Source organism: Corythoichthys intestinalis, chromosome 12, assembly GCF_030265065.1.
Source record: "Corythoichthys intestinalis isolate RoL2023-P3 chromosome 12, ASM3026506v1, whole genome shotgun sequence".
NCBI lineage: Eukaryota > Metazoa > Chordata > Actinopteri > Syngnathiformes > Syngnathidae > Corythoichthys > Corythoichthys intestinalis.
In genome coordinates, this window is record NC_080406.1 from 47027486 (window position 1) to 47129520 (window position 102035).

Genomic DNA, 102035 nt, shown 5'->3' on the forward strand with positions numbered 1-102035 from the left:
GTAACCTTTCGAGAAAAATGTTCTTCTAAGAGTAGTTTAACTAAGCCATACTTTTTTACATTTACTTCAGTAGCTTGGAGAAGAACAAACACTTCTCTTATTACTACTTATTACTAATTACTACTTATTACTACTCTGGGCTACTCTAGTCGTTACGTTTTTCCTCTTTATTCTACACATTAGATTTTCCTTTTTTTTTTTTTTGCGAGAAATGCCAACAGTGGCTCTACCACTTTCACCAATGAGACGTCGCAACAAAAATCACATGACGCCATTATAAATATCAGACACAAGCTTGCCGTTCTGTGATCACGCCAGCTTGTTCAATCACGTGGCATCTTTAAAGCACCGTAATTTAATACTTGTGGTGACCCTTCACTCTCTGTTCATAATTCACCCACGGAACTAATGTGGGGTATGTTGTGCCTGGAGGGGAACTGTTTGTCGCACGTCCGGCAGAGAGACAAGAGACACGAGCGGCCGAACATGGCAACGTGAAGTCAACTCACGAGCGACAAGACTCATCGACATCATCCGCTACATATGACATGACTTGAAAGCGCGGCTTTTAAACTCTCTTCCAGTTTTTTATTTGGCATCGATTGATCAGGGAAAACCAGAGATATGATCCGTTTATTGTCATTATAGGAAATATGTTTTCTCGACTAGAGGGCACTCGTGCTCTTTGGACGAATGATGCTTCATTTCTGGAGATTTTTTTTCTCTTGCCAGAATTCAATTATCATTATCTTTTGGTTGTAATTCTTTGTCTTAATGTGCTTATGTCATAGGTTAGTACAGAATAATCATATTTCAGAGAGAAAACTTTCTGCTTTTGTTACAAAAACAAATCAAACATTGTAACAATACTCACAATGTTACTCATTACTTGGGTATTCTTTTTACCAAATACTTTTTTTACTTTTACTTATTAATTTGTAGATGACTACTTTTATTTTTGTAAAATTATTTTGAAGTAACGCTCCTCATACATGAGCAACATTTTTGGCTACCTCTGTGTAAGTCCCAATATTTGTGTGTGGCCTGCAGGACACAAAATGTGTTGTCCATGTATGTAAACTACAGGTCCCGATAATAATACTTTTAAAAATAATAATAATAATCATTATTTGTATACATTTTTAAATTTATAAATGCAATGATGAATCCATAAAATTCTACTAAATACAAAATTACAGTAATAAAATTAAACATTAAGGAAAACAAATACACTCTGTGTATGGCCACCATTTTTCGCCATAGTACAGTATTTAACTCATTGCCTGCCATTGACAACTATAGATGCCCAATTAGTTCAATATAGAGGACTGGAAATGAATGCTCATGTTTCACTGCACTCGACGTCCAATCCATTTTGACTGGGGGGGGAAGACGAATGTGCCATCAATGGCAGCCAAAGAGTTAAATGAGTACCCTTAAGATGCCAGCCAGTAAAACAATTCACAGTTGTCTGTATGCGAGCATAGTAATCCTATAAACTTCACAATAATCAAACAGAGACAGCTATATGTGCAATATGTCTTTATTTAAATAAACACATCCGGCTAAAACGCCAGAATAGAGGATACAAGTTCCATAAAAATATTGTAAACAAATTATAATACATCTTTACATTCCAACATTGCCTTGGCACTTAAAATACTTCTAGTATACAAATATGAACTCCTTACACACACACGCACATTTTACACATGCACACTTAAAGCCACAGGTTTTGTCTTTCAGTGTATTTAAATGACATTTCCACATTAATGCAACATGTCCTGCAATTGGACAATCTGAATAAATAAAAATGGTTACCATATCAGTCATGTTCAGTTTCTATGAACTGAACTTTAGTGGTTTTATCATGTTTATCAGCAGACGTGAATGAAATGGCAACATTGCCTGTTCATATCCATCGCCCCAAAAAATGTTTTTGCATTTACAAGGAAATGACCTTAACCCATGCAAAGGTGCTTAAATGAGCCGAGAAGATTTTTCAGGGCACATTTTACTTGCAAAATTGCACACTTTAGAATTACAAAGTCACACATCGGCGCATGATCCTCGTCTGTTGTTTCTGACACTGCATTTGTGTTTGACCTGAAGGTTAGAAGTAATCTCTGCGTCGTGAATCGTCACTTGTGAAAGATGGATTCCATTGGGCGGGGTAGATGCATGAGTGGCGAGATCCGGGTACACCCGTGAATGGGTACAAGCCATTTCTGTCCAAGTCAGAGTTCCGCAATGCGGGCTGTGAGGAAGCAAAGAGATTATTTTTACTTTAGCTGTTTGGGTTAAAACCATTTATTCATTACACACTAGATTGATCACTGCCACCCCCAATCAAAATTGATTAGACGTCTATCAACGTTAATGACACAGGGCGTCCTTCGGTATGTCGCTGTGGGACTCCTTGATGTGCAGGAAGCACAAGAGAACCTGCTGGAGTTCCTGGCAGTCCCTCTTCAACTGTTTAAGTGCGAACTTCTCCAAGGATGTGACTTCAGAAGCGAGGCAGAACAAGGCCTTGGAGTGGCCAAGCGGCAGGACAGGAAAAGGAGCAGAGTCGAGGAGGGCAGAAAGGAGACGGTGAGGAACAAGGACTTGTACAAGTCGAGGAAGCTGACCAGAAAACGCAAGGCATAGAAAGAGGCTATGTGATTGTTGAAAGATGAGGTTCACATCCTGGTAACACCACAGCGATTATTTGAACTGCCTGAATTATCGGACGATGTCATACGCATTTATGTATGAATGTATAAATGTATGTTTATTTAGATTTCATACTTGCACGTCACTTTTGAGATTTTAACTTATCCTGCACTGTAAAGGGAGATGCTCCACAATTTCATTGTACAACTGTATAATGATAATAAAGGACTATTTTATTCTATAAAAAGTTGTGATTGTATATACAATTTATTAATAATCCATTTATATATTATTTATAACTGTTTCTGCATGTTTTCCTCAAGTATTAAGTTTCTGATGTTAAATTGAATGATTTATTAGCTGTTGAAAACTTGCAGTAAATAAAAAGAAAAAAGTTTCTATTTTGGTCAAAAACTTATATAATATGTTAAATATTGCTATTCAAGGGGTTCGATCCCGGGCTTCGGCCTTCCTGTGTGGAGTTTGCATATTCGCCCCGTGCCTGTGTGGGTTTCCTCCGGGAACTCCGGTTTCCTCCCACATCCCAAAAACATGCATGGTAGGCTGATTGAACACTCTAAATTGTCCGTAGGTATGAGTGTGTGCGTGAATGGTTGTATGTCTCCTTGTGCCCTGCGATTGGCTGGCAACCAGTTCAGGGTGTCCCCTGCCTACTGCCCGTAGTTAGCTGGGATAGGCTCCGGCACCTCCGCGACCCTCGTGAGGAATAAGCGGCATGGAAGATGAATGAATGAATGAATGAATATTGCTATTGATCCTGAAAATATAGGGGATTATCTCTGCATTTGGTGATTTTTGTGCATCGAGTGTAGAATCTGAGAATGTTATAGCCATTTTAAGTTTTTTTATACTTATATAAAAAATAATTAATTGGGATTTTATAAGGGAACGACTTAGAATTTTTTGATGCCGCTGCTCATGGAGACTCATATATGGCTAAGCTAGGTGCCTGTTTTGGTTTTAGGTCAGTATCAGCTTTGATTTTGAAAATATTTGAATTTGAAGTAATTGAAAATAGGCCACCTACGGATCAGCCCCTTTCCCCGTGTCATGTCAAATATTATGAAGTCTATGCCTCTTGATAACAGATATGCACTTATAGAATGTAATTTGCTACCTCTCCCCCCACTTTAAACCCTGCATTTTATAATTCAGTTCATTTATGGAGTTTTACAGGCTAATGAGCTGCATTTCGTTTTGTGCAAAACCCGCAATAAAATGCGCACACCTGTGGCTTATAGTCCAGTGTGACTTATAAATAAAGGTTTTGTTTTTGTAAAATTTGGTGGGTTCGGCTTATAGCTAAGAGCGATTTGTTGTCTGAAAACTATGGTAGTTTTAATTTCATTGTTTATTTTATTATTTATTATTATTTATTTTCTTACAAAAAATGGGGAAAACATTAACTATTTACTTTTGCTTTCAAAGATGTATAGACATTTAAAGGGGAAAGACAGTATTCTCTTATTTATTTTTCCTCTCTGTATTTACATTTTTAATTAAAGAAAGGTGAAAAACAATAAATATTCTGTTTTTTTTTTTTTTTAAATGTTTTAAATTGAATAAATAGAAAAAAACAGTCAATATCCTCCCCCCCTCCCATTTTAACAAATGTTTATGTATTTCAAAATTTAACAGTAAATATTCGCTTATTTCTATAGTCCTCCATCTTATTTTGTGGGCTACATATATTTTATTTAAATTTCAATTTAGCAACCCCCCCCCCCCCCCCCACCAAAATATAAATAAATAAATAAATAAATACATGAAAATAAAAACAAAGAAAAAATTGATATTACATGACGGGCCAGATTGGCATTGAGTTTTTACACCTGTGTTGTAAATTGCAATACGCCAAAATTACAGTAAAATGTCAAAACAGTTCATTAAGAGAGCAGCTCTGATTCGTCCATCAGCATCAATCGGACCCAATAAGAAGTGTGTAAAAGAGTTTTCCTACCGAATAGTAAATGTCAGTCATCTGCAGCAGGTTTTTGGTGCTTCCGTTCTCTTGCATTTCGATGGTCTCCCGGCCCCATTCCATGGAAATGCGGTTGTTCTTAGGGAAATCGGTGTACGGAGACATTTGCAGGTCACCGCTCTTGAAGATGATCTTATTGAGGTCATTCTTTTCTCTCCTGTTGGTAGAGACAAACAAGTTCAAATTCAATAATTCTTTCCACTTAAAGACCACTATCGGAGCTGTTTGAACAAAGCTCTACAGCAGCAAAAGAAATAGAGAATCTTACTTGCAACATGTGACGATGAGAGCTATGATGAGAATGAGAAGTAGAGCGCCCCCCGCAGGCGATACAACTACAGCGATCAGCTTGTAGACTGCAAGAATAAAATAATGCACATTAACCTCTTGATGCCTGAATTTACACTTAAATCTTTCAGTGCGATTGACGGTGCTAGACATGCAGTCGAGTGGCGTCCAGTCATCCTTCTGCTGTGAATTCATTCATGAGCTTGTCACTAGTAGACGTCCAATCAATTTCAACTGGGAGGGCGGCAGCGAAAGAACTTGTGTTCGTTCACTGCCAACCCTCCCATTTCAAATGGATTGGACATCTAGCCAAATAGTTCAAAATTATACATGAAGTAAAAAACAAAAATAAGTAGTTTATTATTGCATTTTTTAATGTCTTGCCACAAATTATTATTTGTTTTTTTTATTATTTTAAAATGTTTCATTGGAAAAAAAAAAGGTTTATCTATGATTTCTCTTATATCGTTTTAGATTTAAAAATTTTTACCAATGTATTTAAGTTTCAAAATGTTTAATTTTTTAATATATATGTTCTATATTTTCTTCTATATGTTTCTTTTTAAAATCATTTTTATTTCAATGTATTTTCTATATTTAGTTGTTTTTTTAAATTTGATTTTTAATCATTATTTTCATGGACTGATGTTTTCCCCCAATGTTTTTTTTTTTTTTTATGTGTATTTCTTAAACATTAATTTGGGCATCAATGGCTTAAACGTGCAGCTTTTGCATTCTAATATTCCTTGGTTCCTTGCTACTCACAATTTCCGCAGTTGAATCCGCCAAATCCAAACATGCAACTGGAACATGACAAAGAAGCTGCAGTCAGAATGTGGCTTGAAGTCCACCGTGAACAAGTCGGAAATGAACAAATGTATACTTACGGGACACAGGTGCCATTTTCCAGCTTGTAGCCATCGCCACATTCTGGAAAATGACAAAAGAGATTGTTTTTTGACTGGACTATATTTTTGTCACAGAAAAACAATAATAGAGCTTACCTAAGCAGGACAGGTCATCAAGGTTATGTTTGTAATAACCTGGTAGACATTGACATTGAGCGTTGCCGGTGTCATCAGTGCAGGTGGAACGCTCAGGGTTGCAATGAATCCTCTGGGCCACACAGAGACTCTCCACTGAGAACATAGTGTGAACATCCTTAAAAGCTAGAATGATTTTGTAGATAATTTGTGTTCACATAACATTTTTATGTCCCCTAAATGTGTCAGCTAGTTTCCCAGTATCAAAGCAGAGAATGCACTGAACGGTTCTTAACTACATATCATACAAGGGCGTAGGTTTGACCTCAAGATTGGTAGGGAAGATATAACAGCATAACTTTTTGCTGGGGACGGGACATTAATAAAACCAAACAGATTATTGAACGGGGGTCAAGGCTACATTTCTCACAAATATGAATGTAATGGATAGGCTAAATGGTCAATGCAAAATAAATCTTTATTGACTTATACTAACTTTCATGTGTATTGGTTCAGGCGATACAACGTTCGATTCAAACCTTAGTTTTCAAAAACTACTGACAAAACATTTTGAAGTGCAAGTCCCTTTATCGAAAAAAACAGAAAGCTATCCAAGAATGGGTCCGATTCTGGGGGACACTGGAGCACTCCTAGACTCAAACTAATGTATATACGTATATATGTATATGTATATATATATTAAAGATACACGATAATATCGGTCACCGATAATTATCGGCCAATAATGGCAATTATGACGTCACACAGATAATCCAGATAATAAAAAAATTCAACCGATAATGCAATCCGATAATTATATACTTGATTTAGCCTCCAAATGTGCGCAACCGAAGAATTCAGCACGCCACCTCCTCAACCCCTCCCCTCTCTGAAGCCCCTAAGGGAGGAGGGGTTGAGGAGGCGGAGTTACACGACAAGAAGTAGTGAATATTATGGCGGCTGTCACTAAAAAAACGACGCTCCCACCATCTGCGAAACATGTACCGTAGAAGTTCCATGAGGCAGAAAGAAAGCGTACTCATTCAAAACCACTAACCCAGCAGCCATTTAAAACTGCATCACAAAGATTTTTGGAACGAATACGAGTCTGCTGCTAGCGGGAATGCTAAAGCTATTGTAAACACTAACAAAGTTAAACTACAGGGCTTGTGACGATACAGAGTCGGGCTGTTTGTGAATGCAGCCCAAGGCGGGTGGTAAATTCGCATCTAAGGCTAAACACTGGCAAGACTGGAGACCAATAGTCGGCAAGGAGCCGTCTTCCGACGGAGCCCGCCGCTCTGGCCGGTGTTCTGCCAAAATATCCTACATCGGCGAAACGTGCTACATTAGTCGAATTTGACACCTAAAGTACTACCGTGCGCTCTAAACTTGTTTTGTTTAGATGCATACAGGAATAAGGTACTAAAAAAATGCCTGCAGAAAATACTTAAATGTAGTTATATCAAATAAGGACGGTTTAAACACGCTACGTGACTAATGTGGTCAACTGCTTCAAATCTAACACAAAAAAACACAATGGTTAAAAGTATGAGAGGGTAATACATGCAAAAAGTATCTTTGAGGCTGTGAAAAGGTTCTAAATAACTAAATAAAAACAAAAATAGTGAGTAATCGTCGCCTCTAACTGATGTGCACATGCGTGTGAATGCATGCGCAAGCGCCCTGAGCATTGTGTAGCACGTTTCGCCTCGTAGTAAGGAATGGCCGAACTCCTGTTCGGCAGGCTGCCGCCGCCTCGCCATAGGCGGTGCGGGCCGAGCCGAGCGGTACCCCGGCTTGGGGACCTCCGGCGAACACCCCGGTTTCTCGAGCGTTCCCCCACGGCGTGCGAGCAGAGCCAGGACCCGAATACACCGCGGCGAACCGGCTGGGGCGGGCGGATTCTCCAGTACGAACGTAGCTGCCGCCGCCGCCGAGACAAGACACGGTTGTTGTTTTTTTTACCTAAATGACCCGAGAACCAAAGCCCTGGATAAAAAAATTAATGCAGTTTATACGACCACCATTCTTCATGAAAAACTGATGTCCAGTAAGCAAGCTTATCATGACGGCAGAGTGGTTAGATGATAATTTAAACATGGAGAAAACGAAGTCAGCCAGTAAATAATGCATTCAGTATGTAAAATGACGAGCGGTCAAATGACTTTGTAACGCTGCCTTTATTTTAGGCTTAACAAAACTCGGGCACAAAACAACACGCACGCGGGTGCGAGTTCCAACTCCGTCCAAATAGTACTGCCGTGTATCAGTTTAGCTGCTGTAAAGCAAATGTCGTGAAAGCCGCAAATGTAAACAAATCGCTGCAGAATGGGTACATGACATCTCGCTCTTTTGAGTTAATCATTTTCACAGTGTGCAACAAAGCATATAACATTAGCAATCACTTTTCAAATTATTTAACTTATTTCTCTGATCAATTACAGTCACAGTAGATAATAAAATTCTTAAATCAATATTCTGTAGCCACAAATATTATTCAAAATCTTTCCTTCTTCCAAGTTTTTTTTTTTTTTTTAGGATTAATTAGAATAATGTATTGCTTAAAACAAGGCTGTTAAGATTATTTTCAGCTAGCTATTTTTCTTCCAAGAAATCTGAGAGAAATACACTTGAAGCAACGGCAGATAATTTCACTTATTGCCAATAGATTTACACTTAAAACTGACTAGTTCTAAGGAGGTTTGTTTTGCAGTGTATTAATGTTATATATGTTAGGAATGGCTTACTTTTAAAGGCATTTTTTTGCAACTTAGGTATTTACTCTTTAAGTAATTGTTGCCAAAAGTTTACCATTACACAATGTCAGACAATCTGTCATTATTAAGATGTTTGAATTGACGACTTGTTCATATTTTATGTTGAAAAAAAGAGCAATAAATTATATTTTTGCACAGTAACATTTTCTTTTGTGTATACTTTAAAATTTTACATAAATATTTTAATATAATTATCGGCTTGACATTATCGGTTATTGGTTGGAATGAGGAGGAAATTATCGGTTATCGGTATCGGTTGAAAAATGTATTATCGTGCATCACTAATATATATATATATATATATATATATATATATATATATATATACAGTGCCTTGCAAAAGTATTCGGCCCCCTTGAACCTTGCAACCTTTCGCCACATTTCAGGCTTCAAACATAAAGATATAAAATTTTAATTTTTTTGTCAAGAATCAACAACAAGTGGGACACAATCGTGAAGTGGAACAAAATTTATTGGATAATTTAAACTTTTTTAACAAATAAAAAACTGAAAAGTGGGGCGTGCAATATTATTCGGCCCCCTTGCGTTAATACTTTGTAGCGCCACCTTTTGCTCCAATTACAGCTGCAAGTCGCTTGGGGTATGTTTCTATCAGTTTTGCACATCGAGAGACTGACATTCTTGCCCATTCTTCCTTGCAAAACAGCTCGAGCTCAGTGAGGTTGGATGGAGAGTGTTTGTGAACAGCAGTCTTCAGCTCTTTCCACAGATTCTCGATTGGATTCAGGTCTGGACTTTGACTTGGCCATTCTAACACCTGGATACGTTTATTTTTGAACCATTCCATTGTAGATTTGGCTTTATGTTTTGGATCATTGTCCTGTTGGAAGATAAATCTCCGTCCCAGTCTCAGGTCTTGTGCAGATACCAACAGGTTTTCTTCCAGAATGTTCCTGTATTTGGCTGCATCCATCTTCCCGCCAATTTTAACCATCTTCCCTGTCCCTGCTGAAGAAAAGCAGGCCCAAACCATGATGCTGCCACCACCATGTTTGACAGTGGGGATGGTGTGTTCAGGGTGATGAGGTGTGTTGCTTTTACGCCAAACATATCGTTTTGCATTGTGGCCAAAAAGTTCAATTTTGGTTTCATCTGACCAGAGCACCTTATTCCACATGTTTGGTGTGTCTCCCAGGTGGCTTGTGGCAAACTTTAAACGAGACTTTTTATGGATATCTTCGAGAAATGGCTTTTTTCTTGCCACTCTTCCATAAAGGCCAGATTTGTGCAGTGTACGACTGATTGTTGTCCTATGGACAGACTCTCCCACCTCAGCTGTAGATCTCTGCAGTTCATCCAGAGTGATCATTGGCCTCTTGGCTGCATCTCTGATCAGTTTTCTCCTTGTTTGAGAAGAAAGTTTGGAAGGACGGCCGGGTCTTGGTAGATTTGCAGTGGTCTGATGCTCCTTCCATTTCAATATGATGGCTTGCACAGTGCTCCATGAGATGTTTAAAGCTTGGGAAATCTTTTTGTATCCAAATCCGGCTTTAAACTTCTCCACAACAGTATCTCGAACCTGCCTGGTGTGTTCCTTGGTTTTCATAATGCTCTCTGCGCTTTAAACAGAACCCTGAGACTATCACGTAAGCAGGTGCATTTATACGGAGACTTGATTACACACAGGTGGATTCTATTTATCATCATCGGTCATTTAGGACAACATTGGATCATTCAGAGATCCTCGCTGAACTTCTGGAGTGAGTTTGCTGCACTGAAAGTAAAGGGGCCGAATAATATTGCACGCCCCACTTTTCAGTTTTATATTTGTTAAAAAAGTTTAAATTATCCAATAAATGTTGTTCCACTTCACGATTGTGCCCCACTTGTTGTTGATTCTTGACAAAAAAATTAAATTTCATATCTTTATGTTTGAAGCCTGAAATGTGGCGAAAGGTTGCAAGATTCAAGGGGGCCGAATACTTTTGCAAGGCACTGTATATATATATATATATACATATCTATATATATATTAGGGGTATAACGGTACACAAAAATCTCGGTTCGGTACGTACCTCGGTTTTGAGGTTACAGTTCGGTTTTCGGTACAGTGCTATTTGTTTATTACACACTTTTGTGCTTTCAACAATAGGAACATTAGCCTATACAAAGCTAGAATTAGAATTCTGCTCAAAAATAGAAAATACAATATTCTAAAATGTAGATATTTTGAAAAACAAAATAAAAATAAATAACATTGGCTCAGACTTTTTCTTTAAACAAATATCCGATGTGCAAAATTTAACAGTTGCAATACTGAACAGTTTCAAGTTTCTCATATTAATTTTATGACCACAGCCTTGAAAAGAAAGGGTTACATTTAGGGCTGTCAAACGATTAAAAGTTTCAATCGAGTTAATCACAGCTTAAAAATTAATTAATCGCAATTCAAACCATCTCTAACATATGCCATATTTTTCTGTAAATTATTTTTGTAATGGAAAGATAAGACACAAGACGGATATATACATTCAACATACTGTACATAAGTACAGTATTTGTTGATTATAACAATAAATTCACAAGATGGCATTAACATTAACATTCTTCTATTGAAGACATTTTCTTTTTCTTTGCAAAAACAAACACACAACAGAGCCTTAGAACAGTAACAAAAAAAGTATTATTTATAATGTGTGCGAAGTGTGTGTAGTGTACACATAAATGTGGCCCTCTTCTCTACTCATCCTCTACCCAGTCGCTGAGGCAAACCAACTTATTTACATTTTCTGAGAGTTGTTCCATCTATATTCTTTTTTAATTTGAAATCCCCCACCCAGGGGGCCAACCTGCTTTTCTTCCATGTTTACATTTAACCGTTACCCACGCTGCTCACTTCTGAGTGGCGCGACGGCCCTGGCCGTTTAATTGTTTTCTTTTTTTAGACTGTCAGTCAGCTGATCGTCGCATCCGCCAGCTGGCTGCCTCCCCTCCCAACGTGACAAACTCTGATTGATGCAGGACGGGAAGATGACGTCGCCGCCGCTGATGGGCCACCCGAGGAAGGGTACCAACTTCAAAAACTAGCCGCTTTCAACACTCTGAGAGTTCGCATTTGACAGCTTACCTCCTCTCCTCGCCCGCTGTTTGCTCGCCGTTCATTCACCTGTGCATTTGATCGCTACTTTGTTACACTTCCGCTGACCTCACTGTTCGGTGAGGTCTTTTGTGTTCATCCGTTATTGGATCGTTTTTGTTCACCACTGTAAATAAGAGCACCACAGCAGTAGGCGTATACAGCAGCCATTTTGTTTTTCCTTTTTACGATCAGGGTTTACTTAGCGGGTGGGGTTTAAGTGTAGTTTCATTTTGTTTGTTGTTTTGGCCTGGGCTTACGCTGAAGCCAGCTTCTTCCACATTTTGTATATTTTGTTCATTGCGAGTTCGACTTGTGTGAATAAATTTGTGTCCACTTGCAACTTGTGTGTGTGGCTCGTTTTATGTTAGGCCCTTAGCGAGCCGTCCGTGGGACGTAACAGTGGGGTTATGGGATGCATGAGCGGGTCATTTCGTGCTTGCATTAAATGCGTCAAATATTTTAACGTGATTAATTCAAAAAATTAATTACCGCCCGTTAACGCGCTAAATTTAACAGCACTAGATTACGTCAGAAACTCGTTCGGTACGCCTCCGTTCCGAACCGAGCACCCTGTACCGAAACAGTTCAATACAAATACATGTACCGTTACACTCCTCATATATATATATATACATATGTATATAGGGCTGTCAAACGATTAAAATTTTTAATCGAATTAATCACAACTTAAAAATTAATTTATCGTAATTAATCGCAATTAAAACCATCTCTAAAATATGCCATATTTTTCTGTAAATTATTATTGGAATGGACAGATAAGACACGAGACGGATATATACATTCAACATACTGTACATAAGTACCGTATTTGTTTATTATAACAATAAATCCACAAGATGGCATTAACATTATTGACATTATTTCTGTTAAAGGGATCCACGGATAGAAAGACTTGTAGTTCTTAAAAGATAAACGTTAGTACAAGTTATACTAATTTTATATTAAAACCCCTCTTAATGTTTTCGTTTTAATAAAATTTGTAAAATTTTCAATCAAAAAACAAACTAGTACCTCGCCATTGTTGACATCGCCGAGCGGGACGTCACATGGGCTCCCTGCCATATTTCCACAGTGTCTTTAACTACGTAAGGTAGTGATTGAAATACACCACAAGGTGTCAATAGCTAGTTTTAAATTCATTTAGAAATAAAGCCAAATAATGTGTTTTGTCCCCCGACTGATGCCTTAGTTCCCTGTTTACTGGTCCGTCCATTGTAATTCACGTCATTTGAGTGCTGGCTTCACAATGTTTGAGACCTCTGATAGTGTGTATATTGTGACTAAATATTGCCATCCAGTGTATTTGTTGAACTAAGTGAAATGTTTGAATAGAGTTTAACCAAAGTCTGAGTAAGTTTTATTTGTATTTTGCATAGCTATTTTGATTGGGAATGGCAGTTCACTTTGCACTGTTGTTTAACTGCGTGAGAATAGGGCCTCATTAATACAGATTGAAGCGCTTTTCTTTTTGTGGACATTACCTTTTTTTTTTTTTTAGAGATATTATTTTTGTTGTGCTTTCACTAAATGACACTTACGTTTGTTGTGAAGGAGTTGCCGAAGCTTATGCCAATAAACGGCGCGGTCCAATGAACGCCTGTGTCCACTCGCCTTTTGTAACATTCTGATATAGAATTATCCGAGGCAACCTGAAGTGCACGCTGCGCCAATGTTTACTCACGTGATGCAGGAGTGAGTTAGAGTTACGGCCTGCCGATAGCCTTAAGCTGTCTTAATGTTGAAGCTGAATGTGCTAATAAAGAAACAAAGTGCCAGCACGTCGCATGTGGCATACCTTTGTTAAGAAAAAGCACAAAACAAGACACGTTTCTCAGCCTCTTAGCTCTCAAGTGAGTCATTGTAATCTGTTTGAGGCAATGCATGAGCGGGTCATTCCGCGCATGCGTTAAATTTGTCAAATATTTTAACTTGATTAATTTAAAAAATGAATTACCGTCCGTTAACATGATAAATTTGACAGCACTAATCTATATATACAGTGCCTTGCAAAAGTATTCGGCTCCCTTGAATCTTGCAACCTTTCACCACATTTCAGGCTTCATACATAAAGATATGAAATTTAATTTTTTTGTCAAGAATCAACGACAAGCGGGACACAATCGTGAAGTGGAACAACATTTATTGGATAATTTAAACTTTTTTAATAAAAAACTGAAAAGTGGGGCGTGCAATATTATTCGGCCCCTTATATATATATATATATTTGTATAAATGCACCTGCTCTGTGATAGTCTCAGGGTTCTGTTTAAAGTGCAGAGAGCATTATGAAAACCAAGGAACACACCAGGCAGGTCCGAGATACTGTTGTGGAGAAGTTTAAAGCCGGATTTGGATACAAAAAGATTTCCCAAGCTTTAAACATCTCAAGGAGCGCTGTGCAAGCCATCATATTGAAATGGAAGGAGCATCAGACCACTGCAAATCTACCAAGACCCGGCCGTCCTTCCAAACTTTCTTCTCAAACAAGGAGAAAACTGATCAGAGATGCAGCCAAGAGGCCCATGATCACTCTGGATGAACTGCAGAGATCTACAGCTGAGGTGGGAGAGTCTGTCCATAGGACAACAATCAGTCGTACACTGCACAAATCTGGCCTTTATGGAAGAGTGGCAAGAAGAAAGCCATTTCTCAAAGATATCCATAAAAAGTCTCGTTTAAAGTTTGCCACAAGCCACCTGGGAGACACACCAAACATGTGGAAGAAGGTGCTCTGGTCAGATGAAACCAAAATTGAACTTTTTGGCCACAATGCAAAACGATATGTTTGGCGTAAAAGCAACACAGCTCATCACCCTGAACACACCATCCCCACTGTCAAACATGGTGGTGGCATCATCATGGTTTGGGCCTGCTTTTCTTCAGCAGGGACAGGGAAGATGGTTAAAACTGACGGGAAGATGGATGCAGCCAAATACAGGAACATTCTGGAAGAAAACCTGTTGGTATCTGCACAAGACCTGAGACTGGGACGGAGATTTATCTTCCAACAGGACAATGATCCAAAACATAAAGCCAAATCTACAATGGAATGGTTCAAAAATAAACGTATCCAGGTGTTAGAATGGCCAAGTCAAAGTCCAGACCTGAATCCAATCGAGAATCTGTGGAAAGAGCTGAAGACTGCTGTTCACAAACACTCTCCATCCAATCACACTGAGCTCGAGCTGTTTTGCAAGGAAGAATGGGCAAGAATGTCAGTCTCTCGATGTGCAAAACTGATAGAAACATACCCCAAGCGACTTGCAGCTGTAATTGGAGCAAAAGGTGGCGCTACAAGGGGGGCCGAATAATATTGCACGCCCCACTTTTCAAAAAATTAAAATTTTATATCTTTATGTTTGAAGCCTGAAATGTGGTGAAAGGTTGCAAGGTTCAAGGGGGCTGAATACTTTTGCAAGGCACTGTAAATAAACAGCTACGTACTTTACGTAGCGCATGGCTTCCTCCATTTAAAATCAACAATATTGAAAGCATCATTTATTTTAGAACTGGTTTAACAAATATGGAACATGGACTTCAGATCATCAGATCTGACGGTGAAGTCTATGTATGGAAATCACTAATATTTTGCTTCTTCTTCAACCAATAGAAAGATTTACCGTAATTTTCGGACTATTAGCCGCTACTTTTTTCCCCCTCATTTTTAATCCTGCAGTGATGGTTATTTGTTGGTTTATTGGTTTAATCGTAAACACTTTATTGACAGCGTCGTCATAAGACTGCCATGCGCCCATAATAATTATGACATGACACTATAATGGGCATTACTGAAAGAACATGACAGATGTCATTAAGTGTCACCCGGCAATTTATGTCACTAACTCTATTTATATCCAGCTGGGATCTTATACATCCTTTCAAAAGTGAGATTAAGTCACACCTGGGAGAGGGTTGTCAAGTCTAGGTTTATTGTTGTGTTTCTTCCTGTTTTATTTTGAAGCCTCACCCTCCTGTTTCTACCACTCACCCTTCCTACTGCCTCACCTGTCTCTGATTGTAATTACCTATTGTTCCCACTTGTGCCCCATTCCTCATGTGTTTGTCATGCCAAAGTGTCTTCGCCCTTCGTTGCCACTACAGCAAGGATCCATAGCCAAAGATGTTCTTCATTGTAAGTTTGTTCATAGTGATCTGCCATAGTCGTCGTTATTTTGTGCCTAGTTGTCTATAGTGATGCATCTGTGAGGCCTCATGAAGCGCGTCAACACAATGACACACTGTGTTGACACTGTGTTGATACTGTCATTGAATACTGACACCTGCTGGACATCAAAGTTCCCTGCAGGCAACTCTCTTGACAGACTGACACTGATTTGATGACCTAGCTGGCCTCAAATCATGTGACCAATGACATGTGACCCTCTTTACTGCCTCATTCATACTTAGTCAGGAAGTGGTTTGGCCCATTGATCAGTGCTTTGAAATACTGAAGGCTACCAGATTAGTTTTAAACGAATGAAAGGGCTCTGTAACAGCACCTAGGAGTGACGAGACGTGAGATCGACTTCTGCGTAAGGTTTCTTTATTTGCCATTCAATTTACGTCACCATGAAACTCAAACTGATACGATGCGATGCTTATCCTTTTGGATTGCTTTGAATAGCCTTTGATGGTTTGCTTTGGTTATTGCTCTGCAATGGAAACAACCAGGAAGAGATTTGGAAATTCTACTTGGAGCTTTAATGTTTTTTAGCACATAAAACGCTACTCTTACCCCACAGCTTTAGCTTGTTACTTACTTTATTTTTTGTTGGAGTGGCTCTATAATATCACCAATTAGACGTGCCAAAAGTAGTCAAATGACTACGATCACGCAGGTGGTGTCGAATCACTTGGCATCTTCAAAGTGACGTCAAAAATCAACACGTGCAGATTTCTCTCCCAATTTTTATTTGGCGCTGACGGACCACGGAAAAACCCAAGTTATGATCGTTTTCGTTTCATTCTAGAAATTATGTTCATCCGTGCCACTCTTGCGCTTTGGACTACTGACGTTTCATTTTTCTAGTGCAGAGGTTTTTAACCTTGCTAAAGGTACCGAACCCCAAAAGTTTCACATGTAGATTCACTGAACCCTTTGAAATTGGATAATTAAGCATTTTTTTCCAATTCAAAACCGATATATTTAAGCAGCCTAGCCAACTAATAATTTCGCAATTGCTATTCAAAATTCTTCTCATTTTGACAGAATGTTTTATAAACAGGTCAAAATTTGAGACTACGCTGTCCATTGGTATTCCCAATACCCAGTGCAAGTCAACCTTCCGCTGTGCAAACCAGGTCCCATGAGATCGAGGACTAGCAGCAAAAAGAAATGGATTAAGCCTGTAAATTGGGAGTAAACCAGTCCAAAACCTAGTCTAAAAAGACACTTTGCCTAGATTTAATCAGTGTACGAAAATAAGGCTCTGCGTTTCTTGAACTTCACCGAACCCCTTAGACTGGGGTTTGAGCCAACCCAGGTTAAGAACCACTGTTCTAGTGGGAAATCGATGATTTGCATATTATGGTCATGCATTAGTTTTTTGAATTATAATGATAGTAGTTCATAGAGAAGAAGTAACGCTGAAAAAAAGAAATCTGACTTTTGAAACAGCCATTAGTGAATTATTCAGATGACTACTTTGACCTGAGTCATATTATTTTGAAGTCATGCTACTCTTACTCAAGTACAAATGTCTCCTTACCCATAAAATGAATCCATAAAGGTTTTGATCACAAATCATTTTAACTTGTACGTTGGTTTCTCCATTATTGATCTCATTTTTAGGGAAATCAAGTCAGAAAGGTATGATCACAAGTCCTAAGTGTCCAATCCCCAAGAATGGCAAAGAGCAAAACAGAGCTGACTTTTGGACATACTGAAAACAAAAGCATCCCGTCAATGTCAGATGAAACCACAATTGCAATCTCTTTTGTGTGACACGAGCTTAAGGTTACAGCTAGTCACCTCAGGGTAACTCATCTGTAATATCTCACTTCAAAGTCATAAAAGTAGCTCTCCACAAATTCAAGCCCAGCTTCAGTCAGCAGGAAGTGCACTTTTGGGCCTAGAAGGAGGACGTGAAATAATCCTTTCGCATTGTATGTAAGAATGCTTTTCGTTTTGCAGAACAACTGCAGCTCAACATTCCGAACTTGTGCGCCGAGACAGACACCGTCTTCTCCAAAACAATGGCTGAACGTCTGGAGGACCATCTTAAATGTCCCACCTGTCTGGACATCTTCCAAGATCCCGTCATGCTGCTGCCGTGTAGTCACAACTTCTGCCGTGCGTGTCTGCAGCATTGGAAGGACACAGGAGAACGATCGTGTCCACTCTGTAGGACACTGTTTAGTTGGATAGATCCGCCTCCGAACTTGGCACTGAAGAATTTGTGTGAGAACCTTTCACGAGCCTCAGTCAAGTTAGAAGAGATGTGTAGCTTGCACAAAGAAGAACTCAAACTCTTCTGTTTGGACCACCAAGAGCGTGTGTGCCTCATCTGCAGAGACGCAGAAATACACACTGGTCACCAGTTCCGGCCCCTCGAAGAAGTTGTGAAAGGTCATCGTGAGGAACTCAAGAAAGGCCTGCAGAAGGCCAAGGAAAGACTCAAAGATTACAACGACTGCCGAGAGAGCTGCAATGAACAGGCAGAGTACATCAAAGTCCAGAAGAAGAAGGTCGAACGCAAGATTAAGAAGGATTTTGAGGAGCTCCGTCGCTTTCTTGACGTCGAGGAGAAGGCCAGGTTGGCAGCGGTCAGGGAGGAAGAGAGGAACAAGATTCAAAGGATGAAGGAGAAGATCGCAGCTCTCGGAAAACAAATGGCCACTCTCTCGAGTGTCATCAGAAGCACTGAGGAGCAGCTGGAGCCTAGCAATGTTTCTTTCATGAAGAAGTTCAAGACTGCGATGAGCGGGATCCAAGAGATCCCCGATAAACCGGAGGATCTCCGAGGTGGTCTTCTGGATGAAGCCAAACACGTGGGCAATCTCATGTTCAACGTGTGGGAGCGACTGAAGGAGACACTCGTCTACCATCCTGTCATTCTGGACCCCAACACGGCTGATCCAGAACTCAGTCTGTCCGAAGATCTGAGCTGTCTGACTTTAAAAGAAGCACAGCAGCAGCGTCCAAAGAATCCAGAAAGGTTCAAGTGGGAGTCCGTGCTGGGTTGTGCTTTAGACTGGGGAAGACACGTGTGGGACGTTGAGGTGGGAGACAACAATGACTGGCAAGTGGGGGTTGCGTGGGGGGACCCTTGTTTGCCAGAGAAAATGAATAGTTGGTTAACTGCATTTTGGGATGGGAAATACACAAATTTCAATGACCAATTTGGAGAGTGGAATCTGCCTGTCAAAGTGCAGAAGATCCGAGTTAAAGTGGACATGAATGAAAGGTCATTTTCCATCTCTGAACCTCTTACAAACATTGAATTGTGGAAACATATGAAGTCTTCCAATTGGCCAGACTTGTGCGGTAACACCAAAATGTATCCTTATTTCCGGACGGCACATAAAATTCCTCTAAAGATAATCCCCATTCCACCTCTTGTTACGATTGCCATCAGTTAGCCGTCATGTTGACACGGGCTGAACAGCTTGATTTTCTGCTTTTTAATGTCATCTGAATCATTCGTTTTCTTTTTCCACATGATTTGACTCTCATTTATTGGCCAGGTCATTCGACGGGACTTTACTATAGAAAGTCAAGTCGAAATAATGAAGCAAGTAATCAGTATTCTTTTCTCCCAATACTTTTGGACTTGTACTCTTGTGTATACTATTTTTACTTTAATGTGAGTAATATTTGGAAGTAATGCTACTTTGACTTGAGTACAACTTTTGGCGACTCTCTTGGTAACATTGATTTACTTGCACTCCAGTCATTTTTCAAAAGTACTTTGAGTGATTATATTTGGAAGTAATGGTACTCTTACTCAAGTACAACTTTTGGCTTCTCTCTTGATAACATTGATTTACTTGTACTACTTTAATACTTGTACTACAGTCATGTTTTTATTTTATAAGTACTTTGATTTTATTTGAAAATAATGCTACTCTTACTCGAGTACAATGTTTGGCTTCTCATTACAGTTTTAAAAATAAGACACAAGTTACTTGTGACTGAGTTAAGTTTATTTTAAAGTAATGCTATTACTCACGTACAATGTTTGGATTCTCATAACAGTTTTAAAAATAAGACAAGTTACTTGTGATTGAGTTACAGGATGTTATTTTAAAGTAATGCTACTCTTACTCGAGTACAATGTTTGGCTTCTCATTACAGTTTTAAAAACAAATAAGACACAAGTTACCTGTGACTAAGTTAAGTTTATTTTAAAGAAATGCTACTCTTACGTACAATGTTTGGCTTCTCATTACAGTTTTAAAAACAAATAAGACACAAGTTACCTGTGACTAAGTTAAGTTTATTTTAAAGAAATGCTACTCTTAGGTACAATGTTTGGGTTCTCATAACAGTTATAAAAATAAATAAGACACAAGTTACTTGTGATTGAGTTATAGTATGTTATTTTAAAGTAATGCTACTCTTACTCACTACTCTACTGATGACATTTTAAAATTAAATGATAATAAACATTTACTATCGTAATTACTTGAGTATTCTTATCACCGAATACTTTCTGACTTGTACAGGACTTGAGTGAATTTTCTGCAACTTGAGTCATCATATGTTGAAGTAAAGTTTCAACTTTTCAGCTTGCTTGAGTAAATTACAGGTAGTCCCCGGGTTACGACGTACCCGACTTACGTGATTTCGACTTTATTACGCTAGAGTCTCGACCAACATTTCGGCTCCAGTCGTTTTTTTTTTGTTTCTTTGTTTGTTTGTTTTTTTAAGTCACAAAACAGTGTAGAGTACAACAGAGGATTAGGGCCCCCCCAAAAAAGGGGGGGACTAAGAGATTAAAGTCGCACTGGTAATACGAGAAAAAAATGTATCATTACATTGGGTAAATTGCTATGCACTTTACGTACATGTACCTTAGCTGGGAGCTACGACGAAGCTTCAATATAAAGCCATCTATTGATTATAATTTGATGTGGATGACCCAAAAGATTTCCTCATTTAATAGACTTAGGAGATGCACAATATTATTCCAATTCGCTATGATGTCACGTCGTAAAGCTACTACCATAGACTTCATAATGATATTGACGTGACACATTACACAGACACTGCGCCACGCCTTCCAGTAGAGGCCGTCTCACACTCCAATTCAGTCATCGAAGTCGGTCGTAGATATTCTCAAACGCATGCAGCGATCCAACGCCGGATTTAGGTTGAAAAAGTACGAAAGCTGTACCACATACAAACAGGAAGGATCGTCTCAAGAGTGATTTGTTCGAGGATTCGAGGTAATTATTATATTTTTCGTAACATTGCATGCATTTTGAAACATTGTGAAAAAAATAAATGGGAAAAATTAACCGGCACGGCATTGCTGTTTATAATTCGCAATATTTGCGTAAAATAAAAGGTAACTGCCCGTTTTTTTTCCTTTTAACCAAGACTCGAGACTGTTTTACGTCCATATCAATAAAGAATTCAGGGATTTAAGCATTTATTCACAACAATTTTCTACGTAAAAAGCTCTTTGTGGTGATAAGGAGGCGCCACAGTGGCTTAAAGACTAGCAGCACATTCGACATATTTGCGTAAAATAAATGCTAACTGCCCGGTTTTTTTTTTTTTCATTTAACCAAGAATCCACTGTTTTACGTCCATATCTAAAACGAATTCAGAGATTTAAGCATTTATTCACAAGAATTTTCAACGTAAAAAGCACTTTGTGTTTCCACTCTGTCAGCTTTGACAGAGATAGGACCTCATAATTAGCAACGCGCCCCATGTCCCATCAATGTATTGTGAAGTCTATGCTACTACCTAGCTGGGAGCTACGACAAAGCGTTGGTAGTCTATAAATCACACTATTGATAATTTATTAGATGTAGATGAGCCAAATATAAAAGATTTTCTTTTCCTGATGTATAAAACTGATTGTAAAACACAAGCTGCTTTCAATATTGTGGATTTTAACAGCGGCGAAGCGCTACATAAAGTAAGTAGCAGTTTATTCAGCCAAATTAGCTCAACGAAATAATTTTTTTTTGCTCGGAGTAAAAGTTGGACTTTTTTCCTCGTAGTATTACGACGAGAATAAAAGTCGTATTATTTCGTAGGGCTAATGTAGCTGAATAAACTGCTACTTTACGTAGCACTTCGCCTCCGTTAAAATCCACAATATTGAAACCTGAGTGATGCTCGTTTTCCTTTCATTCTTGAGAGTATGTTTATCTGTGCCACCTGAGGGCACTCTTGCTTATTGGACGACTGATGTTTCATTTTTCCAGGGGGAATTCGATAATTTACCAAATATTGTCATGTATTAGCTTATACGGTAGCATTAGAAAATAACATTTCATATAGATGAAGTTATGGTTAAAAAAAATCTGACATTTTAAGCAATTGCTCATGACATGAGTATTCTTTTCACACAATACTTTTTGACTTACATTCAAGGGAATTTTTCAGATGACCACTTTGAGTGGTCATCTGAAAGTCATATGGACTTAAAGTAATGCAACTCTTATTCGAGTGTAAATATGGCTGACATTGTTTCAAGAATAACAATATGACAATACATGACAATATACTACATTTGGGCAGTTTACAGAAAATTTACCGTTACATAAATGGTTCACGATGTCCGACGCAATTTTGACCATGTCGGAATTTTTTTTTTTTTTTTTTTAATGAAACCAAAAAGTCTTTTCAGCCTGCTTTGACTATGCGTTGTTTGGCTATGCTCATTCCCCTTTAAGTACAGCCTTACGTGTCCTTACGTGTGATGTCACGTTACTATCAGGAAATCAAACAAACAAGCCCAACTGTTTTACGTCAAGCCCAACTGTTTTACGTCCATATCTATAAAGAATTTGGGGATTTAAGCAGTTATTCACAATAATTTTCACCGGAAAAGCTCCGTTTACATAAAGCGGCTGCTAGCTACATTCACTAACAGACTAGCATTGTACTTTGACATATTTACGTAAAATAAATGCTAACTGCACGTTTTTTTTTTTTTTTTTTGCTTTTAACCAAGAATCGAGACTGTTTTACGTCCATGTCTATAAAAAAAATTCAGGGATTTAAGCATTTATTCACAATTTTTTCAACGAAAAAAGCTCTTTGTCTGCAATTCCACTCGGTCAGCTTTGATGGCCTCGCCAACGATGCAGGCCCCCTATTTATTGGCCCCGTGCCCCGTGTCCCGTCAATACATTACGAAGTCTATGTATAATCATTTTTGGATTCAATAGTTTTAGTCTATTTTTGTTCCCTTTCATAAGTATATTTATATGGTTTTAACACAACAGTGATTTTGTGGACAGACCAAAAAACTGCTAATCTGGTATAACTTGTTGCCCCCCCACCCCACCCCACCCCCCACAAAAAAAGAAATTATTTAATTTTTGCGATAGTTTTAAGATTATGTGTCAGCGTTAATTTACTATCAAGCATTTCTCATGTCTTTTTATTCCAAAAATGATTAGGAAAATATCAAAAGTGGCACATTTTGTGATGGATTCTTGCCTTTTTCTTTTTTTACTCATCTTTGTATTATTTTTTTCCGGACTAATTTTATATCTAGGTAAAAAACAAAAACAAAAAAATTAAATAAAATGTACAATTTATGTACAAATATAAACAAGGATATGTGGTTAGTTTTTTAAGCATGAATTTTTATTTTAACTGGCTAAGATAGGTTGGTTTTAAAACCAGGCTTTAATAATGGTAGTGTCTGTTCTATCCTTACAACCAGTGTTGTTAATAACGGCGTTAGAATATAACGGCGTTACTAACAATGTTATTTTCTTCAGAATTGAGTAATCTAATTACTTTTCTCATTTTGGCAACGCCGTTACCGTTACTGAGGCAGGAAAGGCGTGCGTTACTATGCGTTACGATGTCGGTTGACTGACGCGAGAAAAGTCTGAAAAAGACGGACTCACGGAGACGAGAGAGCAGAGCAGGAGTGGGGAGGAGGCAAGGGAGTGTGACGCCGTTGCAAACGCGATCCTACTATGCTAGGTGGCTCCAATAATACCTGACTGTAGCCAATAGCCTACAAACTATGCCCACATGATGCTTAGGTAGATATCACATATATACAGAACTAGATGCAAATGACAGACACGGCGGCATTAGCAACATGTATAATAAAGAACTAGGTGCGTTAGTAAACAGCCGCCATTTTAAAGCAGTAGACTTCTCAGAAAGGCTCTGCTGTAGAGAACCTTCCTAGCGAACCTAAAAAACTTTTTATCTAAAATGCTCCTAAATCGGCAAAATCTTGACTTAAATCTATCTTTAAATGATGAAATAGTTTTAAAACTTATACATGTCGAAAATAGACAGAAGGGAACTAATGCAATAACGGGAGAAATATTAACTTTAACGGTTGATTCACAACATTAAATGACTTTCACACATAGCAAAGGTTGCTATCTAGTTATCGTAATATCTGCAATACCCCTGTGTCTAGTTGAGTTTAGGGTAAAGAATTGGGCTAGGGCCAATTGTCCCAAAAACCGCTTAACTTCACATTGTGTGACCTGTTTGTTTTTTTTTTTTGGGGGGGGGGGGGGGGGGGGGGGAGAAAAAAAACATGAAAATTATCACCAGTTACTTTACCAAGTAAGTAATTACTCTTACATTCAGGTAACTGAGTTACTAACGCAATTACTTTTTGGGAGAAGTAATTTGTAAGTGTAGTTAAGTACTTTTTTAAAGTAAGATTAACAACACTGCTTACAACATTTACGAAAATAATCGACATGACCTATACAGAATAACTGAACTCGTTATATAATGCAAATAAAGTTGCATAAAAGTTGGTGGGGCAACTTTGAGCATCCTGAAGAGTTGGTAATGTTATATCCCTACTGTTCCTATGCAAACCTATGCCCTTGATATAATATAACTGGCTCCCTGAAGACTTAACAAAACTACAGTCTATCCATCAAGAAAATAATTGTAGTCCTGTCTGTCACTAAAACGCGACATCTAGCGGTAGAATGCAATCATGCAACATTATGTTAAGTTCCTCAACATGATAGCTCAAATGGCTCTGACAGTGACTTTTCTTGTGATAAACAGACGTTTCATGCTTTTTTCCTTACCATGATAAGTGAGTCTGTGTTGCAGCACCATGTGGCAGTGAGAGTGTGAAGAACTGCAGTTTTTTAAATACATCTGGACACTATTGGAGACCTCCGTACTCGTCACGTTAGAGGAGCTGGAGAACATGTTGACGGCCGATATATAAACGCCGTCCTGTTGTTCTCTGTGGAGACGAGGTCTTTGTATGAGTCTATGTACAGTATTATTTTGACAAATAGCCCCTTATTTAGTTACATATATTGTTGCTTGAAAGTGGATTTAAAAGTAATGTGTCATGAACTTACTTCTTACTGAGGGTGGAGCGACTGTAACCTCTGAGGGAGGACAAGGAGGCATTTAGCTGAGATGAAGAGAGGACATCAGTGAGATGTAAAAAACATGAAAGAAGTACATAAAATTAAGAACGTTAAAGAAATGCTTCAAAGTAGTTAAACATTTTTGCATGTGTGAGGAACACCTTTGTCATTTTGTAGTAATCAAGTAATCATAAAATCATCCAGTGACAGTTAAGAATATTAAAATACTAGTTAATATTTTGAGCGATGATAAATTTCACTTATTTTCTAAATCCAATCGCACGAGAACAAACTGTTCAACTTTTGAGCGTTCACTGCGTAAATTTCTCACCAGTTGAATAATCTCCCTCTGGATCTCATGTATTGTGGCATTCTTGAAGAGACTTTGGTGATGTGACACACTGAATGTTCCTAAAAAGGTTTTTGCTGTGGAGGGACAAAATACAACGAGAGCTAAATAAAGGAGTTTGCAATAGGACAATTTCAATTTATTAAAAGGTTACTTTTAGTGCACGTGCGTCCGTCCTCCAGGTCGAAGCCCAGCGGACACTCACAGCTGAAGGAACCCCTTGTGTTTATGCATGTGGAGCCAACAGGACAGGGATCCTTTTCACACTCATCCATATCTGTACATACAATCGCCTTTTAGCCATCTAAGACTTGATGCTAATTACAATGTCATTATCCAACTGATCCATATTTAGCTCAATTTATGGTGCCAGTTTGTAAATAAAACCTAAATCTGCACCTTTTTTTTTTTTTTGGGGGGGGGTGGGGGGGGGCGCTCTTTCCTATAAGATGTATTGGAAGCTCACCCTGATTACAAGTAGGGCCCGTCCAGGCCTGCTGACACCCACATGAGAACTGATGATGTTTGTAGCTCATGCACGTCCCTCCATTCATGCATGGGTCTGACATGCAAGGGTCTGCTTCTGTTCATGAAGACACAAACAATGTTTTAATAAATAAACAACCTATCTTAGTACTTGGTACATTACAATTGATTACCACTTCCCCAAATCATTAAACAGGATTAAGGAATTTTGAACGTATGGATGGATGAGTGTTGTCACAGACTACTTGAAAAAGTAATTTAATTACCAATTACTGATTACACCTCAAAAAAGTAATCTAGTTACTTTACTGATTACTTACTTAACAGAGTAAGATACTTTAAAAGTAATTTATCGGTTACGTTTGACCAATTTTTCTCCCTTTGCTGCCTCAACATAAGAATGACACCAGAAAAATGTAATCGCGTGTAATTGACTTTCCGATAATTGAATTTAAAGGGGACGATCAGAATTTTTCACATAAGGCTTAATCTTCGAGTTAGCAGAGGTTTAATTAGTCAATGGACTTGATTTCAACCACCATTGACTCGCGCGAGCTTAGTCATTCTGGAGCCCTGAAACACACAAATATCTGACAAACTGCATGGAACTTGTTGATATCAACTCCACCAATTAATTAAACCCCGCCAACTCAAAGATTAAGCCTAATGTCAAAAATTCTGAATTTCGGGTTAGGGTTTAGGGGGTACGGTTAACAGCATATTAGTGCCAATGTAAAATAATGCAAATTGACTGCACAATAATCAATAACACGCAAATGAACTGCACAGATCAATAAAAACAAAGGTGGGGGCGGGCGCGCACAACCCGGAAATACGCCGTACACACACACGGTCAATTTGGCCACAAAACGTGGCGGTCGCTAAGCACTTTACATTCAGTCGAACTGACAACACATCCCAAAGATGGTAAACGAACAGGTCACCTCGCGGCATAAATGTGCAACACGAATTTGATGTAAACAATGCTGCCAACTCTGAGCGACGACTACCCGCCGTTGCAACGGCAAAGCTACTAAACGGCCGTGCATGTACCAGCTCCAACCTATCGCTGGAACCCTCCAGAATGAAGGAAAAATCATCACATTCACTCATGGACGCACACAGATCAACATTCCCTCGCACATCTAAACAGGTGGCTGCACTGGGCTTGAATGTGCATCCACGCTGGCATACGCCTTCCTCAGTCCCAAAAGACTTAGCGTGTGTGACTTGAGACCATAACAGGACGTAACTGTGAGCGGTTACCATGAAAACAAACACGTCGCGGGAACCTTTAGAACATTCTCTGTTCAAAATGCTCTTCGTATATGACTGAAATCTTCTTCATTCTACATACATTATGAGGCAATAACAAAATAGTCACGCACAGACATGAAGTGAACTAACTTTAATCAGATTACTGCTTTGGAAAAATGAACGCGTTAGATTACTCGTTACTGAAAGAAAGTAATCAGATTACAGTAACGCGTTACTTAGTAAGGCGTTAGTGACAAAACTGGGATGGATGTCAATTGCTGCTAAAAATGTGTATATGACTAATACTGTGGGTACAGGGCGTCCTTGTATTCGTATGCAAAGAAATCTTTTAAGTATAGCGACAAGGTGTTTATACTGTTTAAGTGGCTTTTATGCCATTGTTTAAATACTTACACCATATTATATATATATATATACATAAAAATCAGCAGTACATTTTGAATTGTTATTTAAGTGCAGTTTTCATTTCCTTATATTTAAGAGTACTTACACCTAGAGATTAAGATAAACTTTAGTGAGTATTTTAGTATTTAGCAAACATTAGGAAGTATTTCAGGACATCTAGAAAAAATGTATTTAATTTTTAGGAATTACTTGGTCAATTAATTTTTCAGTACATCTATAACTTTGTTTCTTTTAATTATTTAACCTTTCATGAATGTTTCAGTAGACCTGAAAGCATTAAGTTGACGTTTAGGAATTATTTTCCGGATATTTAGGCGTATTAATATCATTTTTAGGGAGTATTTCAGTACATCTACAAGTATTTCAATGATTTCGTGAATACTGAAAAAAATTCAAGAGTACTTGGATAAATTTTAAGAAATATTTGATTGCATATAAGAAGCTGTATTGTCCCTGAATGCTTGGGACTGCTATAAAACTATATTTCCAAGTTGGTTATTTTGATGGATTTTTTTGTTTAACAACATACCACGAGGGAGAGCCTGAAAATTTTGAGAATGACTGATCAAGAAAATGAACTGGACTATGTTCACCATTTCAGTGCTACTGAAAATGATAGACAACCAATCATGTGGCTATTGTCATTCTTCTGCTGTGAATTTAAATTGGTTTATTAGATTATTACAAGTAGACAGAGGTGAGTATCAGGTGAAAAGAATACTCAAGTGATGAGTAACTTTGTGAGTAACTGTTTATAGTGGGGGAGGGAACCTCTTGGCACCCCATGATACGATACGATTTGCAATAAAAAGCTCCCGATAACGATCTCACGATATGACGATACAACGATTATCGATACATTGGTCAGGAAATCATTCTACAATATTCTACAAAACAACTAATAAACAGGAAAAACAAGCTATTTTCATCCTTCTGCTGTAAGTTTATCCCTAGTAGATGTCCAATCCATTTGAACTGGGAGGGCATTCACTGCCATTCATCCTATGCCAAACGGATTGGACGTCTATGGTGATCAACGGCAAGCAACGTGTTTAATTTGGGGGTATTTCAGGTCATTTGCTGTTGATTTTCAGTCACTTTCTGTCGAATTTGGGGCATTAATGGGTCACTTCCTGTTGATTTTGGGTTACAGAACAGGAGGTGATCCGTGAATCTCCCCTAAATTAATAGTCAGTGACTCAAACTCAACAAAATTGACCTGTAAATGCCCCAAAATTCAGATAGACTGGCTGTATATTAGGGATGTGACAAAATATCGAAATGGTGATATATCGTGATACTTTGTATTCCAAAAAGTTATCGATATGCTCCTGTCAAGAATCGAGAAATCGTTTTAAAAAGGGGTCAATATTAAAACAAAACAAAACAAAAAAAACAACGGAACCATCAAGTTGCTACCAAAATCTTTCACCATATTAGTGTCTCAGTTAACTCTAAGGCTGCCATTGACGGTGCTCGACGCCCAATCCATTTAGACTGGGAAACGTTCGTTCATTCAAAACCAGAGCATTCACAGTGATTCGGTCCGATTTTCGGGACATTTACAGGTCACCTTCTGTTCATTATAAGGCATTTACAGGCCATTTCCTGTTGAGTTTGAGTCACTGCCTATTCATTTGGGTGATTCTCAAGTCACTTCCTGTTCTGCAACTCAAAATGAACAGGTCACTTCCTGTTTAACTCTAAATAAACAGGAAGTGACCCATAAAATACCACATAATCAACAGGAAGTCACTGAAAATCAACAGGTAAATGAACTTACATGGGCCAAAATTACCTCATTGCCTGGCATTGGCTGCCACTGACGGCCATAGACGTTCAATCCGTTTGAAGTGGGAGGGATGGCAGGGAATAAACATTCGTTCATTCGCTGCCACCCTCCCAGTTCAAATGGATTGGACGTCTACTAGTGATTAACTCATTCCAATTCACAGCAGAAGCTTGTTTTTCTGTTTATTAGTTGCTTGTAGAATATCTTAGAATGATTTCCTGCCAATGTATCGATAATCGTTGTATCGCCATATCGTCAGATCATTGTTATCGTGAGCTTTGTATCGCAAATCGTATCTTATCGTAAGGGAACCAAGAGGTTCCCACTCCTACTGTATATGCTCTGGTTTCTGGTTCCTCCCAGTTTATAATGATTGGGTGTCTAGAGTCATCAATGGCAGCCATAGAGTTAACAGAGACACTATGATGGTGGAAGATTTGGGTAGCTACTTGTTGGGTATATATATATTTTTTTAAACATTGACACCTTTTTATACATTATGTTTTACATATTATTATTATATTTATATATATTGATTTTTGGCAGGAGCATATCGATTACCGTAATTTCCCGAATATAAGGCGCACCCGTGTATAGCGCACACCCCAACTTTACCTGTAAAATCTAGGGAAAATTCTTGTACCCGTGCATAAACCGCACCCTAATTTTAGCACCAATAAATATGAGTCTCGTGTCTCGAACTTTTTTTTTTTTTTTTTTTTTTTTTAATCCTTTTGTCAAATATTAAAAAAAAAAATAGAATATTAATTTTCGGTGTTAAAATTGCTCACAGTATACGATAATAATTTTCACAAAGTAAGGAGTTTTAGCAAGTTTTAACAGAATTCAACAGCGGAACTAATGTTGGCAAGTTGTGTAGTTCCCGGGGGGGAAGAGTTTAGTTAAGGGAACAGCCGGAAGTAAACAAATGTCCCGCGATTTGCGTGCAAGACGTACGTTGTTACTTTGTGAGTTTCAATGTAAATAAAACAACGCGGCTTGGCTCAGTGGTTCGACACTCTTCTTCAGACTCCTGTCCTAGCTTGCCACACGGTCAACATCTATACGAAACGGATCGCTGTATCCGTTCTCTTAAAGACAACATCGCCGTGTGCCGCCATGTTGCAATGCAAAGGTAAGAAAAATGTACCGGTAAATAATAAATGAATAGTACAAAAAACATTTTAATTTTATTAGATGTGAAAAATATCATGAAAACGATTATTTACCACATGAAACTTGATTATTATATCACTGTCGTTCGGATTAGATAATATTGTGCTGGTCCATGCTTACAATGGAACATGAATCACGATGAATTTTTTCTGTCTCCGTCCCTGTACCCGTGAATAACGCGCAGCCATGATTTTACGAGTAAATTTTGGGGAAAAAAAGTGCGCGTTATATTCGGGAAATTACGGTACCTTTTAATACAAAGTGCCACAATATATCACCATTTCGATATTTTGTCACACCCCTAGCTTACAGTGTGATAATTTTTCAAACAGATATTTTTTTGTTTCCTCAGCCAACATCATCTATATGAACTGTTATTATTATACTGTGCTATAACTGTAACTGATTACATGACCATATTAAGCCCAAAAAATTAAGAAAAATCATCAAATTCAAACTAGAAAAATGAAACATTACCTGTCCAAAGAGCAATCATGCCCTCTAGTGAGGAAAAAACATCATTCCTTCCATCAATTGAAATAGAGTCTATCGGTGTCAAATAAATCGCTGCCAAACAAAAACTGAGAGAAAGTTTCAAACACATCCGCGCTTTCTTGTAATGTCGACTCTGTGTCAAATAGTTTAATTTGTGTAGCGCTTTAAAGACGTTATGTGATTGAACAGGCTGGCGTGATCATATGACGTCCGACTGTTATATGACTTTATTGTTACATATGATTGATATAATTGACTCATGTGATTATGATTGCGTCATCTCATTGGTGAAACTGGTAGTTTAGTCCAAAGTAGCAGGGTAATAGTAGCGTTTCTTCTTCACGAATCTATTCAAGTAAAAGCAAAAAATATGGCGTGATAAAATTACTCTTAAAAGGACATTTTTCCTCAAAAACTTACTCAAGTAAATGTACCGGAGTAAATGTAATGTGTTACTATCCCTCTCTGCTAGTAGACTAGATTAAAATTGGTTAATCACCAGTAAGCGTGAAGTCAATTTGAACTGGGAGGGCTGCCAGCGAAAAAATATTCGTTCCTTTGCTGCCAGCCCGTCCAGTTCAAATGGATTGGACGTCAATCGCCCAGGCAGTCAATGAGTTAAAGTTCTGCCAGCATGTTTCATGTTAATTTACAGTATACTCGGTATATGATGTTTTTTTTTTTTTTTTTTTTTTTTCCAAAATTTTAAAATAACACTTGGTTATTACTCACTTGTTGGAGTTGCTTTCGTGGCTAGGACATGAGTGGGTGTTGTTGTCGTCACTCCCTCTGTGGTCACCCTGTCTGTTTGTTTTTGAGTGGTGTAGAGAGACCCCGGGCTTCTTGTCGGGTCGCTGAGGATGTAAGGAACAGTAGGGCTTTGGGTCGGTGTGGTGACGACCACGGTGGCTGTGCTCGTTTCCAGAATCGAGGTGGTGACGTCAGTGGTCTCCACAATCCCGGCTGATGACGACAGGCTTCGGTCAGTGTTGGAGAAAGGAGTAGTTGGGGCTGCAGTGCTATGTCGAGCCAGTGTGGGGGTGCTGGTTATAGACGTTGTGGAAGGGATGATGGCTTGGGTGGGTGACTCTGGAGTAGAGTGGAGCGATGTGCTACTCAGCTTGGAAGACGAAGTGGCGAGGAGTAGAGAGCTGCTGGTGGACCTAATTGATGTACTTTTATCCGCTACTGTTATTTCAGATCTGTTAGGAGTAAAAATTAAGAGACATGCTTTTTTTTTTTAATAATTTCACAGTCGAACAAGTTCAAACCAATTCAAAAAACAGAAAAAATTATATCATGCATATCTATGTCTAAGATGACTTCAGACAAAAGGCGTGGTGAAATTTTGCCTCTAAAACAAAAAAAGGCATTTTTCATCTACTCATGCTACTCCGACCAGCAAATTTGCTGATTTTTTTTTGTTGCCTTCACAAGTAAGTAAAACTTAAGGAAGGTGGAGGTTACATATTCGGTTCCGTAACCCTGTATGATTGTGTTCAAGATAAATCAAAAACTGGTAAAGGCAGGGGTCGACTGTAAAAATGGCCCGGACGTACTTTTAAAACCGTCAGGGCCATCAGAATGCTCCAACCACTAACCAGTAAAAGTAATGTGTCGATTAAAAAAACAAAAATCTTGTTTTTAGTGATTCCGTGTTTTGATTACGTTACGCTATCCCAATATAGGACAACCTTACAGTGTATGCTGCCAGCCGTTGCTCTCCGTAGGGCATATACACACCTCGTTCGCTCGCTCGCTCCCTCCCTCACCTGATAGGTGCTGCTGACTGATTGTCAGGATCTAAGTAGCCACCTAACGTTATACTACAAGACGACATGTTTCTGAAACCCCCAGCATTCAGCCAAGCACCGGGGGAAAAAAAGACCACTCAAGACAGAGAAAATCCCCGAAGGAGTTCAGGGAAAACAATTTCCACTAGGCCTGCAAGCAGGACTGAACGGGCCCTCGCAGTTTGGCGCAACTCGGACGCCACGCAAACTCGGACGGTATGCAGGTCGGGGTGGTGGCAGACAGCCCCCCTCTACATCTCCCAAGTTATCACTGTTCAAAATATGTGGAGAGAGAAAATGATGACAGTCATAATCACTTTCCTTTTGGACCCTTCTGCTTTACCCAAACCTCAATAATTTTCATCAGGCACCTGAACACATGTCTTAAGGCTCCCCTGATGCAGGTTTGAGGTGAATAGATTTTTTTTCCTTGGAGGAGGACCCTGTTTCGTAAAAAAGGCATTTCCTGTTCCCACTAGGGGGCGCTAGGCCTAATGAGTAATATTTCAATGCACTCGTGTTAAGGGTGGGATGCCGCATATACATGCCAGATATGAAAAAGATTGAACGTTGTTTCAAGGAGCTATTAGTCCTTTACTGAATTTGTCATTTTGCCGAAAAAATGGCCGACTTTGGCACCACGCCCAGGTCAGACCCATGAATGAAAACGCACCATTTTGAAAAGTTTAGATTTCATATGTCTCCTGAATTGTCTAACCAATTTTGAAGATGATCCAACTGATTCCCTCTGTGACAAGGTCTCAAATGTGCACCCTGTTAATTGATAAAAATTTCACATTCGATCCAAAATACCCGATTTCCTGTTGGGTTTGGAATATGGGTGCAAGAGACTTTTTGGAGCAGTTTTGCACAAGGTATCGACTCCCCAAATTTCATTGCTCTACGTTAAAAAAACCTAATAGGAAACGCCTTTTTGAAAAATTCAAGGGGGCGCCACTGAGCCATTTTGTTACATTTTTTTGTAACGTTGCAAGATTATCGAAATCCACACAAAGCCGCATGTATGTGCAAAATTTGGTGAGTTTTCGTGCATGTCCAGGCCTCCAAATGTAAATTGTACTAGAAATGGACAGAAATTTCACATTCAATCCAAAATACCCGATTTTCTGTTGGATTTGGAATATGGGTGCAAGAGGCTTTTTTGAGCAGTTAGGCATAAGGTATCTACTCCCCAAATTTCATTGCTCTACGTTGAAAAAACCCAATAGGAAAGGCCTTTTTTAAAACTCCTTTCTGTCGCCACTAGTTGGCACTGTAGAGTTGATGCAAATGACCCCTACAGGACCCTTCAGGGTATGACTCTCAACAAGCATGGGAAGTTTGGCGCAGATATGTTGTATATCTGCTGAGTTATGACTGTTCAAAGTATTTTGCGAGACAAATTGTTGACGATCATTTTCACTTTCCTGTTTGGACCCCTCCGCTTCAACGAAACCTCAATATTTTTCATCAGGCACCTGAACACAGGTCTTAAGGCTCCCCTGATGCAGGTTTGAGGTCAACAGATTTTTTTCCCTTGGAGGAGGAAACTGTCTCGTAAAAAAAGGCATTTCCTGTTCTCACTAGGGGGCGCTAGGCCTAATGGGTAATATTTCAATGCAGTCGTGTTCAGGCTGGGATACCGCATATACATGGCAGATATGAAAAAGATTGAAAGTTGTGTCAAGGAATTATTAGCCATTTACTCAATTTGTAGTTTTGCCGAAAAAATGGCCGACTTTGGCACCACGCCCAGGTCAGACCCGTGAATGAAAACGCACCATTTTCAAAACTTAAGATTTCATATGTCTCCTGAACAGTCTCACCAATGTTGAAGATGATCCAACTAACTCCCTCGGCGAAGAAGTCTCAAATGTGCACCCTGTAAATCGATAAAAATTTCATATTCGATCCAAAATAACCGATTTCCTGTTGGGTTTGGAATATGAGTGTAAATGCTTTTTTGGAGCGGTTTTGGACAAGGTATAGACCCCCCAAATTTCATTGCTCTAGGCTGACAAACCCTAATGTTATAGGCCAATTTTAAAATTTCAAGGGGGCGCCACTGGGCCATTTTGTTACATTTTTTTGCAACGTTGTTAAATTATCGAAATTTACAATTTTCCGCACGTATGTGCAAATTTTGGTGACTTTTCGTGCATGTTCAGGCCTCCAAATTGGCCGTTTTCATTTGCCCTGAAAAAAAAAAAAAAATAAATTAAAAAAAAAAAAAAAAAAAAAAAAAATCCTTTGCAAAACAATAGGGCCTTCGCACGCTTAGTGCTCGGGCCCTAAATATGAAAAGAAAAGGGAGATAAAGTTTCAGCCCCAGTGGCGAGACCGCTGAAATCGGCTCAGCTACAATGAGACAAAAAACGAGTTTTGCTGTGAGGTGTGCTGATCAATGCCCACATGTGCAGACAAGTAAGTTGGAGGAAAGTTAACGAATATATGAAAATTATGGTATGAACATAACGTGATAAGTCGTTCGCATAACTACGAAGAAAACATCGTCATAACGGCAGTCTAGCTTGAAAATTGTTAGCCAATATTGCCGTAGTCATCTCTTAGACTTCTAAATTGTGTCCACGACAAACGAGGGCAGCCTTCTAGTGTGCAGCGAGGTGAAGACAGGAAAGCTTCGCCCAAGCGCAGGGCTCTCTCGCGGGCCCGTTACCCCTGGAGCTCCTGAGGAAAAAAATGTGTGTTTGTGTTTGTTTGTTTTTGTGTGTGTGTGTGTGTGTTTGTATCCCGAAAACATTAAAATTAGGGCTGTCAGACGATTAAAAATTTTAATCGACTTAATCACAGCTTAAAAATTAATTCATCGTGATTAATCGCAATTCAAACCATCTCTAAAATATGCCATATTTTTCTGCAAATTATTGTTGGAATGGAAAGATAAGACACAAGACGGACATAAATATTCAACATACTGTACACAAGTACCAGTTCTCTTTGAATTGAGCGCTTTTCTTTTTGTGAACATTATTTTTTGAGAGATAGGGATATTATTAGGGCCCGAGCACTAAGCGTGCAGAGACCCTATTGTTTTGCAAAGGATTTTTTTTTTTTTTTCAGGGCAAATGAAAACGGCCAATTTGGAGGCCTGAACATGCACGAAAAGTCACCAAAATCTGCACATACGTGCGGAAGAATGTAAATTTTGATAATTTTGCAACGTTGCAAAAAAAATGTAACAAAATGGCTCAGTGGCGCCCCCTTGAAATTTTTAAATTGTCCTATAACATTAGGGTCTGTCAGCGTAGAGCGATGAAATTTGGGGAGTCTATACCTTGTCCAAAATCGCTCCAAAAAAGCATTGGCACCATATCCCAAACCCAACAGGAAATCGGTTATTTTGGATCGAATGTGAATTTTTTATCCATTTGTAGTACAGTTTATATTTGGAGGCCTGAACATGCACGAAAACTCACCAAATTTTGCACATACATGTGGCTTTGCGTGGATTTCGATAATCTTACGACATTACAAAAAAATGTAACAAAATGGCTCAGTGGCGCCCCCTTGAATTTTTCCAAAAGGCGTTTCCTATTAGGTTTTTTTTAACGTAGAGCAATGAAATTTGGGGAGTCGATACCTTGTGCAAAACTGCTCAAAAACTCTCATGAACCCATATTCCAAACCCAACATGAAATTGGGTATTTTGATCGAATGTGAAATTTTTATCAATTAACAGGGTGCACATTTGAGACCTTGTCACAGAGGGAGTTAGTTGGATCATTTTCAAAATTTGTGAGACGGTTCAGGAGGCATAGGAGATCTAAAATTTTCAAAATGGTGCATTTTCATTCATGGGTCTGACCTGGGCGTGGTGCCAAAGTCGGCCATTTTTTCGGCAAAATGACAAACTCAGTAAAAGACTAATAGCTCCTTGATACAATGTTCAATCTTTTTCATATCTGGCATGTATGTGCGGGATCCCACCCTTAACACGAGTGCATTGAAACATTACCCATTAGGCGCCCCCTATTGGGAACAGGAAATGACTTTTTTTACTAAACAGGCTCCTCCTCCAAGGAAAAAAAATATATTCACCTGAAACCTGCATCAGGGGAGCCATAAGACATGTGTTCAGGTGCCTGATGAAAAATACTGAGGTTTGGTTGAAGGAGAAGAGTCCAACAGGAGAAGTGAAAATGACTGAAGCCATTTCGTCTCACCACAAGTTTTGAACAGTCATAACTTCTACAACATATCTGCGCCAAACATCTCGTGCTTGTTGTGTCATACTCTGAAGGGTCCTGTAGGGGTCATTTGCATCAACCCTACAGCGCCAACTAGTGGCAATAGAAAGTCACTCATTTTTCTAATATATGTCCAGTTCTTTTTTGGTTGGTCATTGTAGTTTCAAGACCTTTTGAAATACTTATTTTACGGCCCATGTCCACATCTCTCTGTCTGTTGCCGTGACGACCCTTTATTTGGTCCTTTTTTGTAGTACTCTCTCCAATAGGGCTTTTTATCTCTTAGGTATGTGAATGTAAAGAGGCGACTTTCGAGCTTGTTCGGTTCTGATGAGATGATTAGAGAGGACGATCTGCCACCACCCTGACCTGCACACTGTCCAAGTTGCGTGACATCCAAGTTGCGATAGATTGCGAGGGCCCATTCAGTCCTGCTTTCAGGCCTAGTTTTTGATGTGCTTTCACTAAATGATACTCTAGCGACTTAACTGTTCCGTCCAAATGCATGATGGGAAGTTGGGCAACCGTGACTGTCAGTGGTGGCTGCAAATGGTATACAGTATGTTCTGCGTTGTGTCCAATATGGCGTGTTAAGAAAAAGAACGTCTCCTGCTCTGCCCAAATGCATGATTGGAAGTTAGGCAACCATGATTGTAAGTAGTGGCTGCAAATGGTATACAGTATGTTCTGCGTTGTGTTCAAATAGCCTTGGTAAGAAAAGATTGTCTCATGCTCCGCCCAAATGCATGATGGGTAGGTGGGTAACCATGACTTTCAGTAGTGGCTGCAAATGTTATACAATATTTTCTGCGTTGTGTTCAATTAAGCGTGTTAAGAAAAAGATGGTCTCTTGCTCCGACTAAATGCATGATGGGTAGTTGGGCAACCTTGACTGTTAGTAGTGGCTGCCAAAGCTTAGGCCAATAAAAGGCGAAGTCCAATGAACGCCTGTGTCCACTCGCATTTCTCTGCCTTTTCGCTCTCAATTTGCTAAAACGGCGTCATTGTAAACTGTTTGAGGTAACGTATGAACAGGTCATTCGGTGCATGCGTTAATTCTACGCATCAAATATTTTAACATGATTAATTAAAAAAGTTAATTACCGCCCCTTCTTGCGATAAACTTGACAGCCCTAAATAAAATATGTGTAAGTGGTCAGTGGAGTTGATTTGGGTTTATTCATGTTTCTGGTCGGATTATTCGTGTTCTGGGTTGGTGGGCCATGCAAAGAACGGGTAAAATCTGACGCCACATACCAGATTGTTACACACCGACGTGACACAAAAATTATACAATTATAAACATCATTTTAGTTTTGGAATAGGATTATTTACCTTATTTTTTGGAGTACAAGTCGCGCCTCAGTATAGACCCTACCCACCAACGTCAAAAAATCACGTGCTCGCTGTATGGTTCCGCCCCCTTGTCCGTCATTTTGTGTCTGTATTATCAATGGTCTCAATTGATCGAGCAATTTATAATGCATTTCATGGAAGACCCGGTGCTTTCGGATGCCGTAAACTCACTTGATGCGTTGCGTAAAAGGCGTTATGTGGAAAAGCTTCAGTTTATCCATTCGCCAGATCCATATTTGATGCCTAAATCGATGTTTTTCGACCCGCTGTCTCCGCCGTATTTGCCTGACATCTGCTAGCTACCCTGATATGTACAACTATCTTGTCCACACAAAATCAGCCTATTCTCACGAAAGTTTGAAAAACTTTAAGAGCTTGGAGGCTTATAAATACCTCATTGCTGGTTGGGTGAAACAGGTCCTTGTCCACGAAAATTCGCCAGGAATCTATCTTGTGCTTGGAAAGGTGAGTTATGAAATTTTCAATTCAAAATCTTTTGTTATTGCTAACATCCACTGTCAAGTCTAATGTATTTCATGTCGTTTGTCAATGGAGTTAGGGCTTTTAATGTTTATATGGTTTAGCGATAGCACTCTCACTGCATACATACGTGTATGTTGTCGGCGATTAGCCTAGCAATGATCTTAATTGTGGTTGTCAGCCCAAAACCCTCTAAATATATATTAAATGCATCTTACCAGATATAAAATGACTACTACATAATCTGTGGTAATCGTTTGGAGCCCAGTTTTCTCGTTGAATTGCAGCAGCCCATCTCGCTCTCTTCTCTCCGGGTCTCTCGGAATCCGGTAGAACTTCAAGTCTCTCCGTCTTCTCCGTCTATCTTCTCTGTTATTGCAACCGACCACCACACACGCCTTCACCATTTTGATTATTAATGTTAATGAGCAGAAAAACACGTCGTAAATAGGAGGAATGTACGTAGCCGTAACAGGTAAACATGATGTGTTGACGGACAAATGGGCGGCACCAGTCAGGAGGAAGGAGTTGTGACGTCACGTGGGTAGGGTCTATAAGTCGCACCAGCTATAAAATGCCCAACGAAGAGAAAAAAAACATATTCAAGTCGCACTGGAGTATAAGTCGCATTTTTGGGGGGAAATTTACTTGATAAAATCCAACACATAGAACAGACATGTCATCTTGAAAGGCAATTTAATATAAAAAATAAAATAGAGAACAACATGCTGAATAAATGTACAGTGTACAGTGCATGAACAACGAAATGCGAATATACTGTCTTCACCAGGACCCTACTGTTCGGTCCTGGCTATTCAGCGGGCTAAACTCCCAAATGACGATGCTGGACGTCCGTATAATTTGCTGAATCAATTTCGTCCTCGATACCAAACAGGTTCGCATCGACGTAAATAAATGATAATTTGGTGCTATTACAGCAATGACATGACACAAACGGTTAGCATGCGCTTGCTAGTATTAGCGCATCGTTCAAACAACCACACAACTGGCTCTAAGTGTCCGATCGCGGGTGGAAAACACACAACAACAACAGAAAAGATGATACACAGGCGTTGCCTCTGTAGAGCTATTTTACAAGCATAAACAATGAACGTAGGTTTACAGCCGTGTTTCTCTCTCGCTAACTCGCCCACTCACTCAGCTACGTAGCTGTCGGTCTTCTTCTGGCGTGTGAGCGCTCTTCTTCACACAAACGAGTGTAAGTACGCCCCCACATGGGCGTGAAAGCGCCACAAACTAAAAGCATGCATTTCAATATAAATAAGTCAATAATACAATTGAACACACGGCAGAACGCGAACTTGGCCATAGCTATTGAGTTATTGAGAAAACTATAGCATAAAGAACATGCTAAGAAGTTTACCAAACCATCAGTGTCACTCCAAAACACCAAAATAACATGTGAAATGATATCATAATGTGTTAATAATTTCACACATAAGTCGCTCCTGAGTATAAGTCGCACCCCCAGGCAAACTATTAAAAAAACTGCGACTTATAGTCCAAAAAATATGGTACACTAGATTTATGTTTTTGCACCGTTTTGCTGCACTTTTCATTATCTAGCGCGAAAAAATGAATGTTATTCAAGCAAATTGTTCTTTTTCGTGATTATTGGGATCAATAAGTGACGCGTTGACCTGGGCCAGTGATTTTTATAGTGGGACCAGTGAACTTAATTTCCCTTATTGTCTACCAGTGTAAAGTGATTATTATTATTACACTTGCAGGATATTTTTTGTAATATAGATATGTAATGAGGTAAAAATCATAGAGGTCGATAAATCTGGTGAAAATTTGATAATGGATTAACCTATTTAACTCAAAAATTTAGAAAGTTAAAGTTAAAATCAAAGCATATGCTAATATTTACCCCATAGTAATTATATAAATAACATTTAAGAACCTCTGCACAAGTGTATTAATTTATGGCGTAAAAAAAATAATAATAATAATAACTTACCTGTCAGTTACAGTGACTGATGTTGTAGTGATGAAGTCGTCAGTTGATTTCATGTGGGTGTCATACTGATTTGTCGTACCACTAATCAGTGGGGGAGCTGTGGTGAAAGTAAAGTGTTCCTCCTCGCTTCTAGATAAAATCTCCTCTGTGCTCAAGCCAGTGTTCTGAGAGCTATAGCTTATGGTCACCCTAGAAGATTCAGTGAAAGGTTCCACTGTGGACTCCTGGTTGGGTACAAAAGTGGGATTCTTCACGGGCGATACTGCTGGATATGTGGAGTAGAAGTAGTCATTTGATTTTTCGGTGCTGGACATGCTGGGCGTCGAGAGTGAAGTTGCCTCTGATGTTAGCATGTGTTGATGTCCAGTGGCATTCAGCTGTCCGGCAAGGGTTTGGGTTCCTTGGGATGTTTCGGGAAATGACGACTGAGTGCGCAAAAGGTCTTCTGTTTCTTCAGTGGACTGTACACTGTGAGTGTAGTCTTCAGTCTTTGCTCCCCCTGGAGATGGAATGCTCCAAGTAGAGGAGGGTTGATGAGAGTTTGAGCCCTCTGTAAAGACTGAGGAGGAGGAACTGTTCTTAGAGGAAGAAGAGGTGACAGATAGCAGGGTCCTCTCTCCAGCCCGGCTGATGGTGGTTGAGGTGAAGATGCTGTCTGTGAGGGTTTGAGTCTGCGACCTGAAGGGGATGACTTCTCCAAGATGGAGATTAGAGGAGTCCTGTGTCGACATACGGGAAAACAGTTCTTTGTTGGACACACCGGCCGGGACACGAGGCAGGTTTTTGGTTTGTGAAGCATCACTCCAGCTTTTGCTGCTACTGCCGGTCTCAGAAGAGGTGCCGACCAGGGAGGACGTGAATGACTCAGTGGATCCATGAACAGTCTCCAGCGATTTTGTACTTATTTCTCTTGTGGTTTGTGTTTGCTCAGTGTCTGAAACATAAAACAATTGCTTTTAGACTCATTTACAGATGATATTTAAATATTGTCAGTAGTGCTGCAACGATTAATCGATTAACTCAAGTAATTCGGTTAGAATAAAGCTTCGAATCAAATTTTGCTGCTTCGAGTATTCGTTTAATTAGAGTGGCATTGTAATGGACAGTTTTGAAAGTGTTTGCATTTAGTTTTATTGATTTAGGTGGATACACTGCCTTCTAGTGGCAACAATAAGACATAACACATTTAATCTGGCTGAATCTAGCTGCTCCATGTTAAAACCGAGATATGGTAATTTTTTATTTAAACTAATAGATTTTTTTATGCATTCGTAATTTAGTTTATAGTTATATTTAGCCGTTTTTTTGTGGGAATATGTGTTTGAACAATTTGTTAAGAGCATTGTAAAAATAAACGTTAGCATTTTATAGCATTTAAGCTCGCGGCCTTTTGCTGTGCAAGTTATCCGATTGTTCTCTTGTTGTACTTAGATTCTCATTTATTATTTTTTTTATACCATTTGTGGCTAAACTCAGGTATTATAATTTCATTTATTATTTTTTTTATACCATTTGTGGCTAAACTCAGGTATTATAATTTATTTTTAAATGAAAGTGCAGTTCTGCATAGTTTGAAGGAACACTCAGGAATTTCATTTTGTAATCGTATTTAAAGTGCATGTGACACGAAAAAGCATGTTTATTTCATACTACACGCAGTATTTCATGCTCCTGAATGATATGGACGCTTGGATGTGTGTGGAAGCGATCGCTATATTTATTTAGTTTTTTTAATCCCGCGCCATGAAAATGAGTGACTTCCGGCTTCGGTCTTGCATTGAGGAGGAGGGCGCTGTGACGGGTACGGGTGAAGGCGTCCTCTTCACTAAACAGCCATACTGTTGTGTATGAGGACTAAGGATTCAGCTGATTTTGCGGATTAATACGTTTATTTTTCGCATCACGCCAGCCAAATGGCTGCAGAAAAATCTTGCTTTATGTGGGAGAGGCGTGTGCGCCTTTTTGGAGTTTCAAAAGGTTCCCATTCACCGTGGATATTTACTGTGGGACCATTGGACTTACGAGGAAGTGAGTAAACATCTTGTTTTGTATTATGTCAAATATTAATACAGCGATTACAAAGTAAACACTACAAACTTTCTTTAAATAAAGGACTACTTACATTTGATCATTGATAGGCATATAAAAAGCTCTCCTCAAGCACATTAGCTGCACAACATATGCAGCCGCCCTCCTCCGGGGAACGAACTGTAAATTGCTCTCTGCCAGGCGGGTTGCCGATCCGTGAAGACAAACGACAACCCAGTCGTCATGTCAAATAATCCGGGCTAGTTATGTGTGATTTTCCGCTTCGAAGACTTTGAAACATCACTCGGTTCGGGTTAGCATGTTGGCTAGCTGTCAGGCCTCTTGGTTTGTTTACATTCTCCGAAGCCGGGGAAGAGAAATGACATATGTCCGATTTAGGTGTCATAAAATATCGTTCGGGAGATGCGACAGTAAAGGGGAAGTCGACAGTTTTGACCATTATGGAGTAATTTTGCCATGTCGTCCTGAATAAGTGCATTTTTATCATTTCATATTCCATTTAGCAAAAGACTGTTATTTGTCATGACCATGCTATTTATTTAGCAATTGGGGAAAATACTTGGATAAAAAGAATATCCTGTAAAAATATTGACGTAAAGAGACAGAAACAATGACATTTTGCAGCTCTCTTCGTCACGTTTTCCTCTTTGTGAATAGTTCCCCCTCGACAAGCTGACTGGTCCTTCTCAAGCCATTTATTTAGCTATTGGGGGAAAATACTTGGATAAAAAGAATATCCTGTAAAAATATTGGAGTAGTGAGACTGAAACAATGACATTTTGCGGCTCTCTTCGTCGCGTTTTCCTCGTTCTGAATAATTCCCCCTCAATGGGCTGAATAGTAAAACCGATGAGCCCAGTCTCCCGCGGACGTCATCCACCTGTTGGGGACGCTCGAGCTCTATAGACCCTACCCACAGACGTCACAGAATCACGTGATCGCTGTATTGTTCCGCCCCCTTGTCCGTCATTTTGTGTCTGTATTATCAATGGTCTCAATTGATCGAGCAATTTATAATGCATTTCATGGAAGACCCGGTGCTTTCGGATGCCGTAAACTCACTGGATGCGTTGCATAAAAGGCGTTATGTGGAAAAGCTTCAGTTTATCCATTCGCCAGATCCATATTTGATGCCTAAATCGATGTTTTTCGACCCGCTGTCTTCGCCGTATTTGCCTGACATCTGCTAGCTACCCTGATATTTACAACTCCACACAAAATCAGTTTGAGAAACTTTAAGAGCTTGGAGACTTATAAATACTTCGTTGCTGGTTGGGTGAAACAGGTCCTCGTCCACGAAAATTCGGCAGGAATCTATCTTGTGCTTGGAAAGGTGAGTTACGAAATTTTCAATTCAAAATATTTTGTTCTTGCTAACATCCACTGTCAAGTCTAATGTATTTCATGTCATTTGTCAATGGAGCTAGGGCTTTTAATGTTTATATGGTTTAGCGATAGCACTCTCACTACATACATACGTGTATGTTGTCGGCGATTAGCCTAGCAATGATCTTAATTATGGTTGTCAGCCCAAAACCCTCTAAATATATATTAAATGCATCTTACCAGATATAAAATGACTACTACATAATCTGTGGTAATCGTTTGGAGCCCAGTTTTCTCGTCGAATTGCAGCAGCCCATCTCGCTCCCTCCTCTCCGGGTCTCTCGGAATCCGGTAGAACTTCAAGTCTCTCGGTCTATCTTCTCTGTTATTGCGACCGACCGCCACACACGCCTTCACCATTTTGATTATTAATGTTAACGAGCAGAAAAACACACCATAAATAGGAGGAATGTACGTAGCCGTAACAGGTAAACACGATGTGTTGACGGACAATTGGGCGGCACCAGTCAGGAGGGCAGAGTTGTGACGTCACGTGGGTAGGGTCTATAATGGTAGGCGTGTCTAACCGGCAGATTAAAAGACTAATTTCTCATCATCTGCGCTTTGCTAAATTGTTGTATATTCTCAAATCGTCTCAAAATATGATTCTAATTCACATAATAATGCTATTTAAGACTTTTTTTTTCTCCTGTCGTATGCTCTTTTTAATGCTCTTTTGAAATTGCAATCTTAGCAAGCTGTTGTTTTACTTTTCCTAAAATTCCTTCTGCAACCCATTAAATGTTCCTAATCCGATTACTCGATTATTCAAACAAACTATTTGATAGATTAATCAACTAGTAAAATAATTAATTGCTGCAGCCCCAAATGGTCAGTGCTGAAATACATTTATACAGTACACCCATCTTAGTCAGTACTATGATGCACTATGGTCACTATGAGACTGTCAGACACACAGACAGCTTTATAGATGATGATGTGAGGACTCCTGCTGTTTGCAGCAGAGCAGAGGCAACATTTCTGGGTGGAGAACAATTGGCAGGCGGAGTTTTCTACTCTAACATCAGCTTGAAAGCCTAAATATGGCGGCAAATGTCTCCTCTGGGGATCCGTCGCTTCCTTCCTAAAGCTGAGTGAGCATTGAGCAAAAGACAGAAGAGCGACGCTTATGGATGTGAGCCTCGCAGTTCAAAGAGTTGTTTTTAAACCCACTAACCACTGGAATTACGACTGAATTTCTTTCTTGACTTAACAAGAAAAAGTCAACAAAAATACCAACTGTGTTGTTTAGATGCATTTATTTTTATGTAAGGGGCGGGGTTTGAACAAATGCAAGTAATGTTACATTTTACCCTATTTTGGCTTGGGTCTCTCCAAGATGAACAACATATGGGTGTAACGTGGCAAGTAGTAAGAGGCTTGTAAATGGCAACTAACCAACTTTATGGCTAATGTTTGAATTATCTCCTATTTCAATCATTTGTTGCATTTTTCTTAATCATGAACAGACGCCTCACTGTGCTTTTAAATACCACCCAAATCTCGGCTGAATAAAAAAATATGTATCTTGTAACAAAGTAAAAAACAAAAAATACCAGAATCTGCTGAGCACAGTTAACTTTAATTTCCTCTACTTGTTGAATTGCAAAAATGCAACATACTCTTTACACTCAGAAGATTAAACTAGTGCCTCAATTAGCACAAATTCAAACGCACTCATTCTAACCTTCGATCCTTGCATGTGGCTTTAAACTAACTTGTGTAAGAATTATCAAGCAAATTGTATGATGCAACGGTATGGTGGTATGCAGTTGGGAACACACAGTATGAGGAACATTTGTTAGCAATATTTTGTCAGATTCTGGAGGTTTGAGTAGAGTTTCTCCACATGTTGGACACATGGCGACAACTTCTACTTTATTGTTTTCCTTCCAATAACTACTGAGATAGAGACACTGAGGGATTCAAATGTCAAGAAGAAGTATTACACACGAGCCTAGTACACTAGAAAGGAATTTATAGAATGTAATTTAGAAACAAATGATGAAATTAGACCCCCCCCTGCCTTAAAATGTGCACTATGTGCTGGTTCATTTTATTTTCCTTCTATGTTTGAGTTGAATATTCAAATTACTGTATATAAATTTTCACTGTCATATACTGTACATATAATTACCGTATTGGTCCGAAAATAAGATGGCCCTGATTATAAGACGACCCCCTCTTTTTCAAGACTCAAGTTTGAAAAAAGGCTTTCTGAACACCAAATTAATTTTTATACAGAAACTAATTACAGTACATCTGAAACAAATGATTATAACAATATATTTGAGAGAAAAAGCATGTAATTTTGCCTCATTCAAATCTTAATATCAGAACACTAAATATGTAAACTAGAGTGCAATCACATTCGTAAATGAATGGCTTCTGGTTTTTGAAATGTAAATAAACTAATCTATTGTGATAAAACAACAAAATTGCAATAACTGCATTAACCATCAAAGTGAAGTCTAACTGTAACTGTAGTCTTGAAAGAAATCTGAATAGGGAAAAACATTGCAATAAAATAATGCAAACTGGTTAAACTTGAGAGTAGCTGAGATATGTCATGACTCATGACAGAACATTGCTTCTATGATATCTGGCGCCATCTAGCGTCGTGAATGGGTATAATGTCTAGACCGCGAATATAAGACGACCCCCACTTTTTCAGTCTTATTTCAATGCAAAAAACACTGTCTTATATTCAGGCCAATACTATAATCCTACAGTATTACTTCCATTTATATTTTGTTGCAACAATATTTCTTTTATTGGTCCACAATTTTATTATTGACTCGAATATTTGGAAATTTGACATGTATCGGTATCTGCCTTTTTTTTTTTTTTTTAATCCGACCGGCCTAAATTTTAAAAATCTATTTAAAACCGGGTTATTTTGGCTCAGATGCAGCCGCGCCTCTCTCTCCTGCCTGATGTCTCATGCACTAGTATTCATCCCCTTCTCTGATTGGTTAAATGGTAATGGTAAATTAGGAATGTGCCGGTATGAGATTCTGACGGTATGATAACCGTAAGCAAAAATATTCGGTTTCATAGTATCGCAATTACACCTCAAATATGAGTTACTTTTGAGTTACTCTGGGTTACACGGTTGAACAGGATATTCATTTTTCAGAACATACTAGCAAATTGAAACATAAGTATAATGTGAAGTTAAAATAAATAAAACAAATAACAAAAAATAATAAAAATTCTAAATAAAATTGAAATAAATGCAATCCTTTAGGTGAGCGTAAACCCACAGCCACAGCTTAACGTTATTGCCATCAGAACAAAAATAATTGAATTATTTTCCATAAAAAGCACATGTGTATGACTCGTATCATGTTTACATTATACACACACTCTCTTTCTCAACAAAGACAGTTGCCGGAGAGAAAAAAACACATGTTTTACCACAGCTAGACACACTAAACATGCTGGAGTTAACTCTCATAGCTGGTGGGAAACGTTCATGACAGTGTTTACTAACATTACTTTTGTATAAATGCGACATCATATTGGAGGTATTGCCTCCTCGGCAGCCACCCTCCGCAAACATGTATTACATGTTGGTTGGCCCTCCTCCTCTAATCTGCAGCCATCTGTAATTTTTCTGTAACCGAAGTATTCCTATACTAGCAATTTCGTTTTCTTCAATGGGGGGAAAAAGTTCCGGAGTTTCAGCCATCGTGTAGCACAGCTGACTCACTGACATTGAGCAACAACCGGTGGGGGAGGGTTGAGCTTTGAAGCTGCAAGCGAGGGATCTCTCTCTTCATTTATGGTACATAAAACAGCTAATACCTTTGGGACGGTATGACAGAAAAAAATTGAGGTTTTGAAACTGTGATGTTTCCATACCACGGTATACCTTGAAACCGATTATCGGCACATGCCTAAATTGGCAAATGGAGTTACTCTTGTATTGTGCTTCAAGCACTTCTGGAGCTATTATTTTCTATTTGTGTGATTTAATAAACATGATTTAGGCATTTGAATTAAGTTCAGTGTTTGCATTATTCATTTTTTACGCCAATTTTCACACTTTCACTGCAAATGAACATTGGCTCCAAAAATCGGTTATCGGCCCCTCTAACTACCAATAATTGGTATCGGTCCTGAAAACCCCTATGGGTCGATCTCTAATATATCTATGTGCTGTGAAGAATCGATTACAGCAGCAGTCTAACTTTATGCAACTAGTGTCATACAGTTAAAACAGGCAATACAACCAAAATTAGAATTTAGACTTTAGCTTGCATATTTCAGTCGTATTTAACTTTAAAGTACAACACATTCACAAATAAAATTTAACATTTTGCTGTTGGAAAAAATATTGAAGTACAGCTTTTACTGTGAGTAATTGGTTAATTACTGATTTTTAACACAGTTATGATCAGTACCACTATGGCAGTACGGCACTAAAATGACGTCATCGGTATCAGAGAGTACGAAGAAATAACGTGCCGATGCTGTGCAATATGTACTTTTTGAGATCTAGTTTGCAACTGCTGGTCACCCCACCCAAGATGGCCACAAGCTATGCACACCGACCATTTGCTTATTTTCTGCCAACCCTCTCACTTCAACTAGATTGGTACATCTAGCAAAGTCAATGGCAGACAATGAGTTGAGCAGCTTCTGATCAAGCCATGATGACAATTACTTCACAGTCAAGTGAGTATGCAGTAATTTAGTATTAAAAGAAAATAAATTATTCATAATAGTGCTGCAACGATTAATCGATGAACTTGAGTAATTTAATTAGAACAAAGCTTTTGCTGCTTCGAGTATTTGTTAAATTAGAGTGGTGTTGTAATGGTTTGTTTTGTGTTTGCAATTAGTTTTAGTGATTTGGGTGGATATACTGCCCTCTAGTGGCAACATCGAATATTACATAACTCATTTAACAGGGCTGAATCCAGCTGGTCCCTGTTAAGACCAACATATAATAAGTTTTTGTTTGAGCTAATATGTTTATTTATGCATTTGTAATTTAGTTTATAGGTATATTTAGCAGTTTTTTGTGGGAATATGTGTTTGAACGATTTGTTGAGAGCATTGTAATTTAAAAAAACAGCTTTTTGTCTTTTTCTATGCAAGTTAGCCATTTGCTCTCTTGTTGTATTTAGATCCTCATTTATTTATTTATTTATTTTTTATACCGTTTGAGGCTTAGCTCAGGTATTTTAATTTATTTTTAAATGAAAGTGCAATTCTGAATAGTTTAAAGAAACACTCGGGAATTTTATTTTGTATACGCATTTAATGCTCCTTTGAAAGTGCGGTCTTAACAAGCTCCTTTTTTGCATCTCCTAAAATTTATTCTGCAACACATTAAATGTTCCTAATCCAATGACTCGCTTTTTCGAACCAACTCGTTGATAAATTAATTGACTACTAAAATAATGGACAGCTTCAGCCTTAATTTATTTTTAAAAAATAATAAATAAATAAAGGAATCGGCACACTATCGGTATCGGCCAATACCACACAAAACTAGTTTTAATATTCAAACAGTTACTATTCTATTTTTTTAAGTGGACTTAAAATGACTCAAAACATAACCACTTTTTTAGTCAGCACTTAGGCCGGCGGTCAGCAGCCCGCGGCTCTAGAGCCACATGCGGCTCTTTAACGCAGCTGTAGTGGCTCCCTGGAGCTTTTTCAAAAATGTTTGAAAATGGAAAAAGATGGGGGAGGGAAATATATTTTTAGTTTTAATATGATTTGTGTAGTAGGAAAAACATGACACAAAAATAAACATTTACCGTATTTTCCACGCTATAAAGCAGACATGTCCAAAGTCCGGCCCGGGGGCCAAATGCGGCCCCTGGTCAAATTTCATCCGGCCCCCAGCCTCTGTCATAAAATCAATAACGTCTGGCCCGCACAGACTTTAATAAATTGGTCAGCAGTACTACTACTAGCATATGAAGTAGCTTACACACAAATGCTGCTCCTCATTTATCCACTAGAAGGCAGGAGCACTCTAAGCAACATTACCCCGTGTGACCCTTTACTCCCAATTTTCTAAAATGGCGACAATCAACACAAAAAAGAAAGTTAACTGTGACAGCCGACGCTTCAAGGATAGGTGGAAATTGGACTATTTCTTCACTAGAATACACAACAACTGTGTCTGCCTCATTTGCAAAAAGACAGTAGCTGTTTTTAAAGAATGTGAGGCAATATTACCAAACAAGACAGGCTGACATGTACGACAAGATTACAGGGAAGACACGCAGCGAGAAAGCAACTTGAAGCTAGTTTAATTTCAGAGCAGCAGTATTTCGCAAGAGCCCGAGAATCGAGAGAGAACACCACAAATGCTAGTTGCGAGTTTGTTGAAATGTAATAATTAAAAAAAAAGAAACACAGAATGGCTTGCTAAAATTTGCTTAAATATATTGTTCTAAGTAAAGGACGTCAGCCAAGGTTGGCCCCCCACATTTTAACCACACCAAATCTGGCCCCCATTGCAAAAAGTTTGGACACCCCTGCTATAAAGCATCGGAGTATAAGGTGCACCTTCAATGAGTGGCCAATTGTAAAACTATTTTCATGTATAGGGCACACTGCATTATAAGGTGCAGCAGTAGCAGTAGTACTGGTTGGCGTTGCATTATTCAAACACAAGATGGAGCTGAGCTAAACAGAATGTTATGCCAAGATTAACTAATATTGATCCATTTATAAGGCACCCTGTCGGCTTTTAAGAAAATTAAGGCTGTCAAAATTATCGCGTTAACGGGCGGTAATTAAATTTTTAAATTAATCACTTTAAAATATTTGATGCAATTAACGCACATGCCCCGCTCAGATTAAAATGACAGAAGTGTAATGTCCGCTTGTTACTTGTTACTTGTTTTTTGTTATTTGGCGCCCTCTGCTGGCGCTTGGGTCCAAATGATTTTATGGGTTTGGGGAGTGAGCATGGTAATGACATCAACAATTGCGAGCAACTTTTGATTGAAAATTTTACAAATTTTAATAAAACGAAAACATTAAGAGGGGTTTTAATATAAAATTTCTATAACTTGTACTAACATTTATCTCTTAAGAACTACAAGTTTTTCTATCCATGGATCGCTTTAAGAGAATGTCAAATAATGTTAATGCCATCTTGATTAATTGTTATAATGAACAAATACAGTACTTATGTACTGTATGTTGAATGTATATATCCGTCTTGTGTCTTATCTTTTCATTCCAACAATAATTTACAGAAAAATATGGCAAATTTTATGGATGGTTTGAATTGCGATTAATTACGATTATTTAATTTTTAAGCTGTAATTAACTCGATTAAAAATTTTAATCGTTTGACAGCCCTAAAGAAAATTGAAGGCTTTCAGCTGCGCCTTATTGCTCAGAAAATACGGTAATCATGAAGGCTGTATTTGTAGCCAATTTAGTCATTTTGATAGTATGCTAATACAGCTAATGTAGATACATAAAGCATGTGTTGCCTTCATTTTAAGGCTTATGTACGGCTTTCATTTTTGGGGGGGGGGGGGGGGGGGGGGTCTCCAAATTGGCTCTTTCAACATTTTGGGTTGCCGACCCCTGGCCTAGGTTCTAGGCCAATTATGGTACCGTTGCCAAAATAGTTGCTCATTATGGCTGAACTTGGAATAAAAACTGAGAATCAATCACTCATATACCAAGCAATGAAAACATAAAAAGACAAGTTTCATTCATACAGGCCTATAGTATATGTACTCTGAACAGTCTGAGGCTTTTATTACTCATAGAGCACTTGTCACGTAGGCCGCAGAAACGCGCATCTTACCCGCAAAGTGCGCGAGCAGCAGGGATGGGGGTGAACTCTCACTTGGGGGAGATGAAGTGGAAGTCGACTCGTACTCCGTGTTGTTCACTTCACCGGTACTTCTCAAAGAAAAGTAAATGGCGGTCGTCCCTGCATCCGTGTTGCTGTTTATAGGAGTCCCAGCCCCGAGGGGCCACCACGATGGAGTAAGCGTGAAAACTAACAGGAACACGCCGAGGACGGGCTCCCGCGACCACGTTTTCATGGTTTCCAAGAATCCAGCGCGGTGGTCGGGGAAAGTCGAGTTAACACCGGCGGGTCTCCCGGGGACAGCATGGAGGGGGGCTTCTTAGGAACTCCCGTAGCTCGTTGAAGAGATCCGCGTTACGTCCGGTCGTTATCGGGGGTGAAAGGAAGATGACCGAGGCGAGGCGGCAAACAACAGCCTGTTATCAGTGTGCTGGAGCGGGGCTCCTCCTCCTTTGCCCACGCGCGCACGCACGCACTAAAACTGTAGACAGCACCATTAACACATTCAATTTAAAATTAACTTCGTTTTAACATAACTAATACTGTATTTTTTCCAGAGTTGCACTATCATTTCTTGGAGGCTCCCAATACCTGGCAGTTTGGTATCGACCGATGCTGATTCCACGTTTTTGGAGAGAATAAACATTTTTTTCCCTTTTTATATTAAATTACTGCATCTCACTTTAATAAAAAGTAATTGTCAGCAACTCAGCATGGCTTGGTCAGACACTACTTAACTCATTGTCTGCCATTGACGGCGCTAGACGTTAAATCCATTTGAAGTGGGGGGGGTTTGCAGTCACCCTCCCACAACAAATGGATAGACCATAGGCGGAGTTTGACTTTTGTGGCGGGGGGGGGGGGTGTCAAAACATGTTGATGACCCCGAAACGCAGTGACAGCAATAAAATTAATTTATAAGATATATGCTCGGTTAGTAGCTTAGCCCATGCTCGTAAATACAGGCATACCAGCTGTGTGTGTGTGGGGGGGGGGGGGGGGGGGGGGTGCGTGCATTCATGTGTGAGTGCACACGTTTTTTTGTCTTACCTAGTGGAGAAGTAGACACCGACTTTTCTTTCCACGCAGAAATCCAATTTACTGCCAATTTTTTTTCCAGTCATTCACACCCTTGAGAAATAAATCCTCACCATGGTCAGTTTGAAAATCGCAGCAAGCAAAACAGGAGATGGCATCCTTTTTCACTGAATATTTCAGGCAGAATTTTTTTTAATAATATGTTGAAAATAAACATTTTTTGTTTCCTATCATTTTTTAGGGCAATTCTTAGGTTGCTTAGGACAGCTATGCTTTTGGCCAACATCGGGGTCTATTGAATAGGGTACGCTCATTGATGGTTCTGTTGTACAATTAGCATCTTTAATGGGGGAAACTGAAACTCTGCTCACCATTTTGGCGGTGCTCTCCAACGTTTCATGGTCCATATCTTCAATCCTTGGTTCTCACTCAGTAGTTGTTGTCACTTTTTAAAGCTTAGGTTAGAAAAAATTACGTCATTATCGATTTTGCCTCTTCTGTGCTCAGGTAGGTTTGGCTAGGTAAAGCAAATGACAGTCTCTAAGGTGCTAGTCACATGATCAGTTCGAAAAATTATTTTGACAATTATAAAAATATTATGTTTGTTCATTTCATTCATTGTTTTTGTTTGTTTTATTGGTTTACAACTTTCATAGACAAAATTTTACCGACAAAGTCTTAATTTTAAATTCATATACACTGTATCGGAAAGTCAATGACATGAAATGACATATTTCGGCCACCTTCGCTTACCTCCCGGCCCCTCTTAATCTCCGCGTATGGTCTAGACTTTAGAGAGTGATAAACTAATTGAAATTCACAGCAGAAATATGATTGGATGCCACACGGTTTGATGACTAACATCATCTTGGAAAGAGCGATAATTGCTGCCTTTTTCTTTCCTTGGGTAGGGCAACCAGAAGTTGGAAACTGCATCTCGATAAGTCAAAATTGCTAAGGCACGTTATTTCTTAATACTCTTAGTACCAATACCGATGTCATCTTTGTGTCTTATCCATACCGATACAAGTATTTTTTTCAGTCAAAATTAATTGGACATGTAATGCCATCAATGGCAACCAAATTAGTTAAATGTTAATATGGGTTGGCTCCAAGAACGTATGTTTGCATAGGGACGGACGGTAGGGACATAACACGACCAACTTTTCAGGATGCTCAAATTGTCCCCACCAACTTTTAAGCAACCATATTCGCATGATATGAGTTCAGTTAAATAGGTAAGTTAGAATGTCTTGCCATATGTTGCAAGGATAGAATTTACCCTACCATTATTAGGTGAATTATTTTCATTATGTTCAGACTTACAATTAACCCTTTTCACTTGCTTAATGTGCCAGTCCATTTTTTTCCTCAAATGCATGTTTTGATTGGCTGAGGACTGCCCCCCCCCCCACACACACACACACCCACACTAACAAAGCCCCAACAGAATTAAATTTGGAGACATGTCGCCTCCTCCCCCCTCTTTGAATTGGAGGGATATTACTGAAAGTCTATCCTGCATCGGAGTTAGCATAACATTAAACTCTGTGAACTTGCTAACCTGCAAAACTCAAGTAGGAAGCTGCTTAGAAGTGTCGTCCTGAATGCAAAACTCGAGTAGGAAGCTGCTTAGAGCAGGGGTCCCCAACCTTTTTTGCACCACGGACCGGTGTGATTTAGGTCTTTTTTTTTCACGGACCGGCAATGTGCGGCAGAAAAATACAGCAAATATTAAATAACACGACGGGGCTACAAACAAATGTTAAGTGCAGGGGAAATATAACTCACCCGCCGAATCAGTGGGAGGCCTGAGCTTGTTTCGTTGAGACGAGATGGTCTAGGTGTGATGAGAGACAGTGAGACACGTACTGTGTTCCTTTTGTCCAGCCTGTTCCGTAACTTTGTCTTGGTTGCCGTCATTGCATCGAAGCCCGCTTCACAAAGATACGATGTTGGAAACTGTAGCACGGTTTTCAATGCTCTTGTAGTGATGTCAGGATATTCCGGAATGACTTTAATCCAGAACCTCGGTAGAGTTGTTGTCTCAAATGTATGTATAAGGTCGCCGTCATTTGCGATCTCTACAAGCTGATCCTCCTGTTGCACAGACATGCTCGAATCACTCGGTTTATTCACAAACGGGTCACGAATCTACTCCGCAGTTTGTGGGCCGCATATTATGCAGAGCGGACTTGGCGCCTGACAGTCAACTGTTGCGGCAAACCCATATTTTAGGTAGGATTCTTGGTACTGTCTGCTAAAAGAAAATTTTGTTTTGAGGTTGTAGGCTCATCTTCTGGCTCATCAGGTGCCCTTTTACCCGTAAAAAATCTGTCCAAAGACGTCTGTTTTTCAGTCATCTTCGCTAGTGTGGGGGCTAATTATTTCCGGGATCAAATGTGATGCGCCCGCCCTACAGCCTATGTCATACGTTACTATTGAGGACAAGCGCACATAGATATAAAAAACAAGATGTACTGCTAGCAGTCCAATGGATTTCTATGTAGACATTCTATCTAGTTGTAGTAGACCGCCGCGGCCCAGCGGTTGGAGACCACTGGCTTAGAGAGAAGAGTCCTCCTGTATGTGTTTTCTACTGTTAACGTTAATGAAACTGTGAGAAATTTAGTGAACTGTGCTGGAAAGTGTAAAACCGAAAAAACGAGAGCAAGAGGCTGCTTTGAGAGAGAGCGGTCCCAGTCTGCGTTTTGCAGGAAAGTGTTGACAGTCAAAATGGTGTTGCTTTTCTTCTTGTAAACAGCCTAGTTTAGAAGGAAAGAAGTTTACACTTAGTTTACACTTTTGAAACCAAATACCTATTAGTGCATGTATTTATTAATTAAAATGTATTTTCTACATTACTTATTTAAAAATATTTTCATTTGCAGCTTATGCAGACATTTTTTGAGATAATCAAACATTAATCATAATCGAGGTAAAAAGTTAAATTAATTCCCACTTAGATTTTTTTCCATAATTGCTCAAACCACTGATGCATTTAGAGATAAAAATAAGACAACTGTTTGTGTTTTTTAGTATTCCTGGATAGATTACTGACAAGTTTGTATTTTTTGTGTATGTCAATATAATTTATGTTCAAATATTGCAATTTGAATTTCCTAATAAAATCCCAAAATTTGTTCTGCAAGTTTTCAAAATGTTTCATTAGTAGTTTTTGAAAACAAAGGTTTGAATCGAACGGTGTATCACCTGAACTTATACACATTAAAGTTAGAATAAGTGAATAGATTTGCTTTGCATTGATCATTTAGCAGCCTATCAACAGATTAGGTTCATATCTGTGAAAAATGTAGCCCAGACACCCGTTCACGCAAACTGTTTGGTACTATTAATGTCCCGTCCCCAGCAAAAAGTGTACATGCAGGTTATGCTGTTATATCGTCCCTACCATTGTTGCGACCAAACCTACGCCCTTGCAATTGATTGACACAATGGCCCTCCAAAGGACAATAACTACAACATAACTAACATAACATAACTACAACATGTCCGACAACACAGATGAGTTGTGCATCTTTGCTCTAGATCAAAAGACTTTTCTCCTGACAAATTCGTTTGCGTATGACATCCCAACACTGTGCTATGCTCAGCAACTAGTTGTAACATAAAGTATTTATTCATTTAAATTCACATTTCTCAGTGGTCCTCTTTGCTGAATTCATTACATTTCTGGACCTATTTATATGCAAAATTCATAATATACTGTATAGTTTTATCAATATTAGAGTAGCTGAAGCACTCAAAACAGTGAGTGATAGCATTAAAACAGTCTCAGAGCAGAGGGGACATATTTTATGGTATCTGGGAATTGCTGTAATATGTTGCAGTTTCTTTGTTTCTTTTCTAAACTGTGTTGAAAGGTGAAAACTAGTTATGAATTGTCAACATATGCAGTCAAATATTCCAAGATTCACATTAATCACGAGGTAGTCTGAATCAACTTTTAATATAATCATTCACTCTCTCATATACTGATACAAAGAACATACACACAGATTTTGTACAATACAAAATAGCAGGCAATAATGTACATTGATAGAGATGGTGTTTAGCTTAAGTTACTCATGTGACTGTCGTACCACCTCATCCCTCTTGATGAACGAGGACTGATGGTAGCGGTTGCGAGATGCAAAGTCGGCATTTTCCTCCGTCAGCTGCTTAGTTTTAAGACCAACCACCGACAGAGGCAGTGTCACTACGATTTCATCTCTTGGAGCGCTCCTCCTGGCACCAAGGCAAGAATGTGTCATCCATGTTCAAATTTAAATTTCGGTATGCTATTAAAGCATTACTGAAGCAATATCTGAAGTCACATTCAGTGTAAATACATTCAAGCGGTACCTGCAAACGCTGTTTGACGTTGATTTGAGCCATGCGATAAAACTGAATCGAGCCGCAACACCTGAAAATATTAGTTACAAGAATATCTTGTGTCAGATAAAATACAAATACAGTGTATCACAAAAGTGAATGGACCCCTCGCATTTCTGCAAATATTTAAGTATATCTTTTCATGGGACAACACGGAAATAATGACAATTTGACACAATGAAAAGTAGTCTGTGTGCAGTTTATATAATAGGGTTAACTTATTTTCCTTTCAAAATCACTCAAAATATAGACATTAATATCTAAACCCCTGGCAACAAAAGTGAGTGTTATCAGCATTGCTGCAGAGATTGAAGAGGTGGAACGCCCAACTCATCAGACCATAGGACATGGTTCCAGTAATCCATGTGCTTTGTTGACATGTCTTCAGCAAACTGTTTGTGGGCTTTCTTGTGTACCGTCTTCAGAAGAGGCTTCCTCCTGGGGTGACAGCCAGGCAGACCAATTTGATGTAGAGTGCGGCGTATGGTCTGAGCACTAACAGGCTGACCCCCCACCTCTTCAATCTCTGCAGCAATGCTGAAAGCACTCCTGTAACGAGTCACATGACATCTTGGAGGGAAAATGACAAGCAGTACTCAATTTGGACATTTAGGGATGTACGTAGTTTCTAAGGGGTGTACTCACTTTTGTTGCCAGGGGTTTAGATATTAATGGCTATTTTTTAGTTATTTTGAGGGGAAAATAAATTAACCCTATACCCTATATAAGCTGCACACAAACTACTTTTCATTGTGTCAAAGTGTCATTTTGTCAGTGTTGTCCCATGAAAAGATATGCTTAAATATCTGCAGAAATGCGAGGGGTGTACTCACTTTTTGTGATACACTGTATTCTGGAAACATTCCTGATAACTTAATGGCACAGCAGCATTTGCTCAACCACGAAACACTTGGAATAGCTGATATATGTGCATCTGATGCACGATCAGATGTGATGTGAGACTCAAAGGACCCTACAGCCGCCGTTCATGGAAAATTGAGCCTTGACAGCTGCCAGACTGAGAAAAACTACAAGCACCGTGCCTGATTATAATATCAGTTCATATTACAGTACGGAATACGGTCACCAAACTGGAATGTGTCCGATCGTTAGAGGCCTTTCTTTTGTTAGCCTGAGATCGGATGATGTGTGGTTCATGAAATCTGTTAAATGGCTTGATCCTTATTTAATATTGCTTCACGGCATATCACATTTTACAATATATTTGCTTTTTAAAACTTGCAACTGCAAAAAAACTTTTGAGCAATGTAAGAGAGAACCATGTTTAATTTCTTCACGAATAATAAATGCCTCATGACACATGTAAGTTGTTAGCCCTTGGAGGAATATAAAAGAAGTAGTACTAATTTGAACATTAAAAAAAATTGTACTGTTTTTGGTCATTTAAAAAAAAAAACAGACAAACTCATCAAGACCTGGTGGCCATACACAGTATGTGGATATAACATTTCTGGTCATGTAGGCTACATAATATCTCGTATAAAATTATGACCTCTTTTTTTGCCTTACCTGTCATCACTCTTTCGCTTCTCATCATATCAACTAGCCGCAAATTTGAGTCAAATAGCTAATCTGTTGTTAGGTTATGGCAAAATTCATTTTCTAAACTCTGTGACTTTTGACCTCATTACCCCCCCAAATTTAATCACCCCTTCCATTTAACATTACAAACATATCCTGCAAGTTTGATAACAATCCCTTTATAAGTTATTGAGGTATCTTGAAGACAAACATACAGACATACGCAACCAAATACTTAACCTCAACTTTCCGTAGGTGTCATTGACTGGCGGAGGTAAATACTGGACTGTCTCAGAAAATTAGAATACACAATATTCTAATTTTCTGAGACAGTCCTGTACATTAATCCACCATTTAAAGCAGGGGTGTCCAAACTTTTTGCAAAGGGGACCAGATTTGGCGTGGTAAAAATGTGGGGGGCCGACCTTGGCTGACGTCCTTTACATAGAACAATATACAGGACTGTCTCAGAAAATTAGAATATTGTGTATTCTAATTTTCTGAGACAGTCCAGTATACAGTGCCTTGCAAAAGTATTCGGCCCCCTTGAACCTTGCAACCTTTTGCCACATTTCAGGCTTCAAACATAAAGATATAAAATTTCAATTTTTTTGTCAAGAATCAACAACAAGTGGGACACAATCGTGAAGTGGAACAAAATTTATTGGATAATTTAAACTTTTTTAACAAATAAAAAACTGAAAAGTGGGGCGTGCAATATTATTCGGCCCCCTTGCGTTAATACTTTGTAGCGCCACCTTTTGCTCCAATTACAGCTGCAAGTCGCTTGGGGTATGTTTCTATCAGTTTTGCAGATTGAGAGACTGACATTCTTGCCCATTCTTCCTTGCAAAACAGCTCGAGCTCAGTGAGGTTGGATGGAGAGTGTTTGTGAACAGCAGTCTTCAGCTCGTTCCACAGATTCTCGATTGGATTCAGGTCTGGACTTTGACTTGGCCATTCTAACACCTGGATACGTTTATTTTTGAACCATTCCATTGTAGATTTGGCTTTATGTTTTGGATCAATGTCCTGTTGGAAGATAAATCTCCGTCCCAGTCTCAGGTCTTGTGCAGATACCAACAGGTTTTCTTCCAGAATGTTCCTGTATTTGGCTGCATCCATCTTCCCGTCAATTTTAACCATCTTCCTTGTCCCTGCTGAAGAAAAGCAGGCCCAAACCATGATGCTGCCACCACCACGTTTGACAGTGGGGATGGTGTGTTCAGGGTGATGAGCTGTGTTGCTTTTACGCCAAACATATCGTTTTGCATTGTGGCCAAAAAGTTCAATTTTGGTTTCATCTGACCAGAGCACCTTCTTCCACATGTTTGGTGTGTCTCCCAGGTGGCTTGTGGCAAACTTTAAACGAGACTTTTTATGGATATCTTTGAGAAATGGCTTTCTTCTTGCCACTCTTCCATAAAGGCCAGATTTGTGCAGTGTACAACTGATTGTTGTCCTATGGACAGACTCTCCCACCTCAGCTGTAGATCTCTGCAGTTTATCCAGAGTGATCATGGGCCTCTTGGCTGCATCTCTGATCAGTTTTCTCTTTGTTTGAGAAGAAATTTTGGAAGGACGGCCGGGTCTTGGTAGATTTGCAGTGGTCTGATGCTCCTTCCATTTCAATATGATGGCTTGCACAGTGCTCCTTGAGAGTTTTAAAGCTTGGGAAATCTTTTTGTATCCAAATCCGGCTTTAAACTTCTCCACAACAGTATCTTGGACCTGCCTGGTGTGTTCCTTGGTTTTCATAATGCTCTCTGCACTCTAAACAGAACCATGAGACTATCACAGAGCAGGTGCATTTATACGGAGACTTGATTACACATAGGTGGATTCTATTTATCATCATCGGTCATTTAGGACAACATTGGATCATTCAGAGATCCTCACTGAACTTCTGGAGTGAGTTTGTTGCACTGAAAGTAAAAGGGCCGAATAATATTGCACGCCCCACTTTTCAGTTTTTTATTTGTTAAAAAAGTTTAAATTATCCAATAAATGTTGTTCCACTTCACGATTGTGTCCCACTTGTTGTTGATTCTTGACAAAAAAATTAAATTTCATATCTTTATGTTTGAAGCCTGAAATGTGGCGTAAGGTTGCAAGATTCAAGGGGGCCGAATATTTTTGCAAGGCACTGTATATTAATCCCTGTTGTCGTACTTTAGCCACATCCCAGATCAAAGCAACCTCAATGTTTTATATTTTTATTTTACCATGGATGCCCATAGTCGCTAATTTCAATCATACATAAAATCGTATGTATTTTATTATTTTTATTTTGGTTTTTAAAATTATTACAAGCATTTACTATTTTATTATATTATTTTAATGTATTCTCTGTACTTGAAATACATTCTGGTTATGGCCCCCCAAAACACTTAAAAAAACAAAAAATGTCAGTAATGAACTCATTTAACCATCAACAGGGCAAGTGACTACCATAATTTTTGCACTATAAGGCGCACCTGACTATAAGCCGCCACCCACCAAATTTGACACGAAAACGCCATTTTGTTTATAGATAAGCCACATTGGACTATAAGCCGCAGCTTTCCTCACTGTATTATGGGATATTTACACCAAAAGATATTAACCAGAACACTTTATTTGACAACGGCATCATAAGACTGTCATACTATCAAATGAACCACCCTGAAGCTTTGAACCAATTGGCTACAAAGCTTCAATGTTTCAAGAAGCTTCATTTGGGCGTCACTGCTCCCTTGGGGGAGACAGTCAACCTATGCTGCCACCTGGTGTCAACACTGTTGTCATTTAACATACCACCTAGCATGCATTGCAGCGCTACAGATGTAAATCACCATGTTCTGTGCTAATTTCTTTAGTCACTGTTCCAGTTGTTTCATTAATTGCTAGTTATGGTATTTGGTAACAATTTGACAGTGGCGCCATTAGACTGTCATAAGAGCATCATAATTATGGCATGACACTGCTATGAGCATTAATGAATGCTTATGACAGATGTCATTTTGTGTCATCCGGCAAATAGTCTCACTTTTGAATGGACGTAAAAGACCAAGCTGGACATAAATGGAGGTAGTGACATAATTTTCCGGATGACCTTAAATGACATCTGTCATAAGCATTCACTAATGCCCATAATAGTGTCATGTCATAATTATGACGGTCTTATGAAATTGTTAGATGCCGCTGTCAAATAAAGTGTTGCCTATTAACCCAAAGAAATCGACAAATAAGTTGCACTGTACTATAAGCCCCAGGAGTCAATATGAGGGAAAAAAGTAGCGGCTTATAGTCCGAAAATTACGGTGCTTTTGATAATTAAAAAATTTAGTCTCATAAAGACCTGCTGTTTCAATGCCATTGACAGCCAATCTATTTTGACTGGGAGGGGTGAATGAACAAATGTTCATTTAGCCGATGTGTTTATTGAGTGCCCTATACAGAGAAAACCCCACATGACACTTAGGGACCGTTTACATAGTGGCACTCCGGGAATACGACACATTTCATGTTTGCATTTACATGGTTCCGTCTCCATTCGAACGATGCCGCAGTTCTGCATGAATATGATGTAGTTTTCATGCCAGGCCCTAGCGGGCAGTGACGTTTTACAAGGTGATAGACAATGATGCACTTCCTTGACAACAACCTCCTCAGCAATGGCGTCCAGGCGTTTCTTTGTTTTTGTTTTTTTTTTTGCTTCAAACGGCAGAAAACCAAAAACATAAAGTATATTTAAATTAAAAATATTATAAAAACTGTCAATTAAAGCAGACGTTTCGCCATGTTTGCTGTATTGAATGTTTAGTAGCAGGGACTGCGCATGCTCAAAGTCAACGTGTGTGAGTGCTGATGTCACCGGAGCGAGAGCGTTCCATTCATACGGTTGCGGAGCAATCCCAGCAATCGAATCGTTCCACAGGAATCAAATGTGTGAATCATCGCCTTCCGTTTTTGCTGTCACCGGATAAAGGTGAGGCCATTCCGCAACACAATCATTGCATCTTGGTATCCAGTGTTGTTTTCATCGACGATGACAATCACGAAAATATTTCGTCAACGAAATCTTTTTTTTTTTTTAAGAAAATGATGAGACGATAACGGGCTAGAAACGTGTTTTGAGTGACTGAAACATAAAGAGATGAATGCCAGTTTTCGTCTGATGAGACGAGAACATGACGAAAATGCGCAATAGTTTCCGTCATATGTTCACAGTGTCTGACATTTTCATGAGTAGTTACCCTGCATCGTAGCAGTGTCTGGTTGTGTCACTCATGTGACGTGTTACACTCCCGCCCCTCCCTGACTCACCAGTGTCTCTTCTCCAGTCTCCATGCATGCTTGCAAAAAGGTAGAATTTGTTTTATCTTGGCTGGAGAGAATATACCATGTTGCTTTAGCCTTTAAGGTATGCGCTGAGTGATCATCACACAATAAATGTAACTTGCAGCATTTGCACAACTTTTGTTTTTTAACTTTTTTTTTTATATATATATGGTGAGCATCCTTTTAAACTCCCGGACAACTTTTTTTTTTACATACAGTTTGTTGTGTTCAGTTGGGTATAATTAATTAAAAATAATGGACTCTGTTTTCCTGCTGAGTGTGTATTATCACCAAGTTGGTGTTGTCCTTGTAGACGCTACAATATGTGTTCATCTGTCAATGTTCATTCAAAATAGTTGGAGACCTTTATTAATTTATTTATTTTTGGTGTAAATTTTAGAAATTTTACAGACGAAAATATTTCGACTGAATATGTTGACTAAAACTAGACGAAATTAGGCTTGGGTTTTCATTAACAAAAACTAGATGAAGACAAACACATTTTGAGATGACTATTATATCTAACACTAATACGTATTATCGTCCAAAAGACTAAGACAAAAATTAAAAGGGCTGCCAAAAACAACACTGTTGATGTCGCAGTGTCACCATCTAAACGGCCCGTAAAATTGTAAGTTATTTCAATGGTGTAGTGTGGAAGTCACCTTTGTGTAGTCCAGGGCTGGATTTACCAATGTAGAAGAAGAGCAGCAGGGCAACAACTATATTTGCTAGTGCGTAAACCCACTGAATAACAAACATAATCAACAGGGAGCTCAAAGCCTGAAAGATAAAAATAGACACAAACTGTACTCATTCAAATCAGATAGGAACAACAAAACCTGCGAAGAACTTACACCGATAAGAGCCATCCAATGGTTCCTAAACTTAGCATAGATTGAGTCAGGATGGGTTTTGATTTCTAAGTTCTGCTGTTGTGCTTTACTTCCAATGGCTGAAAGTTAAAGAGAATGAAAACAATGTATTAATAAAAGAGTTTTAAATTGTATTATCTGTTCAGCGTGGAGCACCTGAGCTACAAGGCCTAGAAGATGAATCTTGTTCAACACGACAAGTTTCCGTTTGCCCCACCTTTGGCAATTCTTGAGGCAGATCTTGCTCATCTTCAAACGCATTCTTGTTCAAGTCCAAGCCAAAACTGTCCATCAGCTTTTGTTTGGCCTCTTTGCCCCTGCTCCTTCCTTGTAAGGCCATTTCAGGTCCAGCAACTCCATTGGAGGAAGAGGGAAAGATCCGATCCATGTCCTTGGTGAACTCGATCAAAGTACCTTTCCCCTGTGGACTCTCTCCTCCGCTTCCATAATCGGGAGCAGCGGTCTCAATTAAAAGCTGTCTGGTGGATCTTTGCTGACTTCCTACAGCTAGGTTGGTTTTTTCCTTTTCCTTCAACTGGAATGTCATGAACACGCAGAAGTAGGAGTAGTCAATAAAGCTATAGGTGAGCATGAAGTTGATGGTCACGATGGGTGCCAGTACATTGACCTGGCCGATGAAAACAAAGGCCATGCATAGCAGGCAGGTCAGACAGATGGCAGCAACAGGAGTCTTGTTTGGGCCTTTCTGCTGGACAGTTTTATATGGTTAGTCACAACATACCAGGATATAGCACCAGTGATGTTTTTTCACAGGTGTCAAAATCAGATCCAGGCCGCCATGTCATTTTGTGTGGCTTATAAAAGTATACCCTGTGCCTTGAATTTATGTTTATTTTTTGCTAAAATGCGATCTAAATACGATTTACGTAGTACTCAATAAAAGTCGAAGTACTACAGAAATACGAGAATATTTCATGTTCAATTTGTAAACAAACATTAATTCAATATCCGCACTGCTAATCCTCACAAGGGTCGCTGAAGCCAATCCCAACTAACTACGAGCATGAGGTGGGTACACCCAGGGGTTAATTTGTGCCGGATCCTGCCAGAAAAAGATCCGGCACCTCTTGATTTTGGCCTACCTGTGTCACTTATTTGGGCAGATCCAGCACCACTTGTGTATAAAAGAAAATAATAATATAAAAACTTTTTTTTTTTTTTAAATGTATAAAATAAAATAAAAATATGCAAATATTCATTTACAGAACAAATCCCAAGAATTGCATGTTGTTTATAAAAATTCAACGCCATTTGAAAGAGTCGGAGATTTGTTGATGCACTGAAAAGCCGGACCAATATATCCTGCACCTGATTCAAAAAAAAAAAAAAAAAAAAAAACACCTTGGAGCAACCAGCCAGGTCCAATGGTATTTCAACATGCCAAAAAGACAGTTGCATTTACTGTCTTTTTTTCAAAAAGAAGGAAGATGGTTCAAAACGAGTCAGAAAAGCAACAACCGGCGATGAAGGCAGCTGCAGCGATCATGCTAACGGGTGGGACCTGGTGCAGCAGGAGGCTAGCGCTGCAGCATCTAGCCAGGTTCACGGACAGCCAGCCATGCTGGGGCTGGAGGCTGCTACCGTGGCAGAAGCTGGTCAGGTTCAGCGCCACCTGGAGTGGCAGCCAGCTACAGCGCCAGCAGTCAGCAAGGTGGACCACCAACAGCCGGAGTAACAGGCCAGTACCCTTTTGGGAAATTCGGGTTTGGGCTGCATAATTTGTAAGGCGGTGGGAACTTTGGGGCCAGAGAAGACGGGGGGTAAAACTCGCAAAAGAATAGGTTTTTGTTATTTATTTTAATCCCAGATTTGTATTTATTTATTTATTTTCAAGTTAGATCTGTTGAGAAACTAATTGCTGACTGTGTACTGTAAGTCCCACCTGTGGTAATGTGGGCAATTGCCCGTGCTGTGCAGAGTATAGCCTAAATAATTGTAAATTGCTGTCATAACATTTATACCTTGAATGTTATCTGAAATTGAGGCTTGTAAGTCCCACAGCATGGCAAGTGGGCATTTGCGTGTTGTTTTCAGAACCATTTTCTGCGTATGTTCCGACGTATGTTCCGGGACCTGTGCCCGTCTCATCATACCTGCACTGTCATTTGTACTTTGCGTTCCAGCACCTTATGATTTACAAATTAAGCACTGGGTACACCCTTAACTGGTTGCCAGCCAATCACAGGGTACATATAGGCAAACAACATTTTACACTCACAATCACACCTACGGAGAATTTGGACTGTCCAATCACCCTACCATGCATGTTTTAGGGATGTGGAAAGCAGAAGGAGACCCCAGTGAAAACTCACGGAAGCACGGGAAGAACATCTAAATTCCACACAGGAAGGCCTTAGCATAGGATTCAACCCTTGATTCAAGAACTGTGAGCCAGACGTACTAACCATCGCACCGCCGTAAATAAACATTTGTTAATACTGTGTTAAAAAACAAAACAAAAGTTAGACTTTCAAGTTTTTCGTTTTGTTCATAAAAAAACACAGGGAAAAGAATAAAATAATGTTTATTACTTATTTTAATTCAAAATCTATTTTAAAAAAGTAATGAAAAGAGAAAACTTACTGTCCTTTACCTTTTGTGACAAAAAAAAAGAAATAAAAAGACAATTTTAACCGTTTTCTTCCTGTTTAAAAATTTAAATAAGTCAAAATGAAAAATAAATGGAGATTATTGGCAATTAAGAAGCTCAAAAAAAGTTCTGACAATAATTAGGTTAACATGTGTTAACGTGTCTCTAAACAATTAATCCACTATCAAAATTGTTGATTCTCTTGATATTCAGTTAGCTGTCAATTCATCGTGGCAGCCTTAGTCGGCCAAAATATAATGCCTCCAGAGTGAGCCATTACTATGATGTGGCAAGAGACAAAGATGAGTTTGACACCCCTGCTCTAGTCTATTTCAAAATGGTTAAAAGCTTGGAAGTTAGGAAGGCTCTGAGGACTGTGGGTCTTTCTGTGTTCTGCTGGACACTCTTCCTCCCACATAACAAAAAGATGTTAATTTGTTAGACTCCAAATTTTCCATAGACCTAACTGGCTCTGTAATTGACCGGTAACCAAGCAGCTAAACATTCTTTTCTCCTCTATCTGATCCATCAACAATATTAATCTCTTCGCCAAATGCAGCCTAACGTTTTGAACCGTTTGAAGCCATGGCTTGTTAACTTTCCCTTCCTTGGTCCTATCGGCCAGCTACATGAGCGCCGCTGTGCACCTGGCAGAGATCCAGAGCACACAGCGGAGCAGAGTCCAGCCTGTCGCCCTTCCTGCGTTTGTTCTGTACCTTTGATTTGGGCCAAGATGTCTCGGGCCTCATTCCAGCCCACTGAGAGAGGTCAGACACTGCTGCCAGTCTGAGGAAAAGTGGGGGTGGATGGGGTCAGGATGTCAGCAGGACTCTCTGTGTTTATGTGTGCACAGTGAACGAGTCTTTGCTGTAACGCAGTCAATCCACTCACTTTTTTAGTGGAGTTCACTTGCTATAATTAGTGCCTTTTTCCTTCACTCCTCCCATACATTCAGGCTTGAAACACTTGTGTCAGTCTAAGGTGGGGGATTTCACGGACGTGTACCATGACTGTACACATAGTAGATAAGTATAGATTTTATTTGAAGCCTTTATAGGGCAATTGATTGCAAATTGATATTTTATGTTTTTTTTTTTTTTTAATACCTCATAAAGACCTGGCATTTTGGGTCACGTAGCCTACAATTTTGGCCTACATGACCCAAAATGTAATGCCCACTTATGTGGACTTCAGGTCACAATTATGATTATATTACTATTAGTTACACCGGCAAACAAATTCCTTGTTCATTTTCTGTTACATGAGGATTTTTTTTGTTGTTGTTGATCTTATTGCATACAATTTGTGGTCAAAATTTCAAATCTGCCATCAGCTTTTTTCCGTCTGTGTTAGTTTTCATGCAATTGACATTTTTTATATTCTTAAATTAATGGTAATTCATACAGATTCTTCATACACTTTCACCCAATACCAGGTTATCTTTTCAGTCCTTTGCATAGTAACCGGCTTATACTTATATTTTTCTGAATTGTTGTCAACATTAGCTTGTCATAATTGACTGATTTTCACACATTGGAGCACTCAGGCAGCAGTGCAATTCAGCGCAGACACAGTTTGACTTTTGGGGGAGGAGGGGCAAAACATATATATACATATATACAGTGCCTTGCAAAAGCATTCGGCCCCCTTGAACCTTGCAACCTTTCACCACATTTCAGGCTTCAAACATAAAGATATAAAATTTTAATTTTTTGTCATGAAATCAACAACAAGTGGGACACAATCGTGAAGTGGAACAAAATTTATTGGATAATTTAAACTTTTTTAACAAATAAAAAACTGAAAAGTGGGGCGTGCAATATTATTCGGCCCCCTTGCCTTAGTAGTTTGTAGCGCCACCTTTTGCTCCAATTACAGCTGCAAGTCGCTTGGGATATGTTTCTATCAGTTTTGCACATTGAGAGACTGACATTCGTGCCCATTCTTCCTTGCAAAACAGCTCGAGCTCAGTGAGGTTGGATGGAGAGGTTTTGTGAACAGCAGTCTTCAGCTCTTTCCACAGATTCTCGATTGGATTCAGGTCTGGACTTTGACTTGGCCATTCTAACACCTGGATACGTTTATTTTTGAACCATTCCATTGTAGATTTGGCTTTATGTTTTGGATCATTGTCCTGTTGGAAGATAAATCTCCGTCCCAGTCTCAGGTCTTGTGCAGATACCAACAGGTTTTCTTCCAGAATGTTCCTGTATTTGGCTACATCCATCTTCCCGTCAATTTTAACCATCTTCCCTGTCCCTGCTGAAGAAAAGCAGGCCCAAACCATGATGCTGCCACCACCATGTTTGACAGTGGGGATGGTGTGTTCAGGGTGATGAGCTGTGTTGCTTTTACGCCAAACATATCGTTTTGCATTGTGGCCAAAAAGTTCAATTTTGGTTTCATCTGACCAGAGCACCTTCTTCCACATGTTTGGTGTGTCTCCCAGGTGGCTTGTGGCAAACTTTAAACGAGACTTTTTATGGATATCTTTGAGAAATGGCTTCTTGCCACTCTTCCATAAAGGCCAGATTTGTGCAGTGTACGACTGATTGTTGTCCTATGGACAGACTCTCCCACCTCAGCTGTAGATCTCTGCAGTTCATCCAGAGTGATCATGGGCCTCTTGGCTGCATCTCTGATCAGTTTTCTCCTTGTTTGAGAAGAAAGTTTGGAAGGACGGCCGGGTCTTGGTAGATTTGCAGTGATCTGATGCTCCTTCCATTTCAATATGATGGCTTGCACAGTGCTCCTTGAGATGTTTAAAGCTTGGGAAATCTTTTTGTATCCAAATCCGGCTTTAAACTTCTCCACAACAGTATCTCGGACCTGCCTGGTGTGTTCCTTGGTTTTCATAATGCTCTCTGCACTTTAAACAGAACCCTGAGACTATCACCGAGCAGGTGCATTTATACGGAGACTTGATTACACACAGGTGGATTCTATTTATCATCATCGGTCATTTAGGACAACATTGGATCATTCAGAGATCCTCACTGAACTTCTGGAGTGAGTTTGCTGCACTGAAAGTAAAGGGGCCGAATAATATTGCACGCCCCACTTTTCAGTTTTTTATTTGTTAAAAAAGTTTAAATTATCCAATAAATGTTGTTCCACTTCACGATTGTGTCCCACTTGTTGTTGATTCTTGACAAAAAAATTAAATTTCATATCTTTATGTTTGAAGCCTGAAATGTGGCGAAAGGTTGCAAGATTCAAGGGGGCCGAATACTTTTGCAAGGCACTGTATATATACATCTTGACACTGTTAGTGTTCAACCCTCCGTTCAAGCTCAGTTGTTGTTGAAGCTTTTGAAAGCTTAGGTTTAAAGGAGTTTAAAATCTCCATCTTGCCTCCTCAGGTGTAGTTTTGGCTAAGCAAAGCAAAGAACCGTCTCTGAGGCACTAGTCACATGATTTGTTTGAAAAATAATTTTGCCCCATTATGAATACTTTGTAGAATTCTTGCTCATTTCATTCATTTTTGTTGTTTGTTTTATTGCTTTACAACTTTTATAGACAACATTTTAACAGCTAGGTCTTTATGTTAAAGAGCATGAGGAAGAATTTTTTTTTTCTCAGAGTAATCGTGGGTTTAATTAGTCGGTGGCATTGAGTTCAACAAATTACATGTAGTTTGTCAGTTATTAGTTAGTTTCAGGGCTCTTGAGTGGCTAAGCTACCGCGAATCAATGGTGCCTGCTTAGCATGCCAATAAAATTGATATTAAGAGATCTAACATATAGTCAAATGAATTAAAAATGCATTGTTCGAAATACCCATGCAGCCAAAATAATGTCACACCAAATTGCTGTAATGCATTTCATTCTGGAGGACAATTTTTTTTTTTATAGATGTTTAGTGCTTTGCCGGGGAGTCCCTTTTGTTCCTAACTTCCTACACAAAAAAATCTGCAGTGAAAAAAACGATGTGATATCACTCTGCCATGTTTGCCTAGACAGCCTGTCCCCTGCAGATCTGCTGGATTACAAATGTCGCTGTTTATACTACAATTATTGACATGTAATGGTAAGTTTTAAAACACAGCCAACACTATTGATTCCATGGGTCATCGGTGATTCTCGTGTGCGCATATGATTTTTTTTTTTTATTGGTATACTAAGCAGGCACCATTGACTCGTGCTAGCTTAGCCACTCCAGAGCCCTGAAACTAAGAAATAACTGACAAACTGCACGGAATTTGTTGAAATCCACTCCACCGACTAATTAAACCCCCACTAACTCGAAGATTAAGCCATATTTTAAAAATTCTGACCGACCATCCCCCCCCCCCATCTCAGCCTATGCAGTACATCACGTGTCCCTATTGTTGGTCTCCTGTATCTACAGTTGTTGGAAACATGGCATAATAGCTATTATTTTGCTATTTTGGGATCCCCCCCCCCCAAAATGCCAGCTTAAAAAAAAAATAGTATTTAACTCATATTCTGCCTTTGACAACAATAGATGTTAAATTCATTCAAACTATGACAATTGGCTGTGCATGCTCATGTTTCAGTGCCAATCTTTTTTGACTGGGAGGTGCGCATCTTTCCCGGTCCAAATGGATTGGACGTATAACGCTGTCAGTGTCAGCCAATGAGATAAATGAGTGCCCTATAAAGTGTTAAATGCGGTCTTAAAATCATTAATTCAAGTATATAGGCGGCCTATCAATTTCCAGGTAATGTTTTATCATTTATAACTCTTTTTATCCAACCCACCCCTCTTCCAAGAAAGGCCAGTGCAGGAATGACCTTCTCTTGGGCGATGCACTGTAGGATCCTGGGTGCTCCGTATAGGCCGCCCATGCAGGAAGCCAGGGAGGAGACATAAAGGCCGAGCAGAAACAGGAAACCCACCAAGGAGACCTGAAGGAAGGGAGAAAACAAACAGAGGCTGGAAGAGGATAGGGTGGGGTGCGAGCTACACCCTGTTCAGTTCCGCTCTAGTCAGACCTTAAAAAAAAAAAACAGGCGCTAACCCGGATGAACAGGTCAAGGTTAATCAGTCCATTTGTGATGTATTTAACTTTAGTCATTACCGAAGCTTGCATTATGTCACTGCATTTTACTATAAATACATCGATTGCATGCTTTGGGAACAAAAAGAGGTCAAAAAGAGGCTTCCGGGGAAAGTTGATTACTTGTTTGAGAACAGGTTTTAATGTTACTTATGCCAATTTTGTATTTTTTTGACATTAGTCATGTTTGAAATACTGGTTAAGTTCATGATAGCAAAAAGGTTTTTGGTTAAATGAAACCTTTAACATCTCGGCGGTGTAGGGTTGGATTGTCACCTTTTCTGCTATCAAGAAGTCATAGCGTAGAGCTTCTCTGCTGCATATGGCCCCGAGGAGGAAGACAAAGACCAGATACAGGAACCACCTGTGGGTCACCAGCAGTGCACCACACTTATTCAACAAGTTTTCCATTCATGTTACTGTATGAAACAGAGGTTTGGGGTTTGTTTTCTTCAGTGACTTTAGCCTTATAAATAAGAGTTGAGTTAGCTTGTTGTTTTTAAAATGTCACCACTCTTACAATGCCACGTGACAGCTTGTTTTCTTGTCAATGGAGCATTTTAAAATAGATACGTTTTTTTATTCAACCATATTCCTTTCAACATTATGAAATACTCACACCAGAGCTGGACCAGCCTAAAACTTTCGTTCAAAATTTGATTTACGCCCCGCCCACCACCACAACCACACACATACACACACGTTATAAAGAAGACGATAAGAACAAAGGACAGAGAAAACTGAAAACAAGTTTAACCCTCCATGAGGCAGTCATTGAACTCATTGGCTGCCATTGACAGAGCTAGACATCTACAATAATCCATTTTGATTGGGAAAGGTGAATAAACACTTGTTCATCCCATGATTATTTCAGTGAAATTAATCCAAGTGACTATTTTTGGTCATTGATTAAAAAAAAAAAAAAAAACATATATATATATATATATATATATATATATATATATATATATATATATATATATATATATATATATATACATACATACACATAAAGCTCCGGCGTCAATGTACAGCGGGGCACATAAGTATTTAGTCAACTACCAATTGTGCTCCTACTTGAAATGATTAGAGAGGCCTGTAATTGTCAACATGGGTAAACCTCAACCATGAGAGACAGAATGTGGGGAAAAAAATAGAAAATGACATTGTTTGATTTTTAAAGAATTTATTTCCAAATTAGAGTGCAGAATAAGTATTTGGTCACCTCCAAACAAGCAAGATTTCTGGCTATCAAAGAGGTCTAACTTCTTCTAACGAGGTCTAACGAGGCTCCACTCGTTACCTGTATTAATGGCACCTGTTTTAACTCATTATCGGTATAAAAGACACCTGTCCACAAGCTCAGTCAGTCACACTCCAAACGCCACTATGGCCAAGACCAAAGAGTGGTCGAAGAACACCAGAGACAAAATTGCAGACCTGCACCAGGCTGGGAAAACTGAATCTGCAATAGATAAAACGCTTGGTGTAAAGAAATCAACTGTGGGAGCAATTATTACAAAAGGAAAGACATGCAAGACCACTGATAATCTCCCTCAATCTGGAGCTCCATGCAAGATCTCAACCCGTGGCGTCAAAATGACAACAAGAACGGTGAGCAAAAATCCCGGAACCACACGGGGGGACCTAGTGAATGACCCACAGAGTGCTGGCACCACAGTAACAAAGGCTACTATCAGTAACACAATGCGCCGCCAGGGACTCAAATCCTGCACTGCCTGACGTGTCCCCCTGCTGAAGAAAGTACACGTCCAGGCCCGTCTGCGGTTCGTTAGAGAGCATTTGGATGATCCAGAAGAGGACTGGGAGAATGTGTTATGGTCAGATGAAACCAAAATAGAACTTTTTGGTAGAAACACAGGTTCTCGTGTTTGGAGGAGAAAGAATACTGAATTGCATCCGAAGAACACCATACCCACTGTGAAGCATGGGGGTGGAAACATCATGCTTTGGGGCTGTTTTTCTGCAAAGGGACCAGGACGACTGATCTGTGTAAAGGAAAGAATGAATGGGGCCATGTATCGAGAGATTCTGAGTGAAAATCTCCTTCCATCAGCAAGGGCATTGAAGATGAGACGTGGCTGGGTCTTTCAGCATGACAACGATCCCAAACACACAGCCAAGGCAACAAAGGAGTGGCTTCGTAAGAAGCATATCAAGGTCCTGGAGTGGCCTAGCCAGTCTCCAGATCTCAACCCCAAAGAAAATCTGTAGAGGGAGTTAAAAATCTGTGTTGCCCAACGAGAGCCCAAAACATGGGCCAAAATACCAGCAACAGTGTGTGAAAAGCTTGTGAAGAGTTACAGAAAACGTTTGGCCTCTGTTATTGCCAAGAAAGGGTACATAACAAAGTATTGAGATTAACTTTTGGTATTGTCCAAATATTTATTTTCCACCATGATTTGCAAATAAATTATTTAAAAATCAAACAATGTGATTTTCTGTTTTTTTCCCCACATTCTGTCTCTCATGGTTGAGATTTACCAATGTTGACAATTACAGGCCTCTCTAATATTTTCAAGTGGGAGAACTTGCACAATTAGTAGTTGACTAAATACTTATTTGCCCCACTGTATGTCAAAAACACATTTTGGGTTATATAGGCCACAAGATTAACATTTGTCCAACAAGTGTGGCAAAAATGACCCAAAATGTGATGTCCACATATACAGACGTCGGTATTGTTAATAATGGCGTTGGAATATAACGGCATTTCTAACGGTGTAATTTCAGTAGTGTATAATCTGATTACTTTTCCCATCCTTGCAACGCCATTACTGAGGATTTGAAGGGGCACGTGACTACAGTTTGGTTGAATTAAACACGAGTTGTCTAATTTTGTCACAGTTTTTTGGGAGGGAGCAGAGTTGGAGGGGAGTGGTGACGCTGTTTCATGATGTTGAAAGGCTAGGTGGCCCGGAGCATTAGCATAGTTTTCGCGTTCTCGTTAGCATTAGCTTTTAGCATGGCGAGCTTCATCTTTTTAAGTTTTTTAATTTTTAAAAATTTATTTATATATTTTTTTTACATACAGTTTATGCCGTCCCGGTGGGTACATTTAATTGAAAATAATGTTCCATTTTCCTGCTGAGTGTGCATTATCATCACCAAGTTGGTGTTGTCCTTGTAGAAGCTACAGGGTGAGGCAGAGCAACTTGCTAATTTATGTTTGGCGCCCTGAAGTGATGGTTGCTCTGAGGAAGGTAATGATGGACTTATTTGAGAGGGTGGGGCTTAAAGTTTGGTTCTTAACGTGTGTTATTTTTTTTGTGTGTTTATTTTTCAGGAACCCCAGTGAGCATCATGGAATGAACGAAGTTAGAATGTTGAGGCATTTTTTTCAAGCGAGCAATAAAATCGCGTGGATTAAGTTCCTGCACCATAGCTAATTTGTAGGGATGAAATTTCAATTTTTCATGGAGGATTCGTCTCACAGAATGAGCAGACAACCCAAGAGCAGATGCATGTTCGCGGGCAGACCGTCAGGGAGATCACAAAACAGATTGGTTCACCACGTCAATGTTTTGGGGTGACCTTACTATTCGTAGGAGGCCAGGCTTCTTTTTCTTTGCATCACCATTTCCATGAAGTTGTTTACCCATGAAACAATCGATTGCCAGCCAGGAACACGACCACGGAGGTCAATATTGAAATGTCTACGGAATGCACGTTGCGTTGCGAAAATTAAGCGACCAATTGAAAAAAAAAGTCCTCAACAGTGAAAGTGCGTTCCAACTTCGTCCACTCCATGATGCTCACTGGGGTTCCTGAGAAATAAACACAAAATAAATAACGCACGTTACGAACCAAACTTTAAGTCCCACCCTCTCAAATAAGTCTATCCACACCATCCTCAGAGAAATTATCGCTTCAGGGCGCCAAACCTAAATAAGCTGGTTGCTCTGCCCCACCCTGTACAATATCATATATGTTTTCTTTATTACCAAATATAGTCACTTGCCCTTAACCTTTTGTTGTTTGATGTTTTGATGTTTTTTAGAGCAAAAATAGACATATTTTTCAATATGCAGGTGAGGCTCTGAATCTATCTATATATATTTGAGGTGTGACGATACACACAAGTCACAGTTCAGTATGTACCTCGGTTTGGTCCGGGTTAAGTACAACAGGAAAACAAAAAGGCTTTTTTCCCTCACAGAATTTGAGTTTTTATACCGTTACACTCTTATATACCGTTGGTGAATTTTTGTTTTTAAATTTAAATTTTTTTTTTTTTTTTAAATGAAGAAATCAGTTCAATTCAATCCGTTAATACAAACATCTTTGATGTGAACAATGTTATATAATGTATAATGTAATAATGTGCAGAACATGAAAAGTAACGTCAGTTACTTTGCTGATTAACGGCTCTTTCAATGATGTAAATGAGTTACTAACGGAATTATTTTTTGGAAGAAGTCATTTGTTAACTGTAGTTTTTTTAAAGTAAGATTAATAACACTGACGGACGCTAGGTGTAAATTACAATGTTAATAGATAAATAAGATTAAGATACATACTGTAGATTAAAGTTTTTCCATTGTAATTAACACATTGCCTGCTATTGCCAAGGATAGACATCCAATTAATTTAAACTGGGAGGACTTGCTGTGAATTGCTCATCTTGAAGTGCCATTGACAGAGCCAGATTTCATCGTTCATCCGCCCCTGCCAGTCAAAATGGAATGGATGTCTATGTCTAGGACCGTCAATGGGAGCCAATGCATGCACTACAAAGGGTCAATACCAGCAGTTCGACTTCTCAGCACAGGATGGATGCAGCCAAAATTAACACTTTTATTTGATAATTTTCATCTTGTGCTTAGTTGCATGTCAAGATTGATATTTCACTCTATCATAGTAAAACACTTTTGCCCTGTCCTGTCTCTTTTCCTCTTTTTTTTAGTAAACCATTTTGTTGTGTGGGTTTGAATGTGTGTTCCTCATACGAGGTAAAGACAGCCGCCAGTGTTCCCACAGGGATGTTGTGTTCTGCTCGCTGCAGGTCTGGGCTCATGTTGAAGCCTGACATAACACCTACAGACAATGCACAGAGGAATGTAAACAGACTATTGTAATGTTGCACTTAAGTCAACGGGTAGGCACACCCACCTGTAGCAGCAGGGAAGAAGACCCCAAATACCGTGAAGAAATTTTCTCCTGGGCTGTAATCAGGCAGCGTGTTGCGGCTGAGCAGACCAAATGAATAACCAGTGAAACCATGCGCTAAAATAGGAGGCAGAGAAACAGGAAGTTCATCGTTATGGAAACTCATCACGTATGTCATCCACTGTGATAAATTGAGCTATCTTGGTTGTGAATTTAACTTTTTGCTGTCACTGGAGATTTTATCTTTGTTCTGGAAGGTTTGTTACAGTTGTGTCAATATATAGTATAAAACTTATTTTATTTTTTGGAGGGGAATATCCTTGTACCGCTGGATCATTTTGTTTCTCTGTACCCCTTATAATTAAAAAATGAATATACATTTTAAATAGGGCTGTCAAAATGATCGCGTTAACGGGCGGTAATTAATTTTTTAAATTAATCACGTTAAAATATTTGACGCATTTAACACACATGCCCCGCTCAAACAGATTAAAATGAGAGCACAGTGTCATGTCCATTTGTTACTTGTGTTTTTTGGTGTTTTGTCGCCCTCTGCTGGCGCTTGGGTGCGACTGATTTTATTGGTTTCAGCACCATGAGCATTGTGTAATTAGTGACATCAACAATGGCGAGCTACTAGTTTATTTTTTGTTTGAAATTTTTACAAATTTGATTAAAATGAAAACATTAAGAGGGGTTTTAATATAAAATTTCTATAACTTGTACTAACATTTATCTTTGAAGAACTACAAGTCTTTCTATCCATGGATCGCTTTAACAGAATGTTAATAATGTTAATGCCATCTTGTTGATTTATTTTCATAATGAACAAATACAGTACTTATGTACAGTACGTTGAATGTATATATCCGTCTTGTGTCTTATCTTTCAATTCCAACAATAATTTACAAAAAATATGGCATATTTTATAGATGGTTTGAATTGCGATTAATTACGGTTAATTCATTTTTAAGCTGTGATTAACTCGATTAAAATTTTTAATCGTTTGACAGCCCTAATTTTAAACACCTACTCTTTTTCATCCGATTCTGATCGTCTAAGAATGATGTGATCAGATGCTTATTCAATAATATCCAAAAAGGTTTTTGAGCGAATGTTTACTTTTTACTTTTTGATCAACCCTAAGTGAAAATATCCATTGTGCTTTACAAAGCCGTGTAACTGCACCACCCTTCACTCAACATGTGTCTTTACTTCCAAATTGCACATGGACAGATTGTCCAGCATTGCTGGAGGCCTTTTATTGACTCTGAAGTGCTCCGCCAACACTGGACATTTCCCCCTTGATTATCTTGCGATGGGAAAGAATGTGTTCTCTCAGATTAATGACATGTTTATCCAAAAGGAAGTAACCACCCAGTTCAGAAGCTGCACAGTTTCCAAGTTTGAACAAAAAGAGAGGGAGACGTCGTGAACGTTTTTCTTTTGTTTCTAAAGGACAACAGAAACCCAAAACAGCTGGATGTAGAGGTTATGAAGTGCCTGTAACAAAGGACAGGAATTTCAAAAGAATATAAAAAGTGATCCAATTGAACTGCCGTGGTTGGCATTGAACGATCGTGTTTCAGTGACACTGACTGCGCTAGACGCCCAATCCAAGCATTCGATTAATCATTTTAGCCTTAAAATCAATTAAATATTGATATGGGATATTTTGATGAATTGTTTCAGCTTTATAATGAAGTAAATTTTAATACAGTGCTGGCCAAAAGTATTGGCACCACTGCAATTCTGTCAGATAATGCTCAATTTCTCCCAGAAAATGATTGCAATTAGAAATGCTTTGGTAGTAATATATTCATTTTTTTTTTTTTTTTGCAATGAAAAAACACAAAAGAGAATAATTAAAAAAAAAAAAAAAAGAAATTATTCACAATCAATCACAAAGTCCCGATCCGATACAGAAAAGAAAAAAAACTTTATTTTTTTCCTTTTTAATTTGAACAAAAGTTCCAAACATGTCACAGTACTGTACTTTTTACAGTACTTCTTCTTCCGCTTTTTCCAGGAGTGTTGCAGTGCATAAAACATATATATCTGCATCTCTAAATTATTTTGTTACTTTTAGCCCTTAAAAAGAAAAAATATAGAGTATATGTAAATTAGGCCTGAATGATATTGGGGAAAAAATAAACTTCGCGATATACAGTATATTGCCAAGGCTCTACAATTACTTTTTGCATTAGTTGCACTGGTGCACTTGTTTCTTAAGGTGCCCCAGCACAAAACGTAGCCGCACCCACATTTTTCGTTGCATCACCTTTAACGCCATACTTTTAATCACATGCCATAACATTCATATACTGTAATTCATATCAGTGAATCCACTCACACTTTGACAGTCACACCACCGAGAACAGCCTCTAGACAACGAAGATTGACTAATCAATGATTAACACATTTGGGCCTCTGATCGGAGAGCTACAGAGCCTTCACTCGCCAGATCAAACCTGTTAATCATCGTTAACTTTAAGTAGCAAATTCCAGCTGCCTTCTGACCATGAAAAGCAGCAGGAGGGAGACTGAGAGGCTGTACGAGCATGAAGCAGAAAAACAAATATATTTTTAAACTTAAAAACTCTATCCTTTTCACCCGATTCCGAACCTTTTGAAAAATGGCGTAAGCGGCCCGTTTTCCAACCACGTGATCAGATCGGGACATCCCTAGTGCGGACGCTAACTGATACATGCTAATCGTTTGTGTGGATTGTTATTGATGTATCAGTAGCTAGTTATAAACTCAAATTTGAATTGCTGTTATTGAAGATGAAACTGATTTAATTTCATTTTTATTTTAGTTTAATTATGCAAGTGTTAAGGTCATAAACAGCTGAATAAAGTCAGCAAACCACACGGACGTCTGACATCGTCATTTCGGAGCTTAGCTCACTGTCTAGCTGGGACTTAGCCCCAACGTCTTGGCGAAGACAGTACAATCAAGTATAATACAGTGATTCCTTGTTTTTCGCGGTTAACGGGGATCAGAACTGGCCGCGATAAGTGAAAAACCGCAAAGTAGGGTCCCCCCCCAAATAACGAATTTTTGTGTGTGTGTGTTTAATGCAGTGCTTCTCAATTATTTTCTGTCACGCCCCCCCAAGGAAGCCGTAAATGTTTCGCGCCCCCCCCCAAACTCTCTGCCGCCACTGTAAATAAAATAAGTATCATTTGTCTATAAAGTTACTATCATAAATACGCATCTGCCTAATATTGTCTTTTTTTTTTCTAATAAAGAAAAAAAGTAACATAGATCAACTTAAAATAAAGTATAACTTTATTAACATTGTTTTGTTTGTAACAGAGAAGACTTGACGTGCATCAATTTGCCTGAATTAAAAAAAAAAAGTCACATCCAAACTGTAAAAAATACACTCAAGGTACATTTTTGACCATTTGATACAGAAAAATAAAATGTAATAAAATCAGTAAGCAATAACAAATTAAAATTGATTAGAAACATTCACTCATGAGGACAATATGCCCAAAAAATTGACCGAAAAAACAAAACTGAATAAAAGAAAAAAAAAGTGTACTTGGACAGGACAGTTTTTATTTTTGCTGCTCACAGTATTTACCTCCTTTGCAATGGTGTGGAGTTATTTTGCAATGAGCATGCTAACAATGCTCACTGGATTATTGATATAACACTGACAAAGCAGGACGATTGTTGGCAATATTCGGCACGTTTTCACTGAAAAACAATCAAGCGGCTTATCAATGAGATTGGGGTCTAATGTCTTTAAGTGGCGTCTTAATTGATTTGGCTTCTGGCTGTCCGCTATAATTATTTTTAGACACAGTAAACAGTGGTCTTTCCTCATCACCCACTATATTAAAAGTCAAAGCTAAAAGGCAAACAGCACGAAAAAAGCGAATTCTTGGCGGCCGAGGTAGAACCGTAGGTGAGGGCAGTCGTCGTGACGATCCCAAGCCAAAAATGGCACTTCTCGGGCGGCGACGTGAGAACCGGACAAGACAGTGGGTCGCTGCGTGAGTGAGTCCGGTCAGAAAACGGCGGTGGCACACTGCTCTTCATATCTGTTTTCCGTGTGTGCTGAGTGCGCTTCCTTAGTTCAAAAATACTGCGCGCACTCTGAAAATGAGAGCGCCACTGCCACCTACTGAGTGGATGTGCAAGTACACTTTATTCCAGTACAGCAAAAAAACAAAAAAAAGCATGTTCCCCGAGGTCACATGCGCCCCCCCTGGCATCGCTCTGCGCCCCCAGGGGGGGCCCCACTATTTGAGAAGTACTGGTTTAATGTATTTATTCAGATTTTGCATTGGAAAGAGATAACATACAATATGTTTTTTCCCCACTTTTTTCCCCAAAGTATAATTAAGAAAAAATATGTATATATATATACACTACCGTTTAAAAGTTTGGGTCAAAGCGACCCCAAACTTTTGAACCATAGTGTATCATATGGGATTTTTCATTATGTACACTACGGTTCGGTTTGGTCTCAATATTGGTAGGGACGATATCACAGCATCACCTGCATGTACACCTTTTGCTGAGGACGGGACTTTAAAAAGACCATTAGTAAGACCAAACAGATTGGGTGAATGTAGGGTCAGAGCTGCATTTCTCACAAATATGAATCTAATTAATTGATTCGCTAAATGATCAATGCCTTCACGTAAAACACTACTGCTTTTGTCCACAAGCATAGCCAAACTCTACAAAAAATGAAAGCTTATTTGGGCTGCTTTAAGACCACGTAAATAAAATCAAAATAAAAATTGGGGAGAAGGAGGTTAACCTCGGTTCGCTACATTTCTCACAGTTTAATTAACATTAACAGTAGAAAAAACATACAGGAGGATATTTCTCTCTATAGCAGCTTCCTATTTGAGTTTGGTAAATTCACACAGATTAATGTAATGTTAACTCTGATGCAGGTCGGACTTTCAGTAGCAAAAACATTGATGTCTTTTTACATTACTTACAGTGGCTGCTGCTGGCAGGAAAAAAACTAATATTCGTCGTCTTAGAAGGGGCGGCATGTATTAGTGTCGGGGTTTTGATTGCGTGTGTGTGTGGGGGGGGGGTAAAGTCATCGCGAATCAAACGCGTGTTTGAGGGGAAAAAAATCGACTGGCACATTCAGAAAGTGAAAATGGGTCAATGTAAGTTCGAACATAATGAAAGTTAATTCATTTAATAGTGGTAGGGTCAATTCTATACTTACAACCTATGGGAAGGCAATCTAAATGACCTACTTTATATAACTGAAGCCATTATATAATGCAAATAAGGTTGCTTAAAAGTTGGTGGAGACAATATGAGCATCCTGAAAAGTTGGTAGTGTTATGGCCTACCGTGCCTATGCAAACCTACGCCCTTGGTATTTATTGGTTTAGAGATGCAAACGCATCATGTCCTTTAGCACAGGGGTCCGCATCTGCCGGGCCACGGACCGGTACCGGTCCGTGCAGAAATGATAATTTAACAACGACCGCATTCTGGCAGAATTAACCCTGTGCTTAACACACCAATATCCCTGTCTACTCTAGATATAATACTACGGGATAGATTAGAATGTTGTCATAGAACTCCATTGACTGGACTGCTAGCAGTACATCTTGTTTGTGTATATAATATATCTATGTGCGCTTGTCCTCGATAATAACGTATTGCTAGGCCGCGGGCGCAGCACATTTGTTCCCGGAAATAATTAGCCCCCACACGAGCGAAGATGACTGGAAAACAGACGTCTTTGGAGATTTTTTTATGGCGAAAATGGCACCTGACGAGCCTAAAACCTCAAAGACCCACGAACTGCAAAGGAGTGGATTCGTGACCCGTTTGTGAATAAACCGAGTGATTAGAGCATGTGCAACAGTAAGATCAACTTGTAGCAATCGCAACTGACGGCGACCTTATTAAACGTACATTTGAGACAATAACTCTACCGAGGTTCTGGATTAAAGTTATTTTGGAATATCCTGACATCGCTACAAGAGCATTGAAAACCTTGCTACAATTTCCAACATCGTATCTTTGTGAAGCGGGCTTCTTAATGAATGTTTAACGACAAGGCAGAGTCGTTAATGGTGAGAGCGGTGTGAAGTTGTTGTGTGCAGCTTACATGGAAGGATGTATCTGAGGCAGGGGTCGCGTTAACTGAATATTTTCCGTCGTTGACCGGTTTTTTAAAACGGTGACGGAAAAAAACAAAATCCGTCCGTCATTTTGACAGGTTGCAATTCACACCCCAGACCACAGGGTGGCGAATGAGCATATTAATTAGCTATTGTCTCTCTTAATGCATGACGTCGTTGGCTATTCTGTCAGAATATTGTAGCGTCACCGGGGTCTGGCGGTGGCACCGTGATTGACACATCAACGCGAGGTTCTTACTGGTGCACCCGGTGTGCCAGCGCGTCATCCAATTAGTGGACTAGATTGCCGCATGCATGCCTCCTATTACGGCGTGTTTTTCTGCTCGTTAACATTAATAATCAAAATGGTGAAGGCGTGTGTGGCGGTTGGTTGCAGTAACAGAGAAGATAGACAGAGAGGCTTGAAGTTCTACCGCATTCTGAGAGACCCGAAGAGGAGAGCGAGATGGACTGCTGTAATTCAACAAGAAATCTGGGCACCAAACGATCACCACAGACTAGGGATGGGAATTGATAGGATCTTTACGATTCCGATTCCATTATCGATATTGCTTAACGATTCGATTCTTTATCGATTCTCTTATCGATTCTAATTTGGGGAAAAAGAAGAACAAACGTTTTGATTGGCATCGAGTTTGTTTAATCAGAAGTCACAACCTTACAAACTCACAACGAGATCAAAAGAGGCCCAAAGCCTCAATGTTAACTGTGGCAATAAGTGGCAAATACACAAGAATGTGTAACATTTTACTGAAAAATTTATCTAATAGAAATAAAAAATATTGGTATATATTGGCAGATAGGTTGTTGTTCTGCCTTTGGCAATATGTGTTAAAGCAGGGGTCCCCAAACTTTTTCCTGTGAGGGCCACATAACTTTTCCCTTCTCTGATGAGGGGCCGGGGTCAGTTTGTAACAGAAAAAGTGTGACGATTGCAGAAGTGCATAAATGTAAAAAATTATTGTTTTTCAGAAAGCCACAATCAAATAACCCTTTCTGGATTCTTTATAATAATAATCATTAATAATAAAAACACTATTAATTAAATAGATAATAACCAAATAACCCTCTCTGAATTCTTCAAGGAAAAGGCCAGGAAATAAATAACACGATTGAGGAAAAAAAAAAAAAATTCAAAATGGCCAGACCAAATGTGGAGGCGTATTTGGGCCGCGGGCCGCAGTTTGGGGACTGCTGGGTTAACGTGTATTATTTTACCATTACATTGAATTGCATGCCTATTAGTTTTTGTGGCGCTTACACGCTCAAGTGGGGGCGCCCTTGCGCTTTCTCACGCGAAGAAGAACGCGCTCACGTGAAGAAGAGCGCGCTTACACCCAAAGAAGAAATGCCGCATCCAAGTGAGTGAGCGAGTTAGTGAGAGAGGGAAACACTTCTACGAGCTTACGTTCTTTGTTAATGTTAATATCTACAGAGGCAACGCCTGTATGTATCATCTTTTGTGTTGTTGTTGTTGTGTTTCCACTCGCGATCGGACACTTAAATCCAGTTGTGTAGTGGTTTGAACGATGTGCTAATGCTAGCGAACGAATGCTAACCATTTGTTATTACTGTTATTAGCAGCTAATCATCGCTGATTTACGTTGATGCAAACCTGTTTGTTATTGGGGACGAAATTGATTTGTTTCATTTCTATTCTTAGTTTCACTCTTCAAGTGATGGTTGAATAAAGTCAGCAAATTATACCAACGTCTTCTGCATCGTCATTTGGGAGTTTAGCTAGCTGTATAGCCAGGACTGAGCCTTAGCCTCTCTGTGAGGACAGCGCAGTCGTATTCCCTCCCGATGCAGTTATCTCCACCTTGCAATGACTGCAAGTCGCTTTGTTGTCATTTTTCCTCGTGAAGTGAGGACACACTTTCGAGCGTTTGAACCTACGTGCTGTCATTGTTATGTTTAAGGCTGCAATGCTCGTGCTTACCCGTCGTAACCTTTCATTTTCACACTCTTTCCGGGTGAAGTGTAGTCAAACTTTGGAGCGAGTGGTTCTTGGCGCCATGCTAGTTTGATGCGTCTGGACAACAACACACGTCACGACGCAATACGCATCTTTAGGAATCGTTAAAGGGATCGTTAAGGCTTTTTCATTGTGATGTCGAGGCCTCGAAACACTCGGAACCGGTTCCGAATTGGAATCGGATTTCGATTCCCATCCCTACCACAGACTATGTAGTAGTCATTTTATATCTGGTAAGATGCATTTAATATATATTTAGAAGATTTTGGGCTGACAACCACAATTAAGATCATTGTGTGACGTTGGTGATTGGGGTCTATATAGTTGCGTCTTTTTCTTTGGGGGTGGAGTTGTTGTTTTGTTGGTGTTGTTGGCGGTAAGCAAAGTAAAAGGAGGGAGAAACATACCACGACTTCCGTGTCTAATTTTTCGCCGCCAAGCAAGCGTTACAATATTAATTAAAAATGAATGAAAACTAAATACTATTGAATATGTCATCATTATCATTTTAAAAATTTAAGTGACGGGTAAAAATAGATTATGACCGGATTTTTATGACCCTGTCAGTCAAAATGACAGACAACGAAAATGTCTAGCGCAACCTCTGATCTGAGGAGAACTTTTCTACAAGTCCTTCCATGATCAAACGTAAGTTAATATTCCTTTCTTTCAAGAAAGTTTGTCGGGTTTACTTTGGAATCGCTGCATTTGCGCATTTTGCGGCTATGTTTGATGTTATGCGCACGCGCAGAACCGCATCGTTGCAATTTTTGATGGGTTGTAAAATTTGTCAGAACACCGGTCGGTGGAAAAAAAAGACTCAAAAGACCCAAATAACATCGGTCCGTGGTGAAAAAAAGGTTGGGGACCCCTGCTTTAGTAGCACGCTTACTATAGGTCTGAAGGGGTTAAACAAGAATTAAGTTAAAAAATGCTTGTTTTATTAAATGTTTCATTGAGTATGTCCACTCAAATCCGCACAAGCTTCTAACTTACACACAATGAGTTGCCACAGCAACAGTTTTACAAGTTAAACGATGATTGGCGCATGCGTTGCTTTGAAGCTTAGGCTTCCAAGAGTCTCTGGCAAGATCAAACATTAACGTCTATCAATCATCGTTAACTTTTAATAAGCAACTCCAGTGCACTGCCTGACCAAGAAAAGCGGCAGCAGCGAGAGTGAGATACTACGTACGTAATTGGATCAGGACAGCGTCATTAAATACTGCATTTATTCATTTATTGAAAAAAAATCTGCAATGGACTGAGGGCGCGAAGTTTGAATTTAGACAAGCACCTGGTTTCCTTTGTTCAGATAAATAAAACTTGTATAGAGGGTCCATCCTTAATGCTATGAAAGTGTTATGTAAAGCTCTTTTGCACTGCAGTCTGCCAAATTATTACCGGTACATGTGATTAAGACATGAACAAGACTATTTGCACATATTGTGAAGAAGGGTGTAAAAGAAAATAATGCGACTCCTCTTTTTGTTCTGCATTCCTCCGATACTCAATGGAATGCAGATTGCATGTGTCCGAGGCCTCTCCCTCTGCTTGACCTCTTTGTCACCCAAATCATCAGGCTGTGAGGTTACAGTGGTAGGGCAGGTCCCACTGAGATGACTGGCAGCTGCATATTAGTGAGGAGCGCAGAGATGTTTGGGTTGCAAGGGTAGAAAGTGGCCTCTCATCTGAACTCCAGTTTTATTTCTTTGTCATTTTGCAAATATGTGGGTGAGTCTGGTTAACACCCAAAGGCCGTGACCATAGGACCACATTATAGCTTTCTTCAGGGAAAAGTCTTCAACTACACGGAATGGCTTTGCTTGCATCACAATGGGAATGTTTTGGTCAAACTTGATGTGGTTGCGGTTTCGTAGACAATAACTTGGCAGTAGTGTCGCACTCAAAGAGTCAGAATGAATTACAATTGAGAAATTCTCCTCTTATGGAGCATGACAAAGCTTTGATACTTTCAAAAAAGATGGATAACGCTTAACCACAGTTGATATAAACAAGTAAATGAACTTTTAACTGTAGTTTGAACAACATCAGAAATCGGAAATAAGCTACGGTTACAGACGGTGACAATAAAAGCTTCTCCTTCAGGATGTACTGTAGTTGAGTGTTCAGTGAGTGCAGTTTAATCTGGGTTGTTCCAGCCAGCTAAGGGACTTACTGGCAACCTGCCAACTATGAGGTCACCACAACACACAGCCCATAACTGGAAAAACCTGGACGTGTGATTATTTTAGGTAGTAGTTCCGTATTAGGCTACATAATCTGTTGATCTGCACAAAACGAGTTCAGATTCGCCATATAGAGTAGTTGGATGTTTGATTTGATTTCTTTTTTTATGTATAAATATACACATCACAGTTTAGATACAGATGCAAATTAATTTTGAAATGCCTACTTGAAAAGACATGGATATTGAACGTGTATTTGTAATTCCTTAAAACAGCTAAAAAAAAAAAATAGAATCATGTATATATGCCAAACTGCAATGAGAAATGACTAAATAAAAAGTTTAAATTGTTTCTACCTTAAAATAGATACGGTTTATACAGCACTGTAGGATAAAATAAGTCTCAGTAAATAATGAATAAACAATGGCTTTACTACAAGGGCGTAGGTTTGCATAGGGACCGTAGGGACATAACACTACCAACTTTTCAGGATGCTCACATTGTCCCAACCAACTTTTAAGCAACCTTATTTGCATCATATATATAATGACTTCAGTTACATAAAGTAGGTCAATGTTGTAGGGCTGTCAAAATTATCGCGTTAAAGGGCGGTAATTTTTTAACTTAATCACATTAAAATATTTGACGCAATTAACGCACATGCCCCGCTCAAACAGATTAAAATGACAGCAGTGTAATGTTCGCTTGTTACTTGTTTTTTGGTGTTTGGCGCCCTCTGCTGGCGCTTGGGTCCAACTGATTTTATGTGTTACACCATGAGTGAGCATGGTGTAATTATTGACATCAACACTGGCGAGCTACTAGTTTATTTTTTGATTGAAAATTTTACAAATTTTAATAAAACGAAAACATTAAGAGGGGTTTTAATATAAAATTTCTATAACTTGTACTAACATTTATCTTTTAAGAACTACAAGTCTTTCTATCCATGGATCGCTTTAAGAGAATGTTAATAATGTTAATGCCATCTTGTTGATTTATTGTTATAATAAACAAATACGGTACTTATGTACAGTATGTTGAATGTAGAGATGTCCCGATCCGATATTTGGATCGGACGCCAATACGGGCAAAAAAATGCGCATCGGTATCGGATCCAACCAACCTAATCAAGCATTTAGCGACATACCACCACAAACAATATAAAGAGTATGTTAAGAAAACCGAAGACAAAAAGAAAAGTCCTACACAACTAACACTGGCAGAAACTTTTGCTATGCGTGACAAACTGGCACTCGACAGTCCCAAAGCCCAGGGAATAACAAGAGTCATTGCCGAAGAATTCATTCTGGATGACGAGCCATTATCTCTCGTGAGTAAAGACGCACCATCCAACACTTTTATGCTGCATTCCAGAGAAGTGGGAAGTCGGATGTATCCCACTCGGATGGTACCAGTTCCAACCTCAAAGCGTTCCAAGCCAATGTAAACAACAAAGATGGCTGATCGCGACGAGGTGTTTTTTATTTTGGCCATCCAAAGACATTTTGACCTCCAGCGAACCTGCCTTCCTATAAGCAATCAAATAGTAGAGGAAAAACGACGGCTGCGTTATGTCCCACCAGTGTTGTTAATAACTGCGTTACAATATAACGGCGTTACTAACGGCGAAATTTTTTTCAGTAGTGAGTAATCTAATTAATTACTTTTCTCATCTTGGCAACGCCGTAACCGTTACTGAGGCGGGAAAGGCGTGCATTACTGTGCGTTACTAAGTTGGTTGAATAAAAAAAGTCAGAGAGACGGACTCACGGAGACGAGAGAGCAGAGCAGGAGTGGGGAAGACGCCGTTGCAAACGTGATGCTAAGTGGCTCCGATAATAGACCCTACTCACGTGACGTCACAGCCACGCCCCCGCGCCATGTTGTCCGTATACTCGTCATGTTAATGCATTAGTGCTTCGTAAATTCCTCCTATTATAGCGTGGCTTTCTGCTCGTTAACATTAATAATCAAAATGGTGAAGTCGTGTGTGGCGGTCGGTTGCAAAAACAGAGAAGCTAGCCGGAGAGACTTGAAGTTTTACCGTATTCCGAGAGACCCGGAGAGGAGACCGAGATGGACTGCTGCAATTCGACGAGAAAACTGGGCCCCAAACGACTACCACAGATTATGTAGTAGTCATTTTATATCTGGTAAGATGCATTTAATATATATTTAGAGGGTTTTGGGCTGACAACCACAATTAAGATCATTGCTAGGCTAATCGCCGACAATATACACTCAGACGTTGTGAATGAACTACCTGAAAAAATATAATTATAAGGGGATAATCAGACAGTTGTCATACAATTGATTTACAATTTCACTATTGAGGTCAAAAGCCAAAAAATAAATTCAACTAGGGACAATCTGGAGTAGTGCTATCGCACTTCATATTTATTACATATTATATACGTATGTATGTAGTGAGAGTGCTATCGCTAAACCATATAAACATTAAAAGCCCTAGCTCCATTGACAAATGACATGAAATACATTAGACTTGACAGTGGATGTTAGCAAGAACAAAAGATTTTGAATTGAAAATTTCGTAACTCACCTTCCCGAGCACACGATAGATTCCTGCCGAATTTTCGTGGACGAGGACCTGTTTCACCCAACCAGCAACGAAGTATTTATAAACCTCCAAGCTCTTAAAGTTTTTCAAACTTTCGTGAGAATAGGCTGATTTTGTGTGGACAAGATAGTTGTAAATATCAGGGTAGCTAGCAGATGTCAGGCAAAGACGGCGAAGAGAGCGGGTCGAAAAACATCGATTTAGGCATCAAATTTGGATCTGGCGAATGGATAAACTGAAGCTTTTCCACATAACGCCTTTTATGCAATGCATCCAATGAGTTTACAGCGTCAGATAACACCGGGGCTTCCAGGAATTGCTCTATAACTTGCACGACTAATTGAAAACAATGAGAATAAGTCTAAAAAATACGGACAATATGCGGCCGGATACAGCGACACGTCATTTTGTGACGTAGGTGAGTAGGGTCTATACCTACAAACTACGCCCACATGATACGGTAGATATCACATATTATAGAACTAGATGCAAATGATAGACACGGCTGCATTGGCAACATGTTTTAAGGACTACATGCGTTAGTAAACGGGCCGCCATCTTAAAGCAGTAGACCTCTCAGGAAGGCTCTGTTGTAGAGATCCTTCCTAGCGAACCTACTTTTTTTTTTTTTTTAATCTAAAATGTTCCTAAATGGGCAAAATCTTGACTTAAATCTATCTTTAAATGATGAAACAGTTTTAAAACTTACACATGTTGAAAGTAGACAGAAGGGAACTAATGCAATAGCGGGAGCAATTTTAACAACTTTAACGGTTGATTCACAACTTTAAATGACTTCCACACATAGCAAAGGTTACTATCAAGTTATCGCAATACCCTTGTGTCTTGTTAAGTGGAGGGTAAAGAATTGGGCTAGGGCCAATTGTCCCAAAAACCCTTTAAACTTCACATTGTGTGAGTTTTTGTTTTTTTGTGTGGTTTTTTTGTGTTTTTTTTTTTTTTTTGAGAAAAAAAAAACAAAACATGAAAGGCAAAGGCAGTTCACAGTGGGGGCTATAACGAAGCCGTCGTTTTTCCTCTACTATTTGATCGCTTATAGGAAGGCAGGTTCGCTGGAGGTCAAAATGTCTTTGGATGGCCAAAATAAAAAAAACACCTCGTCGCGATCAGCCATCATTGTTGTTTACATTTGCTTGGAACGCTTTGAGGTCAGAACTGGTACCATCCCACTGCTCTGGAATGCAGCATAAACATCATGCTTGTCTAATAGATATCATATGTATATAGAACTAGATGCAAAATGACAGACTCGACGCCGTTGGCAACACATGCATTGAAAACTACGTGCGTTAGTAAACAGCCGCCATCTTAAAGCAGGAGACTTCCCTTGTAGGCTGTTGTAGTGAACCTTCCAAGCGAACCTAATTAACTTTTTATCTATAATACTCCTAAATCGGCAAAATCTTGACTTGAATCTATCTTCAAAACAGTTTTAAAACTTTCATATGTCAAAAGTAGACAGAAGGGAAATTATGGAATAACGGGAGCAATTTTAACAACCTTAACAGTTGATTCGCAAAATTAAATTAATTGAATGTAGTTTAAAGCTGCTGATACAGAATGGGGACTTGAGTATTTTATTTACTGTTTTAAAATGTTAACTTGATACTGAAATAGTCGTTTATTTAAACCTGAGAGGCTTTTTATACAATTTTTGTAACTAATGCACGAAACATTAAAAGCATCTAATAGCTTGGGAAGTTTGTGGGATTTTCCACTGACAGTTTACAATATTATTTGCACATTTTACTGACTGACTATGCCATTTCTGTTTGTTATTTAGAATGTTTTGTGTTTGTCACTGAATAAACAGGTCAGTTTCTTGTTACCAACCATTGTGTGTTATTCAAACTCACCTAATTCAGCTGGCTAGTTGTTATCAAGAGTACTAAAACCCTTTTCAACATGAGTCTGACAACTAAGTGTGGAGGCTAAATAACTTTAAACTTTAATACGTGCTCAGATAGGCCGGTATCGGTATCGGCCAGTATCGGTATCGGATCAGAAGTGCAAAACAATATCGGTATCGGATCGGAAGTGCAAAAACCTGGATCGGGACATCCCTAGTTGAATGTATATATCCGTCTTGTGTCTTATCTTTCCATTCCAACAATAATTTACAGAAAAAGATGGTATATTTTATAGATGGTTTGAATTGCGATTAATTATGATTAATTAATTTTTAAGCTGTAATTAACTCAATTAAAAATTTTAATCGTTTGACAGCCCTACAATTTTGTTGAGGTGGTGGAAACGTCACTAATTTTGCAGCTGAAAGTCCGACCTACATCAGACTTAGCATAACATTAAACTGTGTGGACTTGCTAACCTACAAAACTTCTGCGGTCAGGCCAGCCTCCACAAGGAACAACAAAGTCAAGCTAGCCGTCCCTCATTTGGATCATTGTTTGCGTTATGTGCATTATGGTAATGCGACGCGGTGCCTTCAGAGTCCCTTAAATAAAAAAACAAAAAAAATAAAACAGGGACCAATCCAAGAATGGGTTCACTTTAGGGGGGCACTGACCTGAATATGAACATTAACTGACATGAAAAAAAAATCTGTGAAATAAAATCACACATCAGAATTTCATGAGAGTCCTTTGTTTCGAGTCAGGTAGTCTAGTATGCCTCAGATGTTGATCGGTCCTTGGATATATCAGATTTTTCCCCCCAAAATTACTTTTATATTACAATACTTTAGTTTGAGTCTAGGGGTGCTCCAGTGTCTTCCAGAAGTGGACGCATTCTTGGATAGATAATTTTTCTTTCGTAGTTTTTGAAATCAAAAGTTTGTATTGAATGTTGTATCACCTGAACCAATACACACGAAAGTTATTATAAGTCAATACAGATTTATTTCACATTGATCATTTAGCCGTTTTGCCCACAATGACAATAAAGTTCTATTCTATTCTATTCTATTCTATTCTATTCTATTCTATTCTATTCTATTCTATTCTATTCGTTAATTAGGTTCATATTTGTGAGAAATGTAGCCCTGACACCCGTTCAATATATTCCGTTTGGTTTTATTTATGTCCCATCCCCAGCATAAAAGTGTACGTGCAGTTTATGCTGTTATATCTTCCCTACCAATATTGAGACCAAACCTACACCCTTGCTTCACTAAGTGATAGTACAGCGACACCTACTGGTCTACACATATTATCCATGCTCAACAGAGGTTTTTGAGACGACTATCAGTCAGGGATCTGGAACCTTTGTGGCTGAGAAAGCCATGAACACAAGGGCGTAGATTTGTATGGGGACGGTAGGGACACTACCAACTTTTCAGGATGCTCAAATTGTCCCTACCAACTTTTAAGCAACCTTATTGGCATTATATCATGATTTCAGTTATATAGATAATTTAGATTCTTTCCAGATGTTGTATGGATAGAATTGACCCTACCATTATTAAGTGAATTACTTTCATTATGTTCAGGCTGACATTTACCCCTTTTCACTTGCTGAATGTGCCAGTCAATTTTTTACCTCAAACACACGTTTGATTGGCTGATTACATGAGCCCCCCACCCCCACCCCCACACGCACGCACTCACAGCCCAGACAGAGATACAACATGTCGACAACATGTCGCCTTCTCCGCTCCCTTCGAATACGAGGGATATAAGAATTTTATTTCAGCCAGCAGCAGCAACCACTGTAAGTAATGTAAAAAGACATCAATGTTGTTGACGTGGGGAACAAACCAATAATTTTGCTACTGTAAGTCCGACCTGCATCAGAGTTAGAATAACATTAAACTGTAAAAGTTTGCTGACCTGCAAAACTCGAGTAGGAAGCTGCTTAGAGAGAAGTGTCCTTCAGTATGTTTTTTACTGTTAACGTTAATTGTGAGAAATGTAGTGAACCGAGGTTTAACCCTTCTCCCCAATTTTCATTTTTATTTTATTTATATGGTCTTAAAGCAGCCCAAAGGAGCTTTAATTTTTTTTTTTTTTTTGACGAGTTTGGTTGTTTGTGGAGAAAAGCAGTTGTGTTTTACCTGAAGGAAGGCTCCATTTTTATTTATTTTTGTTATACGCTAAGATCATTTTTCAGTTATATTTAATTGATCTATTTAGACAATGTTGAGTGGTCTTTAGACAATTGTTTATTTTTTTGCATTCCTGGATAGTTAAGAGATTAATGTGTATGTTAATATAATTTAAATTCTGTTCAAGTATAGCAATTTTTAAATTTGCTAAAAAAAATTTAAAAAAAATTAAAAATCCAGACATTTTAAGTTTTCAAAATGTTTCTTTAGTAGTTTTTGAAAACAAAGGTAGAATCAAACAATGTATCACTTGAACTAATACATATGAAAGGTCATCATCATCATTTAGCCTTTAAATAATTAGGTCCATATTCATGAGAAATGTTGCCCTGACCCCCGTTAACCCAATCTGTATGGTCTTATTAACGTCCCGTCCCCAGCAAAAAGTGTACATGCAGGTAATGCTGTTATATAATCCCTACCAATGTGGAGACCAAACCTACACCCTTGCATGAACACCACAGTCTCTGAATTATTTTTAATAACATTGTTAGGCTGCTGCTAATCAATGATGAGTATTTTATATCATTAATGCGACTTCTGGTGCTGTATGGTTTTGCTGATGGCTTAGTAGTCTGGTTGATACTTGGTGGGGTTAAGCTTCATGCAGGTGTTGAGAAACTTAAGATGCGTCACTTTTCATGTTCAGGAAGCGCCACGAATCCTTTTTTTCCCCCACCATGCACGGAGCACCATCAGTGCACACTGAAACAAGTTTATCCATTAGTAGATTTTTTTTTTTTTTTTACTTTTGCGAACTCAGTGAAGGACTTGAAAAAATCCTCCCCTCTTGTTGTCCCTTTCATGGTCAACATCTTGCAATCACGCTGAACTGGGATAAATTGCTTACGTCTGTTGACTCATCCAAAGCGAGAGAAGGAAACGGAGCCGCATTTATGTCCTTCACTTGCGTTGCCTCAATTTGATTTGACATCATGATGGTACGATTGTGAACAGTTCTTGCCAACAGAGGCATGTCTTTTATTCGTTTAATTGTCTTTTCTTTATCCAAAAAGTCGTCAAAAAGTAATTGGCAACATCAAAAATGAATGCTTTGGCATACTCCCCATCCGTGAATGGCTTTCTGTTTGTCACAATTGCTAAAGCGCCAGCAAAGCTAGCCGAATTCCAGTCACTTTGTTGGGTCCAAACACGGAGTTGAAGCTGACTAGCTTGCACTCTTGATAGTAGCTCTTGACGTGCTTTCTTCCTGTTGTACCCCGCAGGATATATTGATTCAAACGTAGTATAGCGGGTGTCGATGTGCCACTTTATATTTGACCTTTTCATAGATGCAATTTTATCTTTGCATATTAGACACACCGTAGAACCTGCTCTCTCACAAAGGCAAATTCCCCTGTCCATTCCTGCTGAAAAGTACGAAACTCCTCGTCTTTTTTTTCTTTTTGCCATCTTCTCAAAAAGGTTTCTAAAATTAGTTGACAAACGTTGAAAATGCAGCTACAAACGAAGGATGTTTACTTCATGCACAAGCGCACATCGGCTGCTATTTTCGACAGCAAAATACAGCAACCCCACTTGAACACTGTCTTTGCCTCATCTGCATTGCCAATGTAATTGATAGATAAGTAGATAGACTCAACAATATATATGTTTGCCTCTTTCCCAACAAAATTACTGCGAACCAGCTTTCTAGTTGCCGCTGTCCGTCGCCATTTTGGGCAATGCGCAAAGGAGGATAACGAAACTTTTTTTTTTTTTTTTTTTTTTAATAATTAAAGATTTGTCTGCTAGCCAGATGCAGCCGTCAAAAGAGCCATATCTGGCTCGTGAGCCATAGGTTACCGACCCCTGCCGTAAGTAGTACCTCTTTAAACTAACATGCTGCTGTGGCAAAACACTGTGAAAAGTACTGTAAAGCAATCGATGGCTGAGTACAAAAGAAAAAAAAACTGCAAAAACAAAGTTTACCAACAATAATCCTAGGGTATGTCCTGTCAATCATACATCCATGAATGTTGCCCTACCTGGGTCAAGATGTGTAAAAGTACCGATGACAAAGTCAAGCGTGGAGACAGCCAACACCGCCAGTAACAGCAGCTGGAGTCTCACAATCCACTTGACACCTGCCAGGTTGATTCCAAGCAGGGCAAACAGCACTCCAGCGGACATGCCTCGCACCGCCCATTGGCTCTTAAGAGCCAGTAGCTGTGCTACAGACTCAGAAAAGCCTGTTATGTACATGGCACCGGCGACACACTGTGACAGAAAACAATGTGGTCAGATTTACTTAAATGTGACACAAAAAAGGTCTGACATTATTTCGATTCAGTACTTACCTGTCCAAACACATACAGAAGGCCCACGCTGCCTCCCAACCTGCCTCCAAGGACTGTGGAGATCATGGAGTACACGCCTCCACTTCCCACCCCACAGAATTCACACACGCCAATCCCAGACATCACTGTGACCAATGCAAACAGTACCACCATAGAGACAAGGAGCATACCGACCAGCACACCTGTGTTGCCCTGGAAGATTCATCAACACGGCATCATGAATGCTGTCTCCCAATTGCATATGGTTACAGATTTCAGTGCATTTTCACTACAATTCAAACTCATGAACTCTATTTCATAAGGCATTTAACTTGAGGGACATACAAAATGTGAGTTTCCACTGTGCAAATTAGCAGTACGTACTCACCACTAAAAAGCCAGTACGCAGGAACAAAACCACACCAAAGATGTTAATCATGCACGTGGTGAAGACTCCATCCCAGGTACCAAAGAGCACCGGCTCCCACACAAAAAGTTTGATTCTCCACCACGGCTGACTGGACTGCTGAGACCCCTGGCCATAGAAGCACAACAGTTCATACTGTAAAATCTTGTACAGCACAAGACCATTTTCTTTTTAAATAATGTATAGTGAGGAGCAGAAGTATTTGCACCCCTTGTGATTTTGCAAGTTCACCCACTTAGAAAATAGGTATAGGTCTGAAATTTCAATCATAGACGCTTTTCCATTTATGGAGACATAATCTAAAATAAAAATCCGGTGTTCGGCAATTCCTTACTACGCGGGGAAACGTCCTACACAATGCTCAGCACGCTTGCGCAAGCATTTGCACGCACGCATGCGCACATCGGTTAGAAGAGGCGAGAACTCACTATTTCCGTTTTCATTTAGTTTTTTAGTACCTTTTCATTGCCTCAAAAATACCTTTCGCATGTATTACCCTCTAATACTTTTAACCATTGTGTTTTTTTGTGTTAGCTTTGAAGCAGTTGACCACATTAGTCACATAGTGTATTTTAACCATCCTGATTTATATAGCTACATTTAAGTATTTTCTTAAGGCATTTTTTAGTACGTTCTGCCTGTATGCATCTAAACAAAACAAGTTGAGAGCGCACGGTAGTACTTTGGGTGTCAAATTCGACTCACGTTTCGCCGATGTAGGAGATTTTGGCAGAACACCGGAACTCACATTGTATGATTTTTCAATAATTTATTCGTAATTTACTGGGGTTCATAAGTATTTGTAGCCCTAAGAAAGTCAGTGCTAATATTTAGTGCAGAAGCCTTTGTTTGCAATTAGAGACGTCTAACACTTTCTGTAGTTCTTTACCAGGTTTTCACATATGGAAAAAGGGATTTTGGTCCATTTCTCCACACAGATCTTCTTTAGATCTGTCAGGTTTCAGGGCTGTCATTGAGAAACACGAAGTTTCAGCTCAAGTCAAAGATTTTCTATTGGATTGAGGTCTGCCACTCCTTGGTTGTGCTTCGGAGCATTGTCATATTGAAAGATCCAGCCACAGCTCATCTTCAAGTCATTGACTGAGGGAAGGAGGTTGTGGCTCAATAACTGATGATACATTTCACTATTCATCCTCTGATTTATACAATACAGTCGTCCTGTCCCCCAGAGCAGCCCCAAAACATGAGGTTTCCACCCCATACTTCACAGTGGGAATGGTGTTCTTGGGATTTTACTCATCCTTCTTTTTCCTCCACACACGGCAAGTAAAGTTTGCACCAAAAGTTCTACTTTGGTCTCATCTGACCACATGATTTTCTCCCATGACCCCTCCCATCATTCAGATGGTCCCTGGCAAACTTCAGACGGGCCTTCACATGAACTGGCTTCAACAGGGGGACCTTCTGAGCAATGCATGATTTTAAACCATTGCACTGTAATGTTCTACTGACAGTAGCCTTTGAAACTGTGCATCCGGCTCTCTTCAGGTCATTGACCAGCTCCTGCCGTGTAGTTCTAGGCTGAGCCCTCACTTTTCTCATCATGAGTAATGCCCCACGAGGAGAGATTTTACATGGAGCCCCAGTCTGAGGTAGATTAACAGTCATGTTTAGCCTTTTCCATTTTCTAACAGTTGCTGCAACTGTTGATTTATTCTCACCAAGTTGCTTTCCAATTGTCCCATAGCCTTTTCCAGCTTTGTGGAGCTCAACATTTTTTCTCTGGTGTCTTTTGAAAGCTCTCTGGTCTTGCCCATTTTAGCAGTTGGATTATGACTGACTGTGGAGTGCACAGGTAACAATATTGAATACTTCTGCTCCTCACTGTGTGTAGTTATTAATTATTTAACTTCTAGTGAGTTAATTTGAAATAAGTCCCAAACATATAAATGTTTCATTTAGCCCCCAAGCGGGTGGAAAGCATACACATGAGTAATTAAATAGCAACAATGGTTATTGCCACATAAAACTGACTTGTATTTGCACAAAGGGTAATGTCTTTAAAAAGACAAATGTAAACAAATGTTGATTCATATGTGAAACCCTGTCCCTTGTGATGAAGGTGTACGAATTCAGAATCTTGGTTATTGCTTGATAATTGGTAGAACTAATTGTGAAACGGCAATAATGCACATCAGCGTCATTGGAATTCCTATACATTTTTAATAAGATAATGAAATTAGAGCAATCTGATCTTACCTGGGCATCCTCGTGGAATAGATCATTCTCCTGAGGGTTAGTGTTGCTTGAATTAACCTCCTTCAGCAGGATCGCTCCATCCCCTACCTTATCAACGATATGCCCTGGACATCCCACTGTCAAGGATTCCATTGCAACCTACAGGTGGACAGGTAAGTGACCACCAGAGCCTTACCCTATACTCACATGGCGTTTAGTGATTAAACCCACTCTCCATTGGAGTGAGAAAATAATGAAAAAGAAAAATCAAAATGGCAAAATCATGAAATGAGTAGACACCGATTTAAAGTTCTGAAGCAGCATGGCTTACCGTTTAAAGACTCACCTTTCACAATGAATTACTCCATGATGGGGATAAAAAGGTGTATGTCTCCACAGTCTTAAATCAAGGCCAGAAAATGAACAAGGTGGGAAAGCAAGCAGAATGACGGCAGCAGGTTGCCAGCTGGAGTCAATGTTACCTACTTTGTTTGCAGGGTGTTCCTGCTTTGCACAATGAGGCTCTGTTGGTTTTGGCAATAAATCTACAAGCTAAAGTTTACCAATGATCACAGCTGACAGGCGACATATACAGTACGATCTAGTGTCTTTTCCTTTATTTCATATTTGAAAAATAAATTCAAGAAAAAAACTTGAACTTGAAAAAAAGGGGACAAGGAAAGGAAGAATTAAAGTTGACATTAAAAATATAAACAACAGTATTTCATAAAGGTTTAAAAAAAAAAGTGGCATGCAAGGGCGAAATACTGTACGATTGTTAAGTTTGACAAAATGCTTTTGAATAATGGAATTACATGAGTGCCAAAATTAAAATAAATGAATGAATAAATAAATATAAAGAGACATAAATTAGTAAATAAATGAAAATATAATAGTATATACTGTCATTGACTTTAACTGGTTTTCATTGAAAAACACAAAGGGAAAAAACAATGGCAATTTTTTATCTTTGCCATTTCTATTTAACTTGTCTATGACTTTCTCTTTTGCAACAGCCTTTGCTTTTAACAAAAGGAATGGCCAGTCTATCATATGGGTTTGGGAGGGGCTTTCCAAACAGGAGTTTTAGTCAATAGGTGATTTCTCCTAGTTAACCTGAAGGAAAGTAACGTCTCGGATCGACGGGGGGTGGGGTGGGGGGGATCAAAATTACGTGCGATTTTTGATTCATCATTTATTTAGAGTGATATGGAAAAACCTTTTTCACAACTGCTTAGAGTAGCAACTAACAGGCTGAATGGGGTCGCCTTAGCCAACTACCCCGTCACCAAGGACATGTCTACTCGTAGCAGGGTATTTGGCAAAAAGGAGAACTTTTTCTACGGTTCAGCCTATGATCCACAAGCACATTTTGGGCATTGAAAACGAGGGTTTTAAAAACTCCGTCCCAATTGAAGATGTGCAGATTTTGCGTTTGTAGCGTCATCATGTGGACACTGATAACTAATAAGGTTTAACTGTGGAGATGTCACTGACTGCTACAAACTTTGTTCCTACGTCACACGAGACCAACATAAAAAGTTTGCGAAGACATGTCAACAAAGCACATGGATTACTGGAACCATGTCCTATGGTCTGATAAGACGGGCGGGCTTTCTTGTGTACCATCTTCAGAAAAGGCTTCCTACTGGGGTGACAGGCATGCACACCAATTTGATGTAGAGTGCGGCGTATGGTCTGAGAACTAACAGGCTGACCCCCCCACCTCTTCAATCTCTACAGCAATGCTGACAGCACTCCTGTAACGAGTCACATGACATTTTGGAGGGAAAATGACAAGCAGTACTCAATTTGGACATTTAGGGATGTGCGTTTTTTCATAGGAGTGTAATCACTTTTGTTGCCAGGGGTTTAGATATTAATGGCTATATTTTGAGTTATTTTGAGGGGAAAATAAATTAACTCTATTGTATAAGCTGCACACAGACTACTTATCATTGTGTCAAAGTGTCATTTTGTCAGTGTTGTCCCATGAAAAGATATACTTAAATATCTGCAGAAAAGCCAGGGGTGTACTCCCTTTTGTGATACACTGTATTAGACAGGTGCTTTTTGTTTCCATTTATTTACAAACTCTTGCACTGCTTCATATTAAAGAACACATGCGAAGGATGGGGGTATTAAGGACAAATATTTTTCACCCATTGTAAAGAATGTACTTAAAAATGAATGAATGCGGTTGGCTGTGGAAGCTTTTTTCTTCTACAAACGTGATTGTATAAATACTTATTTTTTCCAGACGTATTAGGGCAGAATTCTCTTGGTTAAAAAAAAAAAAAAAAAGAACAATAAATAAATAAATAAAATTTTTAAAACCTGCTAGGTGTAGACATGGCCCGAGACAATCAAATTTAATGCCGTCGATAACTAACACTTTCCTTGTCCCAGTACTCATTCATTTTAGTAAAAGCAAAGGCAAAGACAATGACAAGCGAAATAGAAAAGGCAGAGAAAAAACGTGCAATTGTTTTTCCGTTTGTGTTTTTCAATAGCAAAAAGTAAAATTCAATGATAAAATAAACTTTATTTCTCTTTATTTGTTTTTTAATTTTTGCACTCCTGTGATTCCATATTGAATATCGTAGTATCGTAGATACGGTTGCCAATACAATTTATTTACTGTAATTAATTCATCGATCGAAACACTACTGTCAGTAGTGTTTCGATCGATGAATTAATTTCATAGTAATTGCTGTATCGATTGAGTCATATGGAATTTGCTCAAAACAACGGCAATGCAATGGACGATCAAACCGCAATGGAAGCACGTCGTCACACATAAATGTGGCATACATA

At 39.1% G+C, this 102035-nt stretch overlaps 3 protein-coding genes across 4 annotated transcripts; 1 reads left to right on the forward strand and 2 right to left on the reverse strand.

Moving 5' to 3' along the window:
- Positions 1-1440: 1440 nt before the first annotated feature.
- LOC130927212 (protein HEG-like) lies at positions 1441-52798 on the reverse strand. The gene is made up of 14 exons (XM_057852868.1): positions 52386-52798; positions 41150-42083; positions 32061-32530; positions 26163-26279; positions 25851-25973; positions 25679-25773; positions 25336-25391; positions 25051-25214; positions 5953-6087; positions 5836-5878; positions 5714-5751; positions 4929-5016; positions 4640-4817; positions 1441-2257 (listed from the first exon to the last, which is right to left on the reverse strand). The coding sequence occupies exons 1-14, from the start codon at positions 52627-52629 to the stop codon at positions 2114-2116; spliced, it is 2829 nt and encodes a 942-aa protein (XP_057708851.1). The 5' UTR covers positions 52630-52798; the 3' UTR covers positions 1441-2113.
- On the forward strand, positions 16229-20636 carry LOC130927213 (E3 ubiquitin-protein ligase TRIM39-like). 2 transcript variants are annotated; one of them, XM_057852870.1, is made up of 3 exons: positions 16246-16364; positions 17624-17809; positions 17966-20636. In XM_057852870.1, exon 3 carries the CDS (start codon positions 18028-18030, stop codon positions 19411-19413), a length of 1386 nt encoding a protein of 461 aa, XP_057708853.1. In that variant the 5' UTR covers positions 16246-16364; positions 17624-17809; positions 17966-18027; the 3' UTR covers positions 19414-20636. The 2 variants fall into 2 exon arrangements, with proteins under 2 accessions (XP_057708852.1, XP_057708853.1); XM_057852869.1 differs by lacking the exon at positions 17624-17809 and having other exon boundaries at positions 16229-16364.
- Positions 52799-57502: 4704 nt separating the features above from the next.
- Positions 57503-99719, reverse strand: LOC130927231 (solute carrier family 12 member 8-like). Its single transcript, XM_057852912.1, has 14 exons — positions 99565-99719; positions 99240-99377; positions 96981-97127; positions 96614-96805; positions 96302-96533; positions 77335-77448; positions 77172-77259; positions 72478-72565; positions 71903-72049; positions 64724-65273; positions 64550-64647; positions 64358-64475; positions 57798-57858; positions 57503-57680 (listed from the first exon to the last, which is right to left on the reverse strand). Exons 2-14 carry the CDS (start codon positions 99369-99371, stop codon positions 57515-57517), a joined length of 2133 nt encoding a protein of 710 aa, XP_057708895.1. The 5' UTR covers positions 99372-99377; positions 99565-99719; the 3' UTR covers positions 57503-57514.
- Between the last annotated feature and the right edge of the window lie 2316 nt (positions 99720-102035).

Excerpts from the sequence above, each read along its gene's own strand:
- LOC130927213 (XM_057852869.1), top strand. The coding sequence starts at position 18,028 with ATGGCTGAACGTCTGGAGGACCATCTTAAATGTCCCACCTGTCTGGAC.
- LOC130927212 (XM_057852868.1), bottom strand. The coding sequence starts at position 52,629 with ATGAAAACGTGGTCGCGGGAGCCCGTCCTCGGCGTGTTCCTGTTAGTT. Across the intron at positions 26,280-32,060 it reads CACGAAAGCAACTCCAACAA|AAGCAGACCCTTGCATGTCA; the intron begins GTGAGTAATAAC and ends CTTCATGAACAG. Across the intron at positions 4,818-4,928 it reads CTCATCGTCACATGTTGCAA|GAGAGAAAAGAATGACCTCA; the intron begins GTAAGATTCTCT and ends CTCTACCAACAG.
- LOC130927231 (XM_057852912.1), bottom strand. The coding sequence starts at position 99,371 with ATGGAATCCTTGACAGTGGGATGTCCAGGGCATATCGTTGATAAGGTA. Across the intron at positions 77,449-96,301 it reads TTTTACACATCTTGACCCAG|CGCATGGTTTCACTGGTTAT; the intron begins GTAGGGCAACAT and ends CTCCTATTTTAG. Across the intron at positions 77,260-77,334 it reads CTTCTTCCCTGCTGCTACAG|GTGTTATGTCAGGCTTCAAC; the intron begins GTGGGTGTGCCT and ends CATTGTCTGTAG.